Here is a 144,179-nt window from a genome sequence, read left to right on the forward strand (position 1 = left end):
ACGCAAAAATCTAGCAAAAAAACTAGAACTCAATTTTAATGCAGCCTACATATCATTCCAAGATAATCCATCTCAGAGTACAAAATCTCATCTGGAAAAATCTAGATTGGAATACGATCTATTTCTCACTGAGTCAGTTGATAAATCCCTCAAACGCTCCAAACACAATTTCTACATGAATACAAACAAACCAGGTACATATTTGGCTCGGGCATTAAATTCAACTAACAAATCTTTCAAACCAATACGTTTGAAATTATCAAAAAATGTTTACACTTGTAATCCAGTTAAAATAGTCCATAAATTTCACTCACATCTCGCAACTTTATACAAGACAAACAATGAATTTAATCCTACAGAGGCTGAATCCTTCTTCTCAAAAATAACCTTACCTGAGTTGTCTCAGAATCAAAAAAGCAGTTTGGATGAGCCTATAACTATAGATGAAGTTGCTAACGCCATAAAAGACCTAAAACTTAACAAAAGACCAGGCCCAGATGGCTACTCGGCTTTATACTATAAAACATTCTCAGAAATACTCTCTCCCATTCTCACTGAAACTTTTAACAAACTTCTAGAAGGACATTCTTTTTGGCAAGAAACCCTAATGGCAATTGTTTGTATGATCCCAAAACCCCTTTCTGATGATACTTCCTGTGTGAATTATCGGCCTATCTCTCTGTTAAACCTTGATATTAAATTATTAGCAAAAATAATAGCAAAACGCCTCAATAGCATTATAGGAAAATTAATACATAGAGATCAAGTAGGCTTCATGCCAAATAGACAGGCAGGCGATAATATACGCAGGGCAGTGTTATTGGCACATATTGCTAAAAAACGGAAAATCCCTTTATGTTTTCTATCTCTCGATATTAAGAGGGCATTTGACACAGTATCCTGGCAATATATGCAATATTCATTACAAAAATGGGGTTTTGGACCCCACTTTTTAACATGGATCAAAGCATTATATAATAAACCCAAAGCCTATATAAAATATGCTGGATACAAATCTGATGCCTTTAATATCTAAAGAGGTACCCGACAGGGTTGCCCATTATCTCCCTTATTATTTGCCCTTATACTCGAACCCATGGCCCAATACATCAGAAAAAAACAAACTATAACTGGCATTGAAGTAGGAGGTATTACACACAAATTATGTATATTTGCAGACGATCTATTACTTTTTCTATCATCACCACAGGTCTCTGGTCCTAACTTAATACCAGCTCTTGATGGATTTGCAGCCCTATCCGGCCTTATGATTAATCCTAAGAAATGCCTAGTGCTTAATATTTCGCTCACAAACATGGAATTGATCCCGGCTAGGGCTGCACTCCCATTCACATGGGCAGAAAAATCAATCCCATATCTTGGAATTCATTTAACAGCATCTCATTCTGACTTATTCTCAACCAATTATCCTCCTGTATTAAGACAGATCACAAATCTAATAAAACAATGGTCGCAACTTCCTTTATCCTGGATAGGGAAGATTAATGCAATCAAAATGACTATTCTACCCAAATTGCTTTATCTATTCAGAGTCCTCCCTATTCCAATTCCTTCCTATTTTTTGAGAATAGTACAAAAAAGAGCAACTTCGTTTATATGGGGCTCTTCTAAACCACGTATACCTATACACACACATACATCTTCCCAAAAATAAAGGAGGCCTGGGATACCCTAATTTTACTAACTACTACAGAGCAGCACATTTGGCCAGTCTGTCCAAATACCATGCAAATCAGGAAATCTTATTATGGGTATTTATAGAGGCTTCAGAAAATGACCCTCTATTAATATCAAACTTGTTATGGCTTGACCCTAAAGACCGCTTTAAAATTCACAATCCCAAAAAAAAAAAAAAAAAATTCATAATCCCATAACTAAACACTTCTTATCTCTCTAGGACAAACTAAAAACCAAATATCATTTACAATCTCCACACAATCCTCTCCTTTCTTTTATCAGAAATCCGGCCTTTTATCCGGCATGGATCTACCCAAATTCTTTTAAAGCTTGGACAACATCAGGCATTCAGACACTAAATGACTTCATAGCATCTAAATCATTCCTTTCATTCCCATCGCTTAGAGAAAAATATGATCTACCAAACTCTGAGATATTTAGATATCTCCAAATCAAAAATTTCTATACTCCATTCCTAAAGGGGGATACACCATTATCCCAATTATCCATTTTTGAATCAATCTGTACAAAAGATCCATTTGCTAAAGGTACAATTTCATCACTTTATAATCAATTATATGGAGTAGTAAATCTTAATAGACCCTCTTACGTTCAGAGGTGGGAGGAGGACCTGGGACGAACATCTAAGTCATCTTCACCCAACATCTTAACACTGGAGACAAATTATAAAGTCCTAACTCGCTGGTACCTTGTACCCGCTAGAGTGGCAAAATATTCACCTAATACCTCAACTCTTTGTTTTCGAGGATGCCCAGAAATAGGCACACATTTACACATATGGTGGACGTGCCCAGTAATCCAAACCTTCTGGAAGGAAGTCTTCGTGATTGCATCTAAAATATTTAAAAAAATAATACAACCAGATCCATATATAACTTTACTTAATCTAAAACCGGAATGGTTAACACTCTCTCAATTCAAACTTATGATCCAACTAATAACGGCTGCAAAACAAACAGTGGCAAAAGCATGGAAATCTCCTACATTGGTACTAGCAGAAACAATTCACAGAATGAATAATACAATGTCCCATGCTAAGATGGTAGCCATCGATCAAAATCAAATTCCAAAATTTGAAAAACTTTGGCATCCTTGGATAAAACAACAGTTCCTGTCAAATTTCAATGACTCTGTCCTGTTGCCATGGTAACAGATTAAATGACTTACAGAGACACCCATTCTAAGACTTCAAAGAGGACTAAAAAGAATAATAAACTGACGAGCGGGACAACCTTGTGGACCATACCTCTACCTTTCTACCCTTTTTCTTCTTTCTCTTTCCTTTTCTCCACCTTACGAATAAAGCTCATAATCAGAATTTATTTGACCTATATACACTCTGCCTGTAAACAATATGTATAGTAGGTATAAATCATTTAAATACCTACAAAAGTAACTAAGGAAATGATATATATCTTTAATTTAGGTTTACGTGAACCCAATGTTTAATATTTGAAATTTCATGATATTTACCTATATAAACCCTACTGTAAAACAATGAGCTTACTTTATAGATCCTTGTAAACTTACTTTATGTATATTTATAATATTGTATACTCAATAAACTTCTTTTGACAAGGAAAGGCAAGCATTTTATCATTGTATACTTAGCATTGTTAAGAACATGAACAGAAAAACCTAAAGATATAGAAACTATAAACAAAAACATAAACAGAAAAACCCATAACATTAATGACCAGTCACAATTTGTAAAAGTGTTAAGGGGAGGTCCCGAGGGTGGGCCTGTAAAAGTCTCCCTAAAAAGCAAAAAAGATAGGGAGTACTGAAAAGTGGTATATGTTAGGCTTTATCTTACTGACAGCTACCCTTAAGACCTTCCTGTTTAAGCATTAACTCTGATGAGAACAATAAACATAAAAAGAATGAACACATATTCAGACATGCAATGAAATAAACGCAAACGTAACAGTACAGTTCAAACTGTGGATCAAGGCGTTTGGTTTGATCAAAAACAAATATTAACAATCATGTATTAGGTACACTTACTATGGCAGGTGGTACTGTCCCATTTCACTGTAATGGGATGTAGCACGGATAAGGGTAAGTGTAGGGGCAGGGTGGAGGGAGGGGAGGAGGGTAAGGGGAACAAGGGAAGGTGGTGGGAGGATGAGTGATATATCCATGAGGGTGAGTATTTGGCCCAGTACAATGTTCTCTTTAGTATTTCAAGATTTGGGAGGGCATCGAGTAGTAGAGTTAAGGAGTCTTGCTTCCTTGTCCTCTTGCCATTTCTTGTGGATTGTCAGGGATAGGGGTTATTGGCGCTTGGTGTCGCTTCGTTCCTGGTGGTTCTTTCAGTATTCCCTGGAAAGGGGTCTTATTTGCTGCAAGTTCCATGGTTGTGGGGAATTTGAAGGCCCGTCGGTGGGGGGGTGGTGGAGTTAGAGAGGTCAAGTCTCGCAGGATGATTTAGGGCTGTAATAAATTGTTGACCCCATTTTTCGGGTGAGTTGGGGAGCTATAGCTGTTGGGTTGGATACCCTTGTGGGGGTTGGAAGAAGAGTCACGGGGAGAGCTGTATGAGCTTGTGCCTTAAGTCATTGCGTACCATTAGAAGCATGTGGGGTAATAAGTATCTCATAGTGGGTGGGCAGTTGAATCAGAGAAGCACTGTAAAAAGGGGAGACACTTGGGAAAGGGAAGCAGCTGCACACCCCGAAAAATTCAGAAAAAAGGAAATTCTCCCCCAGGAGAAAAGGGTTTTCTAGGCAGCAAACAATGTGTACGGAAGACACTGAATTTAAAAGGATAATTTTATTAGAGCATATGACAATAGAGTAAAAAACATGAGCTGTGTACAAAAATTATAAAAAACGCAGGAGCACATATAAAACTACACACAAAATATGCAATAATCAAGTGCTTGGATAGTCCTGAGGTTGAGAAGTGACAGTGCAAAGTGAAGACTGGTGAATATGAGAGAAAACTCAGTGTGAAAAACAAAAACAAGAGTGTGAGTGAACCAATTGGTGAAATAAACAACACGAGTGAGTGAAGGAATAGTGTGAATGAGAAGAAAAAGTGAAGAGTGGAATGGCCAAGAGAAGAGTGAAGATGAAATAAGTGGAAGGGTAAGAGAGTGACAAAATAAAGACTACAGTGCAGAGAAAACAAGGAATGCCAGAAGGGGGTAGAAGTAACCAAGGTTATTTACCTGGGAGGTGCAAGGCATACTGTATAAGCAACACACCAATGTGGAAGAGCAGTCTGTTGGGGTTGCACAGAGTATGTGTATTGTAAGCAAAAGTGCCAAGTCTAAAATAAAATTATTAAAAGTGTTTAGTTGTTATCAAATATTCAAATAAATATATGGAGCGTAAAAAAATAATGAAGTTACCTATCACAGAGATGCCCCTATGTGGGTGGGCTTCCTGTTGGAGCAGTGGGGATCAAATGTGGGATCCCATAGAAAACTGTTCACCTTAAGTACTGAGGATTAGGCACCAATTATTGCTGACAGAGGCCACAGGTGAGCGTTAGCCACCCCCACCTTACTCACCTTTACAAGAACGGTTCTGACGATGTCAACACTCCGCATGTAGTTCACCCGGCATTCCGGAAGACAAGCTGTCCTGGCATTGCTGTCCTTTCCGCCACAATTGCGTGGCGCCGTGACATCATGCGCATCACCATGCGCACGAGGGCATGGACACGGCACCCGGAAGGATCCGGAACGCCGCTGGCAGGGAGAGGTCACGTCACAGAGGGTCCAGCCCTCTAGTGGACATGTAGATAGGCGCAGGGCCCTACGCCTGTCTCCCCCTGCCAGGAAGAAGCACAGTAGCAGGGCCAACTCTCCTAAAAGGGGGAAGGTTACCAAGGTTTTGGAAAAGATATCGGCCCTTTTTTGGCCTATCAAAAACCCCTTAAAAAATATACTGAAGCACAGATGAGTCCTCCGACTACGTATTGAGATATTTCCAAATATAGATTCAATAAGCAGTGAATGTAAACCCGAATGGGAAGCTAATTTAAAGCTTTGCTCCATGGAGATGATGGCTATTCTCTCCCGGGAGTACAGCAAACAGATTGTACTTTTGGACAAAGTCATTGTGGATTTGGAATTGGCATTAATTCCATATACCAAACACGCTATGTTTGTGCAACTACAGACTGACTTAAAGAATGCCCTGTCCGTTTTCAATCAGGACACCTTACAAACTAAGGAAACCCAATTCCTGCGTGACAAATAAGCGTTTTCGGAGGGGTGCGATTATCGATGGAATGTCCATCCAACACCATCAGGGAAAAACTTCTCTTCTAGAGAACAACAAAATAAACCTAAAACCACAAAACCCAAGCCCACTCCCCATGTTGGGCAGAACCCACTTCCCTCCCAACCTGGTCAAGGTCGGGGTAAACAAAAAAGAGATTGTGTCAACAGAGGTTCAACTGAACAGGATAGTAAAAAACGCATTGTGGACATCTGTCCACAAGACGGACGTTCTTTATCTGGGGATGAGCATCCTGGCCCGTCTGCAGATATGGATCCGTCTGCCGATTAGGACCGGACGCTCACTCCCGGACTTTGCAAATCCAATTATTCATTACACGTTTTGACTGAAAATCCCCATCTGACCCCAATTTTGGGTCAATCTACACTGACTGCGTTAAAATCTTTAAACCCCACATGGGGACTCTGTTCCCCACAAATAAGCAGAGTGGGCAAGGGCATGGACCCATTTGTTGTACGAATACCTTCAACTTCCTAAGTGTGATAAACCTATCCTCTTACAAGTTATCTTCAGCTGAAATACAAATTCTGTCCCGAGGACTTACCTTTTGTCCGGAACAAAATTTTGACGTATTTGAAGCCATTACAGACATACAGCTTTTTGCGCGCAGATTGCTCTTGAAGCACTTGCGATCCTCAAGAGGACATCACTGATCGGTCATTGTATAGCATGCGGGAATATAAGGCCCTACGAGATCTGACACTTTTATACCAAGAAAACAATAAGGTTGATCTTATAGATCAAATCGATTTAGATGCTTTGTTGCGTGATGTTGATTCACCACCGCGCAACCCACCTACCATGTTCAAAAAGGCGTCCACCAAATTTCCTCCTGCAAACACGAATCCTAACGTAAAAATCTTCCTCCAACAAACCACTCGGGATATATGCAAAATACCACTCACAAAATGCAATCCCCATAATTAATCCTCCAACGAGAATGAGGCCCTTAAATTGGTGAGAAAGAATACTACTACTGTCATAAAACCCTCTGACAAGGGTGGCAATGTGGTCATCATGGACAACCAAAATTACACAACTATGTGTCTAAATATTTTAAAGAATCGAGATTGGTACAAACAGATTTCCATCTTGAGCATTAACCAATACAATACAGCTTTCTACCAAATGGTAGATCAAGCTTTTTTCAAAGGTACGATTACCAAAGACATATATGATTTCATACGTATTAAACATCCGAAAGTGGCTACTTTCTATAGCCTACCTAAGATTCATAAGAACCTGGTTGACCCACCCGGTCGCCCCATTGTCTTGGGAAATAGAGCAATATGTGATGCCCATCTTCAGCCTCTTGTCCACTCATTGCCATCCTATGTCAAAGATACGATACACTTCTTGCAAATCCTCGATGATCTTGAAATCTCGGACCATTCCATCCTTGTCACCATTGACGTTAAGGCCTTGTACAGCAGCATTCCCCACAGTTTGGGGTTAGCTGCTGTGCAAAAAATTCTCCAACGAAGTCCACATTATGACCCAGCAACAAATGGATTTATTCTGACTGGCTTGCGATATATTTTGCACCACAACTTCTTCAGTTTTAAAAACTCCCACTACCTCCAGGTACAGGGTGTAGCAATGGGGACATGTTGTGCCCCCTCCTATACAAACCTGTACCTGGGGGAGTGGGAGAAGTCCCTCCTTGGTGACAGAGGACTCGTTGAGTACACTGGCCACATTTCCAAGTGGCTACAGTACATCGACGACATCTTCGTCGTCTGGGAGGGACCGGAGGCGAAACTTATTGATTTTTTCAATTCAATGAATGTGAATGATTATGGCCTAAAATTCACTATAACCTACAGCCATGAAAGTGTCACCTTTTTGGATGTTCTGGTTAAAACTACCCCTGAAAATAGGCTCCTTACTACCTTGTTCTGCAAAAGCACAGTTGGCAACACAATGCTAGATGCTACGAACTTTCATCCGATATCACTCAAAAATTCCAATCCCTATGGGCAGTACTTGCGTCTTCGTCGCAACTGCTCTACAGATGCACTTTTCAAAGAAGAGGCTGGGCTCCTTCAGAGCCGCCTTTTGTCACGTGGCTATAGTAGATCATGCCTGAAGAAGGCATACAATAAAAAAATGGGACAAACTCAATCTATTTTGCTGCATAAACCCCAATCTCGCGATTCCACCCCTTCAAATTTAACTCGCATAATTATGCGCTTTTCACGCCAAAATGTAACTATTAAAAATATTCTGCAGAAGCATTGGAGCATCCTGACTGATGACCCCCATTAAAAACTCTCCTTTCAAAACAACCATCAATAACCTTCAGGAGGGCTACCTCCCTCAAAGACATGCTTGTCCAAAGCGAATTTAAAGACCAACATAAGAGATCCAAACAATGTCATATTCCTGGTTCATTTCCTTGCGGTCATTGCACTTTTTGTCCACTTATAAGGAAGGCCAAAACATTTTGTCTCCCCAATGGAGAAATTTTCAAACCGTCACACTTCGCTAATGTTGGTAGTATATTTTATGGAGTGCGACTGCGGTGCCTATTACATCGGTAAAACAAAGCAAGAGCTTTGGCGACGAATATCTAAACACATGTACAGCATGGAAATTGGGAACAGATATCTCCCAATTGGGAGACATGTTGTTTTCAAACATAGCTACAAGGTACCTAATGTAACCTTTACAGTACTTCATAAAGCACAAATACCAGATAGGGGAGGTGACTGGAATAAGGTCCTGCTCCAAAAAGAGCAAAAATTGATCTTTCAGTTACAGGCCATGTCACCCCCCGGACTCAATGAATCAATCTCTTTTGCCCCTTTTCTTCGAGGTTTCTCCTCAGGCAAAACACACTAAATATATTGTGGTAAATATTATACATTAATAGCTGCTGATATTTTTTATTTGGACTCATATCCCATGTGTTTCCTTTTTTCCCCCATGTAGTTGTATATAAATGTGTTTTTTACTTTGGATAAACTTGTAATTTCCCCATTATATGTATCTCTTGACTGATGTGTGTAATGACACCCCGAGTATGAAAGGGGTTAAAGTCGTTTAGGACATTTCAAACCCAAACACAAAGGCAGCTACCGAACACTCCAATCAGCCAAACAAGGAACCCATACAAATAATCCACCCCAAAAACGAGACACGGCTCTGTCTTCAGGTTTCAAGCAGGAATCAACTCATTTATTATAACACATGGACACAACAGATAAAATAACTCAGAGACTCTTTCCCCCCCACCCTTGGAAAAGAGGGCGGGTTAAACTGTCCAATGACAATGGACACACAGGTCAGGTGTGTTTAACGTCTCATCAGTACACAGTGTTAGCAGGGAGAGCTGTTGGAAGAATCCCCCCTCCCTCCAATGCAATACACATCCTGTGATCCAAGGCAGACAAACACAAACCCTCCAATGCAATACACATCCTGTGATCAAAGACAGACAAACACAAACCCTCCAATGCAATACACATCCTGTGATCCAAGGCAGACAAACATAATAGAACATTGGTTTGCAGGAGGCTGGCATTCAGTCCCCTCCAAAGCCTCTTTTCCGGCTAGGTTTGTCATAATGTGTAATAATAATAAATCTTTATTTTGTACTATGAATAGATTATGGTGAAGACAATCTATAGACTCTTTGAATATATTCCAAATAGCTCCCAGCTCTTGTAAACTTCCATCCCATACAAATAGATTATGGGTTATCGCAGGTGTTTACATTTTCTGCCCTCGGATAGAAAGTGATATATCAAAGCATGCCCTGGTTCCCACACTGTGTCTCAGGTATACCCTTTATAATTGTCAATTTACCATTGTTTTGTGACTCTCATATCTCCTCCCATCTAGGTCCCGATCCGAGTTCCTCTACTAGCCACTTCCCCCTTTTAGGAGAGTTGGCCCTGCTACTGTGCTTCTTCCTGGCAGGGGGAGACAGGCATAGGGCCCTGCGTCTATCTACGTGTCCACTAGAGGGCTGGACCTTCTGGGATGTGACCTCTCCCTGCCAGCGGCGTTTCGGATCCTTCCGGGCGCCGTGTCCGTGCCCATCACGGCGCCACGCAATTGCGGCAGAAAGGATGGCGACGCCGAGACAGCTCGTCTTCCAGAATGCCGGGTGAACTACACGCGGATTGTTGACTTCATTATTTCCTCACACTCCATATATTTCTTTGAATATTTGATAACAACTAAACACTTTTAATAATTTTATTTTAGACTTGGCGCTTTTGCTTACAATACACATACTCTGTGCAACCCCAAAAGACTGCTCTTCCACATTGGTGTGTTGCTTATATGCCTTGCACCTCCCAGGTAAATAACCTTGGTTACTTCTACCCCCTTCTGGAATTCCTTGTTTTCTCTGCACTGTAGTCTTCATTTTGTCACTCTCTTACCCTTCCACTTATTTCATCTTCACTCTTCTCTTGGCCATTCCACTCTTCACTTTTTCTTCTCATTCACACTATTCCTTCACTCACTCGTGTTGTTTATTTCACCAATTGGTTCACTCACACTCTTGTTTTTGTTTTTCACACTGATTTTTCTCTCATATTCACCAGCCTTCACTTTGCACTGTCACTTCTCAACCTTTCCATATTTCTCTTCCTGACTATGTCTTTCTTTTCTTTTGTCCTTTCCTCTATTTTTCTCTTTTCCCCGTGTTCTTTCCCCCACCGTTTTCCCTTCCCCGTTTCCTCCCCAGCACATGTATATTATTATTTTTTTTCCCCTTTCCTTTCTTCCCACCCATCCCCCACTGGTCGATACATGTTCTATTCCCCTCCACACCCTTTTATTCTCCCTTTCTTCTTTCTCTCTTTCCCCTTTTCCTTTTTCTCATCCATTTTATTCTTGCCTTCTTTCATCCTGGGTACACTTATACATATGTTAATAATTTTTGACTATTTACATATAACTCTAATTGTTGTTACAACTAGGCAAAACAGCCCAAATTTTGTAAAAACATGATCATTATTATTTGATTTATATAAGTATACATAATTAGAATTCATAATTACATTTCCTTATATGCACAAATTAGTGCCATTGCTTGATGTCCAGATCACAGGTGCCGCTGGCCCACACGCCCCTTGCCAATTACAGGGCATTCCACAAGTATAATCCACTGTAAGTTGCGCAGTCTCTGCTTTGCCTCCTCCCTTGGGGTGCTGGCAGGCCAGGACTGGATGGTGGAGGTCTTTTGAAAGCCTTATTTTCAGGAGATATGGCTATACACATATAATTGGTAACTATGCGTCAAATTGTTTTTGCATTTTCATATTTTCTATATATATTTTTGCATAATCGCATTGATACAATTTTTATGCATGTAAATCCTTTCTACAGCACATACATATCCTCTGAAGAAGACCCAATGGGATCGAAACGCATCAGAACTATCCAAGTGCTTGATTATTGCATATTTTGTGAGTAGTTTTATATGTGCTCCTGCGTTTTTTATAATTTTTGTACACAGCTCATGTTTTTTACTCTATTGTCATATGCTCTAATAAAATTATCCTTTTAAATTCAGTGTCTTCCGTACACATTGTTTGCTGCCTAGAAAGCTCCTTTCTCCTGGGGGAGAATTTCCTTTTTTCAATCATAGAAGCACTAACCTTAATCCATAGAGAACATTCTGAATTTTTAGGCAGAAATCCTTGCACGCTGATGTACGGGGAATGCAGTTGGGCTATTGTTTCTCGGAGATCCTTGAGTTGTCGGGGGAGGGTATTGTGGAGCCAGAGAGCGGTGGCAACATGGATGCCTTTGTCCAGCTTCATCGACACCTTCCATAGAGGTTGCATTTCTTGCTGATGGAAAGCGAAAGTCGCTATACTAGTCGGGAAGGTCGATCTTTGGGATCTCCAGAACATTACAAAAATGGTCCAGGTCTTCAGGGACTCTTAAAGCTGTGGTGCGGCCATGGTTCGATGCCAAAAGGCAAAAGGAAAACTTCCATCTGTATGCAATGGATCTGGCTTGTAGAAGATCCAGGAGGGGTCTCAGCTCTTTCCTTCTTTCCTTCTTTGTAGGGTGATGTTAGAGAGATCTTGGTATATTTTCACTTCTGCTCCGTGTGACATTATACGCCCTCTGTTACGGGCCTTACGTAGGATCTCTTCCTTCAATGGGAAATTCACCAGGCAGCAAACTACGTCTCGAGGTGGGTCAGTGTTCCTCCCGTGAGGTCTGAGGGCCCTGTGTAAACGTTCAATCTCAATTGGGGCATCCTAGGGTCTTTCCAATATGTCATTGAAGAGGGCTAAAGTAGCCTGGGTAAGTCTATTGGGTTCAATATTTTCAGGTAATCCCCTCACTTTCAGATCTTGGCGTCTGCCACAATTGTCTAAATCCTCTAAGTGTCGGTGTAGTTCTCTGAGGTGTATAGCATGTGACTCAGGGACCTGTTGTACCTGGCATAGGGAAGCATCATGGCGGGCAGCTGTGTGTTCTACCTCCTCCACTCTGAGGTTAATTGCCTGTATGTCTCTCCTCAGGTCTGAGATCACCGCTGACAGGGTATTCTTAATGTCAGCGGCAATCTCCTGCATATCTTGTAAGTTAATGGAGTGTCTCTCACCAGTAGTCAGAGGAGCGGAGCCGTTCTGTGCCAAGCTCGGGCTTCTGCTTGGTGAGTGGGATCTCCTAGAGGCAGCCATCATAGCATCTCCCTGCTGATGGGAGTGGAATAGCTCCGGAATTGTGCAGCTGAGCTGTGTTCCCAGTCCCCTCTGTGACTGGGATCTTGAAGCAGAAGCACTGCGGTGTGTGCTGCTCATCTTCTATTGAGGGGAGCCTCCGTTATAGCTGAATTCTGACCTCAGGTATACAGAGCTCTGAGATAAAGCAGCCATCTTGGAGCCGTTCCAGACTACGCCCCCAATGGGGCTGTTTTTAAACCTAAGTCATGAAATGCTCTTAGCTTCCGGTTTCTTAGGCCATAGAGATGATTGGAGCCATTCTGGTCTCTGATCAGCTCTATGGTCAGCTGGCTGAACCACCGGCTGCATTCTCGGGTTCCCTGTTGGGACAGGAGAGCCTGAGAAAACCATGGAAGACAGTAGGAGGGGGGACGTTCCCTCCCACTGCTTATAAAAGCAGTCTAGGGGCTAATTAGCTGCTAGGATTGCTTTATATGAAAGTCAACCGCTGGCTGAAAAGAATGATACCAACATGATCATTCTGGTATAAACACTCAAAGTCCAGCAACATACCAGTACGTTGCTGGTCCTTGTTGGGAATACATTGTAATGTTCTTTTTTCAGCCTGTGGGCTGAACAAAAAAAAGAGATTGATCGGTGGGTATGCCCACCATTAGATTACCACCCTTCATCCACCCACTCCTAATGATGGGCATACATGCACCACATTTTTTTTAACTGTGATGGTGAAATCACCTCCGACAGCGCTGGAGTCACGGCTTTACGTATGGTGGGAGCAAACGCTATTACTTGACTGCACACAGGAACTTCTCACTGTCACAGCACCTCACAGAGATCTCGCTGATCTACCTAACTCAGATTACCCTAACGTCTTTGTAGACGGGAGTTGAACGCGCCCAGCGGATAATTAATACAAGACAGGCTATTCGGTGGTAATGCTACCAAATCTCATTCTAGAACATGGTTACCTTACTGGCGCAACCTCCGCACAACAAGCCGAGTTATATGCACTCACAAGGGCCTGCTTAATCCACAAAGGTAAAAGGTGAACATTTACACAGACAGCACGTACGCATTCGGGGTCGCGCACGATTTTTGTATGATCTGGTTTAGACGCGGATTTAGGACCGCAGATAACAAAAAATAAATAACAGTGGGTATGTGTACGATCTAATTAATGCAATACAACAGCCCCATAGATTAAACATTATCAAAATAAAGGGACATGCCACAGATGGATCCCTAGAGTCCCAGGGAAACGCTCTAGCAGACAAAGTAACAAAAGCTGCAGCAGAAAGACAGCCACAGCCACATGACACAAAGCTTCTATTATTCCAAAATGACTTTACCACCCCCTCGTTCCAACACACATCAGCACTCTTGCAAAAACAGGCTTCGGCTGATGACCTGGACTACTGGACCGATATGGGTTTGACCAGAGACCCTACAGGTCTCTGGTCAAACAAGGAGGGAATCATAGGCATTCCTAGAGCAGCAGCGCCCCTATTATTGTCTTACCTTCACGGTCCAGGACACATAGGAACAAGACCACTCTTAAAAAAGTACCAAGACTGTTTCAGTACACGCAAGGCACACGACCTAGTACAACAGCTTGTCTCCTCTTGTCTGACTTGTGCTCAGAACAATGTTCAGGGCCCTCAACATGGGAAACATGGACATTTACCACCACCATTAGGCCCGCTACAAGACTTACAGATAGACTTCACACACATGCCCAGGCAGAGAGGTAATCTCAAATATTTGTGCGTGATGGTGGACAAATTTTCAACTTGGCCAGAGGCCATACCCATGACAGCGGAAACCGCAGGCATTGCAGCCCGGTGTCTGATCAATCATTGGATCAGTCGATACGGACTTCCTGCTACCATATACTCTGACCAAGGCCCAGCATTTACTTCAAAGCCGGTGAAAAAATTGACAAGGGTATTAGGGATACAGTGAAAGCTACACATCCCATATCACCCACAGAGTTCAGGGGTAGTGGAAAAAATGAATAGAACAATCAAGGACAAACTTAAAAAGGCCACTAACGGTACCATGAAGGACTGGCTAAAATACCTGCCAGGGGTCCTCTTCCAGATAAGAACCACCCCCCATAGCAGGACAGGTTTATCCCCATATGAAATACTAATGGGAAAGCCGACCCAGAAGAAAGCAATTGAGGGAGAGGAGGTTAATCTTTATTCCTTACAGAAAGAGCATGTGAAACATCTGGTAAGTAGCCTTACTGAAAACTACGACAAGGTAGCTGTCACTTTTCCTTCTCTCTCCACAGAACCTACACACCCCTTCATACCTGGTGACAAAGTCCTGATAAAGCAGCTTGCAGCAAGGAAGGTACCAGGGCCCATCTACCAAGGACCATTTGAAGTACTCAAAGCAACCCAAACCGCCATCCTTACAGACCACGGACCACAATGGATCCACGCATCAAGGATAAAAAAAGCACCAAGCCTAGAAGCAAGCCAAGACCCGCAAAAGAATGAGAGCCTGAAGAAGCCACGGCTATGTTCCACACAGAACAAACCTGGTACTCCAAGAATTAGGGGATTAGTGATCAGGGAGAATGAAATCCTCCCTGATCAAAGGAGGGATTGTAAGGAAAATGGCTGCACTTTGGTTCACTATATACTTTAGATAAGGGGCTTGAACTTTTGAACTTTTTATACAAGTTATATGAAATGCTTTTGCAAGATTTTTATAATGTCAAAATGACAATTTACTAGCAAGGAAAATAGGGAAGTTAGGAAAGCTAGATAGCTCACCCAACATTTGGATTAAAGCCAATGGTGCATGACTGTCTCAAAAGAATATTCCCATATTTCAAAATTATTCATATTATTCATTTTCTCGGAATTCAAGCTAGGTACTTTTTTAAAAGCATCACTGAGCATGTCATATAAAATGTAACTTGTGATGACTTGTGATATGTAACTTTTGATACCTGTACTCTTGTGATTGGATAAACTAAGGGACCACCCCTTGGTTTGCCCCTACTGATAAATAATTTGTTACCCTATATAAACATGTGAAATGATACAATACATTTGTATTTCTGGATATCCAACTGCGTGTGGTGTCTTGATTTAACCAATCGATTGAAAAGATCTTTTTTGATGTCCAAGTTTTGATGTCCAAGCCGAAGCATGGGGGCAATCCGCCCCAAATGTTAGGAACAAATCACTCCTCCACCCCTGCCCCTGTGCTTCAGCACATATACTCTTTTTTTTTTAACTGTTGTGGTGAAATCACCTCTGACGGGGCTGGAGTCACGGCTTTATGTATCGTGGGAGCAAACACTGTTGCTGTCAAGATAAATAAACCCGTGCTACAGCTGAATGGCATACCTGCTAAGCAAATGATGGTTAACAATAAAACAAACATTACAGTATAATATACCATACCTGCAAAGCGAATACAATAAAACATGGTAAAAATAAAACAGAGAGAGAACAATAGTTATAGATATAGAATAGTGAGCGAACAGTAGAGCGGACAGGAGAGAGCGAACATAAGAGAAAGAACAAGAGAGAGAGAGAAGAAAAATACAACCACAACTATTTTTGGCTTTTTTATTTTTGTTTGTGTTTTTGTGTGTTTTTTTTTATTTTTTTCACTTTTTTCACTTTTATAAAAACTGTAAAAAAACTTCAAACTGAACATTGCAGATTAGGGTCTCTCAAAATGGCCATCACATCTTTCGGGACCCCAAGACCCTGTGTTAGTGTGTCTATGACTGTGTAGTGCTGTACCCTACGCTAATACTAGTGTGTGGTAGCGTTTAAAACATTCACCAATGCAGAGACCAGGTTGGTCAAGACAGGAGGGACAATAAAAGCGGGTGTCATGCCTAAATCTGCATTTGCTGCAGACACAACATCTTCTTTTGGGTGTTATTTGGGTAGGGGTACCAGGGAGGACAAAAGTAAAATGCCTTTCATGCAGTCGGCTCACTGCATTTGCATTGGGAAGTTGGGTAAGAGCACCGTCTGGAAACAGAAGGGCTGTGATGATCTCTTCCTGGAATTTAAGGAAGGAGTCTGTCCTGAAGCTTTGTATAGCACAAACGCATTCAGCAGAGCCAATTGAAATAAATATACAGACACTTTTTTGTACCAGCGTCTGGCCTTACGAGCAATTAGGTATGGCGCCAACAACTGGTCATTGAGATCCACCCCTCCCATGTTAGGTTGTATTCGTGGACACAGAGGGGTTTCTCCACAACACCAGTCGCCATAGGAACTTGGACTGCCATGTCTGCATGAAGCGAGGATAGAACGAAAACATTCCGTGAATCCCTCCACTTCACTGCTAACAAATTATTACACCTCAAGCAAGCTCACTCCCCCTGTGTATGTCAGGATTCTACAAGCTATTGGGGGAAGCCCCGGTGATTAGATTGCACGGTGCCACATGCACCAATGCCATAATCAAAAAGGTGACCAAAAAGTGGCACGCTCGTGTAATAATTGTGCATGTACAAGTGGTACCCCTTTCCGAATAAGGGTGACACCAAGTCCCACACTATCTTACCAGCGCTCCCTATGTAGTCTGGGCAGTTCTCCCACTCTACGTGACTGTCTCTTCCCTCGTAAACCATAAAACTATATGTATAGCCTGTTGCCCTGTCACAGAGCTTATACATCTTGACACCGTATCTGGCACTCTTGCTGGGAAGATACTGTTTGATAGACAAGCGGCCAGAAAACTTAATCAGGAACTCATCAACAAAGACAACTTGATCGAGAGAAAACAAAGCTGCAAAACGTTGGTTGAAGGGGTTTACGAGGGGCCGAATTTTGTAGAGCCGATCAAATCCAGGGTCACCCCGAGGATGACAGAGTTCATTGTCGCTGAAGTGCATGAACCGCAAGATCTGCTCATATCGTGTGCTGATCATGTAGGCAGAGAACACGGGCATATGGTGAATTGGGTCAGTGGACCAATATGACCGCAACTAACTCTTTTTAGTTATGCCCATGAGGAGGAATAGGCCCAGAAAGGTCTTAAATTCAGAAACTGTGATTGGTTTCCAATCTCTGGCAAGGGTCAGCTGGGGATTAGCCATGATGAATTGACCAGCATACAAATTGCTTTGGTCCACAATAGATGTGAAAAACAGCAAAAATCAAGTGACATAAAATCAACTGTTTCCACCTGAATTCCGGGTTGGCCAGTGAATGGGGGAAGTACAGGTCCTGCAGAAGTGGTGGGCCCCCAATTAGGATTGGTGAATGCAGCAGGAAGGGCACTATGGACTCAACGGGCCTGTGTTTGTCTTCTTCTTGGTTGCAACGGGACACTACTTGTGCTTGCCACCTCGCCAGCTTTAACTGCACTTATGGAACTCCACGTCACCAAGTGTTACTGCAGTGCTGGATGTATGACCAGGAGGTACTAGGCCACTGGTGTTTGCCAGTTCACCAGAAGGATGAGTGGCGCTAGTACTGGCTGTTTGGTCCATACAAGGGACCTGCGGTTCGTGCACCTCAACGACAGCAGAAGTATAACGGGGTCTGGTACGCCTGACCTTGGCAGGGACCACAACTCTGTCATCAGAGCTATCTGTCAAGGCACCACTGCTGTCTACAGGTTCGTATTCTGAGCCTGAATCTGACAGATGAGTGACTTCCTCTTCACTATCTGTCATGCTCAGAAACGTGTAGGCCTCTTCACTAGTGTACCTTCGATTTGACATTTTGGTCTCTAAATTTACTGGTACACTAGTAAGACTCACAAGAAAAAAAACACCTGACTGTCAGTGACTGCTTCAAATGCTGCAAAAAAAACTGTTAGCATTCACAGGGATCAGGCCTGACTCTATGAACGCTGCTGTTATGTGTTTGTGTTTTTGTAAGTGACAGTGATCGATTGATACTGCACTTGGTAGCTGGGCTGGGCGGAGGGGCTAAACGCAGGTGCTAGCAGGTATTTTGGCTGATCCCACTAACACTGCGTTTCTGGGAACTTTAAACTGCTGGGGACACTAGTATAGATCTGATCAGATCAGGTATTGATCCGTTCAGACACTATACTACGAAAGGGAGGTGTATGCTGTGTGCGTGGGTGTTAGCGCTACTGGCACTAATCTGACACTGCCTAGGGTGACGCAGACCATATCTGATGCTAAAACCTAACTTTGATCACCCGCCGGGTGATCAGGGGGTTAAACCTTTATTGGGTAAAATACGGCAGGTGCCCTGACGCTATTAAAAATAAACTAGCTAAACTGTGTCACCCGTGACACTTATACAGTGATCACTGGTGACATGGGGTAATCAAGGGGTTAAACCTTTATTGGGGAGGGGGGTTAGGGGGGTCCCTAGACCTATCTGGGCCTAAGACTAAGTACCCTAACACTGATTTTTGTCACTAATGACACCAGTACAGTGATAAAAAAAAAATCTGAATGCTGTACTGGGTGACACGGTGACAGGGGGTGAAGGGGTTAATTGGGGGGGTGATTGGGGGTGAATTGTGTGCCTACATGACCTGGTGTCAGTGTAGTGTTGTGCACTTACTATGAGATGTTATCGCTCCTTGGTCTGGAACGGAAAAGACCGACACAAAGAGAGATGACATCACTTCCCCTGTCAGTGTTTACAGTTACACAACAGGGGAAATATCTCATTCACCAGGACCGATCACCAGGTCCAGGCCAGATTTCATTGGCTTGGGCCTGGAGATTGATCGGTTCCTGATAGAATCTGATCATCGCTGCCGGCAGGAGGCCAGGGGTTTGCGGGCACGCACCCCCCAGCTGGCCACGCGCGCGATGTATAGCTACGAAGTTTCGCGCTGCCGGACCAACCTGCTGCAGTATGCGGCGGCTGGTCCGGAACCCGTTAATGGACACAATGCACACCATATAAGGGTTTTTACAAGGCTACAGTTGAAGTCTTTTTAAAGATCTGCTATTTCAGAGAAGGCAGATTGTATGTCTAAAAATGGTCTATTAATTGTCTATTGCTCTTAGAAATGATAAATGTTTGACTTTGCTATTATAATGTTATTCCTGAATCAATAGGTTCATAGAGGAACGTAAACATTGCTCTGGTCCATAGGTGGGGTACAGGTGTGAGAGAGGAAGTGGTTCAAAAAAAAAAAGAAAGAGGTTTGGTCTTGGAAATGGAGCGAGTACAAAGAAGGGCAACAAAGCTAATAAAGGGTCTGGAGGACATCAGTTATGAGGAAAGGTTGTGAGCACTGAACTTATTCTCTCTGGAGAAGAGACGCTTCAGAGGGGATATGATTTCAATATACAAATACCGTACTGGTGACCCCACAATAGGAATAAAACTTTTTGCGGAAGGGAAATTAACAGTACATGTGGCCACTCATTAAAATTAGAAGAAAAGAGGTTTAACCTTAAACTACGTAGATGGTTCTTTACTGTTATGCCCCATACACACGGTCGGACTTTGTTCGGACATTCCGACAACAAAATCCTAGGATTTTTTCCGACGGATGTTGGCTCAAACTTGTCTTGCATACACACGGTCACATAAAGTTGTCGGAAAATCCGATCGTTCTGAACACGGTGACGTAAAACGCGTACGTTGGGACTATAAACGGGGCAGTGGCCAATAGCTTTCATCTCTTTATTTATTCTGAGCATGCGTGGCACTTTGTGTGTCGGATTTGTGTACACACGATCAGAATTTCCGACAAAGGATTTTGTTGTCGGAAAATTTTATATCCTGCTCTCAATCTTTGTGTGTCGGAAAATCCGATGGAAAATGTGTGATGGAGCCTACACACAGTCGGAATTTCCAACAACAAGGTCCTATCACACATTTTCCATTGGAAAATCCGACCGTGTGTACGGGGCATCAGAGTGGCAAGGTTTGGAATTCCCTTCCACAGGAGGTGGTCTCAGCGGGGGGCATCGATAGTTTCAAAAAAATATTAGATAATCACCTGAATGACCACAACATACAGGGATATACAATGTAATACTGACACATAATCACACACATAGGTTGGACTTGATGGACTTGTGTCTTTTTTCAACCTCACCTACTATGTAACTATGTAACATAACATTTCTTGACTAATAATAATAATAATAATAATAATTATTATTATTATTGATATTTTATTGAACAGTACATTTAATCTTTAATTATAATATACATTTGTCTTAATATTTTACATCCTAATACAATTTAAATTAAATTTGTAATCTTGCATCTATATTTTATATGTAATATATCCTGAATATCCAGCAAAGGAAACTACTAAACTTTATAACTTTTATTCCTCGGCATTGCTGATACTGGAAAGCAGTTCTTTAGTAAAGTATTATTAGACATCTTCTTCAGGGAACAGCCGGAGTTTGTTCTATTGGATGAAAGTTTAGAGTCACATTTAGAATGCTGTGACAATATCTCACACATGGCAGCAGATTGTAGAGAATAGTAAAGCCGGTGACATCATTCTTCATTATTAGAGTGATTGTAAACCTTCTGTGTGCCGTTCTCCCGGGACTACTGACACCTGAGCTGAGCGCCCCCTAGAGACACCACAAGACCGGCACATGATTACAGTGGTGGGACCGCTCCATTCACAATAGAACAAAAGTCACCAAAGAACAACAAACCTGAGATTTTATTGGATGAAAGTTTCTTCCGGATTCCCCCAGGAAACAGACGCTGAATTTACTGATCACCATCTGCTTTCCAATACAGACTGTCATCATACAAGTCTTACTATGTCTCTTCACTTTAACTATTCATTCACCCACCTAGTTTAGCTGAATAGTAATAAATCACAAATTAAAAAAATGTAAATAATAATAAGATAAAGTAATTAAATTATAATTAAATGAAATAAATGAAAATATAATTATATTAATATAAATGTAATTGAAAATAAAATTTTAGTAAAAACATTATTATTATTATTATTATTATTATTTTTTTTTTTTAATAACTAGCACTATACAAATAATTGATGAATTGTACAGTGCTGTTTAGTGTGTACATTGCAGCTCTAGTTTGTTATTATTTTGAAATTACAATTATTGATGATTTTGGACATGATGCCCCTATAAGATGCAGTACATAATGCAGGTCAACATTTTTCTTTTAAGAATAATTCATCAATAAATAAATATAACAATGTGAGTGGCTTTCTGTGTAGTAAATTGTGCATGGACTAAGCTAAATGACATGTCAGGAAAAATTCTGTACACTATGCTGTCATAGAAAAAAAATAAGAATCACAAACAAAGAAATGTATGAGTGTTTATCTTACATTGGCTACTGTGTAGTACAAACATACATGCATGAGTGGTTCAAAATGCTCCATGTATGGTTTACTAGGATTTTTTTTTTTTTTACTAATTACTTTTTTTACAGTCTCCTCTAGTAATAGACAGTGATCCTTTTGAGAAATTTGTCTGGCAAAAGTTATTTAACTTTCAGCATGATGAAAAATATAACTGTATACTAGTCTATGTTTGCAAATATAAAATGTAAATAATAATAATAGTAATATAAAATAAATACTAAATTAAATGATTTAAAGTATAATTAAGTTAAATTAATTAAAGTATAATTAAACTAATATACATTTTAAAAATACAATTTTAGGAACAACAACATTATTGGTATTTTTTAATAAAATATTAATATTAATATTATTAAACGTATTAAATAATAATATAGTGCTGTTTAGTGGGTACATTGCAGGTCTAGTTTTCTATTAATGTTGAAATGCCAATTATTGATGCTTTTGGACATTTATCCCCTATAAGATGCAGTACATAATGCAGATCAACATTTTAGTTAAGATTAATTCATCAATAAATAAATAAATATAACAATGTGAGTGGCTTTCTGTATTGTGCATCCACTAAGCTAAATGACATGTCAGAAAAAATGTTGTACACTATGATGTCATAAAAATAAATTCTGCACTAAGCTAAATGACATTTCAGAAACAAATTCTGTACGCTATGATGTCATAGAAAAAACACAAAAACAAAGCAATACAAAAAAACAAATACATGAGTGTTTATCATACATTGGCTAGTATACATGCAGGAGCCATGCAATACACTCCATGTATGGATTACTGGGGATTTTCTTTAATCAAATTACACATTTTATAGTCTCCTCTAGTAATAGACAGACTTCTTTTGAGAAATTTGTCTGGAAAACATATTTAATTTTCAGCATGATGAAAAGATATAAAAAACTGTATATATACAAACAACAAATAATCTACACATATATTTTCTTGATCATCAGGGGTACAAACATTTATTTTTTAGGGTATTTTGGGTGGTGGGTCATGGTAATGACATCAAAATACTACAATAATTTTTTTACTTTTAAAGAAAAATCAGGAGATATCCATTAACATTTCCCACCAAATGAATGAATCTTTTCTGATAAAAATGCAGTATAATTCCCCTGGATACACAAAGTAGTTGAGATGATATGTACAGATTTACTAACACATGTCACAGATATGAGATTTGTTGTAACCCGGGTCATGAAGGGGTCAAAGGGCAACATTATAATGACACAAATCTCTGGAAATAACATTTTTGTGGGATGTCTTATCTCTGCGTGTGACGCTGTGCACCAGGACGACGCACTCCTGAAAAAGTGAAAATAATTCCTATAATAAGACCTCTAACTTCCTGACTTAGCTGTGTACTGCTCAAAAGCAGATCCCCTCAAAACCCAAACCTGTAGGGTCCTGTGGGGTCCTCTCAAAACTCAAACCAGTCCATTGAAAGGACAGTACACATTGGTTACTAAACTTGTATATTGTTCCTTTACAAAAAAAACATGGCGTGGGGTCACTGTTAAAATTAATTTTAATGCACTTAATCTCGATATAATATCAGATTTTTTGTAAACATTATAAAGGACCGGGTTTCATCGAGTAAACAGATACCAAACATATGTATTGATGTAGCTCCAGAAGAAGCTCATTTATTGGTGTGAAGTCCAGCAAGCTCCGTATATCTATAAAATCAGTTCTGACCTCATCTGAGTCGTCTTATGTGACCATTTCTGACCCCCTCTAGGAATTGACCTGTCTAGGTCACCATTTATACTATTACCTTTGGGTTATTTGCTGTACTCAGAATCTCCCTCGGCCCCCCATTGTATCCTTGAAGTCCAGGTTTCTGGATGGATGGTGGACCAGGGAGAGGCTTTAATCACTTTTACATGTATGTTATCTCATGTGTGTAGGGATATTTTGTTGTTCACCATTTTAGCTATAGAAATGTGTATCCATTTTAGAATAATATGTAGATGTGACATTTATGAGAAGTTAAGTTTTAATTTCTTGTAAATGGCCTGACTTCTTTTAAATGAGGTGTAAGTCCTTTCCTGTTAGCCTTTCCCTGTTGTTAGTTTCTATATGAGTTATTAATATTCTATTTACACATCCTGTATGTCTGTAACTTTACCATATATTAATGAAGAGGTTGGACTTTTGTTGTGATGTCATGTTGGTTATATAAGTGAAATACGGAAGTAAAAGATTCGATCATTCTGAGATCTGCATGTACTGACTGTGTGTCATCATTTCCATTGGAATGATCTCCAGATCTGATTGGGTTTGAAGGAACACTCTAGTCAGGATATCATACGAGGGTTCACTTACTTTTAGAACATACATACACCCCATCATCTTTGGTGTCAGAATGTGGGGCGGTCATCATTCATGGGACGGTCATCATCCAAGTTTCTGAGTCCGGTGAGTCTCATTTAATTATTATTATTTCTCTCACCGTGACTTTTAGTTTAAATGACCGTTTCCCTGTATGGGAATAACAGAAGGTGTCGTGATAAAAACATTTATGTAAATGTATGAACCTCGGTAGAAGTCCGTTCGGGTGACAGAAGTGTAAGGAACTCTGAGATAGTTCCAAAGGGACTCTGAGATCGTTCCAAGGGGTTCTGAGAAGCCCAAAGTAATATAATACAAGTACTGTAAGAAGTTTGATAAAGATATCTGATAGAGTGTGCCAGAAAAACCCCAAACCTCTTTGTTTGTCTTTCTGTCTCTTAGAAGTAAATAAGGAGATGAAATAAGGAGATGAAATAAGGAGATGAAATAAGGAGATAAAATAAGGAGATGAAATAAGGAGATGAAATAAGGTCATCTGTTTGTCTGTGTGAAATTTGTCGGGTGTCTTAAGGTAAGATGACCCCTCTCCATTGCATTGTATTATAATGAAATGTAGAGTGATGATACAATATTTGGTGCTGACTTTTAATGATTTACATATGAATGCTTTGACTTTAATGTAGAAGATATAACTTGTATCGTATTGTAGTCGGCAGGATGATTCCGGCATTGATGTAGTGAGTAGAAATATTTTCTCTTCCTTGCTGTAATCAGACTTCAGTGTCATCTTAGGAAAAAAAAAATGTCTGAAAAGTGTCCTGATTGTATTTCTGGTTTACACAAATTTGTGTTTGAAGAAGGATTGACAGTGCCGGGAGTAATGTCACTTATTGGAGGATCAGAGGAGACTCATCAAGTCTGTCCCGGGTCTGTGAAGTGTTGTGACATTAAGGGACGTTTTTACCATATAAAATATGAGTAGAGCGTTAACACTTTTTTTAAGGTAATACATAAATTGGTGAGGATAACTTTTGAATAAAACATGCTATTTGAATAATTCTTTTTGCTCCTGACATCTCTTGCGAAGGGGAAGTCGGGTGCAAAATTTGGACATTTGGCTTTTTGCCAACAGGGTTCAAGTACTAATATCTCACTGGCCGTAATAGATAGTGGGGAATTGTTTGCGGCATCAGTACTACCGCAATTGAAGGCACTGTTTGTACCTGTCGGCACACACCAAAAAAAGAAAAAAGAGACTCAGTATCTAATTAGAATGTTTAGGAGAAAAAATAAATATGTATGTTGTGGAGATGGGCTGGACCGAGGCTCCCTATAGTATCCTAGCCCATACATTGTTCATGATGGGTTTAGCAGAGTGATGGGGTGGTAAATTAAGGGTTAAATCAACCTTCTCTATGCCTGTACCATGTGCCCTAGCTCCTGCCCTGGTTCCCTGTGCCCCGCCACCTCCATCTTACACACCACAACGCAGAAGTTGAAGGCTGCAGAGGCTGCACACGCTGTAGAGGGTCAGAATACAAAACACACAGTTCTAAAACAGGCAGCCAGAGAAAAGAGAGGAAGTGACTTTGCAGGAAGTTATATAAAGTTTTACTTTCATGACACAAGACGCCGGATTTAACACTTGAGATGAAATGCACAGTCTTTTAATACAGACTTATCTCAGTAACCTTGTCCCTAAATATGCACTCACTGTGAGACAGCAGATGTCAGACTGGGCTACAAAGAGTATGACTGACTTTCAAGGAAAAAAAAAACAAAAAAAAAAAAAAACGTTGACTGAAAAAGACGCAGAGGGAGGTTTTGACATCCCAAAACAAACGCCAGTATCAACACATTATCAAAATGATTTCTTAGGAAATCAAAGGGGAAACTTTTATAAAAAAGAGGGAGGGGGTAAGGACAAAGAGGGAGTTACACATAGAAAAAGAGGATTTCTTAAAGAAAGGAATATTAAGGGAAATTGTCTCGCCTTACAATATTCCCATTAACCCAACAAAGAAGGCAAATGGTGAATATAGGTTTGTACAAGACTTAAGGGACATCAATAGCCTAGTGGTACCGATTGCCCCAGTAGTGCCTGATGTGCCATTTTTCATTCCTGTAGATGAGGAGACACGGCCACTGTACTCCAAGTCACCCTCAGGCCCTGGACTGCCACTCATGGTTCTGTACTGTTGCAGTATGTTGATGATTTTTTGGACTGCCAAGCTGATAGCCTATCCTTATTGAAATGGTTACATGTATGTGGTTACAAAATGTCTAAGAAAAAGTTACAATGTTGTCAAAAGAAAAAAAACAAAACAAAAAAACCCACAGTTGAGTATTTGTGCTCCCAAAAGGAGAAAGAAGAGTCAGTCACAAAAGAGGTGTGGCTCTGAATGGGTCTGCCCTGCCCACTTAACAGGAAGGACATGCTCACCTTCCTAGGTATGATTGGTTACTGCCGCCAATGGATACCTGACTGCTCTTTCAATGACAATATATTGAGACAAGCAATGTCTTTGAAGCAATGTCTCTGAAATGTCTGATACTGTAAAATGGTCTGATGAAATGTTAAATGTTTTGCCATGTTGCCATGTTTTGCCATGTTGAAATGTATAATGGTTACCAGCCCTAGCCTCGGACTCCTTGAATATGGCAAAATGTTTCTCTTGTTTGCCAGGGAAAATTGCAGAACCATGGCGGGAGTACTGGCCCAGGAACATAGTGGGAGACTGTGCCCTGTAGTTTTTTTTCTCAAAGATGGTCCCAGTGGGCTCTAGCGTCCTGTGCCATGGTGGTTGAGATGGCCACTTATTTCACTTTGGGACATGACACCACACTTCACATCACCCACAATGTGTCAATCTTGTTGAAAAATGTACATACACAGCACATGTCTGCTCAGAGGTTGAGAGGATATGAGGTGATTTTGCTGTCCAATCCAAAATTGCACAACAAATATGCTTCTCTCACTGCAGGCCCAGCACCCATTTTAAACACCCTTTTAGGATTAAAAAGGAGAACGGGATGAGGTTGTGCCATAACATGACTGCATAAACCTCATTCACCAAGACACATCACCCAGGTCTGATTTATCATTCCACAGCACTACCAGACACACAGAATGTTTTTGTGGATGGTTCTTGCTCTAGACTATAGTACACTGCAGAGGCCAACAGACAGAGATAGCCGGGGAAATGAACAGGTCTGGCTGACCTTGCTGCTAAATAAGCTGCTATCTCACAGACAGCAGACATCCAAATTGCTATGCTGATACCTGACCTATCCCCATTTGAGGGGTCACTTGCAGATCTCCAGGATTATGCATCAAATTATGAGTTAAGGGACTGGAATGGAAAGGGTGTGTAGAGAGATCCAAGGTCTAGACTCCTCTGCAAAGATGGGAAACCATGTATACCAACAGCAAGTGCATTCATAGTGCCACGGAATAGGCCACGCAGGTATACAAGTCACGGCTGATCTCACACACATGCCCAAACTAGGCAAAAGACAGGAATATCTTTTGATAATTGTGGACATGTTCTCAAATGGTCCAGCTTTTATAGCCAGGGTCTGCCAGGACTTGGTAAAAACTATCAAGATAGAATGGAAGTTTCACATTCCCTACCACCTTCCAAGTTCAGGAATAGTAGAAAGGATGAACAGAACAATAAAAGACAAGATAAGAAAGGCCACAGGAGGAACCTTTGCCAACTGGAGAAAGGTCCTCCCAGCAGTCCTGGCAGAAATAAGTTTTTTTGAAGTTTTGATGGGTAGACCTTTCCCCACCCCATAGGCCAGAGCACCTTTAATGGTAGAAAGAGAGACATTGAAAAGGGTTGCGGGACTTTAAATGAGATTTATGAGAGCATAATCTCCATCCCTATTATTTAAATCGAAAGACAGGGTTTGGGACTTTGAATGAGAAATGCATTAAAGGACCCAGGGATAAGACAATGTAGTACGGATGTGTTTATTAGTATAAAACACCCAGCAGAGCGTGCATTTGAACATACATACATAATAGTAGGCATACATCATAATAGACATATATAACAAAGCATGATGCAGGAGACCATAAAACACAGTAGAGCGGTTACTCAATCGCATTGCTATACAATCCTTTCATTAGTGAAGACATTAAAACCAAGGTGAGTCCTAGAATAAAATCATGTTGCATCTGTGTGTGCCCAACACGTTTCATGGCATACCAGCCAATCTTCAGGGGCATATGCATGATTGAGTAAAATCTGCAAAAGGACATAAATATATTGTGTAATTATAGTCATATCACCCAATAACTAGGGAAAAATAAACAATAAATAAAATAAATAAAAATAGAGATGAAAATTAATCCAGCTCAAGTCAACTTACTCAATTGTAGAGAGCTTGAATGTGTGCGCGAGTCAGAGCACATGAACCAACAAACGGTCTGCAGACCGGGAGCTGAAGTGGGGCCAATGGAGAGCAGCAACCATCGACGTATTTGTAAGTGTGCAGATGTCCACCTAACAGGTGAAAAATGCAGGGGCTCCAATCTAGATGAATAATAGGAGTCATGAGTGACAAAGTGGGTTGAATGGGGGTGGACCAACAACCCCCAACCCCAATAGCACATGAACAAAAAAATGTATATGTACCTGTATAGCCCCAAAGAGACACAAAAACCCAGCAGTAAGGGTGTGTCAACGAGGTGAGAGTGGACTAAGAAGGATGGCCGAGGTAGATATGCCTAGTGCTTGTCCAGCAAGCCCAACTAGCGTCACGCTGGCGTATCATGAGGGAGGCATGTCTCCTGCATCATGCTTTGTTATATATGTCTATTATGATGTATGCCTACTATTATGTATGTATGTTCAAATTCACGCTCTGCTGGGTGTTTTATACTAATAAACACATCCGTACTACATTGTCTTATCCCTGGGTCCTTTCATGCATTTCTCATTCAAAATCCCAAACCCTGTCTTTCGATTTAATGGTAGAAAGGGAGATTTAGACTTAATACAGGAAGAATATTTAAGAAAACTGGTTGAAATATTGGATACAGTAAAAGAAATGTTGCTCGCACCTCTCCTTTTTCTTCATAGGAAGCTACTCACCTCTTCGAAGAGGGTGACACCGTGGAGGTCCAACAGCTTAACAGAAATAAGAAGCAAGAGTATTTCTTTGGACCTCCTACCACAGCGATTGCAGTGACCAGAATGGCTATCCTGGTGGAAAATTGTATCCATGCCAGCTGAGTGAAAAAGGTTGCCCAAAGCCCCAAGAGCAGGAAGGAGATCCTTAATACAGGAGGCCGTCAAGCAGAAGTCCAAGCAGATGAAGGAGGAGTTCCTGAAAAAAGCAGGTCCGGCCAGAGAAGATGACCTCGCTTATTTCACCACAGACTTCTGGCAAAGCATTTTGCCTCCTGTTCTTGATCACCCTGATAGTGTTTCCACCCACTTGGATCATCACTATCTGTATTTACCACCCTGAAGACTTGGCTGCCATTAAAAGTATTTATGGAAACACACATACACAGGAGAACATTACAGTGATACAAGTTAGAAACAAGAGAGACATTGAGGATAATTTTGCTGAATGCTTTTGCTAAAATTTAAATATGCTTATGCTAAGAAATCAGGATTTCAGAAATGTTGGATTTGTGGCAAATAGCACCTTAGCACTGTTAGGATACCCCTAATGGCTATACCTTTAAATATTACTCCCCTTTTGAGAGGAAAGATACCCCTTGACCTTTTGAATGTCAGCAGAAGAACTAATGGCACCATTTCCTTTCACATCATCAATAGAAGTCATAATCCTACCTGGTGTTTTAATTTAGGGAATTCTACTACAAATGCTCATACCTGTAGCCAATCGGTTTTGAACATTTCTAATTGCTATGCCCCTAGTGGGAAGTCTTGTTCTTTATATCAAACACACCATGATAAGGTCAGAGCACGGGCTGATTTTAAAAAAGATTCTTGCCTCTAAAGATGATAGTAGTAAATCTGTACAGCATTTGTTTCAGGTTCTGGCAATAGTTACAGCAGTAGATCAAAAGACTGCTGTGAATATGCCCTTCTCGTTTGGTAACCACACTTATGTTTGTTGTGGAAAGACTTGTTATCCCTGGATTCCACAAGAGGCCCAAGGCTGGTGTTATCTGGCCTCACTGGTGCCCATAATCGGGGTGGTAGGTGATAGTGATGGGAGTCATTTACTTGAAGCTAGCATACACCCAAGGTATCCATTAAAACATCGTAATAGGAGAGAGTAATTCCTTGAAAAGGATATGGCCTAGGCATGGTTCCCTTCCTGGACAGGATGGGGAATAGATTTGATGAAAAGGTTAAATAATTACTCAGGAATTATTAATGAGATGATGGAAAAGAACTCTGATGACATTTCTAAACGTAATGTTGAAACTAGGACTATTAGAAAACAACTAGAATTGCATGATTTAGCCATTGAAATCATGAGTTCAGCCCTTACAGGATTATGTGAAATGACTGAGGATTATGAATGTTGTACTTGGGTACACAATACCAGTATAGAGGTACCAGACTATTATGATGTGATAGCTCAGCATAGAAAAGAGGTGGCCAAGCTGCAACAAGAGGCTCGCAACATAGCCCAGACCTGGAGTCCCTTTGGAAATGTTGGTTTTGGATTTGGAAGGATATTCTCTTGGATAAGGGATATTGCCATAATTTTGATCATGATTGTGTTCTTTTTCCTTCTTCCTTTATCTTGTGTATAATCTTATTATGTGCCTTATTAATAGAGCCACTCACATTTCAGATCCCTCATCTCCCAATAAAACGTATCTCAGTATGTATCATCAGAAGCAGGCTGAGAATACCACCATGATAAGGAAGTGAGATCATACATTTATGATCAAAGGGGATTGTAGGGATATTTTAGCATGCTGTCCACAATTTTAGCTATAGAAATGTGTATCCATTTTAGAATAATATGTATATGTGACATTTATGAGAAGTAAGTTTCAATTTATTGTAAATGGCCTGACTTATGTTTAATGAAATGTAAGTCCTTTCCTGTTAGCCTTTTCCTGTTGTTAGTTTCTATATGAGTTAATAATATTCTATTTAAACATCCTGTATGTCTGTAACCTTACCATATATTAATAAAAGGGGTTGGACTTTTGTTGTGATGTCATTTTGGTTATATAAGTGAAAACACGGAAGTAAAAGCCCAGATCATTCTGAACTTAATGCCTTGTATGTGTGTCATTAATTTCTTGTCGGAATGGTCTCCAGATCTGAATGGGTTTGAAGGAACATTCTGGGCAGGATATCATAAGAGGGTTCACTTGCTTTTAGAACATACTTACACCCCAACAGGTGGGACTGAGCAGCTATTGAACACCAGCCAATTATTGGGCTGCTTAAGAAAGGGGCGGACCCACATACACGTAGCGGCCCACCCATTCCCCATCCTATTGGCTGATGTTCGATAGCTGCTCAGCCCCGCCCCCCCCCCGACATCAACGCTGAATTCCGACAGCTCCTCTCTCTCCCTGCACACAGTTACATTACAAGACAGTGTCACACTCTGAGCAGATCAGCCTATGATGTAACGGCTGGTGGGAGGAACTACTATGCTCTGCGGGGGACACGGTTTACAACAAACACAAGTTTTTGATACCAGCGGTGTCCAGAGCAAAAATTAGACTCACTGTCCACCAAACAGGTAAGTATTAAAGTGTTTATTGAGAATGAACATTTTATATATATACTAGGTAAATACCAAAATAAACAATAATAGAGATAATGCTATGACTACTGGTAACCCAGTGTTCCTCCACACATATTAGTGGATAGCTGCTTTTATATTCAGGTCAGGTCTGAACAGAATTATGTAACATTTTGGGAAAAATATACAGCCAAGAAGTCCAGAACTTGAAGCCATTAGAGCAAAAACCTCCACAGCCACCATGTATTTTCCTCTGGTGCTCAGATAGGCCGGGATCATGGCAATCCAGACACTGCAGAACACCAGCATGCTGAAGGTGATGTACTTGGCCTCATTAAAACTGCTCGGTAATGTCCTGGCTAAAAAAGCGATAATGAAACTCACAGCTGCCAGAAGCCCCATATATCCCAGGACAGAGTAGAAGCCGATAACTGAACCCTCATTACACTGAATGATGACCTTTCCCTGATAAGAGTGAGTGTCCCCATCCTGGAAGGGGGGAGAAATAGACAACCAAGTGACACAGATTATGACTTGAACCAGTGAGAAGATACAAATGATAAAATTGGGCAGTTTGGCTCCCATCCATTTCCTCCAGGGACTCCCAGGTTTGGTGACTTTAAAAGCAATACACACCATGATACTTTTGGCAAGTAGAGAAGAGATGGCAACTGAGAAGATGACACCAAAAGAGGTTACACGCAGCATGCAGGTCACATCTACTGGATGGCCAAGGAACAAGAATACACAGAGGAAGCTAAGCATGATGGAGACCAGGAGAAGATAGCTCAGGTTAGGGTTATTAGCTTTAACAATGGGGGTGTCCTGGTACTGTATAAATATCCCCAATATTAAACCAGTCAGAAGACAACAGAGGATGGAGACAGCTGAAAATACTGCAACAATGGGATCATCAGTGTAGGAGAGAAATTCCACCACTCTTGGAACACACCGATCCTTCTTCTCATTTGGCCATTCATCATCAGGACATTTCATGCAGTTTTCACTGTCTGCAGGAAGAACAATACAAACACAATGAGCACAAGAAATGTGTTATAGGCAGAAAAAAGTGATAATGGGAAGAATATTGATAATGAACCCCTTTTATTTGATGTTAAATACATAATTAGGTCGGAACAATCCACTAACGTTTCCTATGTTGTTGGGACTAAAGTTTCTCCGGCGTTTTTTCTATTTTCTTGGTTCGGTTCACCTGGAGCAAACAGGGCATTGGGTCTTTCGAATGTTACCTTCTATGACTTTTTTTCTCTTTTTCTTTTTTTTTCATTTTGTTTTTCAATTTTTTTTTCTGTTCTGGGGAATTTTTTTTCCTCCCTCTGTGGTTTGTCTTACAGACTCGAGCACAAGGGTTTGTTAATTTCCTAAAAAGATATATGCTGTTCAATTGCTGTGATGTGATGCTCTGTGGCTCTCTGTGCTCAGGTCCCTTCCCCCGTTCCTCCTCAATTTATAGATTGTCTCATGTCACTATGCCATGCACTACCCCTCCTAATGGGTGATCTTAAACTAATTTCATGAAATGTCCATGGATTAAACTCCAAACTCAAATGTTTATTGGTCCTCCAGTACCTTAAATCCCTGAACCCCTATATTATCCTCTTACAAGAGACTCACCTTATGGGTAGCAAAATTCTGTCCCTGAACAGAAACTGGATACAGAGAGCCATACACTCCACTCACTCCTCCTATGCCAGGGGAGTGGCCATTTTAATCCACAGAATCGCAGTTACTGGCAATAGTGAACGTATATGTTCCACCCCCCTTCAAAAATGAGGTATTGTACCAGTTTCTGGAGAAGATTCCCACATTTGGCCCACTGAAACTGCTTGTGGCTGGGGATTTTAACAACATCCTAGATTATGGGCTAGACACCTCTAACCCGCACTGGGAGCAGAATCTGGAGCTTGGGCACTGGACGGACACGGCGGCCTTGGAAGAGGTATGACGGTGGAAACATCCTGGCGAGAGAGGTTATTCTTATCTTTCCCATGTCAGTACCTCTTCCTCTTGTATTGAACTAGACTTTGCTAACCCAGCTCTGTTGCCACAAATTGCGGAGGCCGGTTACCTGTCTGGGGGGCTCTCTGATCATACCCCCTACAGGTAATGCTGAGTCACACCACGTGCGGCAGTCGTGGACTCTGGATGCTGCACTCGGGTTGGGTAAATGAGGCCTCCGTTGAGGCATTGGTCTTCCCGCATTTGAATGAATACTGGGACATAAATGGGGGCTCAGCAGATGGGCCCATGGTCTGGGATGTGTTTAAGGCATCTACTCGTAGGGTGTATATATCGGCCATCAAAGCCCCTAGAGCTGAGAAAAACTCAGAATCGGAGGCGCTTCATGCTCATGAACTGCAATGTGCACAGACCCAGGCTGACGCTCCCTCCCCTCCACCCTAACAGAGCTACAGATGGCCAGAAGGGCCTTATTGGGCCATTTTCCAAAAATTACGCACTGTACATTTAAGTGCAGAGCAGAGGAGCTATTTGAGAAGGGTGACAAGAATGGAAAATTGTTGGCCTACTTGGCGGCGAATGCTAGAATGCATACAGCCGTCCCCTGCATCTATTCATCTGGGGGTACCCTTGTGAGAGATGGAGAAAGTATTATGCAGGCTTTTGTGTCTTACTATTCAGAATTATTTGCAGCTATCCCAAGGTATGACAGTCAGGTGCTGACAGATCTGTTGGGCTCCCTCCAGATACCAGAGTTGCCTGGGGAAGTGGCGGCAGACCTTGAGGCACCCTTCACTGCTAAAGAATTGGCATCGGCCATTGTCTCCTTCCCCAATGGTAAATCGCCAGGCCCTGACAGGATCCCTGCAGAGTGGTACAAAGCCTACTTGGACATGTTGTCTCCCAGACTTTTGCAACTTTATGGGGAATGTTTTGAAGCAGGGAGCTTGCTCCCCTCGTTTTATGAAGCCCATGTGGTGTTACTCCCCAAACCAGATAAAGACCCTCTCTACTGCTCCTCTTACAGGCCCATAGCATTGTTAAACATGGATCTTAAAATACTTACTAAAATGGTGGCTAATAGGCTGATGAAAATCCTAGATCACTTAATATCACCTGACCAGACAGGGTTCAAGCCCAAAAAAGCTACCAATATTAATATCCATAGGGTGTACACCAATACGCAAATAGATGGGGGAGACATCCTCTGAAGGGGCTACTGCAACGCATGGGGTTTGGTCCTATATTCCTCAAATGGATATCAATGCTATACAACCATCCGGTAGCGGCACTCCACCTTAAGGGCGGGGTGTCTGGCACTTTTCCAGTATCTTGAGGTACCAGACAGGGGTGCTCCTTATCACCAGGCTTATTTGCGCTCTTCATGGAGCCCCTGGCAATTGCACTGTGCTCCTCATCTCAAATCCAGAAAATCAGGGTGGGCATTCCGAAACCACAACCCTTTATGCGGACGACCTAATTCTATTCATTAGGGACACTGGACCCTCTCTACATGCTGCACTGTCACTACTGGGTCGATTCGCAGAGGTTTCTGGTCTCAAGGTCAGTTGGACTAAGTCCAAAAAACTTCCACTGCGTGACCATACAGCGCCTAGCTAGGCAGACCCCGGTAATCCCCTGCAATGGGTAACGCAAATTAAGTACCCAGGACTTCAAATTACAAACTCAGTGACGGAGTTCATTAGTCTCAATGTGTCCCCATTACTGGTCACTATAGCTAAGAAATTTAATTCCTGGAAAAATCTTCCCTTGTCTCTCATTGGGAGAATAACCTAATTAAAATGAAGATTATACCCTTACTACTATATACCCCTAGGAACTCTGCAGTGTGGATCCCGCGGTCGATCTTCAAGTCCATAGACAGTATGATCTCCTCCTTTTTGTGGCAGGGAGGAACCCCCTGCCTTAAATTAGCCAGTCCAAAATACTTCCACTGCATGACCATACAGCGCCTAGCCAGGCAGACCCCAGTAATTTCCTGCAATTGGTAACGCAAATTAAGTACCTAGGACTTCAAATTACAAACTCAGTGACGGAGTTCAATAGTCTCAATGTGTCCCCATTACTGGTCACTATAGCTAAGAAATGTATTTCCTGGAAAAATCTTCCCTTGTCTCTCATTGGGAGAATAAACCTAATTAAAATGAAGATTCTACCCTTACTACTATATACCCTTAGGAACTCTCCAGTGTGGATCCCACGGTCAATCTTCAAGTCCATAGACAGTATGATCTCCTCCTTTTTGTGGCAGGGAGGAACCCCCACCTTAAATTAGCCATCCTTCAGCAGCCGTGGGGGGAGGGGGGCCTTGCAGTACCAAACTTCCACAAATATTTTCTAGCTGGCCAATTGACGGTGGCGCACCGTTGGTTGACAACTCCTCCAGACGATGCTGTGGTGTCGCTGGAGGCTGCTTGTGTGGGCTCATACAAGGCGCTGTCTCACCTGGTCTATAGGGGACTAAGGGCCTCTTACCATTTGACACCCTTCATGAGCTCAGTGATCAGGGCATGGTCCATGATTCAGGGACTAAAGCCCTCTAGTCATGGCAAGTTTTCCCCAAATCTCCCCCTGTGGAGAAACCCCAATTTACCATACTTCTTTGATTACTCGGACCCGATAGTATGAGCTAAGTTCAGAATTAAGATTCTACACCACATTGTAGTGAAAGGAAAACGCTGACATTCGATGCACTGAAATCACGTTATGACCTACCAAATACACACTTTTTTAGATACATTCAATAAGACATGCTTTTCAAGCCCAGTTTGGCGGAGAGCCTCTTGACCTTGAGCCCAGTGACCTAGAATTACTGACACGCAGCGACTCATTATTCAAACTGGTCTCCAGCTTATATAAAGATGTCTTCCAGGAAACTACCAAATTGTTGTAACCTTGCAGACGGGCCTGGGAAGCTGTAACCCTGGGGTTGGACAGAGACGACTGGGATGATGTCTTGGGAACTGCATTTCAGAACCTAGTCTCTACCAGAGACAGACAAATACACTATAAATTCCTGCACAGGATTTACCTGACTCCAGCCAGACTTGTTAAAATGTTTGGGAACCAACAATCCTTATGCTGGAGGTGCTCTGCACCCTTAGCAAACTTTATGAATATATTTTGGGACTGTCTACAGGTCAAACCATACTGGCAAGCTGTTGCACGTTGTATCAGGTCAGTCACTTCTATCTCGATCCCCATGACTGTTGAGGTGTGTCTGCTGCATCTGGTGGAGCCCTTGGCTACCACTAGGGCTATTAGGACTCTTCTTACCCTCTTTCTGTTCTATGCTAAAAAGCTGATTATCCTTTCATGGAAAAGCTCCTCAGCTCCAACCTTGGAATCCTGGAAAGCATTGGTTAACAAGGCTGTACCATTATTATAAAGCTGCCTATTTGAGCAGAGGGGCGCTGACCAATTTTGACAAGGTTGGGGGGGGGGGGCTGGATGGCTTCTGTGGATACGGTATTGGACTAACACCAGGTAAACTATCTTTGGTATGATAAACTATAAAGGGAGGTGAATATAATTGAAGTACCGGAGGTCTATCAGTTATCTCATAATGGGGGAGCTGATCACTCTGGGAGGGGGAATTGTTTTCTTCCTAACAATTCTAATGACTGTGATGGGGGGGGGGGGTGGTGCTGGACCATACTCCTAACTTTATCCGGTATCATGGCCCAGGGCATCAGAAAGTTCAGGCACTAAGCCATCAGGTGCCTACCTTCAGTTGGAGGCCCAGCATTGACTGTTTATGTCTAGGCAAAAGTTCTGCTGCGTAGGGGGGAGGAGGGGGGATTTAATTTCAGTATTGTCTTTATGTTTTTTTGTTTTCTTATGTTTTCTTTGTTTGTAATTGTCCACTGGTAACTGTGTTATAGCTGGTGGTTGCTAGCCACATCTGTGGCCTACTGTTGTATGTATGTTGAAAAATTTTATAAAAAAAGAATTTTCAAAAAAAAAAATACATCATTAGGAACATATTGTGATAAATCTGTTCAATAAGTGCAAGGAAAAAAAATACCTGTTGATGATGTCAGAAATTCAAAGCTGTCCTGTGCACACTTCCTGTGTTATCTCAACTCCGTCTAATTAGCCCACCTAGTTCTTGTCTTGAGACTACAAAGCGATTAGTCTCTATGATGTAGAAATAAGGATAGGGGAATGGTTTGAACTGCCATGGATGTCAGGTCATCTGTATTACATGAACAATGCTAGTAAGGTAGGGGGATGCTTAAAAAAGGACAGATATAGACTGGACGTCAAATGGATGTGATTAATACATAAAATGATTAAAGGGAATTTTACAATGTTTGTTTTCATTTTGTTTTATTCTAATCTTTATTTAATGGAGATGAAGTACAACCAGATGAGACATATAAGAAAATAACTCTTAATCCATGCATTGAATCCATACAAAGTACAGACCATTGGAGAATACAACACTCTCTCTGGATTGGTCTAATCATGGGGAGGAGTAAATGGTGGACAGGGTTCATTCATCTTCTAGTCCTCCATTATCTGTTGGAGGTGTCAGGGATGAGGGGGTAAGATATATTGGGGTGTTATATTCAGAATGGGATGTATGTAATTACAGAGATTTGTAGGAAAGGGGTGGGGTGAGATAGGGATAGAAGAGGTCAGAGACGATGAAGTATTGGGGGAGGAGGAGGAAGAGGAGAATTCTGCATTTAGGAGAAGAGGGTGATGGGAACAAAAGTGGGCAAGACAAGTAGAGAAGGTAGTCTAGATGTGGTGGTAAGGAGGGGTAGGGTGGGAAGGGTCAGGGAGGTGGCAGAGAGTAAATTTTTTTGATGTAATAGCTGGGGTCAGCAATGCTGTGCATTGTCAAATATCAGGCATATTCATTCAGTCGTGTAAGGCTATGACAGGCCAACTTTATTTATATTGTGCAAAAAAACGACTTTTTGGTAGTGGTAGTGGTAATAGTAGTAGCAATAGCAAAATACAAGTGGGCAGGGCTGACACCATTTTTTGTTATTTCAGTCCACAAACTCCTGTTTGCTGTCAGCCCACAACAGGATTTAGGAGCTAAGTGCATTTCTGGCAGGATCAACAGGTATCTTTTTGTATTTGCAGGGTCTTTGCCAGGGGCATATCCAGAGTCTTGTCTCGGGAGGGGCACTGCCAGAAATACGTTTTTTTGTGGGCAATTTATCAGGGAAATGGCTGATTTTGGTGCTTCAATCATCATGGCACCATGGTTGGTACTGTGTCAGGATGATTGAAGCGCATTATTTCTATTATTACATTGTAATATAAAATGAAATGGTTCAACTCACCATAATGCAGAATCAGTGGGAGCCCCGAGTGTGTCACTTACCACCGTCACCTGCCACACATTGCGAATTGTCACTTGCCTGCCACCAGATGCAGATTGCCACCTGCCACGTCACCTGCCAGATGTTGCGGATTGTCACTTGCCACGTCACCTGCCACACCTTGCGGATTGTCACTTGCCACGTCACCTGCCACACCTTGTGGATTGTTACTTGCCACGTCACCTGCCACACCTTGCGGACTGTCACTTGCCACGTCACCTGCCATATGTTGCGGATTGTCACTTGCCACATCAACTGCCACACCTTGCATATTGTCACTTGCCAGATCACCTGCCACACCTTGCAGATTGTCACCTGCCTGCTAAGGTGGTGTTTTGCTTGTTTCTTTCTGTGTCCCAGACCAGACTCCCAGAGTCAGATAGCAGAGAGATAATGTCATCTCTTTGTTGGCCACGCTGCCTGCACAGTGAGGGCGGAAGTAACTGCAGGGATGCAGGGCGGTGAGAGATGATCTCATCTCTCTGCTCCCCCGCCACCCAGCTAGCTGATTGGCCAGCTGCGCGCTCACGCCGAGCCGCCCACACACTGACCCCGCAGCCCGGCCGCAACAAATTTCTCGGTGGTGGCAATTGCCCCATTGCCCCCCCCTGGATCTGCCCCTGGTCTTTGAAAGGATAAAGCATGGGAAAATCTGCACACATTATAGGGATGTACTATACTGTATATGTGTTTTTATCTGGCATACACTTTAAAAACAGAAGTAACTTCTGTCCAGTCCAACAATAACTTACTAACAAATACAAACTCTACCGGAAATGTTGGAGATCTCTCCTTCAGGACATGAGATGCACTCATAGCAGCATTTATGAATTGAAGAGCCAAACTTTTTTCTGCTGCCAGGTAAACAGGGATCTGAGCACCGAGATACCGTAACCTGAAATCAGATAATATTATTATTATGTGAAGGTCTGCCATATCTCTTTTTTTTTCAGTGCAAGGCTTCTCTTTAACCACTTCAATACCAGGCACTTTCATTCCCTTCCTGCCCAGGCCAATTTCCAGCTTTCAGCGCTGTCACATTTTGAATGACAATACTGTGCTCAAATTACATTTTTATATATATATAAAAGCTTTATTTTGGTGTTATTTAATCACCACTGGGTTTTTTATTTTTTGATAAACAAATTTAAAAAAACAACATTTTAAAAAAAAAATAAGTTTTTCTTAGTTTCTATTATACATAATTTTGTTTTAACTTTCTTAGATCTGTTTTGAATTGCACTAGGTGTCTATGTTGTATCACCTACAAAACACAATTGTAAGTTGTACTGTGATATCTTTTTTTCTAGGATGTTATATCCTTTTCTTTTCATTGTTTGTTATATCTACAACTTCAATAAAAAATATAATTATTAAAAAAAAGTGGTACTGATGGCACTGATAGACAGCACTGATAAGGAGGCACTGACAGGCATTACTGATGGGCACTGATTGGCATATGTGATGGGCACTGATTAGCACTTTTAATCGGCAATGAGGGGCATTTTTGATGGGGACTGATTGACATCTGATGGGCACTTATTTCTATCTGCGATGGGCACCTCTGATGGTAGCTGCACTGATAATCAATGAGTTGATTAGCAGCGCAGACCCCCCTATCAGGAGAGCCGCTGGTCAGTTCTCCTCTACCCATGCCTTGTCAGCGTGAACTAAGGAAAGCCGATTACCAGCACTTTCTGGTTACTGCTCTAAACAGCTGTGATTGGTCACATAGGCTCTTTACCAAGATCGATGATGCAGTGTGTCAGAGTGACACACCGCTGATTGATGCGCTGCACCCCCCGGAAAAAGTCCAATTGTGACGAAACCGGTCGGGCAAGGATGCACTGAGTAGTCACCGCAAGTCTTTTATTATTGTGCTGCAGCTTTTTATCTTTTTTTAACCACCAACTATTACCATTTGTTTATACCAAGTGTGGGACGGATGGCAGGAGAGAGGGACATCATCTGCACTACAGGTTCCCGGGACACACTGCAGCTGATACTTCCCATTGCATTTCTCACCTTCCATAATAGAGTGTCCACCTGTTGCAGTAATGGCAGATACTAACCTTAATGTTGGTGACGTCACATGGTGGAGGATTGATTTGGATTGTCTACATACAAGCACTTGATTTAAAACTTCACATTGTTTTGTTCTTTATATTTTCCTTTTTGTCCCTTGGACTGTTTTAGTACAGTTTGGACATTTGATGCTATTTAGGGATTTTCAGCTCAACTTTTAATATTCCTCCACTTCCTCACTCATACTCCTTGTGGTAGAGAATGAAAGGCCACACAGAGTTAATCTCCCAGATCCGCCCACTTGCCCTCCTCTTTTTACAATCCACAATTCCCCCAGGTATGAACATTTAGGCATTTCAGGGGTGGTTGGACAAAGGGGTTTAAAGGATTGTCAGGGCCGGATTTCCCACAAGGCCACTGAGGCCAGGCCTCAGGGTGGCACTAGTGCAGGGGCGGCACCACTCCTGTGGCGACATCTCAGCTTTTGCGGCCGCCCCCCTGCACTAACATCATTCAGAGCTATGTATGAGCAGGGCGGGGATGAGGATAAACAAGCTGTTCTGACTAGAAAGGAGAGCAGGGGGCGGAGTCTGTAGGCAGCTGCGGGAGGAGCGTCTTCTCCCCCAGGCAGCAAGACTTGTATGGAGTGGAGATCAAGGATAGCTATTCCCCTCTAACTCCGGCGCTCAACAGCCTCTGGCATCCTGTCACAGTGACACAGTGAGAGCGTGGAAAGCCAGCTAGCTTGTGCAGGAGTCGGGCTGTGTTCGGTCTCCACTGTCTTCCTAACCCCTCCCTCACTGCAGTGCTTGTCCAATCCAGTACTCCGCCTCCCATTTGTGCCCACCCACACTCCAGCCACATGCATGCAATGCACTGTACTGTGCTGTGAGAGGAGTTCTGTTTTCAAACAATAGCTGCCACAGCCCTGGGGGAGACCAGCCTGAATGGGAGAGCATAATTGGCGAGTGAGACCCCCAGAATAACCCCCCTCTCTGTTCCCACTCCTTTGTGCTATGCACCTTCTTCTCCCCCCTCTCTTCCTTATGATCATCACCTTCTCTCTCTCTCTCCCCTAGGATAGAGCCTAGCCTGCCTGTATACCGTCCTAGCCTGCCTGTATACCGTCCTAGCCTGTCTGTATATCGTCCTAGCCTGCCTGTATATCGTCCTAGCCTGCCTGTATACCGTCCTAGCCTGCCTGTATACCGTCCTAGCCTGCCTGTATACCGTCCTAGCCTGCCTGTATATCGTCCTAGCCTGCCTGTATACCGTCCTAGCCTACCTGTATACTGTCCTAGCCTGCCTGTGTATTGTCCTGGCCTGCCTGTGTATTGTCCTGGCCTGCCTGTATACCGTCCTAGCCTGCCTGTGTATTGTCCTGGCATGCCTGTATACCGTCATAGCCTGCCTGTATACCGTCCTAGCCTGCCTGTATATCGTCCTAGCCTGCCTGTATACCGTCCTAGCCTGCCTGTGTATCATCCTAGCCTGCCTGTATACCGTCCTAGCCTGCCTGTATATCGTCCTAGCCTGCCTGTATATCATCCTGGCCTGCCTGTATACCGTCCTAGCCTGCCTGTATATTATCCTGGCCTGCCTGTATACCGTCCTAGCCTGCCTGTATACCGTCCTAGCCTGCCTGTATATTGTCCTGGCTTGCCTGTATACCTGTATATAGAGGGGGATGTTTATAGAGATGATAGATGGGTGTATATAGAGATGATAGAATGATGTATATAGAGACGATAGAGGGGTGTATATAGAGACAATAGAGGGGAGTATATAGAGACGATAGAGGGGTGTATATAGAGATGATGGGGGGAGTATATAGAGATGATAGAGGGGGCAGTATATAGTGGAGATATGTTTTTAAATGATATATTGTAGCAGTCATCGATAAAGGACGAGAATGATGGTGTGTGTGTGTGTGTGTGTGTGTGTGTGTGTGTGTGTGTGTGTGTGTGTGTGGGGGGGGGGGGGGGGCAGCATTGAAGGACCCGGCCTTGGGGCAGCAAAGGGTGTAAATCCGGACCTGAGGATTGGTCACTTTTTCAACTTCTGGCCCACTTACCCTGACTTATTGCGTTAGCAAACTCAAAATGCCCACTTTAGAGAGATTTAAATTTCTTCAGATTTCTTACATTCCTTGTGGGTAACTAAATACTCCCCACCTAACATCTATGAACACTGGTGTGGTCAGGCCATGAAGCAGACAGGAGGAATCTTGGATCTTGGTGATCTACGAGTCACTGTCTAGGGCCAGCTCTAAACCTAGCTAAATGATGGATTGGGAGAGGTACCTTTCCCAAGAGTGGGACCTGGAGGAATGGCATGGCACGGTTTTAAGGGCCTATTGAGATATCCTAAATGTCACATTGATTAAGGCAGACCTCAAAGTCATAACACGGTGGTATTTGGTTCCCTCAGGGTTGGCAAAATGTTATCCTTCAGCCTCCCCCCTCTGCTTCAATGACTGCTCATACACAGGCTTGATGCTTCATATCTGGTGGGAATGCCCCAAAATAAGAAGCTTTTGGAACAAAATATTTTCTATGGTGCGCAAGGTTACAGGTGTCCAAGTCACCAAATCTCTGCATATTGCTTTATGAAACTTCCTGATAGAGAAGGCATCTAAGAACGCAAAGCGACTGATTCATTTAATTTTTCTAGGCGCTAAACTGACGATAGCTAAGGCTTGAAAGCGACCCTTTGTCTCCTTTGACATGACAAAAAAGAAAATCTTGTGGATCATGGCCCATGAGAAAATGGTCAGTATACTACAGGACGCGGTACAGAGGTTTGAGGCCACTCAGGAACCGTGGGCCGACTATATACACGTCCACTTGAATCCTAAACAGGACTCTTGAACCCACCCTGGAGACCCGACAGGACATCTAAAACTTTTCTTTTCTATCCCTCTCATCCTATTCTCCTTTCTTCTCTCTTTCTTTCCACACTCTCTCTACAATGTTGTTGCCTTAGGGCTTTAGTTTTGGGTATAAGATGCCCCATGAAGAATGGGTGCACAACGCATATTAAGAGTTTTACTTTTTGTTTGCTGGGTAGCATTTTTGGGGCTTTTCCTTTTAGCTTTTCAATTAGCCTTTTCTGTCACTTTTTAAATAGCTTTTTTTTTTTTCTTTTTTTTTTTTTTTTTTTTTTTTTTCCTTCTTTGGTTCCTTCAGGCTATTAAGTAGGGGGAGGGGTGATTGCTCACAGGTGCCTGCAGTCTATATAACTGTGTGTAGGACTCATCCTGAGCCTGCTCATTGGGAGATTGCTGGAACTTAAACCAAGTGGAACTTTTCTAAGTGGTGAGTTAAAACCAGAGTTTAAAACAGGAGATTATAACAGGGGTCATAGTACCTGTGTAGTGTGAGTACATGAGTGTTGTCTGAGTAGTGTGTGTGGATCGTTAGTACTTGTGTATTGTGTATTGTATACTTGAGTATTGCGAGTGTACATAGGTCTGCGACTGTTCTGCGATTGCACGTAGGTCTGTGAGTACCTGTGTATTGTCTTGTGTACCTGTGTACCTGTGTATTGTCTTGTTGTGTACCTGTGTATTGTCTTGAGTATTAGTGCCAGGAAGCTAGCTGTTAGGTAATTTGGACAGGGTAAAATCCCCAAATCCTCACTAAATTTAATAGGTACGATGCCCGGCGGGTGTGGAGAGGCGACTCTTTGTACATCTTGCCGCATGTATGCGTTCCTTGATCATCAGATCGAGGGCGAATACTGCTGTGCAAAATGTAAGCACATTGTTTCCCTGGAAGCCCAGGTTCTGAATCTGGGGAAGCAACTGTCAGCACTGAGAAGTCCCTCCATACTAAAGGAGAGCCAGGAACGTACACGGCAGGTGCCGGCAGGGGCCAGCACAGAGGCGGGTGGAGACAAAGAGGTGCTGGCACTAGCAAAGAGTAGATGGGTGACAGTCAGGAGGGGTAGAGGGGGAAATGCCAGGGAGGCCGATCCAGGACTGGAGCATCCCAATAAGTACGCTACTTTGAGTGACATTGGTGAAACCAGTCAGGGACCAGCACTGCTGGAGATGAGGGACTCTCCTAGCTGCCGGGGGAAGAACTCCTCCAGTGAGAGTGGGGGGGCAGCAAAGGGAAAGGAAAGACAGATTCTGGTGGTAGGGGACTCAATTCTTAGAAGGACAGAGAGGGCAATCTGTAACCAAGACCTGAAGTGCCGAACAGTATGTTGTCTACCGGGCGCTCGGGTTCGGCACATCACGGATCTTGTGGACAGATTACTGGGAGGGGCTGGGGAAGACCCGGCTGTCATGGTGCACGTTGGCACCAATGACAAAGTCAGAGGCAGATGGAGTGTCCTAAAGAACGATTTTAGGGACTTAGGAGCTAAATTGAGGAAAAGGACCTCCAAGGTAGTATTCTCAGGAATATTACCGGTACATCGAGCCACACCAGAAAGGAAGAGGGAGATTAGGGAAGTAAACAAGTGGCTGAAGAGCTGGTGTAGTAAGGAGGGGTTTGGGTTCCTGGAGGACTGGGCCGACTTCTCAGTTGGTAACCGGTACTATAGAAGGGACGGACTGCACCTAAATGAGGAGGGTGCAGATCTGCTGGGAAGGAAGATGGCCAAAAAGTTAGAGGGGTTTTTAAACTAGGCGATGGGGGGGAGGGTCCAGAGGCAGAGATAGCCAGCGCGGAAGATATTCCAGAGGGTAGTATTGGGGGCATTAGTGGTAGGTTAACCAAAGCACAAAAACACAAGGTGAGTATAGTAGCAAGTTCTAGTTGCAATCTCGAAACACCCAATACGAGGACAATATGCGACCGGTCTAAACTATGTGGCATGTTCACCAATGCCAGGAGCATGGCGGACAAGATGGGTGAACTAGAGATACTGTTGTACGAGGAGGATTTGGATTTTGTGGGAATTTCAGAGACCTGGTTCAACAGCTCTCATGATTGGCTGGCAAACATTCAAGGGTATACCCTATACCGCAAGGATAGAGAGGGTAAAAAAGGGGGAGGGGTATGCCTATATATCAAGAATAATGTACAAGTGAATGTGAGAGATGACATCACTGAGGGAGCTAGAGAGGAGGTGGAATCCTTATGGGTAGAGCTCCAAAGGGATAAAGCTAAGGGGAAAATAATACTGGGAGTATGCTATAGGCCCCCAAACCTGAGGGAGGAAGTGGAGACGGATCTTCTATCACAAATTGGATTAGCAGCAAGAATGGGAAGTGTTATCATAATGGGGGATTTTAATTATCCAGACATAGACTGGGCGGAGGGAACCGCACATTCATTTAAGGCTCGCCAGTTCCTTAATGTCTTGCAGGACAATTTTATGGGTCAGATGGTAGACGCACCAACTAGAAATAAAACATTACTGGATCTACTGATTACCAACAATACAGACCTGATCATGGATGTGGAAATGCGGGGCAATTTAGGTAACAGTGATCACAGGTCAATTAGTTTCAGTATAAATCACACAAATAGGAAACATAAAGGGAATACAAAGACACTGAATTTCAAAAGAGCCAACTTCCCTAAACTACAAACCTTGCTAAAAGGCATAAACTGGGATAAAATATTAGAAACAAAGAATACGGAGGAGAGATGGGTTTGCTTTAAGAGCATATTAAATAAGGGCATTAGCCAATGTATCCCATTGGGTAATAAATTTAAAAGAGCGAACAAAAGTCCTGGATGGCTTAACTCCAATGTAAAAATGCATATAAAAGCAAAGGAGAAGGCCTTCAAAAAATACAAGGTTGAGGGATCATCCTCAGCATTCAGACTTTATAAAGAATGCAACAGGATATGTAAAGGTGCAATTAGGACAGCTAAGATAGAACATGAAAGACACATAGCGGAGGAGAGCAAAAAAAATCCCAAGAAATTCTTTAAGTATGTAAACAGTAAAAAAGGGAGGACAGACCATATTGGCCCCATAAAGAATGAGGAAGGACATCTGGTTACAAAGGATGGGGAGATGGCGAAGGTATTGAATTTATTCTTCTCCTCAGTCTTCACGAGTGAATCGGGGGGCTTCAGTAACCAAAACTGCAGTGTTTATCCTCATGACACAACACAGGAAGCACCTCCATGGTTAACAGAGGACGGAATTAAAATTAGACTTGAGAAACTTAACATTAATAAATCACCGGGACCAGATGGCTTGCATCCGAGGGTACTTAGGGAACTCAGTCAAGTGATTGCCAGACCGTTGTTCCTAATTTTTACAGATAGTCTACTGACTGGAATGGTACCAGCTGATTGGAGAAAAGCCAATGTAGCACCTATATTTAAAAAGGGCCCAAAATACATCCCTGGGAATTACAGACCAGTTAGCCTAACATCGATAGTATGTAAACTCTTGGAGGGGATGATAAGGGACTATATACAGGATTTTAGTAATACGAACGATATCATTAGCAGTAATCAGCATGGATTCATGAAGAATCGTTCTTGCCAAACCAATCTATTAACCTTCTATGAGGAGGTGAGTTGCCATCTAGATAAAGGAAGGCCTGTAGACGTGGTGTATCTGGATTTTGCAAAAGCATTTGACACAGTTCCCCATAAACGTTTACTGTACAAAATAAGGTCTGTTGGCATGGACCATAAGGTGAGTACATGGATTGAAAACTGGCTACAAGGGCGAGTTCAGAGGGTGGTGATAAATGGGGAGTACTCAGAATGGTCAGGGGTGGGTAGTGGGGTGCCCCAGGGTTCTGTGCTGGGACCAATCCTATTTAATTTGTTCATAAACGATCTGGAGGATGGGATAAACAGTTCAATCTCTGTATTTGCAGACGATACTAAGCTAAGCAGGGCAATAACTTCTCCGCAGGACGTGGAAACCTTGCAAAAAGACCTGAACAAATTAATGGGGTGGGCGACTACATGGCAAATGAGGTTCAATGTAGAAAAATGTAAAATAATGCATTTGGGTGGCAAAAATATGAATGCAATCTATACACTGGGGGGAGAACCTCTGGGGGAATCTAGGATGGAAAAGGACCTGGGGGTCCTAGTGGATGATAGGCTCAGCAATGGCAGGCAATGCCAAGCTGCTGCTAACAAAGCAAACAGAATATTGGCATGCATTAAAAGGGGGATCAACTCCAGAGATAAAACGATAATTCTCCCGCTCTACAAGACTCTGGTCCGGCCGCACCTAGAGTATGCGGTCCAGTTCTGGGCACCAGTCCTCAGGAAGGATGTACTGGAAATGGAGCGAGTACAAAGAAGGGCAACAAAGCTAATAAAGGGTCTGGAGGATCTTAGTTATGAGGAAAGGTTGCGAGCACTGAACTTATTCTCTCTGGAGAAGAGACGCTTGAGAGGGGATATGATTTCAATTTACAAATACCGGACTGGTGACCCCTCAATAGGGATAAAACTTTTTTGCAGAAGAGAGTTTACCAAGACTCGTGGCCACTCATTAAAATGAGAAGAAAAGAGGTTTAATCTTAAACTACGTAGAGGGTTCTTTACTGTAAGAGCGGCAAGGATGTGGAATTCCCTTCCACAGGCGGTGGTCTCAGCGGGGAGCATTGATAGCTTCAAGAAACTATTAGATAAGCACCTGAATGACCACAACATACAGGGATATACAATGCAATACTGACACATAATCACACACATAGGTTGGACTTGATGGACTTGTGTCTTTTTTCAACCTCACCTACTATGTAACTATGTAACTATGTAAGAGATCCACTGTTCGAGGATATACCTAGTCCCTTCTAGTATGATTGGGCGCAGCACCAAACAGGAGTGCTCTCAGTACTCTTAACATTTTCTACACTCTCACACCCACTATTACTATGTCCTAGTTGTAACCATCTAATCAATGTATCTTAATAAATGTTATTTAATTACAGGTCATGCTGGGTCTGGAACCTTAACTCTATGGGCTAGAGATTAGGGAAGTCACAAATAAAGGCAGGAGCCACGCCGACAGCATAACCAAGTTGTCTCAAACATAACCTGTGAGCTATAGCACGTCATCCTCTCTATTCCACCGGTTTCTTTATTCGGCTCCATGGGACTGCTCCCTGGGCTCTAGATCTCCTCCAATGAACAAGGTCAAAAACTACTTCTAAACTCTTATTCCAACCCCCTGACCCAGCATTACACCCTGTTAAAGGTTTATCTTCATACTACCACTTTTTTTTTATAAATTAATACCCCATGTACCCATTCACACTTATACATACTGTTCACTTTTTGCTCTTATACTGCGAGCAATCACCCATGTATGATGTAACTGCATTCAGTTTTTATATGACTTCTACCTTAATCAATAAAAATTGATTGAAAGAGAAAAAAAATATTACATGACAAAATGTGGACAATTTCAAAGGGCATGGATACTTTTTCAAGGCACTGTAAATAGGGGCTCATCAGTTCTCCAGAGAGGTCAGTTGGGGAAAAAACTGCCAAGATGTAGCCATTTCTCTGTTGGTCTGTTCCCCAATTTTGGGGCCTGGTCAAGGTTCTCTATGGGGTTTGGGAACCTGAGGACTCACATAGACTTTAATCTACCAATCATGGACTCACTGCCTTTTGTGGTTTATTGCCAAATCGTGGACTTTAAGGGATTACTTGATACCTCTGTGGATTTACTGCTTAAGTTGCCTTGAAAGGATTACTTTTATGAACTTTGCAGCTAAATCAGGTATGTCTACCTCAAGGGCATTTAGAAAACTCTGTACAGGAATGTGTGAAGATGTAATTTGTTCCTGTGTTGCCCTTAACTGCTTCAGTAAAGATCCTTTGTTTTTCCTTTAAAGAATAAATTCACTTTTTTATTTAAATTCCAACTTCCCTTTCTAATGATCTTACACACCATTTACTTCAATGTCCAGCTGGCTGTATGAAAAAAACTTCTCCAATATGTCCCGTTACGCTCCCAGTCCAGAGACCGGGTTCTCACCAGGAGCTCCGGGTCCCATAAAAACTATTAAGACCCAGGACTCCCAGTTCCAGGTCACTGGATTGCTGTTATAGCCTCTGATTGGCTATCACAGTGATCAGTCACTGTGCAGCCTGCCCCTGTGTTTTCTTTCTCTCTGAATGGAGGGAGAGATACATTGTACCTTTCTTTCCATGCAGAGAGAAAGAAGTAAATTACAAAGGTATGAAAAAAATTAAGGAAAAAAAGTCTGGATCAATGTATGATCTAGATCAGTGCCAGGGTTAGTGTTTGGGTCAAGTAAAGGTCACAGGTTGGGGTCAAAGGTCATGGTCTGTATATTTTGAGCATGATTAAAAAAAGTTTAAGTTAGTGTCATTGTATTTTAGGTAGGATAAAAAAAGTGCACAATTTTTTCTGAACTGTACTACAGGTACCTACATAACATACATATATGTGGTATCACTGTGATCATCTGAAACATAATAATTTATTTTGGGTTGTTCCTTGGTGGTAGGTTAAGGTAGCAGCAAAAAATATATAGCTAAATAAAAAAAAATGTTTTCCTATTTTGGGCCATTTCCTTTGATAATAAAAAATATATAATCCACCTGGATGCACAAAGTAGCTGTGATGATATGTACAGTTTTACTAACACATGTTCAGTCTGCAAAATTGTGCTCAGAAATGAACGTGTGTTTTACCCTTAGTCACTAAGGGGTTAAAATCTCTCTCACATAAAAAGAAATACAATGAACTGCACAATGAAGTGCCAGAGGCAGAGACACTCCACATGGGCTCCCCGCTCCAGGTGGAATCATGCTGACCGTCTCTTTCAGACTGATCAATTTTTGGGGATTAAAAAGGCAGAAGTAAAATGCATGAATAATGTATCCCTTTAAATTTTTTGGAACTCTTCTCACTGCAGGTGTGCTGCATTTTAAAAAGTCTTACATGCTGCACTGATGCAGTTTTTTAAAAGCACTTTCCATTGTAAGTCAATAGAAAGGCAGTGTGAAAGGGTCCTAATCAGAACCACTGCTACTGGAACGTCTCTTCCCTCAACACTATGAAGACGGATGAAGTCGATGACGTAACACAGAGGGCAGAGCACTGGTCCTTAGTAATGGGAGTACGGCTAATCCATGTCATTTGTCACAACGTTTTATAGATCTTAGGGTACTACAGCTTGATATTAATTTAAGAGACCGGTGTGCACGAGATTTATGGGTTATATTAGCTATATAACCTGGCAATGTGTTGCACTGCTGTGAATAAATACTACAACTAAATGTGAACATTGACAATGAAGAGAATAACAAATATGGTAATAGTGCAGTAATTAGGTCTTTGTGATAAACATACAATTACACATAAATGGAAAATCCTTCCCAGAATATTGCTTGGTATTGCTATATGGCAATATATTATAATCCCAGTGCTCCACCAATAAAATCGGGTGGTGTAAAATAACTAATGCTGCAAACAACTCCTTAAATGCCAATAATATAGTCCACACAGAGAAAATAGGCAGTAAGTTCTTCCAAGCAGTTATGTCCTTCACCACAGAAAATTTTTTGTGAAATACTGTTAGTAATTGAATCCTTAATCTCAGTGCTGCAAAACCAAATTAAACTCCAGTGCACCACCATGCAGTGAATGTAAGATGGACCCGTACCTGTTACATGGACCCATGCAATAGGCCTAAACACGATTTATCCCAAACTTCAGGGGTGATTGAGTATGTAAGCCATCCAGGGACGGTGCAATGGACTTTCCCTTTCATATACACCTCATCTATATCCTCCCTCTCTGCTCCACTCTGGTACAGGCTGTGATATTTCTACGTGTTTCTGTAGACAGAGCTCCATTGTTGCCATTTCCAGCAATGTGTCCTCTCTACTTCCCTCCAATTCACCTTTCACCCAGATTATTTCAAAATCCAAATAAAATATCCCTATAAATCCTAATGAGGAACCACCTCAGTGAATGATATAAACAGAAAACAATCAAATGATTTCTTACTTTGCCGCTTTTCCAGAAGAAAGGATCACTCATATCGGCAAATGTTTCAGGCACAAAGTCTGGGCTTTTAATAATGGATATCGGGATATTATAATAATGTGAACTGTTAAATATAATCCATCTGTATAACACAAGATTGGAGAGAGCTTCTCTTCTCTTATTAAAGTAGATCTCGCCAGCTTTTTTGTCCATGTAATAAAGATTTCTCACATATTTTAGGAGCTTTTCACAGAAGACAGAAATACACACATTACTATATACAGATATAAGAGTTCTGGAATTAAAGTCTGCTTAGAAAAATACAAAGTGCTTAGATTCAGGTTACTAGGAAACCTTCCTATAAAGGGGAATAGGAATGAATGAATCTGGATTATCTCTTATTCTTCACTTTTTGATTCCCCTGCAATGTCTCAATGTACATCTCTCTGATATGGAAAGAATAATAATAATAATTCAGAAAATCATCAATCATTCATTTTATTTTCCGATTGGACAGATCTGTATGTATATGTTCAGGAGAGTAAAAAAACTGAACTTTTCCTGTATTACACTCAGGATATTACTCTAATGCCGCATACACACGCTCGGAATTTCCAACAACAAATGTTCGATGGGAGCTTGTTGTCGGAAATTCTGACCATGTGTAGGGTCCGTCGATGCTGTCGGAATTGGGAGTTGGTTCTCAAATTTTCTGACAACAAAACTTGTTGTCGGAAATTCCGAGCGTGTGTACACAACCCTGATGCACAAAATTCCACGCATGCTCTGAATCAAGCAGAAGAGCCGCACTGGCTATTGAACTTCATTTTTCTCGGCTCGTCGAATGTCTTTTATGTCACCGTGTTCTTGACGTTCAGAATTTACGACAACATTTGTTCGAACGTGTGTATGCAAAACAAGTTTGAGCCAACATCCGTCAGAAAAAAATCCAGGATTTTGTTGTTGGAATGTCCGAGAGTGTGTACTCGGCCTAAGAGAGATAAGCAGAGGACAGAGAAAACTCCATATGGAGAGATTGAAGAATTTTCATACCCATCCTTATTTATTGTTCATTACTCGCTACCACAATTAGAGTTGGGCAAACGGTTCAGTCCGAGCATGAATTCAGGCTGAACATTGGTTGCTCGGCCTGTTCGTCCAACACTCAAATTTGCAGGGTGTTTGGCGGATGATCGACCCGCTGAACACCCTGCAATGCACTGTGCACTGCTGATTGGGCGAAGCTTTGCCCAATAAATGTGCAGTATAAGTTGGTTGTTAGGGACCAGGGCCAGGAAACTGGCTGCGCCATCCTTTACAAATGAGTCATCAGCTGTCAATGGGTTTCCCTGATGACAGCTTTACAAGAAAAAAAATGCTGGTTAAAAAAAAGATAAAACAGCGTGCCCCCCCCCCCCCCCCAGTCTATACCAGGCCCTCTGAGTCTGATATGGATTTTAAGGGTAATTCCCATGCCAAAATTAAAAAAATGGATTGCCCCCAAAATCCATACCAGACCCTTATCTGGCCATTCAGCTTAGAAGGCCAGGAAAGGGGGAGAAAGAGCAAGCTCCCCCCTCCTGAACCACACCAGGCTACATGCCCTCAACATGGGGGGTGTGTGCTTTGGGGTGGGGGGCTCTGCCACCCCACCCCAAAACACCTTGTCCCCATGTTGATGGGGACAAGGGCCTCATCCCCACAAACCTGGCCAGTGGTTGTGGGGGTCTGCAGGCAGGGGGCTTATCAGAATCTGGAAGCCATTTTAGCTATAAAACCCTCAGACAAAGGAGGACACATTGTGGTTAAGATGGGCCAAACACCCCCCTGTTTGGTTTACATCAGAAAAGTTTTGACCCGAACGGCGAACCCCATTGAAGTCTATGGGAGCCAAACAGGAAAAATCTAAAGTCCCCATTTTGAAGTTCCATGATGTAACGCGTAGGGCAGTCCAGGCCGGAACTAATGCAAGAGACTGGCAAGTCACTGTATCTATATCTAACAGTAAGAGTTGCTATTTTCAATAAACCATTACTACCTTTATCTACTACACTATGGAGGAATACTTTCTTTATCCTAAACATATGGAGTGACAGTGGGAGACTTAACCTTAAAAGGGACCACCATCTAGTATTAGCTGGAGACTCCTTAAACACCTTTTAAAGAGCCATATCAGATGCAATATCATCGTGGAGACTAGGGATGGGCTTTATGTTCAGGTCGAACATGAGTTCGACTCGAACATTGGCTGTTCGCCCGTTTGCCGAACAGCCAACAATTTGGGGTGTTTGCGGCAAATTCGAAAGCAGCGGAATACCCTTTAAAAGTCTATGGGAGAAATCAAAAGTGCTAATTTTAAAGGCTTATATGAATGTTATTGTCATAAAAAGTGTTTGGGGACCTGGGTCCTGCCCCAGGGGACATGTATCAATGCAAAAAAAAGTTTAAAAAAATGGCAGTTTTTTCGGGAGCAGTGATTTTATTAATGCTTAAAGTGAAACAATAAAAGTGTAATATTCCTTTAAATTTCGTACCTGGGGGGTGTCTATAGTATGCCTGTAAAGGGGTGCATGTTTCCCATGTTTAGAACAGTCCGAGAGCAAAATGACATTTCTAAAGGGAAAAAAAGTCATTTAAAAAGTGCTAGGGATAGTGCCGGCTATAATGAATTGTCGGTCCGGCAATACACATAAAAGTTCATTGATAAAAATGGCATGGAATTTCCCCACAGGGGAACCCTGAACCAAAATAAAAAAAAATGCCTGGGGGCCCCCTAAATTCCATACCAGGCCCTTTACGTCTGGTATGGATATTAAGGGGAACCCCGTGCCAAAATTTAAAAAACAAAATGGTGTGGGGGTCCCCCCCAAAATCCATATCAGACCCTTCAGGTCTGGTATGGATTTTAAGGGGAACTCAGCGCCAAGATTTTTTTTTAAAATGGTGTGGGGTCCCCCCAAAAATCCATACCAGACCCTTATCTAAGCACTCAACCTGGCAGGCCACAGGAAAAGAGGGGGGACAAGAGAGCGCCCCCCTCCTGAACCGTACCAGGCCACATGCCCTCAACATTGGGAGGGTGCTTTGGGGTAGCAGCCCCCCCAAAGCACCTTGTCCCCATGTTGATGGGGAGAAGGGCCATATCCCCACAACCCTTGCCCGATGGTTGTGGGGGTCTTCGGGCAGGGGGCTTATCGGAATCTGGAAGCCCCCTTTAACAAGGGGACCCCCTAGATCCTGTCCCCCTGTGTGAAATGGTAATGGGATACAAATGAACCCCTACCATTTCACAAAAAATGTGTGAAAATGGTAAAAAAAAAAAAGACACTACACGCCTTGGGACAAGTCCTTTATAAAAAAATAAAAAAAATAAAACTGTCCCTTGGAGTCTTCTTCTTCTTCTCGCGCTCCAAAGGACCTAAAAAAAAAAAATCTGCAAGCCGCCTACGATCTGCCTCCATGGGAGGCACCCGCCGTAATGACGGGCCTCTCAGATGACAGATCTTTTATAAGTACTCAGTTACGTACCCCTCTGACGCTAATGGAAAGCCATAGAGATATCCCCTTATGTCAGAGGGGGTCACCCGGCGAAGACATTGTGTGGCTCCGTCCTCACTTATAAAAGATCTGTCACCTGAGAGGCCCGTCATTATGCTGGGTGCCTCCCATGGAGGCAGATCATAGGTGGCTTGCGGCTTTTCTTTTTTTTTTTCTTTTTCGGTCCGCCGGAGCGCGAGAAGAAGAAGAAGACTCCGTGGGACAGTTGTATTTTTTTTAATAAATACTTTTCCCAAGGCATGTAGTGTCTTTTTTTATCATTTTCACACATTTTTTGTGAAATGGTAGGAGTATATTTGTACCCCGTTACCATTTCACACAGGGGGGGGGGGATCTGGGGGTCCCCTTGTTAAAGGTGGCTTCCAGATTCTGATAAGCACCCCGCCCACAGACCCACACAACCACCAGGCAAGGGTTGTAGGGATGAGGCCGTTCCCCCCATCAACATGGGGACAAGGTGCTTTGGGGGGGCCTCTACCCCAAAGCACCCTCCCAATGTTGAGGGCATGTTGCCTGGTACGGTTCAGGAGGGGGGGACCCTCTCTCATCCCCCCCTCTTTTCCTGTGGCCTGCCAGGTTGCGTGCTTGGATAAGGATCTGGTATGGATTTTTGAGGGGACCCCATACCATTTTTTCTTTAACTTTGGCACTGGGTTCCCCTTAAAATCCATACCAGACCTGAAGGGTCTAATATGGATCTGAAGGGCCTGGAATGGAATTTAGGGGGCCCCCATGCATTTAAAAAAAAAAAAAATTGGTTCGGGGTTCCCCTGTGGGGAAATTCCATGCCATTTTTATCAATGAACTTTTATGTGCATTGCCGGACCGACAATTCATTATAGCCGGCACAAGCTCTAGCACTTTTAAATGACTTTTTTTCCCTTTAGAAATGTCATTTTGCTGTCAGACTGTTCTAAACACGGGAAACATGCGCCCCTTTACAAGCATACTATAGACGCCCCCCAGGTACAAAATTTAAAGGAATATTACACTTTTATTGTTCCACTTTAAGCATTATTAAAATCACTGCTCCTGAAAAAACAGCCGTTTTTAAAACTTTTTTTTGCATTGATACATCTCCCCTGGGGCAGGACCCAGGTCCCCAAACACTTTTTATGACAATAACTTGCATATTAACCTTTAAAATTAGCACTTTTGATTTCTACCATAGACTTTTAAAGGGTGTTCCACGGCTTTCGAATTTGCCGCGAACACCCCAAATTGTTCATAACAAAAAAGTATAAGTGGCGCTTACTAAAAATAACCATAACAAATTAATGTAATGATACAAACATCTTTGGAGATTCCAAAAGGATAAATCCAGAGGGATATTGTGTCCTACAGCTAATCTCTCATTAAGTTGTATAGCCAGAGATTAGCAAAACCAATGCTGTAGCAATAAATGAATAAACAACACAAACCGGAAATAAATGAATGGCTTGGTAAGCCCCTCCTGAAAAAATTACTAAATTACTGCAAGATGAACAAAATCCTAAATCATGATGAGATAAACAATCAAATAGAGAATAATAGATTCCAAAAATAAATCACAAATTAATTAAAAATATGGATTCCTGAATAATTAATGCAACAAAATAAATATAAAATAAATGAATATCTCCAATGTGAATACAAACATCTAAACAAATCACAAGAAAATGTGCGCAAATCGCAAAGGTACAAAATATTGGTGCATGCAAGGAATGTGCAAAATACGCAATCTGTGCAAAAGAAGCCGAAAAAAAAGATTAGCAAAAATTAATGCCATAAAATGAGTAGCTAAACTACAAAAAATGCAAAAAAAGTGCAAAACTTGTGTAAAAACTTACAATGAAGTGTAAAAATAGTTCAAGATAGTCCAAACAAATGAAATCATCAAATGGTGAAATAAACACAAAAAAAGTAAAATTAAGGTGAAAAAAAGTTCCCACACACAGTGCAATCTGATTGTGACAATCTCCTTCAATGTGAATAGCAGTTCATCAAAGAAATTCCAGTAACACCGTTCAACCAATCTCCAGTGTGTGTGGAAAATAGTTCCCCCAGCCTCTCACCTCCATAACAGAGCAAAGTAAGCCCTGCTGACAGTTTCACACTAGCCAATCTCCAGTAACTCCACCAGATCCGTTCCCAGAGCGCCCCAGAATCTCAGCCAGATGTCATTAGACCATTAAAGAGAAAGGAAGGGAGGACTCCATAGTGCAGTATTTAAAACAGACTAATTTATTAATGGTAATACACTTACAGTTGAATGTGAAAAACGAGCTTTTCAATTGTAATGGTTCCTGATCCCGGCCGTGATCGGAAACAGAACGTCACCCGACTCTCTTCACTGACGCGTTGCGTCACTGTTCACGTGACTTTTTTTAAAGGGTATAGAGTCGGGTGCACGGCGGTGACTACTATAGCAGGACGGTTGCCACAGTAACCCTCCTGTTCATGTTATAAATTCTATTAATGCAATAACATTTCACTTGCTCATTTACAAAGATATGCCATAAAAAAAATATTAAATAAAATAAATGAAGTTTTAAAAAAAAAAAAACTTAATCTCCAACCGAGATAATAGATGCACAGCACCATCTAGTGGACAATTTAATAAAAATTCTTCTAAGCTAAAAACAACTACATAAAATCCATTGCATAAAAAACTGCTCATGACGCAGACCTGCCATCTAGTGGGTATCTCGAAAGAAGCAGCCCAATAAATAACAGAAATTAAGAGAGGCAGCTCTATTAGAAAAGCAGCGAATAAACACTCTGAATAATTTAGAGATCATAGGATAAAAATATATAAAGTGACAAATCATCATGATTGGCTAAAGTGGAAATAAATAAATAACTTTGACAACCAGAGAATGAGTGAAGTGGAACTAATGCATCAAAGGGAGATAATTAAAATTACAAAGCAATTAAAATCAATAATTGGAGATAAAACAATTCAAGTCGAATTCCACATTGTGTCCCAATGGCGCTAATGTACGGAGCTCATGTATCCAGCGAGATTCTGACTGACTCAGTTTTATCACTTCATTATCACCCCTCCAGTGGGGTTTGTATTTTTCTATCCCCCATACCATAAACGAGGAGGGGTCTCTATTGTGGACCTGGTCATAGTGTCTAGATAGACTGTTTTGGGAAGCCATTCTTTATATTTTGAGTATGTTCCCTTAGTCTCTTCCAGAGTTCCCTTTTGGGTTGTCCAACGTACTGGATCCGACAAGGACATTCCAGAAGATAAACCACCCCTTCTGTTCTGCATGATATAAAGTCTTTTATCTGGTATTCTCTATCAGTAACAGATGATTTAAAACTAGATTATTTCTTTTTAATTTCATTTGTATGCCTACAGGTGTAGCATGTTTTACAAGGGTAAAACCTCTTACCATCAAAGAAGGAAAACTTTTTTTTGAGATGATTGATGAGGGAGGACGAATCCCTAGAGGCCAATATGAAAGAGGGAGAACACCTAAACATCAGTATGAAAGACGAGATAGAACTCTGGGGCGTTTTTTACAGATGAGACGCCGAGATTCTCCCAGGCGTCATCAGTTGGAGAATGGACCTCGGAGATCAGTCAGGCGGAGCCCAGATCATACAATGAGGAAAGAAACAAGGAGGGAAGAAAGAAATCAAGATCATCAGAAAGACAAAGATCAGGAAGAGAGATCAAGAAGATCTCCGAGAAGGTCAGAAAACCCATCTGGAAGAAACACAAAACAAGGTGTGGATGTAGAGCAGGAACAAAAAAACAGAAGAAGAAGAGAGTAATAGGAGAAGGAATAATAAACATTAGTGGAGTCGAAAGTATTGGATAAAGGCCTTAAATTTGCACCAAAAAAGAATCTGAATAAATTTAATGCCTATGTAGATATCAACAAATTTGCTAGGAGCCTACACATCACGAAATACATATTAAATAAACCAGGAGAAAATATATTAAGAAATATTGTTGTGGAAAATGAGATCAAGTTTAGTGATTTAAAGAATAAATAAATCTTTGTTTAATCCCCAAATTGGAACAGAAGGACACATTGACGTGTTTCGAAGAATGGTCCTAAAGTATCTCCAAGATCTGAAGGTCAAAAAGATAAATGACCCTGGTGATATAAAGAACGGCATTAAAAAACTTGGAGAGGAAAGATGTTGTGGTAAGACAAGCCGACAAAGGAGGAGCCATAGTGATTCAATCGAAGAAAGATTATCAAGAAGAATTGAATCGACAACTAAGGGATAGAGACACTTATCAGAAATTGTCCGGCAATCCAATAGTAGGATATAAAGATGACCTAGCTGATCTAATATAAAAAAGGAAGTCGAAAGGCTTACTAAATAAAAAAGAAGCGAAATACCTGCAGCCTCTTGGGTGTCGTATTCCAGTAATATATACTCTGCCTAAGATCCATAAAAACAAGGAAAAACCACCGGGAAGGCCGATAGTCAATGGAATAAATTTGGTTGGAGCAAGAATAGGAGAGTATATAGACTGGCCATTAGTGAGGAAAACAAAGTCGTATCTAAGAGATACTAAACATTTAATACAATTACTTGATACAATCACACTTGATGATAGATCAGTGTACCTTGCAACAGCGGATGTGGCACCACTATATACTATAATTAATCATGAGGAAGCAATACAAGCGACCAAATGGGCCTTGAAGGAATTTAGCGGACTGAAGGCCGTACAGAGGAAGTTTCTTGTGGACTGTTTAAGATATAGCGTGGACCACAATTACTTCTGGTATAAAAGTAAGTATTACAAACAGACCTGTGGAATAGCGATGGGCGCTAAATATGAGCCCAGTGTAGCTAATCTCTACATGGCTAAATGGGAGGAGGATGCTTTTTATAACAGGAAGCCGCAGCAACTACTCCTATTTAAGAGATTCATCAATGACATTATTGTTATCTGGGCTGACGATAGAGAAAGCTTGATGGACTTTGGTTTTAATTTGAACTCAAACAATAAGAACATTAGATTAACATGGGAGATAAGTGATGAGAAGATACAATTTTTAGATCTGGAAATTTCAAAAGAAGATGGAAAATTGATAACACAAACACACTTTAAACAGGTTGATAGGAATAGTTACCTTCCATTGGATAGCTGTCACCATACCCCTTGGTTGGAGAACATACCTAAAAGGTCAATTCATTAGGCTAAGAAGAAATTGTACTAAAAAGGAAGTGTTTATGAAACAAGCAGAATTTATCGGTGAGAGATTCATTCAAAAGGGATACCAACACAGCTTTATTAAAGAAAAAATAAAGGATGTAGGGGCTCTGGATAGAAAAAAACGTATTGAAGGTTCAACTAGAAATAAAGAATATACGAGTGTTGTACCCCTTGTTATGGATTACAGTATCCAGCATAAACAAATAGAGAAAATTTACAAAAAATACTGGAACATTGTGAAAGCTGATCGACATCTAGGAACAATACTACCAGAAAAGCCGAAATTTACTTATCGGAGAGCTCCGACCCTGAGGGACCTTATTGCAAAGAACGTGTTGGACCCCCCTGCTCAAAAAAAGTTTTCCTTCTTTGATGGTAAGGGGTTTTACCCTTGTAAAACATGCTACACCTGTAGGCATACAAATTAAATTAAAAAAAAAATCTAGTTTTAAATCATCTGTTACTGATAGAGAATACCAGATAAAAGACTTTATATCATGCAGAACAGAACGGGTGGTTTATCTTTTGGAATGTCCTTGTCGGATCCAGTACGTTGGACGAACCAAAAGGGAACTCTGGAAGAGACTAAGGGAACATACTCAAAATATAAAGAATGACTTCCCAAAACATAGTCTATCTAGACACTATGACCAGGTCCACAATAGAGGCCCCTCCTCATTTATGGTATGGGGGATAGAAAAACACAAACCCCACTGGAGGGGTGATAATAAAGTGATAAAACTGAGTCAGTCAGAATCTCGCTGGATACATGAGCTCTGTACATTAGCGCCATTGGGACACAATGTTGAATTCGACTTGAATTGTTTTATCTCCAATTATTGATTTTAATTGCTTTGTAATTTTAAATTATCTCCCTTTGATGCATTAGTTCCACTTCACTCATTCTCTGGTTGTCAAAGTTATTTATTTACTTCCACTTTAGTCAATCATGATGATTTGTCACTTATATATTTTTATCCTATGATCTCTAAACTATTTAGAGTGTTTTTTCGCTGCTTTTCTAATAGAGCTGCCTCTCTTACTTTCTGTTATTTATTAGGCTGCTTCTTTCAAGATACCCACTAGATGGCAGGTCTGCGTCATGAGCAGTTTTTTATGCAATGGATTTTATGTAGTTGTTTTTAGCTTTGAAAAATTATTATTAAATTGTCCACTAGATGGTGCTGTGCATCTATTATCTCGGTTTGACATTATGTATTTGGTTTTAAAACTTCATTTATTTTATTTATTTAGTATTTTTTATGGCATGTCTTTGTAAATGAGCAAGTGAAATGTTGTTATTGCATTAATAGGATTTATAACATGAACAGGAGGGTTACTATGGCAACCGCCCTGCTATATTAGTCACCGCCGTGCACTCGACTCTATACCTTTTGAAAAAGTCACGTGAACAGTGACACAACGCGTCAGTGAAGAGAGTCGGTTGACATTCTGTTTCCGATCTCGGCCAGGATCGGGAACCATTACAATTGAAAAGCTTGTTTTTCACATTCAACTGTAAGTGTATTACCATTAATAAATTAGTCTGTTTTAAATACTGCACTATGGAGTCCTCCCTTCCCTTCTCTTTATCGGTCTAATGACATCTGGCTGAGATTCTGGGGCGCCCTGGGAATGGATCTGGTGGAGTTACTGGAGATCCATAGGAGTGGTGCCACTGAGGGGGCTGTGGAGCGGATTGGCTAGTGTGAAACTGTCAGCAGGGCTTACTTTGCTCTGTTATGAGGTGAGAAGCTGGGGGAACTATTTTCCACACACACTGGAGATTGGTTGAATGGTGTCACTGGAATTTCTTTGATGAACTGCTATTCACATTGAAGGAGATTGTCACAATCAGATTGCACTGTGTATGGGACCTTTTTTCACCTTAATTTTCCTTTTTTTGTGTTTATTTCATCATTTGATGATTTCATTATTTAAGCATTAAGCACTTTGTTTGGACTATCTTGAACTATTTTTACACTTCATTGTAAGTTTTTACACAAGTTTTGCACTTTTTTTGCACATTTTTTGCTGTTTTGCACAGTCAGCTACTCATTTTATGGCATTCGTTTTTGCTAATATTTTTTCAGCTTCTTGTGCACAGATTGCGTATTTTGCACATTCCTTGCATGCACCAATATTTTGCACCTTTGCGATTTGTGCACATTTTCTTGTAATTTGTTTAGATGGTTATATTCACATTGGAGATATTAATTTATTTTATATTTATTGTGTTGCATTAATTATTCAGGAATCCATATTTTTAATTAATTTGTGATTTATTTTTGGAATCTATTATTCTCTATTTGATTGTTTATCTCATCATGATTTAGGATTTCGTTCATCTTGCAGTAATTTAGTCATTTTTTCAGGAGGGGCTTACCAAGCCATTCATTTGTTTCAGATTTGTGTTGTTTATTCATTTATTGCTATAGCATTGTTTTTTCTAATCTCTGGCTATACACTTTAATGAGAGATTAATTGTAGGACACAATATCCCTCTGGATTTATCCTTTTGGAATCTCCACAAATGTTTGCATCATTACATTAAGTTGTTATGGTTATTTTTAGTAAGCGCCACTTATACTTTTTTATTTGCTTTTTATCCGGTCTGAAAACACTCTTATGTTGGCAGCTACTGCGTTATGTCTTAGAGTATTTGTTTGGTCCCCTGTGGTTTGCGCATTCGTTTCCCACTTTTTTAACCCCAAATTGTTCGCTATTCGGTGAACAGGCGAACACCTGATGTTCGAGTCGAACTTACGTTTGACTCGAACATCGGGACCATCCCTAGACACCAGGCAGAACCTCCTACCTAGCAGAAACTACTGCAGCGAGTCCAGAGCCCATTTTGATGGCGAGATACTCCCGCTCCACCACAGCATAGGTTTTCTCTGCTGTTGTCAGCTTCCTATTGTGAAAAACAAAGGGGTGCTCTTCCCCATTGACCACTTGAGACAAGACCGCTCCTAATTCTTGGCTTGAAGTATTTGTCTGCTTCACAAACTCTTTAGAAAAATCTGGAGCTATGAGTTCCACAATGGACAATGCCGTCTTAAGCTTCTTTGGCATCTGCATTCCACTTTATCATCACTGACTTTCTGCCTTTGATTAATTCCGTCAATAGTGGCAAAGTTGGGGACAAACCTCCGGTAGTAGCCAACTATGCCCAAAAATGCCCTGACCTGATTATTGGTTAGGGGACGAGGCCAGTTCTGCATGGCTTCCACCTTACTCATTTGAGGCTTCACCAGCTCTCTACCCACAGTGTACTCTAGGTACTTGGCTTCCTCCATCCCAATTGCTTCTCGGGATTAATTGTGAATCCTGCTTTTTTCAAGGAGTCTATGACTGCCTGAACCTGGGGAAGATGGGACTCTCAATCAGTACTGAAAATGACTATGTCTTCCGGGTAGACAAATGCATATTGACAATGTGAATGCAATCTTTTATCCATGACCCGTTGAAATGTGGTGGGAGAGAGTGCAGAGTGAAGGCCAAATGGCATCCTTTTATACTGGAAGTGGCCTTCTAGGGTGGAGAAGGCTGTTTTTTTTCTTTAGCTACCTTTGTTAGGGGAATCTGAAAGTACCCTATTGTGAGATCCAGTGTGGCGATATACCTGCAAGGACCCAACCCTTCAATGAACTTGTCTACTTGGGGCATGGGATAGACATCAAACTTGAAGACTTCATTAAGTTTCCTAAAGTCATTGCAGAAGAGAAAAGTGCCGTTGGGTTTTGGTACCAACACGACTGGACTCGACCACTCACTTTGACTTTTCAATGACCTCAAGCTCAAGCATTCTTTTCATCTCTTCAGACACTGCCACTCTATGTGCTTCTGGGGTACAATAAGGCTTTAACCAGATTTTTACATTGGGCTCTGTTACAATGTCATGCTCAATGATGTTGGTGAGATCAGGCAATCCTGAAAACATGTCCCTATTTCTTTGCAGAAACTCTTTATTGTTGGGTTTGTGGCTTAGCCAGGGTGGCAGCAACCTGCACCAGGTCAACTCCTGCAGGGTCCCTTGACTGGACACCTACCACCGCAGATACCTGTTCTCTGTGTATCCAGAGTTTTAACAAGTTTACGTTATAGATCTGGTATGGATTTCTTTTCTCTGGCTGGTGTACCTTGCAGTTCATCTCACCCACCTGCCACTTGGCCAAGAACTTGCTCTCAAACTTGGGTATCAGAACAGCCACCAGGTCTCCTACTTGAAACTGTATGACTTTAGCTGACCATTTGTACACCCTCCTATGGGCATCCTTAGCCTTCTGGACATGTTCCCTCGCTAACGGCATCACTCTAGCCACCCTCTCTCTCATTTTGGAGATATGTTCTACCATGGTTTTATGCGGTGAGGACTCGCTTTCCCATGTTTCCTTTACTAAAAGGGTATATCCGAAAAGAACTGCTTAAACAAAGGTGTGCCACATCCCAAATAAATATGGAAATGGAGGGACCCCTAGGGGTGGGACTTTTTAGGCACTACCACAACAGTATATATATATATATATATATATATATATATATATATATATATATATATATATATATATATATATATATAAAATGTATAAAGTTTATTGTACACATGAAAAACACATAATAAACACATATGAAAAGGATTCATAGTATGGTACAAACGTTTAGCAAAATGACATGGTACACAATCCTTAACCCAATGACGTTTCAGAGATTAACTGTAGTCTTCTTCATCAGGGGTTTTCACAGGAAGTACAGTGTGTTTAGCAAAATGACATGGTACACAATCCTGAACCCCATGAAAAACACATAGTGAACACATATGAAAAGGATGCATAGTATGGTACAAACGTTTAGCAAAATGACATGGTACACAATCCTGAACCCAACGAGGTTTCAGAGATGAACTGTAGTCTCCTTCATCAGGGAATTTCACAGGAAGTACAGTGTCTATGAGATTTAAATACATAGTAATCAGCCAACAGGTCCTAACATATAATGCTACATAATTATTGAATAAAACAGACATGGCAATACTTACATCATAATTGCTAAAAAAGTACATTTACGCATCCAAACAAATCTTAAAAAGTGAGGAATACAAAGGCACGGAGCTTCCCGCAGATCCCGTCAACCAAATGATGGTCAATAGGAAAAAGAAAGAAGGCCATAAAATGGAGGGGAATAAATGTCCCCTTCCTCACACCCGACAGCCCCACTGGGTTCTGAGTGATCAGACCAACAGCGGGCTGGCATATGCACTGGGGCCCAAAAAGAATGAAGAGTCTGGAAGAAAAGCAGGGGGAAAAATAAGAAAAAAAGGGAAACAAAGGTATAAGTAGTGATGTATCTAAAAAAAAGTGGATGTGAAAATTAGGAGGGGGAAACAATGTTGCCCCTCCAAACAGTAAGGGCATCCAAAAATAGTAAAGACCTATCTAGGTTAGAAGATGGTAACACTCACAGACTGGTGGAAAATGGGGGAAGATGGCTGGGAGGTCTGGGGAATCAAAAGCTGAGGGAACCGCTGTCTGATGGGAATGCTGTTAAAAAATAAAAAGCCCCCAACAGGGTATATATACTAGACAGGAGACATATGACTGTGCAAATTGGTGTATCAAAAAAGGATGACCATTGGTGTAAGAAAGAAAAAAGTATGGTATACCCAGATAGCTGTAGTTCCAATCACAGACTCCTCCAAAGAGCGTCCTACCCTTGGCCCTACCTGACCTGCAGTGACTGAATGGTATAAATAGAAACCCAAACACACAGCTGATCCGCTGGATGCCGATCAGCTGAGTGTTGTCTGCCCTCGACCAAACCTACATGGGCAGGCCCCCTGAGTCATCACTGCGCCGCAACTCCACACAGCGCAGGCGCAGAGGACGCCACGAGCATGTGCCGCACAGGCAGCGAGCAGCCCAAACAGTTCCCGCGTGCCAACGTCATGCGGAAGCGCCGTAGAGGGGCACGACCCAATGACGTTCCACCGGCGCGGCAAGATTATCTCATGACGGGAGTTGCCATGGATACCAAGAGGAGGGGGTGTCCGCAATGGTGTGGCAGAACCCACATCTCTGGAGGCCTCAAAGGAGGCTATCTTGCCGCGCCGGGTGCACATGAAACTGGTGGTATAGCATAACAAGGCCTAATAAAAGAAAAACAATGGTACTTCAGAGTCAAAGAATAGATATGGGGAAAAAAAATAAAAATAAGAAAATGAAAAAGTCCCACATATCAAGCAGTCAATTAGGCATAATAAGTAATACATAGTACAAAGTGGAGGGAATTAGCAGGAGACTCCACGCCATGGTCCTCACAATATTTGAGCACAAAAACAACAAAGAAAAAGGGGAATAAAAACCGAAAGGGACAGGCCAGATGGTAAAGGCTGGTAATACACAAGCATCGCAAAACTAATGCCCTGTACACACGATTGCACATTCCGACAACAAAATCCATCGGATTTTTTCCGATAGATGTTGGCCCAAACTTGTCTTGCATACACACGGTCGCACAAAGTTATCGGAATTTGCGAACGTCAGGAACGCGGTGACGTACAACACGTATGACAGGACTATAAAAGGGCAGTTCAATACCAAGCGTGCCACCCTTTGGGCTCCTTTTTGCTAATCTCGTGTTAGTAAAAGTTTGGTGAGAGACGATTTGCGCTTTTCAGACTCGTGGTTTTCAGATCGTTTTCCTGGTGTTCAGTTTGTGCTTGTGGGTTTGTATCTGCTTTTCAGTGCATGCAGTGAGTTTGTATTTGATTATCAGTGCGTTCTTGTATGCTTGTTGATGATTTTCAGGTCGCTCTTCACAGGCCTTGCTGTTTTTCAGTGCATTCTGTTACTTCGTTCTGACCAGCCAACTGTTTTGAAGCCATGTTGCGTGTACGTACTCGTCATATAGTTCGTGCTGTGCAGGGGCTTGGTGTTGGGCTTCTAGCTTTGACACAAGCCCAATCCATGAACAGGGTGGGGGGGGAGTTCATGGACGAAGAATTGGTTGCTCCAGCGTGACCAATTCTCTCACATGCCTTTTCTCTGTGAGATCCGTGAGAGTAATCCAGACGATTTCAGGAACTTTCTCAGGATGACAGACCCTGTTTTTCACCATTTGTTGGCTTTGCTAAACCCCTTATATCAGCAGGCAGGATACCTGCATGCAGCAAGCCATCACTCCGGAGCAGAGGCTAGTTGCCACGTTGCGGTACTTGGTGACAGGGAGAAGCCTGCAGGACCTCAAGTTCTCGACAGGCATCTCCCCCCAGGCTCTGGGGATCATTATCCCAGAAACCTGTTCTGCCATCATTCAGGTCCTGCAGAAGGACTATATTAAGGTAAGTTTTCTCCTTTAACATCACATTCTATATATTTAATGTTTGCTAATGTATTGTATTTCTTTCATTATTCCCTTATTACCATGATTGTAATATGCTGTGAATGTCCACTTTGTCCTCATGCATGCTGGAATTTTTTAAAGTTTGTTTTTTGTCCTTCATGCATATTTGCCTTCACTAACCTCCCCAGCATGCTCTCCTGGGCCCATATCCACCTAGTCTAGTCACTTAACAATGTATTTTGTCAGCTACATTGTAGTGCTTTACCATAAACACCCCGTAAAATGTGTACAAATGTTATTTGTGTCCTTAAATGCATGCAGAGTGCCAGAGGCTTTTTTTTGGGTTCCAAAAATCATTCGGAACCCTCCCTCCCCCCAACCTCTAAGTCAGCCGATACCAATCCTCTATCTGCTGACTTTGCCAAACCCATACACACTATACCTACCTCTTTTGTGGTCATATTTATGGATGAATTCCCCAAAGCATGTAGTGCAAGGGCCTGCCTGAATACTTTCAAATGGTACTGTTTAAAGTTTTTTCTCCTATTATTATCTTGATAGGTAATTGCAGAATGTTAAAATTTTGCTCCAATTTGTACAGTGTGTATTTATATATTTCTATTATGACACTTCTTACCTGTCCAGTGGGCTGCCAATAGTGTAAGTAAGGAGGGACTGGCCAAAGTAACACACATTATGTATGCATTCATCTCTCAATGAAGTGGAGATGGTTACCTGTCCAAAACATCTCCCCCCAAATTTTTTTTTACAATGGGCCATCAGAGGGAGGGGGGAATCTGATAGGTGGACCTTATACTTTTGTCTTTAAATACTCCCTAAAATAAATGTTATACTGATGTTGGCCAAGAATGTTTGTGTCTAATCTGCTTTCAATGTTTATGTGCAAAATTACTATTTTTTTTTCTTGTTTGACTCCACAGTTTTCTTCCATGCACAGGAATGTCAGACTGTGGCCTCCCAATTTGCCCAGCGGTGGGACTTTCCCAACTGTGGAGGTGCAATTGATGGGAAATACGTCCACATCGTGCCACCCCCCAACTCGGGGTCATACTATTACAACTACAAGGGGTTCAATCGTACTGTGATGTTGACGGTGGTGTCGGCCACTTACGAGTTCCTGTATGTGGACATGGGGAAGAATGGCCGGATGTCGGATGGTGGAGTCATCACAAAGACCGAGTTTTACAGGCATCTCCAGAATGGCAGCTTGGGCTTGCCACCTCCAGAAAACAATGTGGAAGGACTCCCATTCATCTTCGTTGCGGATGAAGCGTTTGCAATGGGGGACCATCTTATGCGGCCATTCCCTATTAGGACCCTTACCCCAGACCAGAGGGTTTTTAACTACCAGCTGGCCAGAGCCAGAAGAGTGGTGAAAAACATGTTTGGAATAATGGCCAGCCGGTTCTGCCTATTTCTTACACCTATACACATGGCAGAATACAAACTGAATCACATCATCCTGTCTTGCTGTGTTCTCCACAACGTTTTAAGGAGAAATTCTGTGAACTATGCTGTCTCAGTTGGGCCTAAGGCTGGAATTCATAATGAACCAACCCTGACGGCGCTTGAAACTGGCCATCCTGGCTTGCCCCCCCCAGAGTGCCCGCAAGGTCCGTTTAAGATACCGTGAATACTTTGCGGGGAGGGGGTCCATTGATATGCCAGACAAAGTCTGAGACATTTTTAAAATTTTTTAAATTTAAATTTGATTTACTGCTTGACTTTCTTTAAGCTGTCTCCTCGGTTTTCTTTTAATGGTATTATTTTTTTGGCCTTTTTCTTCAACAGTGCAAATGAAATTTCCTTGAGACATGAGGTGAGGTCTCTTCTTCAGCTAACTATTATTATTATGATGTTGTGGGTCTGCTACACACACACCTTGTTTTTGTTTTTAAATGTATGTAATGCATTACTGACAAAAATATTCATAATTTTCAGCACCATGCCTGAAATTTGGGGAGTCCTGAAAATGGCGTGAATGTGTAAAATTATAACGCACTGTGGGTGTTATTTACTAAAGGCAAATCCACTTTGCACTACAAGTGCATTTGAGACTGCACTGAAACTGCACTTGTAGTGCAAAGTGGATTTGCCTTTAGTAAATAACCCCCAGTGCAACTGAAAAAAACAACTTTACTCCCAAAACTGCTTTTGAGCATTGAAAGAAGAAGCCACACATTGTTGATTATCAAACTTTTTACTCAAAGCACAATCACATGTGCATTTATAAAAGGGTTTTTGAACAAACCAACATGTTTGTTGTATAATAACATTTTTTTAGGTCACATTAATGATAAATGGCCTTTTGTAGGTAAAACAGGCATTTTTAAAACCATAAAATAATACACAACTCTGGAACTTACAAAGTTCAACTTTTATAAAGTGAAAGCAATATCAGACATGTCGAAACTGGGTTGATATTGCCTTCATCAGATGGGGTGATGTCACCCCTGTAAAAGTCAAATATTGAAGATGCACACAAATTGGGATTCAAAATGATGATTTCCCTCCTGATCCCATGCCTAATGTCAACATGTGCTAGCTCCCATCATGGGGGATCAATGGACGTGTTTTGGGGGTGCAACCCCTTCCTCTCAGCTACTTTAGTAGCGAGGAAGGGGTTGCACCCACAAAACGCGTACATTGATCTTCCGTGATGGCAGATAGCACATGTTGACACACTGCGTGCATCTTCGAAATTTGGCTTTTTTAAATACATAAAAAATTAGTCATAAAAACAAAAAAAAAAGAAAAAAGTTAGGGATTTCTGAGTGTTTTAGATTCTCCCTAAAACATCAATGATGTTCTTCATTTTTTTTGAACATCATTGATGTTTTCCTTTAGCTGTTCTAAATCGCGATTGCACCCCATTATCTCCCCGATGAGGATCTGGGCACTTTCACTGGTGAAATGACATTCTTCTTCCACAACATCCCCATCACCTAAAAATAAACACAAAACACACCATGTTTTAGAAATATGCAGGCATCCATCTATTACCTGAAGCTGTGGTCGCACACACTCGCAGTGACAATTTTGCCAATTTCAAAGACGTCTCCCTCCTCCTCCTCTGGTTGGGTTTGGGGGATTTCCCCTTCTTCCGGAGGTGTGGAGTCCCTGGTCTCTGATATCCTGAGTCTTTTCTCCCCTATGTGATAAAAAAAGGTATACTTAGTGATGGGGTGTAAGTATGTTCTAAAAGCAAGTGAACCCTCGTATGATATCCTGCCTAGAGTGTTCCTTCAAAACCATTCAGATCTGGAGATCATTCCGATGGAAATGATGACACGCATACAAGACATGCAGCTCTTGATCTGTTCTTTTTATTTCCCTGTTTCCACTTATATAATGAGGATGACATCACAACAAAAGTCCAACCCTTTCATTATTATATGGTAAAGATACAGGATGTTTCATCTAGCAAAATAGAATATTAATAACTCATATAGAAACTAACAACAGGAAAAGGCTTTGTACATCATTTCGGGGAAATCAAACCATTTATAAGAAATTGAAACTTAACTTCTCATAAACGTCACATATACATATTATTCTAAAATGGATACAGTCTTTTAAAATGGTGGACAGCAAGCTAAAATATCCTTACAATCCCCTCTTAGATCATATTTGTATGATCTCACTTCCTTGTCACGATGGTGCAATCAGTCAGTTTCTGGTAATACATACTACAAGTGTGAGCATTTCTAGTGGAATTTCCTAAGTTAAAACACCAAGTAGGATTATGGCTTCTACTAATGATGTGAAAGGTAATGGTATTATTTGTTCTTCTACTGATATTTATGAGATCAAGGAGAGCCTTTCCTTTAAAAAGGGGGGTGATATTCAAAAGCATGGCCATTAATGGTATCCTAACAGTGCTAGGGTGCAATTTACTACAAATCCAACATTTCTGAAATCCTGATTTCTGAGCATAAGCATATTAAAATTTTAGCAAAAGCATTTTATCAGCAAAATTATCCTCAATGTCTCTCTTGTTTCTAACTTGTATCACTGTAATGTTCTCCCGTGTATGTGTGTTCCCACAAATACTTTTAATGGAAACCAAGTCTTTAGGGTGGTAAATACAGTTAGTGATGATCCAAGTGGGCAGGAACACTATCAGGGTGATCAGGAACAGGAAGCAAAATGCTTTGCCAGAAGTCTGTGGTGAAATAAGCGAGGTCATCTTCTCTGGCCGGACCTGCTTTTCCAAGAACTCCTCCTTCATCTGCTTGGATTTCTGCTTGAGGGCCTCCTGTGTTTAGGATCTCCTTCCTGCTCTTGGGGCTTTGGGCAACCTTTTTCACTCAGCTGACATGGATCCAGGACTGGCAGTTTTCCACCAGGATAGCTGTTCTGGTCACTGCAACTGCTGTGGTAGGAGGTTCAAAGAGATACTCTTGCTTCTTATTTCTATTCAGCTGTTGGACCACCACAGTGTCTCCCTCCTTGAAGAGGTGAGTAGCTTCCTGTGAAGAAAAAGGAGAGGTGCGAGCAACATTTCTTTGACTGTATCCAATGTTTCAACCAGTTTTCTTACATATTCTTCCTGTAGTAAGTCTAAATCTCCCTTTTCTACCATTAAAGGTGCTCTAGCCTATGGGGTTGGGAAAGATCTACCCATCAAACCTTCAAAAAACTTATTTCTGCCAGGACTGCTGGGATGACCTTTCTCCAGTTGGCAAAGGTTCATCCTATGGCCTTTCTTAGCTTGTCTTTTATTGTTCTATTCATTCTTTCTACTATTCCTAAACTTGGAGGGTGGTAGGGAATGTGAAACTTCCATTCTATCTTAAGAGTTTTTACCAAGTCCTGGCAGAACATGTCCACAATTATCAAAAGATATTCCTGTCTCTCTGCACACCCTTTCCATTCCAGTCCCTTAACTCATAATTTGATGCATAATCCTGGAGATCTGCACGTGACTATTCAAATGGGGATAGGTCAGGTATCAGCGTAGCAATTTGGATGTCTGCTGTCTGTGAGATAGCAGCTTGTTTAGAAGCAAGGTCAGCCAGACCTGCTCATTTCCCCTGGCTATCTCTGTCTCTTGGCCTGTGTGTGCTCTGCAGTGTACTATAGTCTAGAGCAAGAACCATCCACAAAAACATTCTGTGTGTTTGGTAGTGCTGTGGAAGGTAAATCAGTCCTGGGTGATGTGTCTGGATGAATGAGGTTTATGCAGTCATGTTGTGGCACAACCTCATCCTGTTTTCCTTTTTAATCCTAAAAGGACATTTAAAATGGGTGCTGGGCCTGCAGTGGGAGAAGCATATTTGATGTGCAATTTTGGATTGGACCAACCTCTGAGCAGACATGTGCTGTGTATGTGGATTTTTCAATAAGATTGACACATTGTGGGTGATGTGAAGTGTGGTGTCGTGTCCCAGAGTGAAAGAAGTGGCCATCTCATCCACCATCGCACAGGACGCTAGAGCCCACCGGGACCATCTTTGAGAAATAAACTACAGGGCACAGTCTCCCACTATATTCCTGGGCCAGTACTCCTGCCATGGTTCTGAAATTTTCCCTGGCAAACAAGTGAAACATTTTGCCATATTCAAGGAGGATGAGGCTTGGGCTTTTAACCATTGCACATTTCAACATGACAAAAGCATTTAACATTTCATCAGACCATTTTACAGTATCAAACATTTCAGAGAGAGTTGTTTGTCTCAATATATTGTCATTGAAAGAGCAGTCAGGTATCCATTGGTGGCAGTAACCAATCATACCTAGGAAGGTGAGCATGTCCTTCCTGTTAAGTGGGCGGGGCAGACCCATTCAGAGCCACAACTCTTTTGTGACTGACTCTTCTTTCTTTTTTTGTGAGCACAAATATTCAACTTTTTTTTTTGACAACATTGTAACTTTTTCTTAGACATTTTGTGACCACATACATGTAACCATTTCAATAAAGATAGGCTATCAGCTCGGTAGTCCTCCTGTGAAGAACTACAAATCAAAAAATCATCAACATACTGCAACAGTACAGAACCATGAGGGGCAGTCCAGGGCCCGAGGGCGACTTGGAGTACAGTGGCCGTGTCTCCTCGTCTACAGGGATGAAAAAAAAAACATTCTTTAAATCAATCACAGTAAAGTACTCTACATCGTATGGTATGGCGGTAAGTATTGATGGCACATCAGGCACTACTGGGGCAATCGGTACCACTAGGCTATTGATGTCCCTTAGGTCTTGTACAAACCTATAGTCACCATTTGCCTTCTTTACCAGGTTAAATGCGAGTATTGTAAGGCGAGACAATTTCCCTTAAGATTCCTTTCTTTAAGAAATCCTCTTTTTCTCTACGTGTAACTCCCTCTTTGTCCTTGCCCCTCCCTCTTTTTATAAAAGTTTCTCCTTTGATTTCCTGAGAAATCATTTTGATAATGTGTTGGTACTGGTGTTTGTTTTGGAATGTCAAAACATCCCGCTGCGTCTTTTTCAGTCAACGTTTTTTTTTGAAAGTCAGTCATACTCTTTGTAGCCCAGTCTGACATCTGCTGTCTCATAGTAAGTGCATATTTAGGGACAAGGATACTGAGATAAGTCCGTATTAAAAGACTGCATTTCATCTCAAGTGTTAAATCCGGCGTCTTGTGTCATGAAAGGAAAACTTTGTATAACTAACTGCGTAGTTACTTCCTTTTTTTCCTCTGTGTCTGCTGCTTGTTTTAAAACTGCGTGTTTTGTACTCTGACCCTCTACAGCGTGTGCAGCCTCTGCAGCTTTAGGATTTAACCCTTAATTTACCACCCCATGACTCTGCTAAACCCATCATGAACAATGTATGGGCTAGGATACTATAGGGAGCCTCGGTCCAGCCCATCTCCACAACATACATATTTATTTTTTCTCCTAAACATTCTAATTAGATACTGAGTCTCTTTTTTCTTTTTTTGGTGTGTGCCAACAGGTTCAAACAGTGCCTTCAATTGCGGTAGTACTGATGCCACAAACAATTCCCCACTATCTATTACGGTCAGTGAGATATTAGTACTTGAACCCTGTTGGCAAAAAGCCAAATGTCCAAATTTTGCACCTGACTTCCGCTTTGCAAGAGATGTCAGGAGCAAAAAGAATTATTCAAATAGCATGTTTTAATCAAAAGTTATCCTCACCAATTTATGTATTATCTTAAAAAAGTGTTATTAACGCTCTACTCATATTTTATATGGTAAAAACGTCCCTTAATGTCACAACACTTCACAGACCCGGGACAGACTTGATGAGTCTCCTCTGCTCCTCCAATAAGTGACATTACTCCCGGCACTGTCAATCCTTCTTGAAACACACATTTGTGTAAACCAGAAATACAATCAGGACACTTTTCAGACATTTTTTTTTTCCTAAGATGACACTGAAGTCTGATTACAGCAAGGAAGAGAAAATATTTCTACTCACTACATCAATGCCGGAATCATCCTGCCGACTACAATACGATACAAGTTATATCTTCTACATTAAAGTCAAAGCATTCATATGTAAATTATTAAAAGTCAGCACCAAATATTGTATCATCACTCTACATTTCATTATAATACAATGCAATGGAAAGGGGTCATCTTACCTTAAGACACCCAACAAATTCCACACAGACAAACAGATTACCTTATTTGATCTACTTATTTTATCTCCTTATTTACTTCTAAGCGACAGAAAGGAAAGCAAAGAGGTTTGGGGGTTTTCTGGCACAATCTATCAGATATCTTTATCAAACTTATATTATTATTATATTATATTACTTTGGACTTCTCAGAACCCCTTGGAACTATCTCAGAGTCCTTTCTTTGGAACTATCTCAGAGTTCCTTACACTTCCGTCACCCGAACGGACTTCTACCGAGGTTCATACATTTACATAAATATTTTTATCACGACACCTTCTGTTAATCCCATACAGGTAAACGGTCTTTTAAATTAAAAGTCACGGTGAGAGAAATAATAATCAATAAATCAGACTCACCGGACTTAGAAACTTGGATGATGACCGTCCCATGAATGATGACCGCCCCACATTCTGACACCAAAGCTGATGGGGTGTAAGTATGTTCTAAAAGTAAGTGAACCCTCGTATGATATCCTGACTAGAGTGTTTCTTCAAACCCAATCAGATCTGGAGATCATTCCGATGGAAATTATGACACGCATACAAGACATTTAGCTCTCAGAATGATCTGGTCTTTTTATTTCTGTGTTTCCACTTATATAACCAAAATGACATCACAACAAAAGTCCAACCCCTTCATTAATTTATGGTAAAAATACAAACATACAAGATGTTTCATCTTTCTAAATAGAATATTAATAACTCATATAGAAACTACCTAAAGGAAAAGGCTTCGTACATCATTTTGGGGAAATCAAACCATTTAAAATTGAAACTTAACTTCTCATAAACGTCACATATACATATTATTCTAAAATGGATACAGTCTTTTAAAATTGTGGACAGGAAGCTAAAATATCCTTACACTTAGCACACAGATATTTGATGGCAGAAATAGGAATATGAAACATTGTTTGGAAGTGGGGTACAATTGTCTGTTTTGACAGAGTTCAAAGCTGAAAATATTATTGTTTTCCCTTTCTAAAGCTGGAATACTTACCTGTTTTGTGGAAGTTTCACAGATGGAGACACCCCTATAGTATTCACTGGAGCACCTGTGTGGGCCCCCTAATAAAAAGTGTGTTCTTTTGTCCCACACTAGTGCTCCTGCGTCCAGATGTGTAAACAGCTGCTGAGTGTCCTCTCCTTACACAGAATCTAGTTTGCATTTCATTCTAGTTACAAACCCATCTAGACAACAAACTTTTTTTAGTAGAAGTAGGCCAGAAAAAATGTATTGAACTGCATGTGCCCAAAACATTGTATTTTAGTGACCGAACGAACAATGTTTCCTACGAACGATTAATGTGCCCATGTTCATGAAAGTTGCCATTTTAAACTGTACAACAGTAAAGAAAAGCACATGGAGCAGCACAAATGTAATAAAAATAAAGAATAGGAACACAGGACAACTACTTACTTTTTTGCAGCACTCTCCTGATCCTTCTATACTGATCGTGCTCCCTCAATTTCAGGTCTGACCAGCGTTTCCTCAGTTGATCCTTGGATCGTCGTACCCCAAAATTCCTGTGCAGACTCTTCACAACTTTAGCCATGATCTTGGCCTTTCTCACATTTGGGTTTGGGTACAGTCCATACTTCCCATCATAGTCAACCTTCTTCAAAATGTCCACCATCTCCACCATCTCTACAAAGGCCATATTTGATGCCTTAAATCTCCTGCGGGATCGTGACATTTCTGGCTCTGGGCTTTCCTCCACCTCCTCATTGCTGCTATTATCATGCACCTGCTCTGTCTCTGCCATGTGCTCTCCCCACTGCACCTAAAGAGAAGGGGCGGGGAATAGACTAGAAAGAACGTCAGGGGCGGGCAGAGTTTCACGCATGCGCAGTGTATATAAAGCGTAACACGCGTGTGTCGTACGTACAATCTGTGAGCGGAGGAAGGAGTAGCGGAAGCGCCGATCGTGATGACGAAGGTACAGTTTTAACTTGGGCCTACACTGCTTAAAGATTGAGGCCTATATTGGGACAAGATTAGGAGAGTTTAGCCTGATATTAGGGTTTGTCTTGTGTTGTGTCTTGCAGATAAAATGGATGGGTTCAAAGACCACAGCTTTCTCCCAATATTCCTAGATAAATACAGGGAGCTGCCCTGTCTGTGGCAGGTCAAACACCCACATTATAATCATAAACAAAAGAGGCAGGCAGCGCTGGAGAAATTGCTGGAGTTGGTGAAGACGCAGGTCCCCACGGCAACCATCCCCTATTTAAAAGCCAAAATTGGTGGCCTGAGGAGCACTTACCTTAGGGAGCGCAAGAAGGTCCAGGATTCTCAGAGATCAGGAGCTGCAGCAGATGACGTTTATGTCCCCAGACTGTGGTACTATGAGAGACTGCGATTTCTGTCAGACCACACTGAAGTCAGGGAATCCCTCTCTACTCTTTCTTCCACCCTATCTTCTACCCCAGCTGAGGCTTCCAATGTCCAACCTGGGACTTCCAGCCAGGAAGAAGTGGAGGAGCCCAGCTTAAGCCAGGTATAGCATTGTTCTACATATTTCTGGTCAAAAAATAAATAATGTTTACTAGATGTTATTATTGATCACTAATTGCTGATTTAATAAAGGCATTTACATATCAATAGACAGTAGTGGCCAAAAATGATTGGGACAAGAATGAAAAATGCTGGTGTCAGAATGATAATCTTTTCTATTTATTAACATTCAATTTGCAACAGTCATGAGCTCAAAATTGTGTGTGATTGATGAACCAAAAACTAAAACGATGTCCCTTTTTCATACACAGGAAGACCTCAGCCAGGAGGAGGCTGTGGAATGTGGCAGCCAGGAGGTGGCCAGGCCCAGTAGAAGCCTCACAGAATCCCAGGTCCCTCTCCTCCACCTTCCAACCAAAAGACCTAGGAAGGGGAGGAACGTGGAGGAGTAAGCGCTCAGGCTGATTGGGGAGGCTTCTGCAGCCCTCAGAACCACCCCCACTCGTGAAGAGGCCTTTGTCTCGATGGCTGCCACCAAACTGCAGGACATGCAGGAGGGCCAATGCCTCATATTTGAGGAAATCATTTATAAAACATTAAATAAGGGGTTGAGGGGCCAAATCACATTGTCCACCGGTCTGTGAGTGTTACCATCTTCTAACCTAGGTAGGTCTTTACTATTTTTGGATGCACACACCCAATACCCACCTGTGTGAGTTGCATCCTCCTCCTTCTCCTCCTCCTCCTGCCACACCTCCAACACCACAGCCACAGACTGGAAGGAAGAGTGGAAGGAAGACAAGAAAGTGATGTCCTGGGTTCAGTCTGGTCTGACAAAAGATGCAGGCTCTTGAATGACTACAGCCTGGGGACATACAGGTCATCTGCTGCTGTTCATGATCTCTTGGACTTCTGGACCAGATTGTACTCCCTTATAAAAGTACTCCTCAGGCCACCAATTTTGCCTTAAAATAGTTGATGTGTGCCCTGGGGGCCAAAGGCTTCGCCAATTTCAGCAGTGCCTCCCTCTTTATTTGGTTATGACCCCTAATAAAGGTTTTTTTTTTTTTTAACTAATAATTTCTTATATGTGTTTTCCTTCAAAAAGGACAGTTTGTTTGTGAGGAGGCAGGTACATTTCCAAAATACAATGTGAAATTAACAAGGGACACAACACCAAACAACCTCCTTGAGGTTAAAAAATACCAGATAATAATGGTGTTGTGGTAAGTTGACACACAAAACACACCCAAAAAAATTATGGAGATCACAAAAAAAATAAAAAATAAAAAAAAACAGGAGATCTGGATTAAAAAAACAAACAAATAAAAAATATAAAAACATAAAACCCAAAAAATTATTTGGTAGATCTAACGAATAAAAATATTATATTCATGAAATCACGAGAAATAATGAAGAAAAAAGTTTGTGAGAACTCTGTGTGAATATGAGCAGCAAAACAACTTCATTCTTCTAGCATTATAAAGAAGAAGAGTGCGCTGCATTAAACAATTTAAAACATTGCAGCGTGACGAAAGTGCTCTATCCATTATGAAAGCTAATTTTGCCAGACCGAGCACTTGCGTCTCGGAATTTATTCTGAACACGCGTGGCATTTCGCGCATCGGAATTGTCTACACACGGTCGGAATTTACGCAAACGGATTTTGTTGTCGGAAGATTTTATAGCCTGCTCTCAAACTTGTGTGTCAGAAATTCCGATGGAAAGTCCGATGGAGCCCACACACGGTCGGAATTTCTGACAACAAGCTCCGATCGCACATTTTCCGTCGGAAAGTCCGACCGTGTGTACAGGGCATAAGATGTTTAAACAGATAAAATGAAGATGGCAATTGCGCGGTGATGTCCATCTTCATTTTATCTGTTTATACATCTTAGTCTTGCGATGCTTGTGTATTACCAGCCTTTACCATCTGGCCTATCCCTTTCGGTTTTTATTCCCCTTTTTCTTTGATGTTTTTGTGCTCAAATATTGTGAGGACCATGGCGTGGAGTCTCCTGCTAATCCCCTCCACTTTGTACTATGTACTACTTATTATGCCTAATCGGCCGCTTGATATGTGGGACTTTTTCATTTTCTTATTTTTATTTTTTTTTCCCCATATCTATTCTTTGACTCTGAAGTACCATTGTTTTTCTTTTATTAGGCCTTGTTATGCTATACAGCCCGTTTCATGTGCACCTGGGGCGGCAAGATAGCCTCCTTTGAGGCCTCCAGAGATGTGGGTTCCACCACACCATTGCGGACACCCCCTCCTCTTGGTATCCATGGCGACTCCCGTCATGAGATAATCTTGCCGCACAAGTGGGACTTCATTGCTTCCTGCCCCTTCGCGGCGCTTCCACATGACGCTGGCGTGCGTGCGCCATTTGGCCTGATCGATGCCCATGTGGCGCATGCGCTCAGCGTCCTCTGCGCCTGCGCTGTGTGGAGTTGCGGCGCAGTGATGACTCAGGGGGCCCGCCCATGTAGGTTTGGTCGAGGACAGACAGTACTCAGCTGATCGGCATCCTGCCGATCAGCTGTGTGTTTGGATTCCTATTTATACCATTCAGTCACTGCAGGTCAGATAGGGCCAGGGGCAGGACGCTTTTTGGAGGAGTCTGTGATTGGAACTACAGCTATCTGGGTATACCATACTTTTTTCTTTCTTACACCAATGGTCATCCTTTTTGATACACCAATTTGCACAGTCATATGTCTCCTGTCTTGTATATATACCCTGTTGGGGGCTTTTTATTTTTTAACAGCATTCCCATCAAACAGCGGTTCCCTCAGCTTTTGATTCCCCAGACCTCCCAGCCATCTTCCCCCATTTTCCACCAGTCTGTGAGTGTTACCATCTTCTAACCTAGGTAGGTCTTTACTATTTTTGGATGCCCTTACTGTTTGGAGGGGCAACATTGCTTCCCCCTCCTAATTTTAACATCCACTTTTTTTAGATACATCGCTACTTATACTTTTGTTTCCCTTTTATTCTTATTTTTCCCCCTGCTTTTCTTCCAGACTCTTCATTCTTTTTGAGCCCCAGTGCATATGCCAGCCCACTGTTGGTCTGATCACTCGGAACCCAGTGGGGCTGTCGGGTGTGAGGAAGGGGACATTTATCCCCCTCCATTTCATGGCCTCCTTTCTTTTTCCTATTGACCATCATTTGGTGGACGGGATCTGCGGGAAGCTCCATGCCTTTGTATTCCTCACTTTTTAAGATTTTTTTGGATGCGTAAATGTACTTTTTTTTAGCAATTATGATGTAAGTATTGCCATGTCTGTTTTATTCAATAATTATGTAGCATTATATGTTAGGACCTGTTGGCTGATTACTATGTATTCGCCTTGAGGCGATTCAGTTCGCATTTGCAGCGCTATAAAAGTCATTCATTCATGTATTTAAATCTCATAGACACTGTACTTCCTGTGAAAACCCCTGATGAAGGAGACTACAGTTCATCTCTTAAATTTCGTTGGGTTCAGGATTGTGTACCATGTCATTTTGCTAAACGTTTGTACCATACTATGCATCCTATTCATATGTGTTTATTATGTGTTTTTCATGTGTACAATAAACTTTATACATTTTTTATATATATACTGTTGTGGTAGTGCCTAAAAAGTCAGACTCCCTAGGGGTCCCTCCATTTCCATGTTTCCTTTGCTAGGGGTCTCCGCTCGTATACCAGTTCAAATGGTGAGAAACTGTGGATGCCTGTGGAACCTCCCAGATGGCAAATAACTGGGCAGGGAGCAACATGTCCCAACATTTCCCGTCCTTCTGGACCACTCTTTTTAAGATAGACTTTAGGGTCCTATAAACCTCTCAACGAGGCCATCTGTCTGCAGCTGATAGACGCGTGTCCACAACTGCTTGATCTAAAACAGTTTGCATAAGTCCACCATCACCTTTGACATAAAAGGGGTGCCTGGTTCATCAGTATCTCTTTGGGGAACACAGTTCATGAAAACATTTGAAACAGCTCCTGGGCAATGGACTTAGAGGAAGTTTTTTCTTAAAGGGACTGCTTCTGGATACCTAGTTGCATAATCCAGGACTACTAATATATATTGGTGTCCCCTTGCCGATTTTAATAATGGCCCCAACGGATCCATAGCAATTCATTCAAATGGCACCTCAGTTATGGGCAAAGGAATCAGGGGTTCTGTAGTGTGACACCAGGGCAGTTAACTGAAGAGTAGGGCAGGATGCACAGGTATGTCCCCAGGACCGGCACCAACAACACTATATGCCCCCTATTCTTGTGACAAGGACTGACCTCCGAGGGCTTTGAGCCGTTGAGGCCAGGATGCAGTTTCTAGGGTCTGTCGGGGCTTCCCTCCTAGGTGCTGCAGCTAGCTTGGCTGCCCTTGGTGTGGGTTCCCGACGCTTGCCAGGACTAAGCAGGTCCTCCACCATGGTGTATCTTTTGACCAACTCCACCAGCTGGCCCACAGTTGCAGGGTCTCCATGACTTACCCAGTGCTGCAGGTCATCTGTCAGGGACGGCAGGTAACGAGGCCATTTGTCTGCAGGTGACAGATGCGTGTTTCCCCACCCCAACTTCTTGTGTCATGGAGGTATGGCCATAAACAATGGAAACCTGGACCAGGGGGTACTCTCTGGTGTCCCCATGAATACATTTTACCCGTAGAGTCTTACCTACCAGGCCCAGTCTTCCAATCACCCTGGCATGTACCAGTGTCACCATGCTGCCGGAGTCCAGTAGAGCCTTGGCAGGAAGGTGGTTCACCCACCCTTCACACTCAAACCGACCTGCAGCCAGTTCAAGATGGGTGGGGGTCACGGTGGCTTGCATAAGTGTCTTAATTACCACCTCCATGTCTTTTCCTGCTGCTTGCAGTGCCTAAACTGATTTCACCCAAGGCATGCAATAGGCACTGTCTCTTTAAATGTCAGTTGCAGGTTTAAATGGCTTTTGTTTGTAAAGTTTGGGGGTTTTAGCTCCATGGGACCAAGTGCAAAGCCATTTAACTTTAAACAAAGAGATGTTTATTTTTCCTGAAGCAAACACAAAAGAAACACTTCCAGCAGCAAAACAAGAAAATGCAATGCAAAAATCAGCTTGTCTTCAACGCAAAACAGTATAAACAAAATATAAGGAAAACACACTTCATATATGGGACTTTTCCCCAGGGTTAGCACAGTCCCAGTCTGGCTATATGGCAGCTTCCAGCAAACATACAGCACTCCAAACAGGTGTCTCTCTCCAACTCCTTATCACACAAACACACTAAGGCTCCATTCACACTAGCGCGTTTTTTGATGCATTTTGCAGAAATGCATGGGAATTTTTTAACATGGGTTCCTATGGAACATGTTCACATCAATGCTTTTTTGTATCTCTGCGTTTTTGGAAAGGGTCGGGGACTTTTTTTCATGCAAAAAGCAGCGTTTTGCATGTAATGGATTTCAATGGACAAGCATCAAAAACGCAAGTGCACCGTTTTTGCAGCGTTTTTGCAGCGTTTTTGGTGCGTTTTTGCTGTTTTTTTTTTTATTTTTTTTTTTTGTAATTTTTTTTTAAGACTGTAAAAAAAATGAAAAAAAAAAAAAAAACGCAAAACGCAAATCGCAGCAAAAACGCGGCAAAAACGCGGCAAAAACGCTGCTCAAAAAAAAACCCTCCAAAAACGCTCAAAAGCAACATGCATAGGTGTGAATCGAGCCTTAATCCTGCTTCCTCCAGGCAATAAAGAAACAGGTGTGTACCGCTCCAGGCATTGATTCCATGATTACACCTTCACTGCTTGTAGGAGAAAGGGTGCTGGCTCTACAGACATGATTCTGAATAAAGTAATGAACCACAAGGAGAAAATATTAAATTCTCCAGGTTATTGCCAACATCCCAAATTGTATTTATGAAAGGAACCCTCAAAAGGTGAGAGGGAACACTTGTACCCCCCCGGTACTTGGGACTTTAAAGGCGAACAGTCGAAGATTATAAAAACATATTGTTTATTTAGAAATTCTTTTTAAAAAAAGGGGAAAATAATCAATAAAAACATGGTAACAATCTGTACATAACAGTCGTATATATATCACAGTTTGCATATAATCAATATTCTATGAATTCCAAACTGAATCCAGATTTCTCCATAAGCCTAACATGTTTCAGGACGATGTCTCTTCTTCAGAGGCGTTTTTATAGGAGAGAGAAATAGGTATATTCTGAAAGACAGGCAAAAACAAATTTAACATAGAAATTTCATTCAGCATGACCACTGCAGCATACACAGAATGTCCAAATACATACCAGTATTCATGTAAAGAAATGTATATATGAATGTATGCAAAAAATATTTTCTTTGAAGATTTTAAAAGGATCTCCGCTACCAACTGTCCATCAAAAAGGTGATGGTCCGCGCCTGTGCCCAGAAGAGCCCACACAAAGGTCCCGTAGAAGGACGGCCACCACAGCATACCCGTAAGGGATCCTAGGAGGATAGTAAAGTAACATAGATTTAAGATAGGTTGAATGACATGGGACTACATATAAAAAAAGGGGGGGGAAAGCTACCCACACATGAGCAAGAACTCCCCTAGTCCCAATAGTTTTATGTTCCTCCTTCTATGGGACCTTTGTGTGGGCTCTGCTGGGCACAGGCGGGGACCATCACCTTTTTGATGGACAGTTGGTAGCGGAGATCCTTTTAAAATCTTCAAGGAAAATATTTTTTGCATACATTCATATATACATTTCTTTACATGAATACTGGTATGTATTTGGACATTCTGGGTATGCGGCAATTGTCATGCTGAATGAAATTTCTATGTTAAAGTGGAGCTCCAGGGGCGTGGCCAGGCAGCGGATGTAGCCAGATGCTTTTTCAGCTCCCTCCACCGAATATCCGAGCTTTTATCCTGAAAAACTGACATATTCCACTCACCCAACGACTTACCGGACACCGGAAAGTCCCCTGACCCTGCAGGAACAGTCATCCACCTAAAAGATCGCAGATGGCCACGACAAAAAGACAAAATCAGAACAGGCCCGGCGGACCTCATGGGACAAAATGGCGGCCAGATACAACGCACGGCAAAGGAGCTACATAGAGAGACGGCGGAAAAGTTATTCTCCATGCCGCTCTGCACTGATCCAACAGCATCTCTTGGTGCCCGGGAGGATTCGTTTGGAGGGACCTCAGATGCTGATGACACAGTGCCGCTGGAGGATGTACCGCTGGAGGATTCTGAACTGGCATGGGACACAGTGAGTATGCCACCAAATACACTGACTAGGCCTCATGGCTACACTAGCCCCCCTGCTGAGGGAGAACCCACATTAAGAGATATCTTCACGGGGTGACATCCTGTAATATTTCCATTGTAGCCCTTTCCACTGAGATAAAAGGGGTGAAAGCAGAAATATCTTTCCTACGTCAGGACACTCAGAAACTCAGGGAAAGAACCTTAGCCCTGGAGGGAAGAGTAAGCTCTGTGGAAGATGACATGGAGCCCATGCGGAGGGACCTAACATATAATAATCATCTGGTCTCACAACATACCTCCTGCTTAGAGGACCTTGAGAACAGGATGAGGAGGAATAATGTCAGAGCCATAGGATTACTGAAAAGAACGGAAGGGAAGAATCCTGTAGAGTTTATTGAAAGCTGGCTAACTAAAGCTTTTGGCAGAGAAGCATTCTCCCCCATGTTTACTGTGAAGCGTGCCAGGAGCTCCTCCGCGTCCATTCCTGTTTAAACTCCTCAACTATAAAGACAGAGATGCAATCCTATATAATGCCAGAACAAAGCCAGATGCTTTGAAGATAGACAACACCAGAATTTCCCTATTTCCAGATTTTTCCGCCGATCTGCAAAAACAAAGGGCGAAATTTAATGAAGTTAAGCGTCGCCTCCGAGAATTGGATCTTAAATATGCCATGTTATACCAAGCCCGCCTACGGGTGGAGGTGATGGGTTCAGTGCAATTTTTTGATTCACCAGTGGCAGCAGCACAATGGCTGGACTGCGAGGAACAATCACTCCGTGCGACTCGCAACAGGCGATTGCCACCATCTTGACGGGGTTATAGCCATAAGGATGAGCGGAAAAGTCACCTTCTTCAACCCTTCTCACAAGCCACTTACTAAGGCGGAGACGGCTAACAGAGTTTGTTTTTTCGTGGAACGCTAGAGCAATCCCATATCTAGGTATTTTCTTACCGACCTCCTTAAAAGACTTATACACCCTAAACCATGCTGCAATTTTACAGAAAATACAATTAGACTTAAAAATTTGTCCACAGGACTTTTTTCTTGGTTCGGTAGAGCCGCGATAGTCAAAATGAATATCCTGCCCAGAATCTTATATATTTTGCAAACTATCCCCATTAAACTCCCGAAAACATTCTTCTTAACTTATCAAAAAGCCTGTACATCATTCATATGGGCCAAACTACGCCCGAGACTGAGCTTCCTGAGACTGACCACCCCTAAACTCTTAGGGGGCATAGGTCTTCCTCATCTATGCAAATACCAACAAGCGTGCCATCTTACAAGAATTATAGATTGGAACATACACTCTGTACATAAAGACTGGATCCACATAGAGCAATCATTCTCAGACCTCCCACTGTCTCATCTCCCCTGGATCACTAAATCTAATATCCCCCCTGAATCCAAACATCACCCACTAATCAATCCAACATTGGCTTCCTTCCACACAACCTGTAACCTCCACAAAATCTCTCCACCTAATGGCCCAATGACCCCAATACTGATGAACCCAGATTTTTTACCAGGAATGCATTCCACCTTCTTAGCAGACCATTGGCCCCACCCTACTGTAAGAGCAGAGCACTTTTTCGAAGGAAATCATTTCTTATCCCAACCAGCGGTTGCGTCAAAAATGAACATAGGATCCTTCCCATTCTGGACATATGTCCAACTGAGACACTTTTTTAGCAAACCTAAACCCAAACCAGACTGGTCCAGACAGACCACCACATTTGAAAACCTATGCTCCAGTGGAGAACCCCAAAAACACCTGATATCCCAGACATATGCACTCCTATTCACAGCCCGCACACCAACGAAACACTGGACCACCAGACAATGGGAACAAGATCTCTCGATAAACCTTACCGATGTAGAATGGGAGAAAATATATACCTAGACCCACAAAGGATCAATCAATGTGCAAGTACAGGAAAACACCTTTAAAATACTGTCAAGATGGTACAGAACACCACTGACGCTGCATCATATTGACTCGTCAATTACCCAAACCTGTTGGAGATGTAAAACAGAGATTGGATCGTTCTTACATTTCTGGTGGTCATGTACAAAAATCCAACCCTTCTGGAAAGAAGTACACAAATTGATCAGCCAAATAACTACATACACGCTAGACTTCAACCCTGCTTTATTCCTACTCCATCACTCCACATCACTAATGTCGACTTACTTCCGATCTCTGGCCATGCACATGGTGAACGCTGCCAAGCTATGTTTCCTTCTCAAATGGCGCTCAACGGACCAGCCATCCATAGCAGAATGGTTTACACGCATACAAAAAACAATGGTCATGGAGGACCTCATATATCAGGCCAAAGAAACACAACCTAAGTTCACCAAAACACGGACATGCTGGATACACTTTACTACCCCTGATGAATACAAAAAATACTTCAAATGAAAGCAGTATGGATGCTGTGACGATGCCTATGATAACGTATATTTACCTTACCCTGGATATACACTGTTCCTTTCCTTTCCCTCTCCACTTCTGATGAATCCTAAAGCCCCCAAACCCAAGATGACACTCACAAAAGTTATACCTTCTGCTGACAGAACTCACAACAGCCCACACACTAATACTCTTCCAATTTATCCCCTACAAATCCCTTCTACCAACACCTATCTACATTTATAACCACCCGAACCAAGCTTAAAACAAGCTCTACCAGATGAAACTCATGACTAGATAATTCTCACCCCCACCCACCCTATATCAACCATTATCCTTGATAAAATGTAAAGCTGGATTATTATGACTCAGTAACAAAATCTCTAATGTATTAATTCTTTACTGCTTAACAGAATATTTACCCTAACTATATAATCTACTATTACGGTTTATATATAACTTTACTTTTTCCCTCACAATATTAGCGGTTGCGTCCGCAAGTGCATACTTTAATGTATTTAAATTGCCCTTATGCTGTGTTCTCCCTTTTTTTTCTCTCCTTGTTACTTTTGTTTAAAAACCAATAAAAATGTTTAACCACTTGAGCCCCGGACCATTATGCTGCCTAAGGACCAGAGGTCTTTTTCCAATTTGGCACTGCGTCGCTTTAACTGCTAATTGCGCGGTTATGCAATGCTGTACCCAAACAAAATTTGCGTCCTTTTCTTCCCACAAATAGAGCTTTCTTTTGATGGTATTTGATCACTTCTGCAGTTTTTATTTTTTGCGCTATAAACGGAAAAAGACCGAAAATTTTGAAAAAAAATGATATTTTCTACTTTTTGTTATAAAAAAAATCCAATAAACTCAATTTTAGTCATACATTTAGGCCAAAATGTATTCGGCCACATGTCTTTGGTAAAAAAAATGTCAATAAGCGTATATTTATTGGTTTGCGCAAAAGTTATAGCGTCTACAAACTAGGGTACATTTTCTGGAATTTACACAGCTTTTATTTTATGACTGCCTATGTCATTTCTTGAGGTGCTAAAATGGCAGGGCAGTACAAAACCCCCCCAAATGACCCCATTTTGGAAAGTAGACACCCCAAGGAAATTGCTGATAGGCATGTTGAACCCATTGAATATTTATTTTTTTTGTCCCAAGTGATTGAATAATGACAAAAAAAAAAAAAAAAAAAAATATTTACAAAAAGTTGTCACTAAATGATATATTGCTCACACAGGCCATGGGCCTATGTGGAATTGCACCCCAAAATATATTCAGCTACTTCTCCTGAGTACGGGGATACCACATGTGTGGGACTTTTTAGGAGCCTAGCCGCGTATGGGACCCCGAAAACCAATCACCGCCTTCAGGATTTCTAAGGGTGTAACTTTTTGATTTCACTCTTCACTGCCTATCACAGTTTCGGAGGCCATGGAATGCCCAGGTGGCACAACCCCCCCCCAAATGACCCCATTTTGGAAAGTAGACACCCCAAGCTATTTGCTGAGAGGCATATTGAGTCCATGGAATATTTTATATTTTGACACAAGTTGTGGGAAAGTGACACTTTTTTTTTTTTTTTTTTTTTTTTTGCACAAAGTTGTCACTAAATGATATATTGCTCACACAGGCCATGGGCCTATGTGGAATTGCACCCCAAAATACATTTAGCTGCTTCTCCTGAGTATGGGGATACCACATGTGTGGGACTTTTTGGGAGCCTAGCCGCGTACGGGGCCCCGAAAACCAATCACCGCCTTCAGCGTTTTTAAGGGCGTGAATTTTTGATTTTACTCTTCACTGCCTAACACCGTTTCGGAGGCCATGGAATGCCCAGGTGGCACAAAACCCCCCCAAATTACCCCATTTTGGAAAGTAGACACCCCAAGCTATTTGCTGAGAGGCATGGTGAGTATTTTGCAGCTCTCATTTGTTTTTGAAAATGAAGAAAGACAAGAAAAAACTTTTTTTTTTTTTCTTTTTTCAAATTTCAAAACTTTGTGACAAAAAGTGAGGTCTGCAAAATACTCACTATACCTCTCAGCAAATAGCTTGGGGTGTCTACTTTCCAAAATGGGGTCATTTGGGGGGGTTTTGTGCCACCTGGGCATTTCATGGCCTCCGAAACTGTGATAGGCAGTGAAGAGTGAAATCAAAAATTCACGCCCCTTAGAAAGCCTGAAGGCGGTGCTTGGTTTTCGGGGTCCCGTACACGGCTAGGCTCCCAAAAAGTCTCACACATATGGTATCCCCGTACTCAGGAGAAGCAGCAGAATGTATTTTGGGGTGTAATTTCACATATTCCCATGGCATGTTTGAGCAATATATCATTTAGTGACAACTTTGTGCAAAAAAAAAAAAAAAAAAAAAAAAAAATTTGTCTCTTTCCCGCAACTTGTGTCGCAATATAAAATATTCCATGGACTCGACATGCCTCTCAGCAAATAGCTTGGGGTGTCTACTTTCCAAAATGGGGTCATTTGGGGGGGTTTTGAACTGTCCTGGCATTTTATGCACAACATTTAGAAGCTTATGTCACACATCACCCACTCTTCTAACCACTTGAAGACAAAGCCCTTTCTGACACTTATTTTTTACATGAAAAAGTTTTTTTTTTTTTGCAAGAAAATTACTTTGAACCCCCAAACATTATATATTTTTTTAAAGCAAATGCCCTACAGATTAAAATGGTGGGTGTTTCATTTTTTTTTTTTCACACAGTATTTGCGCAGCGATTTTTCAAACGCATTTTTTGGGGAAAAAACACACTTTTTTAAATTTTAATGCACTAAAACACACTATATTGCCCAAATGTTTGATGAAATAAAAAAGATGATCTTAGACCGAGTACATGGATACCAAACATGACATGCTTTACAATTGCGCACAAACGTGCAGTGGCAACAAAATAAATACATTTTTAAAAGCCTTTAAAAGCCTTTACAGGTTACCACTTTAGATCTACAGAGGAGGTCTACTGCAAAAATTACTGCCCTCGATCTGACCTTCGCGGCGATACCTCACATGCATGGTGCAATTGCTGTTTACGTTTGACGACAGACCGCCGCTTGCGTTCGCCTTAGCGCAAGAGCAGGGGGCGACAGGGGTGCTTTTTTTTTTTTTTTTTTTTTTCTTTATTATTTTTTTGCTTTTTTATCTTATTTTTAAACTGTTCCTTTCATTTTTTTTTTTTTTAAATCATTTTTATTGTTATCTCGGGGAATGTAAATATCCCCTATGATAGCAATAGGTAGTGACAGGTACTCTTTTTTGAAAAAATTGGGGTCTATTAGACCCTAGATCTCTCCTCTGCCCTCAAAGCATCTGATGACACCAAGATCGGTGTGATAAAATGCTTCCCCAATTTCCCAATGGCGCTATTTACATCCGGCGAAATCTAAGTCATAAAATGCTCGTAGCTTCCGGTTTCTTAGGCCATAGAGATGTTTGGAGCCACTCTTGTCTCTGATCAGCTCTATGGTCAGCTGGCTGAATCACCGGCTGCATTCTCAGGTTCCCTGTTGAGACAGGAGAGCCAGAGAAAAACACGGAAGACGGTGGGGGGGGGGGCATTCCCTCCCACGGCTTGTAAAGGCAGTCTAGAGGCTAATTAGCCGCTAGGATTGCTTTTACATGAAAGCCGACCGCTGGCTGAAAAGAATGATACCAAGATGATACCTAAACCTGCAGGCATCATTCTGGTATAACCACTCAAAGTTGTGAATGGCGTACCTGAAGACAAAAAAATGGTTAACAATAAAGCACAGTAAACAATAAAGTATAAATAATTACATACCTGAAAAACAAACATGATAAAACATAATAACAATAACAATAACAATAACAATAAAACACTGCAGAATAGAATACAGTAAAAAAAGAGCAGAACAATAGAGAGAGAGAATAGAGAGAGAGAACAATAAAACGACAACTATTTTTTTTTATTTTATATATATTTTTTTTTTTTTTTACACTTTTTTTGTAACTAACTTTTATAACTGTAACCGGTTCCAGGTTCGGGTCTCTCAAAATGCGATGGCATCTTGGGAGACCCTGTGAAAGTGTGCCTAGTCTGTGCAATGCTGTACCCTACGCTAATACTCAACTAGTGTATGGTAGAGTTCAAAACATTCACCAATGCAAAGACCAGGATTGTCAGGACAGGAGGGACAATAATAGCGGGTGTCACGCCTATATCCGCGTTTGCTGCAGACACAACATCTTTTTGGGGGGGGTTCGTTGGGTAGGGGTACTCGGGAGCACATAAAAATGCCTCTCATGCAGCCGACTGCATTTCGTTGGGGGATGTGAATGGGGGAAGTACGGGCGCTGCAGAAGCGGTGGGTTCCCAATTAGGATTGGCGAATGCAGCAGGAAGGGCACTATGGGCACGACGGGCCTGTGTTTGTCTTTTTGGTGGCAGCGGGACACTACTTGTGCTTGCCACCTCAATAGCTTGAACTGCACTTATGGGACTCGCCACGTCACCAAGTGTTACTGCAGTGCTGGTTTGACTACGACCGGGGTGTACTAGGCCGCTGGTGCTTGCCAGTTCAATAAAAAGCTTCCAAAAAAACTGTTAGCGATCGCAGGGATCAGGCCTGACTCTGCGAACGCTGCAGTTATGCGTTTAGTGTTTTGTAAGTGTCAGTGATCGATCAATACTGCACTTGGGTGGGCTGGACTGGGCCGGGCGGAGGGGCAAAACGCAGGTGCTAGCAGGTATCTGGGTTGATCCCGCTAACACTGCGTTTTTGGGAACCCTAAACTGCTGGGGACGCTAGTATAGATCTGATCTGATCGGATCAGATATTGATCCGTTCAGATACTATACCACTAAAGGAGGCGTATGCTGCGTGCGTGGGTGTTAGTGGTACTGGCGCTAACCTGACGCTGCCTGGGGCCGGTGCTTGCTAGTTCACCAAAATGCTACCAAAAAAACTGTTAGCGATCGCAGGGATCAGGCCTGACTCTGCGAACGCTGCAGTTATGCGTTTAGTGCCTTGTAAGTGTCAGTGATCGATCGATACTGCACTTGGGTGGGCTGGGCCGGGCGGAGGGGCACAACGCAGGTGCTAGCAGGTATCTGGGCTGATCCCGCTAACACTGCGTTTTTGGGAACCCTAAACTGCTGGGGACGCTAGTATAGATCTGATCAGATCAGATATTGATCCGATCAGATACTATACCACTAAGGGAGGTGTACGGTGCGTGCGTGGGTGTTAGCGGTACTGGCGCTAACCTGACGCTGCCTGGTGCTTGCTTGCCAGTTCACCAAAATGCTACCAAAAAAACTGTTAGCGATCGCAGGGATCAGGCCTGACTCTGCGAACGCTGCAGTTATGCGTTTAGTGTTTTGTAAGTGACAGTGATCGATCGATACTGCACTTGGGTGGGCTGGGCGGAGGGGCAAAACGCAGGTGCTAGCGGGTATCTGGGCTGATCCCGCTAACACTGTGTTTTTGGGAACCCTAAACTGCTGGGGACGCTAGTATAGATCTGATCAGATCAGATATTGATCCGATCAGATACTATACCACTAAGGGAGGCGCATGCTGCGTGCGTGGGTGTTAGCGGTACTGGCGCTAATCTGACGCTGCCTGGGGCGACGCATATCACCGCCGGGCGATCAGGGGGCTAAACCTTTATTAGGTAATAAACGGCGGGTGCCCTGACACTATAAAAAATAAACGAACTAACCTGCGTCACCCGTAACGGTTATACGGTGATCAGTGGTGAAAGGGTTAACTAGGGGGCAATCAAGGGGTTAAAACATTTATTAGGTAGTATATGGGGGTCCCTGTCACTATAAAACGCTGACGGCGAACCTAAATATTTACCTCACTAACTAGCGTCACCAGCGACACTAATACAGCGATCAGAAAAATGATCGCTTAGCAACACTGGTGACGGGGGGTGATCAAGGGGTTAAAACTTTATTAGGGGGGGTTAGGGGGGTACCCTAGACCTAAAGGGGGGTAATACTCACTGTCCCAACACTGTAACTGTCACAAACTGACACTATGCAGTAATCAGAAAAAAAAAAAAAAAAAAAAAAAAAAAAAAAAAAAACCTGCTGGTGTCAGTTTGTGACAGGGGGGGGGGTGATCGGGGGGCGATCGGGGGGGGGATCGGGGTGTTTTGTATGCCTGGCATGTTCTACTGTGTGTGTAGTGTGTTGTGCACTCACATTGATGTCTTCTCCCCTCGGCGCTGGAACGGAAAATACCGAGCCGAGGGGAGATGACATCATTTCCTTTGCTGCTGTTTAGCATACAGCAGCAAAGGAGTGTTCCCATTGGCCGGCGGCGATCGCGAGGGGGGGGCCACGAACGGATGGCCTCCCCCTCATCTCGGATCGCCGGGGAACAGAACGGGACCGCTTCGGGCACCGGGGGGGGGTCCGATCGGACCCCCCACCCGCGAGAGGCAAATCACGTACATGTACGTGATTTTGCCTGCCCGTGCCGCCTTGCCGACGTAAATCGGCGTTAGGCGGTCCTTAAGTGGTTAACAAAAAAAAAAAAAACCAGAGTTTGTTTTTTTTTTTTCCTTTCTTCATAGAAGATCGTTTGAGCCTAAAGCTTCTGTTTTCACTGCTGAGAAGCTATAAGACACAGTAGTGCGCTTCCACTGTTGCCCCCTTAGCATAGGTGTGCGCAGCCTCTTGCATTAGGGTGTGCACCCCAAAGCTCAAATACATATGCATATGTACAGATGGTGTCAGTAGGGCAGTGGACAGTGTCAGTAGTTTTATTTTTATTCTTTTTAAAGTATTTTATTTTGTAACATTTTTTTTGGGATGAAATATCAGTGGTCTAAACAGGGGGGAATATGCACCACACAAGGCGATTAGGGTGTGCCCAGGCACACCCTGTGCGCACGCCTATGCCCCTTAGGATGGTCTATTACAGACACCTAAATTCCCGTTGGCAAAGGAGTAAAGCCCGGTTGGCTAACACTATGAGCAACGTTTTTTCTTTTTATCTCCTTTTTTTTCTTTTCTTTTTTTCCAGATTTTTTCACCATGGTTTCCTTATTGCTTTTTGTTTATAATGATGATCATAACTTCCCAATTCACTATTGCATATATGAATAGATTACTCATATGTAAAATGACCCCATTTAATGCTGTTGGCTCCTCTACAAGGTCACACTCTGATTGTGCCAGAAGGCAAGGGATACTATTATATATTCATAGTATGCTAATACAGTATGATTCTGCTTTTATTGATAAGTTAATACTATGGCTAAGCTTACTAGATTGATGTCTTGGAATGTTCGTGGCTTGAACAACCCGGTCAAGTGCTTGGCCGTGCTACGCACGATCAAGCGATTGAATGCTGATGTGATATGTTTACAGGAGACTCACTTTTCCTTGACTTCTACACCACAATATGCACAAAGGCCGTTTTGTCATCAATATCATGCTACATATTCAGTGTATTCGAGGGGAGCGAGTGTCTTGGTTAAGAGGGGTGTGCAATTTTCCCCTCTGGAGGTTAAAATTGATCCGGATGGTCGTTATGTATTTCTACTCTGCTCTTTATATGGTACTAAATGTGTGTTGGCAGGGTTATACATTCCTCCTCCGTTCTCACCCAGTCTCCTCACGAATTTAGCAAACTTCATTTCCCGTTACCCGGGTATACCAATTCTGAAAACAAAATAAGTGTAGCGCTATGAAATATAAAAAAGTCCAATGTAAAAAACATTAAACCGGCAGTTCAAAATATAGTTGCCAAAGAAGGGACATCTTTGGGAAAGAGATGAGGAATCTTCAGGAACTGAACACTTCAAATATATAAACCATCTGGAGTAGAGACATGCACAACACCACCAAAAGTGAAGAGGCTTACCAGAATCGGTGGACCCAATGGGGCATACGCCGAGTAGGGTCAGACAGGCTAAGGTGGTGATGGGCTACAGGTGGCCCGGACGGGCAATGTTGATGGAATGGCTCACACGTTGCTGTGTTCCTCAAAACGATACCAGAACCGAGGAGTATGGAACAAACGGCACGTTGAATATATCCCTCAGAACGGTGTTAATAAACCAAAGGATGGCAGTAGCGGATGGAAGAAGAGAAGGAATGGCCACATAGTGTAAATCCATATAAAATTGGAATTTATTTAAAAATAGTATACACTCACATGTAGAAGCATAAAAGACAGTGCTGTAGAAAAGTGGTGACAGTTGGGGTCCTACCCGACGCGTTTCATCTGCATAGACGTCATCTGGGGGTTCCCCCCACTGTAGCCACCAAAGTATATATAGGGGGTACATCAGGAATCATAAGAAACAGCTCCACGGATGTTAAAAAACGTCACTTCTGGTGTCGAGGCAAGATGGCCGACCGGTGTGCATTCCACGCCTCACATTGATGAGCACCATAAGTGAGAAAAGCAAAATATAACATAAATAGCCCAAAAGGGCAACCTAGTTGATCATTGTAATTGCATAAATGTCCAGAAGGTGCAATGTGTAAACAGAGTGAATAATATAAAATTTTATTAGGACTGTGCACGACGCAACAATGTGCGCGTGCATCCGAGTGAGAAGGAATGTACAGCGCATGTGCGTGAGGCGCGTACGTAGTGAGACAGTGAAGGGGCGGAACAGCGGCTACGGAGGTGATAACGACATCCTCCAGCCGAACAGAGTGACGGGTCCAGTACGTGCATAATGCGATCCTCCCACGGAGGCAGGCAAATGCCAGGGGGTCAGACATATGACGGCTGGGTGACTGTAGTGAAGGGGCAGAACCACAGCTAATACGTGCATAAGGGGAGGATACGATCCTCCCACAAAGGCAGGCAAATGACGGGAGATCAAACCTATGGCAGCCCGGCCCAATAAAACATACAGCCCGGAAAAATAACCAGTGACACGGATGTGCATGTAGTGACCCCAATTGGGGAAAAAAACAAGTATATATGCAAAAAAAGAGTATTGGGGACAAGTACATAGATAAAGTGCAATAACAGCGTCAAACTTGTGGCAATAAATGTAAGACCCGAAAAACGAATAAAACATATATGTCCCTTCTTCGGTTTAATGTTTTTTACATTGGACTTTTTTATATTTCATAGCGCTACACTTATTTTGTTTGTTGTTATTGTTTACATCTTGTTGGTTGTGTTAGCTGCTTGTTTCTCCTCTGGCAGCGCAGAATTATTTTGTATATATTATACCAATTCTGGCTATGGGAGATTTTAATAACTATGTGACCCGGGGAAAGACAAACTAAGTGGACGGCAGAGTGATCTGCAGAGGAGTGACAGGCTTTCCCTATTCGCCCGTCTACTGACGGAGCTGGGCCTCACGGACATTTGGAGAATGCATAACCCTGATGCTAGGGTATTCTCATGCCAATCAGCCTCAGTAGGAGGCCTTTCACGGATAGACCTGGGTCTGGGTAACGATTGTATTCTCCCCATGATTGATTCATCTCAATATCATGCTAGACAAATCTCAGACCACTCCCCACTCACAATTGATGTGCGAATGGGGGCCACAAGAGGGAATAATCTTTGGAAACTTAACCCGTTTTGACTCACACTTTTACCAGATCCTGACCCACTCCCAATAGCTTTAATATCCTTCTTTAAGCAGAATGTGGGATCCACGAGTATTGACACTGTATGGGAGGCAGCCAAAGCATTCCTACGCGGGCAAGTCATTAAAGGAATTTCGTACATTAAAACCAACACAAAGAAATGGGAGAATCAATTAATAACAGACGCACAGAATTCAGAAACTCTTTTTATAGCAAACCCAACTGATGATACGAGAAGAACATGGTTGGCATCTCAGTCCATGCTCAAACAATTATCCCTTCAATTATCAGAAAATAAAAGTTTTTTTTTGCAGCAGAAACACTTTTAAGAGGGGGAAAACACAGGTCATATGTTGGCTTTATTAGCTAAGTCGCAACAAGCATCATCCCATATTGTGGCTGTAGCAAACACACAGGGCACACTGTGTTACTCCACACAGGCTATTATAGACACATTCAAGGACTTCTTTCAAGGGGTCTATACAACTAAAGTTCACCCATCACAAGAAGATATTTGCTCTTTTCTAGACAAATACCCTCTTCCCTGCATATCTGCAACAGATGCAGAGCTGTTGAACGCCCCACTGACAGAGGAGGAGCTTCTAGAGGCACTAGCCCACGCCCAAAATGGAAAAGCGCCTGGTGCGGATGGGCTACTGGCAGAAGTTTATATATTTTTCATAATGCTCCTATTTGGTTTCGAAACAAATGGTTCACTCAAATAGATACCCAATTTAGAGACTTAATATGGGGTACTAAAACACTGCGGATTAGCCTACATACACTACAGCTCCCTAAAGAACAAGGGGGTCTGGCTGTACCACATGCCAGATTCTACTCTGTAGCATCCCAACTACAACAACTGGGTAACTGGAGTGATATAGATGTGGAAGACCCCATCAGATCTTTATTGATACCAGTTGGATCCCCATTGTCAGCAATATCCCATCTAGTGGCAGGTCTTGTGCACATGTCACACACACTCCCTACAATAAACCTACTGAACACCCTGTGGAAATATACCAGGTCTATTCTGAAAATTACAGGTCCATGTGAGTTCACACCTATATGGAGGAACAAATACTATAAAGAGCTTCTTAAACTCAAAGATTTTCGCTCTTGGGAAGCTAAGGATATACATTTTATTTTTCAACTGTTCAATGTTAATGTGTTTAAATCCTTCGTAGATATACAAAGGGAGTTTCTGATACCCAGAACACAGTTTTTTCAATACCTGCAACTAAGACATGCCATTCAAAGTGAGAGAAGGGTGTCCCCTCTTGGGGCGGTGACACATCCCCTGATGTCAGATGTGCTGAAGGCAGAAGGGAGGAAAGGAATGATCTCGAGAATATATTCCAGGCTACTTCACTCTATTCACGATGCATCTAAACTCCCAAGTAGACGGGGTTGGGAAAAAGACCTGGGGCCCATTGATGGGGAGAAATGGGAACTATGTTTAACCTCAGCCCCTCAGGTGTCGGTCTCTACTTCACATAGACTCTTACACCTGTTTTTGCTTCACAGGGTATACAGAACACCGGTCAGATTACACAAATGGGGACTCAGAAACACACCACTCTGCCCAAAATGTAATCGGGACAATGGCGATTTGTTACACATGATGTGGAAATGCCCAAAACTCTTTCGGTATTGGAAATATGTTCTTAACACTATTTCTCAAGTATTTCAAATTCTGGTTCTGCATGACCCAGTTGATTGTCTGCTTGAGGCCTTGGAGATACCCACACTCTCACCGAACGGTCACATTGCTGTCATCAGACTTTTATATATGGCACGTAAAGCCATAACGAGGCTCTGGATAACTCCAAGAATACCAACGGCTAAAGGATGGGTCGAACTGGTAAATAACATGCTGATTTGTGAGAAAATCACGTATCAGCATAGAAATGTTCCAAAAAAATTCAATTTAATGTGGCAACCATAGCTGGATACCCCAGGGCTAGCCCCAACACAGTTGGTAAGAGATAGACTACTGCAAATGTGAGATGGAGACAGGAAGTTGATATTTAGCTCTATACATAACTTTTACCCTATTCGGATATGCTGAAACCATGGTGAATAAGTGTTGTTTAAATTGGTTAAGAATTACTACACTAACAATAGTAAGTTAAGAGAGTAATGTTTCATATTTTGTACGTTTTGCCTAGCGTATACTAGGTCTCTTTTATATTCATAACTGGAATGTGATGTTGCCAGACAAGCACCTTTGTTTATAAGAGAAGAAAGGGAAAGGACACCAAACATTTAAAGTACAGAGTCATTGTTTAATGTATTACATGATTTATACTGCGTTGACAATCAGTACTGGAAACTTTAATTAAGGGGAAAATAATATGCTAAGGCTTTAGCATACAGTATTAGATCTCTTATATCAACTATATCGAAAGTCATATTTGTATGTAACAATGTATGGACCCTGTAAATGTATATATTGGTTTTTACAAAAAAATAACCTTTATTTTAATTCAAAAAAAGTGGAGCTCCACCCAAAAGTGGAACTTCCGCTCATCGGATTCCTCCCCCCCTCCGGTGCCACAGTTGGCACCTTTCAGGGGGGAGGGGGGTGCAGATACCTGTATAATACAGGTATCTGCACCCACTTCCGGGAATAGACTCCCGCGGGAGTCACGTCCCCTCCCGCACTCCCCCGCTGTCTCCTGGGAAAAACACAGGTCCCAGGAGATAGTGGGGACCATTGAGAACGCGCAGCGCGACTCACGCATGCACAGTAGGGAACCGGGAAGTGAAGCTGCAATGCTTCACTTCCCGATTCCCTCACTGAGAATGGCGGCGGCAGCGACCGAGGGACGGTTCGGTCTCGGGTGCCGACATCGCTGGACCCCGGGACAGGTGAGTGCCCTTATTTTAAAAGTCAGCAGCTGCAGTATTTGTAGCTGCTGACTTTAAAAAAAAAAAATTTGCGGGACTCCCGCTTTAAAGTTGTTTTTGCCTGTCTTTCAGAATATACCTATTTCTCTCTCCTATAAAAACGCCTCTGAAGAAGAGACATTGTCCTGAAACACGTTAGGCTTATGGAGAAATCTGGATTCAGTTTGGAATTCATAGAATATTGATTATATGCAAACTGTGATATATATATACACGACTGTTATGTACAGATTGTTACCATGTTTTTATTGATTATTTCCTCCTTTTTTAAAAGATTTTTTTCTAAATAAACAATATGTTTTTATAATCTTCGACTGTTCGCCTTTAAAGTCCCAAGTACCGGGGGGGGGGGGACAAGTGTTCCCTCTCACCTTTTGAGGGTTCCTTTCATAACTGCAGACATGATTCAGTCCTGGTTCACACTGGTGCGATTTGACATGTCAAATTGCATGTCAAATTGGTGGCAATTGCCGGCAATGGCACCGTCCTAATCTGCGGCGCTGCACCGATTTCAAAGAGTAGTTTCTGTACTACTTTTTGCGATTTCGGCCTGCAAATTACATTGACATCTGTGCAGAAACTGCACAGATGTGTCTCTGTAATCGCGGCCGAAATCGGGACTGACAAGCGGGAGTGAAATTGTGCGAGTTGTCTTCACTCCCGCAGTCCAGTGTGAACCTGGGCTTAGGCTGGGTTCATAACTATGTGAATTGGATGCGGCTTACACCGCATCCAATTTGCATAACATTTTAAAATCTATTAGTTTTAATGCATCTGGTTCACATACAGTATGTTCATTGCATTCACACTCCGCATTGCCCAAGAAACGTGTGCGTTTTCTAGGCAGTGCGGTGCGAATTGAAGGCACATATTCTTCTATGAGAACGCATCTGATTCGCAGATGCATTCCGTTGTGAACAGGCATTCTCTCCCCCTCCTCACTACACCTTCCCCCCTCTCCCTGCTCAGCTGATCCTCACCTACACCGGAGAGGAACCGCCGTACAGCTGTTTTTTCTCTTCACCGAGAAAACCGAGCTGGAATTTGCACTGAACTGGTGTGAATCCAGCCTTAGAGACTAGAAAAGCTGGACGGCCGCACTCTGATGCATACACCTTTATTGAAAAAAATTTTAAAAATCCATGCAGTCACAGAGGTACAGCAACAATGACAGCTGATGTGTTTCACACCATTATTGGTGCTTAATCATAGCTATGTGAAACGTGTCAGCTGTCATTGTTCCTGTACCTCTGTGACTGCATGCTTTTTAATCTTTTCCAATAAAGGTGTATGCATCGGAGTGCGGCCATCTAACTTTTCTTGTCTCTAAATAATACTGCTTACTGTTTCAAGTGATGCTTCCTGGAGGCTCTTAACCCTTTGGGGACTAGAATCCCTCTGAAATTCCAAGTCCCAAATACCTTCTCTAGTAATACAGAGAGGACTGCGAGTCAGTCCTCTCCTTTACATGGCTACCCCGGAAATTTCTCACCCATCATACATGGCTACCTCAGAATTTCTCACCCATCACAGGTGAGACCCCTGAGTACCCACACTTCTCTTAAAGGGACCATACCCCAAACACTGGTGCCACATAGCACCCATCCAGGACCCAACCTTGACATCCTGTACAATATATTATATATATATATATATATATATATATATATATATAAAGCGCACTACCCCCGTAGGAGCTGCTGGGTAGTTCGTTCTTTCCTGAAGTATGTTCCCGTTACCCCCTTTCCCTCACAGATTGACACGGCAGACAATCCATTAAACATTTAAACTTTAAAACTTAATTTCGTTTCTGGTATTCGTTGCGGTATTGCATTGAAGAGCCACTCTGAATAACTCCCAAAGATTTAAGCAATGAGAACACAACACTCAATCCAGAATATGTAAAGCCTTTTGTGAAGAACTTCCATCTTACACTGGTTCCAGATATGTAATGCATCTTTCCTTCCTCCTGTTAGTTTCTATTTCCTGACTGCACAGCACTTCCAAGTTAAACTCAAAGGACGATACTCTGAATAAAGTCCAAAGAGAGGACTTTTTGGATTCCTCCAAGGTGTTAGTTCTTTAAGGCCCACTTCTATACCTTTTCCTCCTGGACCCGCACTCTAACCCCTTTAAAGTCTCTCAGAAGCACTGATGCCCTGGGTTACACTCACATGTGTTACCGAGCGATCGTCCATGATGCCACAGAGGATCCTCTCCCAGTCCTTGTATTTGTCAGTAGTAGCAACCTTCTTATAAAGTCTCCTGAAGTCTCCTCTCCACATGCATATTCCCCCTCCCCCCAAGGGGAGAGCACCCAAGCTGCACCAGCTTTTACATCCTTCCTCTCTGGATCTTCAAAAAAAACAACTGAAAACATGTGACTTGTCTTTTATAGAAGTCCCGCCTCTCCCCAAGCAAAACAATGATTGGTCCAGAGGGGTCATCCAGAAACTACCTGCCACTCTATTCCTTTATTCCTCCCACTTTCCAGATCAAGTCACAGAAAATGAAGGAAATTCCACAGGCAGAGTGTAGGTGGCCACACCTTCCTCTACTCTAACCAACCTCCCAAACATACCCACCAGCTTACACCACAGGGTAAAACACTGGTAATTTGGCCTAACTTTAAACCTAACTATCTCATTTTAGCACCCACCTAAGTAGGTGGGTGCTACATATATATATTTAAATCTGGAGTATTTGAATGTGTTCCTTAACATGGCATATACAAAGCAATTAGTACCATACCATTAATAAACGACCAAAAATCCCATCATTCCCCCTCTTTATTTAGGCAAACAAAAAACAACAACATTTATTTAACCACTTCAGCCCCGGAAGATTTTACCCCCTTCCTGACCAGAGCACAACGTTGCACCCAAACAAAATTGATGTCATTTTTATCCCAAGAGAGCTTTTTTTTGGTGGTATTTGATCACAGTTTTTATTTTTTGCGCTATAAACAAAAAAAGAGCTACAATTTTGAAAAAAAAGCAATATTTTTTTGCTACAAAAAGTATATAAAAAAAATATTTTTTTCCTCAGTTTAGGCCGATACATATTCTTCTACATATTTTTGGTAAAAAAAATAGCAATAAGCGTTTATTGATTGGTTTGCGCAAAAGTTATAGCGTCTACAAAATAGGGGATAGTTTTATGGATTTTTTATTATTAATTTTTTTTATTAGTAATCAGCGATTTTTATCATGACTGCTACATTATGGTGGACACATCGGACACTTTTGACACTATTTTGGGACCATTGTCATATATACAGCGATCAGTGCTATAAAAATGCACTGATTACTGTGTAAATGACACTGGCAGGAAAGAGATTAAACACTAGGGGGAGATGAAGGGATTAGGTGTGTCCTAGGGAGTAATTCTAACTGTGGGGGGGATGGGCTACAAGTGAGATGACAGTGATCACTTCTCCCGATGACAGAGAGCAGTAGATCTCTGTCTTATCACTAGGCAGAACAGGGAAATGCCTTGTTTACATAGGCACCTCCCCGTTTTGCAGCTCTGTGACACGATCATGGGACACCGGTGGACATCAAGTCCGCGGGTCCCACGGGCACAGTCACGGAGCAGCGGGTGTGCGCCCCCAACGTTGCTTTGCGCAGCTGTGCCATTCTGCCGACGTATATCGGCATTAGCCGGTCGGCAAGTGGTTAGTTATATTTAAAAGCTGTACAGAGAAACCAAACATTTGGGTGATTGTTGTTCTCCTGATTGGCCAGACAGTGAGAAGGAGGGCAGAGATACCTGTCCATTCACATAATTATTATATAATATAGGATGGGATCATAGTAATATAACATTTGATATCCAACTTACTCTGTGCTGGAATCCATGTTGTTCAGATGTATTTTTCTTCTTGTACATTTCATGTAGGGCATGGGCCAGAAAATATACAGCCCTGTATACATAGGTTTTCAGAGATGTGATAGTAGAAAATACCAGTGAAAGATCTTTTGTATCTGTACAATTATTTAGAGAAAACTTACAGTACTTCTGAAAAATATAATTTTTGAATGGATTTGGGGAAAGGCAGTGAAACCGATCAATCCAATAATCTTCCATTATTGGGTCATATAAGCAGTTGAAGAAGTTGAAACCTCGGGGATAAATATTGATGTCTATGTTTACGTTCCCTGGCCATTGAAATATGAAGCTGTAGTTGATGGCTTTAAAGCTCGTATAATATAGATGATTTATTTTACTCCATGAAGGTGGGTAAATAAATGTGAAGTTTTCTATAACAGAAGTTATATAATCACACAAACAAATAAAGTTTACCATGGTAGTTCCACACGTTATGATAACCCTAGCTGCTGATTTACTAATAATCCCCAATATCCGAATATCCCTTATATTATGTACAGTGAGTGGAATGATATAATCTGTACAGATCCCATGTTCTCTCATCATCTTACTCAGTTCTTTGGCCTCCTCATCACCGCTGCCATCCCATGATGTTATTATTCCAACCCAGTTCCACCCAAAATGCTGCAAAAGTTTTATAATAGCGACAAAATAGACCCGTTCTTCTGGCATCATACGGAATAAAGTTGGATACATTTTTCCATCACTCAGGCGAGGGTCAGTGACTTGATGATTGATCTGGATAATATGTTGGGAAATATTTTAATGGAACATTATGAATAAAACAATAAAAATATGAGAAATGGAACAAATAAAAGGCACACAAAGGTCTCTTGATCATATTTATCTTTTTCTATTCTAATAAAAAAAGTAATAATGTCAGAATTGTAATCATAGACATCTAAGTATATGACAGCACACAATGCCTACTTACCTTCTCCACCCTCACATCCATCCATAGGCGTGCCCACGGGGTGTGCCGGGTGTGCCCAGGCACACCCTAATCCCTGTGCTGAGCTCTCATTGGTCCAGGCAAAGGTGCCCGTAAAAATAGCCGTGACCTGGTCGGCTATGAACTGCGCATGCACAGTTCCGGCGAGCTGCCCAACTCCCAAGCTGATCCTAATCCGATCCTGTATTCGGCCAGCGCCGGCGGGCGGGACCTTCTGGGGGGCGGATTTGACAGAGGCTGTGCAGCGTGCTACTGGCGGCGATGCGAGTGATGTCACGGCGCATCCCGCTCGGCGCGCCAGCCTTTAAAAATAGTCACCATGAGGCAGGAGCTGAGGAGGCGGAATGGAGGAGCCATGCCTGTCAGACAACTCAGTGATAGCACAGCCCAGCACAGCAGCTGCCCAGGCAACATCCGCAGCACAGCAGCTGCCCAGGCAACATCCGCAGCACAAGCAGACCAGCTCAGGGCAAGCCTGCATTCTCAGACTTCCTTGGTAAGGTAATAAAGGCAGGAGGTTATTGTGGCAGGAGCTGGTGGTGGCAGGAGGTGATGGTGTTTGGGGCAGGAGCTAGTGGTGGCAGGTGGTGGAGGTGTTTGGGGAAGGAGGTGGTGGTGACAGGAGGTGATGGTGGTGGAGGTGGTGGCAGAAGGAGCTGGTGGTGGCAGATGGAGGTGGTTGATGGGGCAGGAGGTGATGGTGGCAAGAGCTGACAGGAGCTGATTGTGGCAGGAGGTGGTGGGTGCAGGAGGTGGTATTTGAGGCAGGAGCTGGTGATGGCAGGAGCTGGTGGTGGCAGAAGGTGGTGGGTGCAGGAGGTGGTGGTGGTGTTTGGGGCAGGGGGTGGTGGTGGCAGGAGGGGGTGGGGCAGGAGGTAGTGGTGGCAAGAGCTGACAGGAGCTGATTGTGGCAGGAGGTGTTTGGGGCAGGAGGTGATTGTGGCAGAAGGTGGTGGTGGTGGGTGCAGGAGGTGGTGGTGGTGTTTGGGGCAGGAGTTGGTGGTGGCAGGTGCAGGAGGTGATGGTGTTTGGGGCAGAAGCTGGTGGTGGTGGTGTTTGGGCCAGGAGGTGTTTGGGGAAGGAGGTGGTGGTGACAGGGGGTGATGGTGGTGGAGGTGGTCGCAGAAGGAGCTGGTGGTGGCAGAAGGAGGTGGTGGTGGGGCAGTAGGTGATGGTGGCAAAAGCTGACAGGAGTTGATTGTGGCAGGAGGTGGTATTTGGGGCAGGAGCTGGTGATGGCAAGAGCTGGTGGGTGCAGGAGGTGGTGGTGGTGTTTGGGGCAGGAGGTGATGGTGGCTGGTGGTGGTGGGTGCAGGAGGTGGTGGTGGTGTTTGGGGCAGGAGGTATTTGGGGCAGGAGGTGATGGTGTTTGGGGCAGAAGCTGGTGGTGGCAGGTGGTGGTGTTTGGGCCAGGAGGTGTTTGGGGAAGGAGGTGGTGGTGACAGGGGGTGATGGTGGTGGAGGTGGTCGCAGATGGAGCTGGTGGTGGCAGAAGGAGGTGGTGGTGGGGCAGGAGGTGATGGTGGCAAAAGCTGACAGGAGCTGTTTGGGGCAGGAGGTGATTGTGGCAGAAGGTGGTGGTGGTGGGTGCAGGAGGTGGTGGTGGTGTTTGGGGCAGGAGGTGATGGTGGCTGGTGGTGGTGGGTGCAGGAGGTGGTGGTGGTGTTTGGGGCAGGAGGTATTTGGGGCAGGAGGTGATGGTGTTTGGGGCAGAAGCTGGTGGTGGCAGGTGGTGGTGTTTGGGCCAGGAGGTGTTTGGGGAAGGAGGTGGTGGTGACAGGGGGTGATGGTGGTGGAGGTGGTCGCAGAAGGAGCTGGTGGTGGCAGAAGGAGGTGGTGGTGGGGCAGTAGGTGATGGTGGCAAAAGCTGACAGGAGTTGATTGTGGCAGGAGGTGGTATTTGGGGCAGGAGCTGGTGATGGCAAGAGCTGGTGGGTGCAGGAGGTGGTGGTGGTGTTTGGGGCAGGAGGTGATGGTGGCTGGTGGTGGTGGGTGCAGGAGGTGGTGGTGGTGTTTGGGGCAGGAGGTATTTGGGGCAGGAGGTGATGGTGTTTGGGGCAGAAGCTGGTGGTGGCAGGTGGTGGTGTTTGGGCCAGGAGGTGTTTGGGGAAGGAGGTGGTGGTGACAGGGGGTGATGGTGGTGGAGGTGGTCGCAGATGGAGCTGGTGGTGGCAGAAGGAGGTGGTGGTGGGGCAGGAGGTGATGGTGGCAAAAGCTGACAGGAGCTGTTTGGGGCAGGAGGTGATTGTGGCAGAAGGTGGTGGTGGTGGGTGCAGGAGGTGGTGGTGGTGTTTGGGGCAGGAGCTGGTGGTGGCAGGAGGTGATGGTGGCTGCAGGAGGTGGTGGTGGTGTTTGGGGCAGGAGGTGGTGGGGCAGGAGGTGATGGTGTTTGGGGCAGAAGCTGGTGGTGGCAGGTGGTGGTGTTTTGGGCCAGGAGGTGTTTGGGGAAGGAGGTGGTGGTGACAGGGGGTGATGGTGGTGGAGGTGGTCGCAGAAGGAGCTGGTGGTGGCAGAAGAAGGTGGTTGATGGGGCAGGAGGTGATGGTGGCAAAAGCTGACAGGAGCTGATTGTGGCAGGAGGTGGTATTTGGGGCAGGAGCTGGTGATGGCAGGAGCTGGTGGTAGCTGGAGGTGATTATGGCAGAAGGTGGTGGTGGTGGTGTTTGTGGCAGAAGGTGGTGGGGCAGGAGGTAGTGGTGGCAAGAGCTGACAGGAGTTGATTGGGGCAGGAGCTGGTGGTGGCAGGAGGTGATTGTGGCAGAAGGTGGTGGTGGTGTTTGGGGCAGGAGCTGGTGGTGGCAGGAGGTGATGGTGGCTGGTGATGGTGGTGTTTGGGGCAGGGGGTGGTGGTGGCAAGAGCTGACAGGAGCTTATTGTGGCAGGAGGTGTTTGTGGCAGGAGGTGGCAATGGTGTTTGGGGCAGGAGGTGGTGGTGGGGCAGGAGGTAATGGTGGCAAGAGCTGACAGGAGGTGATGGTGGAGGTGGTGGTGGCAGGAGCTGGTGATGGCGGTGGGTGCAGGAGGTGATGGTGGCAAGAGCTGACAGGAGGTGATGGTGGTGGGTGCAGGAGGTGATGGTGGCAAGAGCTGGCAGGAGGTAATGGGGGCAGGGGATGATGGGGGGCAAGAGGTAGTGGTGACAAGAGCTGGCAGGAGGTGATGGTGGTGGGGGCAGGAGGTGATGGGGAACAGAAACTGATGAAAATAACAGAATGTGTAAGGTAAGGTAAATATGTACCTTAAATCGCATTGCTATTTGCATAGTGTACTTGTTTGTAGCCTAAATACTGAAATGTGCACTTAACTGTAATTTTGTAAAATGCTAGTAAATTTTGGGTGTTGTGCCAGTAAATTTCAATCTGGTAGGTTGGCAACACTGCTCAGTGAGGTGACGTGAGCAGTGAGAGACAGCACTGAGCAGGGCAGGCACTGGCAGCCAGACACACGATGGAGCAAAAATAAAAAGGCAACTCGATATGAACCCTCCCTGGTTGACTTATCAGCAAAAAAAGTAAGTGTGCATATATATATATCCACACACGTGTGTTTGAGTTTTGGGGTGCACACCCTAATCCAATAGGCTGCGCACGCCTATGCATCCATCACTTAATTTATCCACAACAACTCCTCACTATATGGCTGCTGTAAAACAATTACCCCCCCCCCAATATATATTGTATTTAATTTGGTTTCATAGAGCCACAAAACAAAACTGGAAGAGATGAAGTTCATAGATCTAGTTTAAAAGACTTTATTAGTAATAAAAAACATTCAAGCTCAGTATGCACTCAGATGTGACCAAATAGTGAGATGATTTGCACGTGGCCTCCATGTCTATGAGTAGAGGCAAACACTGGGGTCAGCAATGTTCCAAGATATTGGCACAGTCCTTCACCTCCTCCATCTCCTGCCGTCAGACCAGGCAAAGTATGCCGCATGTCAATGTCTCCTCTGTCAGGACTCCTCCACACAGTACCTACAACCCCAGCCGGTTAGTGTACCGCACACTTCCTGCTTTTCTGGGAAACAAGTTTGTGGGTTGGATCCCCTTTGTCAATCCTGACTGTATCTAGGACAGATAAGTTTTTGAAGACTAAGTTCACCTTTTTTATGTAAAATATGCAGACAAGGGTCCCCTGTAGGGGGATTTATTAAAACTGGATCAGACAGAATCTGGAGCAGTCGTGTATGGCAATCAAGCAGCTTCTGTCTTCAGTTTGTTCAGTAAAGTTCTGAAAATGAAAAATTGAAGCTGATTGCTTACGATGCACAGCCAGGAGGGTTGATCTGCATATTAAGGGGAACTTGGCCAATCCCCACAGAGAGGTTCCTGGCAGGGTAACTGAGCCAGCCCTAAAATATGGATGAGTCATGCCAGCAGGGGAGTCGGGTGGAAGATGGAGTGCAGAGGAGACTGACGGTGACCTAGGAGGAAACCCCTAAGTCCTGGGGGTCTCTCTCTCCAGGATGGAGTTTGGGCTGGCTTAGGGGGGTTCCTGACACCAGTTTGGTTTGAAAAGAATCTTGCCTAAGGAACAGCAGGGAGCAAGGAGGACAGTGTGAGTACATCATCACACCGAGGGATTCACAAGGGGAGAGACTGCCACATGTAGCAAGCCTTTCTGGAGGACAGCATTGTATTTAATCCTTCCTGTCCCTTGCCCTGGGAGATCTTCGGAGCATCCGGGTGGGATCGTGGAGAAGCAGCCAGGTGGGCTGGTAGCCCTGCAGTCAGTAGAGCTGAGATCAGTGTCTACATTGGAGTGGGAGATACTTCTGTATCCTGCTCATTATACAGTGTTGCTACTTTCTAAAGGACTGAGAGTTCCTAGTCTTTAAGGGGCTTTTTTATTTCATCTTCAGAGACTTGCAGTCTAGGAAGGAGGACACTTCAAGATCATGTATATAGGGATCATGTATATCCCGTGACCACGTCCTGTTGTGACGAAACGGCGTAGGGAGGAGGAGCTACGTCCCGACGACCCCGCGATCCATATACTCGGAAGACACGGGTTACTTTGAAGCCGGCCAGCTTTTTCTTATGTGTTTTACTTCTATACTTCTGTAAGTGCAACCTTTAATTTTTATATTCAATAAAACACTGGTTTTATGCTATGTGGAGCACTTCTGTTTTTTGCATGGTGACATTTCCTTGTTTGCAGAGGCTGGTGGGAGAGAGTCCCTGGATCTGGATGCTGAGTGCCTGCCTTTAAGATCCCTGGCTGGGGTTGCAGCCATCCGCTCCCTGGGTCTCCTGTAATTAAGAGACCATTTTTGTCTGGTAAGAGGCAGCAATTTTTCCAAGAGGTGGAGGTTTGTCTACGCACTCTAATTTTTACCACAGCGAGATTTTGTTACATTATTTCACAGAGCACTGGGAGACAAGTTATTTTCTTTGTATATCAATCTAGCACGGATGGACTTCCATTATTATTGTTTTTGTTGAGTCACGGACTTATTTTGGGTTCATTGTATTTTTATATTTTTTTATTCATTTATATTATATTTTTTTCTTCATTCATCACGGTTCAGTTTTTTAGTCACAGATTTGTCACATTATTATCCCTACGGTTATTTGAGATATTTACTTGTCACCGATTGGGTCATGCAATATTGATCCTTTCATACGGACATAGTCAATGATTTCTGTGTCCTATTTAACCAACAGCATTTATTTTTAAAGCGTGTATTTACATTGCTCAGCACTCTTATGAAATTCATCTACCTAATGATCACTATTCACCTTCATATCTTTATGAAGTTTTTTACCTCTAATTTTTAGCGCGACTTTTTTGATATATATATGATTTATGGTTTACTACTTTTTAGTCGCTGCTTATATATATTAGTGTAATTTTTGTTTTTACCCATATAGGGAGGAAGTTGCCCTTGGGTATTATTTAAGTCAAGCCAGGCATCCAATAATTCCTATTCCTCATACCCGTCATTACCCCCTAATAAAAGAACAAAAACAAGCTCAAAGACTGTTCCTTATGTCTGGATGAAGAGTGGAAAATGCTTGTTGCTTGGCTGTGCAGGAGTGGGGAAACCAGTCATCTGCAGCCCCTTTGGGGGTAGTGTTAAATTTAGGGGCTCCTCTGGGATTTGCCTATACCAACTTTTATGGCCATTGCCCCTAGCAACCGGCAATGATCGAGCCAGAGGACAGTACTTTGCTGCAAAGTTGCCACAGGGGTCAAACAGGAAAGTGTTGTACTGCTAAAACTGTGACTGTTGCTGTATTATTTAAGTACCGTTGCCCATAGCAACCATTGTGGATTGCTGCAAACCAGTGTCATACTGCTGCTACCCAGTATTAGTAGAGAGAGCTGGCAACACCAAAATCCTTAGGAAGACTATATTTATGGCATGACAGTGACTTTAAGAAGCAAGCTAACTCTTTTCGTCACGTGGCCTTGTTCACAGCATATTGCTAAATGAAAAGGACAGAATATATATACAAGTATACAATTTAGCCCCACCCAAAAAGGGGGATGGCATATAATGAGAGTACACAATACAATTACACAATTAAAATCAGATATGACAGGGAAATAATCAGTGGTACATTTTAAATCTGTAATGATTAGTAGGTAGATGTCGCAAAAAATATAAAGAAAAGTTCTGCAGCATTTTTAAAACATCAGGCACAAATGTTTTTTTTTGGGTGTTAGGATCGGTGAAAACGAACATACATGAATAAAAAGAAAATGGGGATACGGGTAAAGATGACAATAAAATCACCAGAATATAGAGACTGCAGTTAGGTCTTATCATGAAACAGATTGGAAAATTCAGATTGAAATAATCTGTATAAATTCATCAAACTAAATTATTGTTTTAAGAACAGATCTAAATCACACATAGAGTTCAAACTGCCAGGGCTTCTAGTACCTAAGGTAAAAATCCCCCATATCTCCCGCTCAAAACCCATTAACTTTTTTCCACATCTGCAAACTCAAATGTAATATGTTTAAAGTGTCTGGACACATGAGATACATTATCATCTGTGTAACTAGCACAATTGTAGAGTTCCCCAATCTGGGTACAAAGGGATCTGTTTGTCAGGTCACCTGAGGCCAGGTGACAGATGCATACCATTGGGGTCAGGAGTGCACCGCTAAGCTAGTGGACCCTGCGGTTGACTGCTGCGGATGGAGCTCTGCGTGGTTCAGTAAAGCAGGTCCACTGGAGCACAGACACAGATCACACTGGGAGCTAGAGCATGAGATTCCCCAGGGTGCAGAGTCTTATGCCCCGTACACACAGTCGGACATTGATCGGACATTCCGACAACAAAATCCATGGATTTTTTCAGACGGATGTTGGCTCAAACTTGTTTTGCATACACACGGTCGCACAAAGTTGTCAGAATTTCCGCTCGCCAAGAACGTGGTGACATACACCATGTACAACGAGACTAGAAAAGGCCATTTCAGAACCAAGCACGGCACCCTTTGGGCTCCTTTTGCTAATCTCGTGTTAGTAAAAGTTTGGTGAGAGACCATTCGCGCTTTTTCAGACTCGTGGTTTTCAGATCGTTTTCTGCTGTTCAGTTTGTGCTTGTGGGTTTGTATCTGTATAAGAACTGGTTACTCCAGCGTGACCAGTTCTGTCACATGCCTTTGCTCCGTGAGATCCGTGAGAATGATCCTGATGATTTCAGGAACTTTCTCCGGATGACGGACCCCGTATTTCACCGTTTGTTGGCTTTGCTGACCCCTTATATTAGCAGGCAGGATACCTGCATGAGGCAAGCCATCACTCCGGAGCAGAGGCTCGTCGCTACCTTGCGGTATTTGATGACGGGGAGAAGCATGCAGGACTTGAAGTTCTCGACAGGCATCTCCCCCCAGGCTCTGGGGATCATTATCCCAGAGACCTGTTCTGCCATCATCCAGGTCCTGCAGAAGGTGTATATTAAGGTAAGATTTTTATCCTTTAATATCAAATTTTAGTGTATTTAATGTTTGATAATATATTGTATTTCTTTCCTCATTCCCTAATTACCATGATTGTAATATGCTGTGAATGTCCCCTTTGTCCTCATGCATGCTGGATTTTTATGTAATTATTATTTTTTGTCCTTCATACATATTTGCCTTCACTTACCTCCCCAGCATTGTCTCCTGGCCCTATATTCACCTCAAGTAGTCACTTAACTATGTAATTTATTAGCTCCATAGTAGTGCTTTACCCCAAACACCCCCTAAAATGTTTTGAAATGTGATTGGTGCTTCAAATTCAGGCCTGCGGCTTTTTTTGTGGGTCCCCAAATCATTTTGAACCCTCCCTCCCCCAACTGCTAAGTCAGCTGATACCAATTCTCTATCTATCCTCAATCATCTATCTGCTGATAACAACAAAACCTGGGCAATGCCCAGGAAAAAACTCCAAGCCTACTTACCACCAGCTCGCAGACAACCAATTAACCTGTCTAACAGTACGCGTTAAAAGCAGGGGTTTAATCCGCACGCATTTACAAACGCATGCGTAAGCCACAGAGCCATGTCACGGCACCCTGTAATCTGTGGTCGTAACACTAAAAATGTGGGTGTCCCCACAGTGGAGGCACATGCGTTCTTTATGGTTAAGTGAGGGCAGGTGGACTGAAGGGAGCCCACCCCTTCTTAAAGGTACAGACACCCAGCAAATAGCACAATGGCTGCAAAGGTGCTGGTGTGTTGCTGGACCAATACACACCCCAACGTGATTACAAAAACATTGCCACCAGCCTCACTTATAGCTGGCTATCGCAGTAAGAGGCATTGGAAGGTCACAAACAGATAAAAACAAAACCTGGGGAATGCCCAGGAAAAAACTCCAAGCCTACTTACCACCAGCTTGCAGACAAACAATTAACCTGTCTAACAGGTTGCCAAACCCATACACACTATACCCATCTCTTCTGTGCTCAGATTTATGGATGAATTTCCAAAAGCATGTAGTGCAAGGGCCTGCCTGTATACTTTCAAATGGTACTGTTTAAAGTTTTTGTATTCTATTATTATCTTGATAGGTAATAGCAGAATGTCCAAATGTGCTAAAATGTGTACAGTGTGTATTTATATCTTTGTATTATGACACTTCTTACCTGTCAAGTGGGCTGTCAAATGTGTAACTAAGGAGGGTCTATCCAAAGTAATACACATTATATAGGCATTCATCTGTCAATGAAGTGGAGAGGGTTAACTGTCCAAGAGTCCCCCCCTATAATGTTAGAAATGGCCCATGAGAGGGGGGAGGGTGAATCTGATAGGTGTACCTTATACTTTGGTCTTTAAAACTTCCCATAAATAAATGATATCTTGATGTTGGCCAAGAATGTTTGTGTCTAATCTGCTTTCCATGTTTATGTGCAAAAAGACTCCTTTTTTTTTGTTTTACTCCACAGTTTCCTTCCACGCCACAGGAATGGCAGACTGTGGCCTACCACTTTTCCCAGCGGTGAGACTTTCCTAACTGCGGAGGGGCAATTGATGGGAAACACGTCCACATCATCCTACCACCCAACTCGGGGTCATACTATTATAATTATAAGGGGTTCAATAGTATTGTGATGTTGGCAGTGATGTCGGCTACTTATGAATTTCTGTATGTGGACGTGGGGAAGAATGGCCGGATGTCCGATGGTGGAGTCATAGCCCAGACAGAGTTCTACAGGTGTCTCCAGAACGGCAGCTTGGACTTGCCACCTCCAGAAGACAATGTGGAAGGACTCCCATTCGTCTTCGTTGCGGATGAAGCATTTGCGCTGGGGGACCATCTTATGCGGCCATTCCCGTTGAGGACCCTCACCCCAGACCAGAGGGTTTCTAATTACCGGCTGGCCAGAGCCATAAGAGTGGTGGAGAACACGTTTGGAATCATGGCCAGCCGGTTCCGCCTATTTCTTACACCCATACATATGGCGGAGTACAAACTGAATCACATTATCCTGGCATGCTGTGTTCTACACAACTTTTTACGCAAACATTCTGCCAACTATGCTGGCTCGGTTGGGCCTGAGGCTGCAATTCCAAATGAACCAACCCTGACGGCGCTTGAAAGTGTCCGTCCTGGCTTGCCCCCCCCTGAGTGCCCGTGATGTCCGGCTAAGATACCTTGAATTCTTTGCGGGTAGGGGGGCTATCAATATGCCAGACAATGTGTAAAACCTTTTTCAAATAAAAGAAAAAGCAAATCTTTGGTGACATTTACTGCCTGTGTTTGTTTTAGCTGACCCTGACAGAAATGTGGTGAGTCCTGAAAATGGCGTGATTGTGTGTGACAAGTGGGCCCTAAATAATGTGCCCATGAACATGAAAGTTGACATTTAGAAAGGGATAACAGTTAAGAAAGGCATATGGAGCAGCACGAATGTTATAATGTTATAAACATGAAAAGAATCGGAACACAGCACAACTACTTACTTTTTTGCAGCACTCTCCAGATCTTTCTGTACTGCTCATGCTCTCTTAATTTCAGGTCCGACCACCGCTTACTGAGCTGATCTTTCGATCGTCGTACCCCGAAATTCCGGTGCAGACTCTGGACCACTTTCGCCATGATCTTGGCCTTTCTGACATTGGGGTTGGGGTAAGGTCCATACTTTCCATCATAGTCAGCCCTCTTCATTATGTTGCCCATCTCCAACATCTCCCCAAAGGACATATTTGATGCCTTATATCGTCTCCTTCTGGATCGGGACGTTTCTGGCTCCGGGCTTTCCTCCTCCTCCTCCTCCTCCTCGTTGGTGTAATTATCTGACACCTGCTGTGTCTCCGCCATGTGCTCTTCCCCACTGCGATGAACGAGAAGGGGCGTGGAATAGACAAGAAAGAACTCAGGGGCGGGCGGAGTTTCACGCATACGCAGTGTCTATAAAGCGTAACACGCGTGAGTAGTACGTACAATCTGTGAGCGGAGGAAGGAGTAACGGAGGCGCCGATCATGATAGCAAAGGTAAGATTTAACATTGAGCCTATACTGCTTCTAGATTGAGGCCTGTATTTACAAAAGTTTAGAAGACTATAGGCTGACATTAGGGTTTGTCTTGTGTTGTGTCTTGCAGTGAAAATGGATATCTTGAAAGATGGGGACTTTATTTCAATCTTCATTGATATGTTCAGGGAGCTGCCCTGTCTGTGGCAGATAAGCCACCCTGAATATAAGAACCAAACAAAGAGGAAGGCAGCGCTGGAGAATTTGTTGGAATTTGTGAAGCAACTGATCCCCACGGCAGACATCACCTATTTGAAGGTTCTAATTGGTGGCCTGAGGAGCACTTATCTAAGGGAGCGCAAGAAGGTCCAGGATTCCCAGACATCCAGAGCTGCAGATCACATCTATTTCCCCAGGCTGTGGTACTATGACAGGCTGCATTTTCTGGCAGGTCAGACTCCTCCACATGTTGCTGCCTGGAAGGCCCAGGTTGGGCGTCAGAAACCTCAGCCGGGGGGAAGGAAGTGTGGAAGGAAGAGTGGAGAGTGATGACCCTGGGTTCAGTCTGGTCTGGCCAAATATGCAGCCTCTTGTAGTACCACAGCCTGGGGACAATACATGTCATCTGCTGCTTTCCGGATCTCTGGGACTTCTGGACCAGACTGCACTCCCTTAGATAAGGACTCCTTAGGCCACCAATTTTGCTGGAAAAGAATTGATGTCTGCGCTGGGGGTCAAAGGCTTTGCCAATTTCAGCTGTTTCTACAGCGTTGCCTCCCTCTTTGTTTGGTTCTGAGCCCTTAATAAAGGATTTTTTGTTTCAATTATACTTGCCTATGTGTGTTTTCCTTCAAAAAGGACAGTTTGTTTGTGAGGAGGCAGGTACATTTCAAAAATACAATGTGAAATTAACAAGAGACACCAACACCAAACAATCTCATTGAGATTAAATAATACAAGATAACAATGGTGTTGTGGTAACTTGACACACAAAACACACACAAAAATATTATGTAGTAAAACACAAAACAAATCCATAAAAACACAGCCTTGCAAAAAATACAAACCCAAAAAACAAAAAAAAACACAGCCTTGCAAAAAATACAAACCCAAAAAAAAAAAAAAAAACACAGCCTTGCAAAAAATACAAACCCAAAAAACAAAAAAAAAACACAGCCGTGCAAAAAATACAAACCCAAAAAACAAAAAAAAACACAGCCTTGCAAAGAATACAAACCCCCCCCCCCAAAAAAAAAACACAGCCTTGCAAAAAATACAAACCCAAAAAAAAGACAAAAACAGCCTTAAAAAAAAAAATTAAAAACAACCAAAAAGAAATTTGGTCAGATGTTACAAATCAAAATATATTGAGAAAATCCCGATAAAGAATAAAGAAAGAAGTTTGTGAGAAGTCTGTGTGAATATGAGCAGCAAAACTACTTCATTCTTCTCACATTATAAAGAAGAAGAGAGTGCGCTGTATTAAACTATTTAAAACATTGCAGCGTGACGAAAGGGCTGTATCCATTCCGAATGCTCATTTTACCAGACCGAGCTGTTCCGTCTCGGAATTTCTTCTGAGCGTGCGTGGCACTTTGTGCGTCAGAACTGGCCACACACAGTCGGAATTGACGCGATCGGATTTTGTTGTCGGAAAATTTTATAGCCTGCTCTCAAACTTTGTGTGTCGGAAAATCCGATGGAAAATGTCCGATGGAGCCCACACACGGTCAGAATGTCCGACAACACGCTCCGATCGCATATTTTCGTTCGGAAAATCCGACCGTGTGTACGGGGCATAAGAGTCAGCAGGTGTTCACCAGGGCCTCTGATGGTGAGGATGGCCTTCGCTGTAACTGGCTCCAGGTCACGGCCCCCCAGGGTCTCCCAGCTCACGCTCATGGTAGGCTACTGCTGGATGAAGAGGAAGCAGCAGTCCAGGACAACAAGAGATAGTCAGGACAATAAGACAAGGGTGGGGGCAATGAACAGAAGGGGATAGACAGGAGAACACGCCAAAGGTTAGGGTATTAAGCAGACAGGGATTGTCAAAGAACAAGCCAAGGTCAGTAAACATAATAAGATGTAGCGCACATGGCAAGAACCACACAGGAAGCCAAACACACAATATTGATCAGCAAGGCTTGGCTTGCAGTGCAAAGGGTTAAATAGCATTTCCTGTTAGAGACTTGGGTGTAGCAATGCGTGAGGGAAGATTACTTAAGCACACAGGTTAACATAGATCGGTCTATAAGCTGAACACAACAGAGAGGTAAGCAGACAGACAGACAGACATGAACATTACTGCAGATTCATGAAAGTAACCCCTCTTACGAGGCCTCCCCCTCCCCTGCTTGGGCCAGGGCTTGAGGAAAACCTCAGAGGAAACCTCCTCAAAAGATGAGGTGCAAAGACATCAGATGCAGTGATCCAAGACCTCTCCACAGGACCAGATCCCTTTCCAATACATGAGGTACTGAAGAATGCATTTACAGAGCTGGGAAACCAAAATTTGACTGACCTCATACTCCTGATTATCCTCAGAGACTGGGACCACCACCAATGGTTCTCTGCAAGATAACACTGCCAGCTCTGAGACTCTTCTTGCGGAAGTTACCGTAACCAAAAATACTAGCTTCCTTGTGACCATGGCCAATGGGGCATCACACATCGGCTCAAAGGTAGGCCCCTGAAGGACTGACAAGACCAGATTCAGATCCCATGGGCACATCGGTGACCTAATCGGTGGATTCATGTGTGTTACATCTTACATAAAGGCCTGTACTAGGGCGTGAGAAGCAAGAGGTTTTTGGAAAAAACCCTGACAACGCCAAGACTTGACCTTTAATAGTACTCAAGGTTAGCTTCATTTCTACCCCCAACTGTAGAAAGTCTAGAATCCTGCTTATGTTATACTTGCAAGGATGCCATCCCTTGTTTTCACACCAAGAAACATAGGCCTTCCAGACCCTATAGTAGATAGCTCTAGAAGCCGGCTTCCTAGCATTAATCAGGGTGGTTACCACCGAGCCTGAAAGCCCCTGATCTTTTAGAATGAGGGCCTCAACAGCCAAACCATCAAATTTAGCATTTGTAAGGCAGGGTGGAATACCGGCCCTTGTGACAGCAGATCCTGGCGGGCTGATAGAACCCAAGGATCTGTCACTGCCATCTTTACAATCTCCGTAAACCAGAACCTCCTGGGCCAGGCCGGGGCCACTAGGATCACTCGTTTCTATTCCCCTTTGATCCTGCGCAGCAGACACGGGAGCAACTGAACTGGAGGAAACTCATAAATCAGAGAAAACTGATCCCAAGGGGTTACCAATGCATCTGTCCTGCAAGCGAGCAGGTCTCTTGTTCGGGACACAAACTTGTTTAGTTTTGTGTTGAACCTGGACGCAAAAAGATCCACGTCCGGGGTTCCCCATCTCCAGCAAATGGCCAGAAAGACATCTGGATGTAGGGACCACTGCCCTGGGAGCAATGGTTGGTGGCTTAAGAAATCTGCCTGCCAATTTTCTACCCCTGGGATGAACACCGCAGATAGGCAAGGAACATGTTCCTCTGCCCAAACCGGAATATAGTCTACCTCTTTCTAGGCCGCCCGACTCTTGGTGCCACCCTGGTGATTGATATAGGCCACTGCCGTGGCATTATCGGACTGAATCCTGACAGGGTATCCCCGCAGTCTGCCCGACCAGGCCCTTAAGGCCAGGCGTACTGCCCGAATTTCTAAAATGTTGATGGGCAAAGTCTTTTAGGACTCTGACTATTACCCCTGAACAGCATTCCTTTCTAGTACTGCTCCCCAGCCTACAAGGCTGACATCGGTCGTCACTATTTTCCAAGTGATTGGCATGAAGGTTTTCCCTGTCTGCAAATTCTCGGTTAGTAGCCACCAGTTGAGACTCTGGCGTACGCTTGGAGTCAAACGCATTGGACAATCCAAATCCTGGCTTCTCCTGCTCCAGGCAGAAAGGATATTGTTTTGCAACAGTCTTGAATGGAACAGAGCATAAGGGACTGCTTCGAACAAAGCTACCATCTTCCCTAATAGGGATGAGCTTCGAGTTTGAGTTGAACTCATGTTCGACTTGAACATTGGCTGTTCGCCAGTTTGCTGATCAGCGAACAATTTGGGGTGTTTGCGGCAAATTCTAAAGCCGCGGAACACCCTTTAAAAGTCTATGGGAGAAATCAAAAGTGCTAATTTTAAGGATTATACGCACGGTATTGTCATAAAAAGTGTTTGGGGACCCGGGTCCTGCCCCAGGGGACATGGATCAATGCAAAGTTTTAAAAACGGCCGTTTTTTCAGGAGCAGTGATTTTAACCACTTGACGACCGCCTCACGCTGATGTACGTCAGCAGAATGGCACGGGCAGGCAAAATCACGTACCTGGTACGTGATTGCCTTCCCACGGGCGGGGGGTCCGACTGGAACCCCCCCGGTGCCAGAGGCAGTCGTCATTTCTTCCCGGGCGATGAGAGGTGAGGGGGAGGCCATCCATTCGTGGCCACCCCCTCCCGATCGCTCCCGGCGAATGAAAATCCTTCCTGTGCCTCTGTAATGTAAACAGAGGCACAGGAAGTGATGCCATCCCTCCTCAAGCTGGTCTTTTCGATCCGGCGCCGAGGAGAGAAGACATCAAGTAAGTCTGCACAACACTACACTAACAGTAGAACACACCAGGCACACTTGTCACCCCCCTTCAACCCCCGATCACCCCCCGATCACCCCCCTGTACCCCCTGTCACACTGACACCAATAGCAGGTTTTTTTTTGCATTGGTGTCAGTTTGTGACAGTTATAAGTGTTAGGGCAGTTAGGTTAGCCCCCTTTAGGTCTAGGATACCCCCCTTTAGATCCAGGGTACCCCCCCTAACCCCCCCTAATAAAGGTTAACCCCGTGATCACCCCCCCATCGCCAGTGTCACTAAGCAATCGTTTTTCTGATTGCTGTATTAGTGACACAGGTGACGCTAGTTAGGGAGGTAAGTATATAGGTTCGCTGTCAGTGTTTTATAGCGACAGGGACCCCCATATACTACCAACTAAAGGTTTTAACCCCCTGATTGCCCCCTAGTTAACCCTTTCACCAGCGATCACCGTATAAGTGTTACGGGTGTCGCTGGTTAGTTAGTTTGTTTTTTGTAGTTTATTATAGTTTTAGGGCACCCGCCATTTATTACCTTATAAAGGTTTAACCCCCTAATTGCCTGGCGGTGATATAAGTTACGTTTTTAGGATCAGATAAGGTCTGCATTGCCCCAGGCAGTGTCAGATTAGCGCCAGTACCGCTAACACCCACACACGCAGCATACACCTCCCTTAGTGCTATAGTATCTGAACGGATCAATATCTGATCTGATCAGATCTATACTAGCGTCCCCAGCAGTTTAGTGTTCCCAAAAATGCAGTGTTAGCAGGATCAGCCCAGATACCTGCTAGCACCTGCGTTTTGCCCCTCGGCCCAGACCAGCCCAGCCCACCCAAGTGCAGTATCGATCGATCACTGACACTTACAAAACACTAAGCACACAACTGCAGCGTTCGCAGAGTCAGGCCTGATCCCTGCGATCACTAACAGTTTTTTGGTAGCGTTTTGAATCAGTCGCTAACAGTCAGGAGCTTTTTTGCCTGTGAGTCTCACTAGTGTACCCCTAAATTTAGAGCCCAAAATGGCAAATCGAAGGTACACTAGTGAAGAGGCCTACACGTTTCTGAGCATGACAGATAGTGAAGAGGAAGTCACTCATCTGTCAGATTCAGGCTCAGAATACGATCCTGTAGAGGACAGCGGCTCCATGACCGATAGCTCTGACGATGGAGTTGTGGTCCCTGCTAAGGTCAGGTGTACCAGACCCCAAACTTCTTCTTCTGTCCTTGAAGTGCAAGAACCGCAGGTCCCTCGTATGGAGCAGAGAAGTACTAGTGCCGCTTTTCCTTCTGGTGAACTGGCAAGCACCAGCAGCCTAGTAAACCCTGGTCGTATATCCAGCACTGCAGTATCACGTGGTGACGTGGCGGGTCCCATAAGTGCAGTTGAAGCTGGCGAGGTGGCAAGCACTAGTAGTGTCCTGCTGCCACCAAGAAGACAAAGACAGGCCCATCGTGCCCATAGTGCCCTTCATGCTGCATTTGCCAATCCGAATTGGGAACCCACCACTTCTGCAGCACTCGTACTTCCCCCATTCACTGGCCAACCCGGAATTCAGGTGGAAACAGTTGATTTTATGCCACTGGATTTTTCTTTGCTGTTTTTCACCGAAGATCTCTATAGATCTATTGTGGACCAAAGCAATTTATACGCTGGTCAACACATCGCCGCTAATCCCCAGTCCTCCCTTGCCAGAGATTGGAGACCAATTATGATCTCCGAATTTAAGATCTTTCTGGGCCTTTTCCTCAACATGGGCTTGAATAAAAAGAGTAAGTTGCAGTCATATTGGTCCACTGACCCAAATTACCATGCGCCCGTGTTCTCTGCCTCCATGGCCAGGGCACGATATGAGCAGATTTTGCGGTTCATGCACTTCAACGACAATGAACTCTGTCGTCCTCATGGAGACCCTGAATACGATCGGCTCTACAAAATTCGGACCCTCGTAAACCACTTCAACCAACGTTTTGCAGACTTGTTTGCTCCCCATCAAGTTGTCTGCGTTGATGAGTCCCTGATTAAATTTTCTGGCCGCTTGTCATTCAAACAGTACCTTCCCAGCAAGCGTGCCAGATACGGGGTCAAGATGTATAAGCTCTGTGACAGGGCCACAGGCCATACATGTAGATTTATGGTTTACGAGGGCAAAGATAATCACGTAGAGCCGACAAACTGCCCTGACTACATAGGAAGCGCTGGCAAGATAGTGTGGGACTTGGTGTCACGCTTATTCGGAAAGGGGTACCACTTGTACGTGGACAATTATTACACGAGCGTGCCACTTTTTAGTCACCTTTTTGATCAACAGATTGGAGCATGTGGCACCGTGCGATCTAATCATCGGGGCTTTCCCCAGCGGCTTGTAGATTCCCGTCTTAGGCTGGGGGAGAGAGCCTGCTTGAAGTGTAATAACTTGCTTGCTATGAAGTGGAGGGACAATAAGAATGTTTTCGTTCTTACCTCCCTTCATGCAGACACGACGGTCCAAATTCCTACGGTGACTGGTGTTGTGGAGAAACCCCTCTGTGTCCACGAATATAACCAAAATATGGGAGGGGTGGACCTCAACGACCAGTTGTTGGCGCCGTACCTAGTTGCCCATAAGACGCCAGACGCTGGTACAAAAAATTGTCTGTTTATTTATTTCAATTGGCTTTGCTGAACGCTCATGTGCTATACAGAGCTTCAGAACAGACTGGATCCTTCCTTAAATTCCAGGAAGAGATCGTCAGAGCCCTTCTGTATCCAGACGGGGCTCCACCTCACCTTCCCCAACCAAATGCAGTAAGACGGCTGCATGAGAGGCATTTTCAATATGTCCTCCCGAGTACCCCTACCCAACGAGCCCCCCAAAAAAGATGTCGTGTCTGCAGCAAGCGCGGATTTAGGCGTGACACCCGGTATTATTGTCCCTCCTGTCCTGACAATCCTGGTCTTTGCATGGGTGAATGTTTTGAACGCTACCATACACTAGTGGAGTATTAGCGTAGGGTACAGCACTGCACAGACTAGGACACACTTTCACAGGGTCTCCCAAGATGCCATCGCATTTTAAGAGACCCAAGACTGGTACCAGTTAAAAAAGTTAAAGTTACAAAAAAAAGTGTAAAAAAAACAAAAAAAAGTAAAAAAAAGAAAAAACTCAAAAAAAATATAAAATAAAAAAACTATAAAAAAATAGTTGTTGTTTTATTGTTCTCTCTCTATTCTCTCTCTATTGCTCTGCTCTTGTTTATTGTATTCTATACTGCAATGTTTTATTGTTATGTTTTTATCATGTTTGCTTTATAGGTATGCAATTTTTTTATACTTTGTTTTTTTTTTTTGTTAACCACTTTTTTGTTTTCAGGTACGCCATTCAGCTGCAGAGCTGATTTATTTATCTTGACAGCAACAGCGTTTGCTCCCACGATACATAAAGCCGTGACTCCAGCGCTGTCGGAGGTGATTTCACCACCACAGTTACATACTTCACCATATATGCCGAAGCGTGGGGGCAGCAGTGGGTGGAGGAGCGATTTGCTCCTGCCTTTTGCTGGAGGATGCCCCCATGCTTCGGCATATATATATTTTAGGCACAGGTTGCGTTAAATGTTTTATTTTTTACTATGTTTTTTTTTGTATTTGCTTTGCAGGTATGGTAAGTCTTACTGTTATACTGTAATGTTACTTTGTTTTATTGTTAACCATCATTTGCTTAGCAGGTACGCCATTCAGTTGCAGCGCGGATTTATTTATCTTGACAGCAATAGCGTTTGCTCCCATGATATAAAAAGCCGTGACTCCAGCGCTGTCGGAGGTGATTTCACCACCACAGTTACATACTTCAGCATATATGCCGAAGCGTGGGGGCAGCAGTGGGTGGAGGAGCGATTTTCTCCTGCCTTTTGCGGGAGGATGCCCCCATGCTTCGGCATATATAAATGGTGCATGTATGCCCATCATTAGAAGTGGGTGGATGAAGGGAGGTATTCTAATGGTGGGCATACCCACCGATCAATATCTTTTTTTCATGCAGCCCACAGGCTGCATGAAAAAAAAGTTTACAATATATGCCCAACAAGGACCAGCAACGTACTGGTATGTTGCTGGACTTTGAGTGGTTATACCAGAATGATGCCTGCAGGTTTAGGTATCATTCTTTTCAGCCAGCGGTCGACTTTCATGTAAAAGCAATCCTAGTGGCTAATTAGCCTCTAGACTGCTTTTACAAGCAGTGGGAGGGAATGCCCCCCCACTGTCTTCCATATTTTTCTCTGGCTCTCCTGTCCCAACAGGGAACCTGAAAATGCAGCCGGTGATTCAGCCAGCTGACCATAGAGCTGAACAGAGACCAGAATGGCTCCAAACATCTCTATGGCCTAAGAAACCGGAAGCTACGAGCATTTTATGACTTAGATTTCGCCGGATGTAAACAGCGCCATTGGGAAATTGGGAAAGCATTTTATCACACCGATCTTGGTGTGGTCAGATGCTTTGAGGGCAGAGAAGAGATCTAGGGTCTAATGGACCCCAATTTTTTAAAAAAAGAGTACCTGTCACTACCTATTGCTATCATAGGGGATATTTACATTCCCTGAGATAACAATAAAAATGATTAAAAAACATAAAAATTAAAGGAACAGTTTAAAAATAAGATACAAAAATCAAAAAAATAATAAAGAAAAAAAAAAAAAAAGCACCCCTGCACCCCTGTCGGTCTGGCGTCAAATGTAAACAGCAATTGCACCATGCATGTGAGGTGTCACCACGAAGGTCAGATTAATGGCAGTAATTTTAGCAGTAGACCTCCTCTGTAAATCTAAAGTGGTAACCTGTAAAGGCTTTTAAAGGCTTTTAAAAATGTATTTAGTTTGTCGCCACTGCATGTTTGTGCGCAATTTTAAAGCATGTCATGTTTGGTATCCATGTACTCGGCCTAAGATCATCTTTTTTATTTCATCAAACATTTGGGCAATATAATGTGTTTTAGTGCATTAAAATTTAAAAAAGTGTGTTTTTTCCAAAAAAAATGCGTTTGAAAAATCGCTGCACAAATACTGTGTGAAAAAAAAATGAAATACCCACCATTTTAATCTGTAGGGCATTTGCTTTAAAAAAAATATATAATGTTTGGGGGTTCAAAGTAATTTTCTTGCAAAAAAAATAATTTTTTCATGTAAACAAAAAGTGTCAGAAAGGGCTTTGTCTTCAAGTGGTTAGAAGAGTGGGTGATGTGTGACATAAGCTTCTAAATGTTGTGCATAAAATGCCAGGACAGTTCAACCTCCCCCCCCAAATGACCCCATTTTGGAAAGTAGACACCCCAAGCTATTTGCTGAGAGGCATGTGCAGTCCATGGAATATATTATATTGTGACAAAAGTTGCGGGAAAAAGACATTTTTTTTAAGCACAAAGTTGTCACTAAATGATATATTGCTCAAACATGCCATGGGGATATGTGAAATTACACCCCAAAATAAATTCTGTTGCTTCTCCTGAGTACGGGGATACCACATGTGTGAGACTTTTTGGGAGCCTAGCCGCGTACGGGACCCCGAAAACCAAGCACCGCCTTCAGGCTTTCTAAGGGCGTAAATTTTTGATTTCACTCTTCACTGCCTATCACAGTTTCGGAGGCCATGGAATGCCCAGATGGCACAACCCCCCCAAATGACCCCATTTTGGAAAATAGACACCCCAAGCTACTTGCTGAGAGGTATAGTGAGTATTTTGCAGACCTCACTTTTTGTCACAAAGTTTTGAAAATTGAAAAAAGAAAAAAAATCATTTTTCTTGTCTTTCTTCATTTTCAAAAACAAATGAGAGCTGCAAAATACTCACCATGCCTCTCAGCAAATAGCTTGGGGTGTCTACTTTCCAAAATGGGGTCATTTTTGGGGGTTTGTGCTATCTTGGCATTTTATGGCCTTCGAAACTGTGATAGGTAGTGAGGAGTGAAATCAAAAATTTACGCCCTTAGAAATCCTGAAGGCGGTGATTGGATTTCGGGGCCCCGTATGAAGCTAGACTCCCAAAAAGTCCCACACATGTGGTATCCCCGTACTCAGGAGAAGCAGCAGAATATATTTTGGGGTGTAATTCCACATATGCCCATGGCATGTTTGAGCAATATATCATTTAGTGACAACTTTGTGCAAAAAAAAAATTGTCACTTTCCCGCAACTTGTGTCAAAATATAAAATATTCCATGGATTCAACATGCCTCTCAGCAAATAGCTTGGGGTGTCTACTTTCCAAAATGGGGTCATTTGGGGGGGGTTGTGCCATCTGGGCATTTTATGGCCTTCAAAACTGTGATAGGTAGTGAGGAGTGAAATCACAACTTTACGCCCTTAGAAATCCTGAAGGCGGTGCTTGGTTTTCGGGGCCCCGTATGCGGCTAGGCTCCCAAAAAGTCTCACACATGTGGTATCCCCATACTCAGGAGAAGCAGCTAAATGTATTTTGGAGTGCAATTCCACATATGCCCATGGCCTGTGTGAGCAATATATCATTTAGTGACAACTTTGTGCAAAAAAAAAAAATTGTCACTTTCCCGCAACTTGTGTCAAAAAATAAAATATTCCATGGACTCAACATGCCTCTCAGCAAATAGCTTGGGGTGTCTACTTTCCAAAATGGGGTCATTTGGGGGGGTTTGTGCCATCTTGGCATTTATGGCCTTCAAAACTGTGATAGGTAGTGAGGAGTGAAATAAAAAATGTATGCCCTTAGAAATCCTGAAGGCGGTGCTTGGTTTTTGGGGCCCCGTACGCGGCTAGGCTCCCAAAAAGTCCCACACATGTGGTATCCCCGTACTCAGGAGAAGCAGCAGAATGTATTTTGGGGTGCAATTCCACATAGGCCCATGGCCTGTGTGAGCAATATATCATTTAGTGACAACTTTTTGTAAATATTTTTTTTTTTGTCATTATTCAATCACTTGAGACAAAAAAATAAATATTCAATGGGTTCAACATGCCTCTCAGCAATTTCCTTGGGGTGTCTACTTTTCAAAATGGGGTCATTTGGGGGGGTTTGTACTGCCCTGCCATTTTAGCACCTCAAGGAATGACATAGGCAGTCATAAACTAAAAGCTGTGTAAATTCCAGAAAATGTACCCTAGTTTGTAGACGCTATAACTTTTGCGCAAACCAATAAATATACGCTTATTGACATTTTTTTTACCAAAGACATGTGGCCGAATACATTTTGGCCTAAATGTATGACTAAAATTGAGTTTATTGGATTTTTTTTATAACAAAAAGTAGAAAATATCATTTTTTTCAAAATTTTCAGTCTTTTTCCGTTTATAGCGCAAAAAATAAAAATGGCAGAGGTGATCAAATACCATCAAAAGAAAGCTCTATTTGTGGGAAGAAAAGGACGCAAATTTTGTTTGGGTACAGCATTGCATGACCGCGCAATTAGCAGTTAAAGCGACGCAGTGCCAAATTGTAAAAAGTCCTCTGGTCCTTATGCAGCATAATGATCCGGGGCTGAAGTGGTTAATAATGCTTAAAGTCAAACAATAAAAGTGTAATATTCCTTTAAATTTCATACCTGGGGGTGTCTATAGTATGCCTGTAAAGGGGCACATGTTTCCCGTGTTTAGAACATTCTGACAGCAAAATGACATTTCAAAGGAAAAAAAGTAATTTAAAACTACTCTCGGCTATTAATGAATTGCCGGTCCGACAATACACATAACAGTTTATTGATAAAAACGGCATGGGAATTCCCCACAGTGGAACCCCAAACCAAAATTAAAAAAAAAAATGATGTGGGGGTCCCCCTAAATTCCATACCAGGCCCTTCAGGTCTGGTATGGATATTAAGGGAAACCCCGGCCAAAATTAAAAAAAAATGGTGTGGGGTCCCCCCTCAAAATCTATACCAGACCCTTCAGGTCTGGTATGGATTTTAAGGGGAACCCAGCGCCAAAATTAAAAAAAATGGCGTGGGGTACCCCCAAAAATCCATACCAGACCCTTATCCGAGCACGCAACCTGGCAGGCCGCAGGAAAAGAGGGGGGGATGAGAGAGCGCCCCCCCTCCTGAACCATATCAGGCCACATGCCCTCAACATTGGGAGGGTGCTTTGGGGTAGCCCCCCAAAACACCTTGTCCCCATGTTGATGGGGACAATTGCCTCATCCCCACAACCCTTGCCCGGTGGTTGTGGGGGTCTGCGGGCGGGGGGCTTATCGGAATCTGGAAGCCCCCTTTAACAAGGGGACCCCCAGATCCCGGCCCTCCCCCCTGTGTGAAATGGTAAGGGTACCCCTACCATTTCACAAAAAAACTGTCGAAAATGTTAAAAATGACAAGAGACAGTTTTTGACAATTCCTTTATTTAAATGATTCTTCTTTCTTCTATCTTCCTTCGGTTTCTTCCTCCATCTTCTTCTTCTTCTGGTTCTTCTGGTTCTTCCGGTTCTTCCTCCGGTGTTCTCGTCCGGCATCTTCCTCAGCGGCGCCTTCTTCTCTTCATCTTCTTTTCTCTGGCCGCTCCACATCCATGATTGGATGGGAGGCTCCCGCTGTGTGACGCTTCTCCTCTTCTGACGGTGCTTAAATAATGGAGGGCGGGGCCACCGGTAACCCCGACCCCCTCTGACGCACGGGGACTTGACGGGGACTTCCCTGTGGCATTCCCCGTGATTTCAGAGGGGGGCGGGCTCAAAGGGGGACCAGAGGGGGACCCCACGTAATTTTTTTTTTTTTTATTTTGGTTCGGGAATCCCCTGTGGGGAATTCCCATGCCGTTTTTATCAATGAACATGTTATGTGTATTGTCGGACCGGCAATTCATTAATAGCCGCAAGTAGTTTTAAATGACTTTTTTTCCTTTGAAATGTCATTTTGCTGTCAGACTGTTCTAAACACAGGAAACATGCGCCTCTTTACAGGCATACTATAGACACCCCCCAGGTACAAAATTTAAAGGAATATTACACTTTGTTTCATTTTAAGCATTATTAAAATCAATGCTCCCGAAAAAACGGACGTTTTTAAAACTTTTTTTTGCATTGATCCATGTCCCCTGGGGCAGGTCCCGGGTTCCCAAAGACTTTTTCTGACAATAACTTGCATAGAAGCCTTTAAAATTAGCACTTTTGATTATTCATGTTCGTGTCCCATATACTTTAATGGTGTTCGCGTGTTCGAACAAATGTTTTGCCTGTTCACATGTTCTGGTGCGAACCGAACAGGGGGGTGTTCGGCTCATCCCTATTCCCTAACAGTCTCATACAGAGACAGATGGGAGGCTCTTCCATTGTCCTGACTGTGTGCACCAGATTTCTTATGGTGCAGACTTTTGTCTGGGGTAAGAACACCTTCTTCTGGGCTGTGTCTACCACCAGACCCAAGTACTCCAGTCTATTCACTGGCCGTAAGGATGATTTTTCTAGGTTGATAATCCAACCCAGACGCTCCAGATACCTAACCGTGCTGGTTACACTCATATCCAGACCCTTTATGGACTGATCGATCAGTAATAGGTCATCTAGGTATGCCTTTACCACTATACCCTGGGCTCTTAGTCTTGCTAACAACACAGCCAGGACCTTTGTAAACACTCGTGGTGTGGTGGCCAACCCAAAGGGCAAGGCCACAAACTGAAAGTGTCGCTGCTCTACCGTGAATCCCAGGAACTTCTGGTGAGCAGGGAAAATTGGAACATGGAGATATGCATCCTTGATGTCTATTGATGCTAAGAACTCCCCTTCCCGAAGGGAGGACACAACTGACCGAATTGATTCCATGCGAAAGGAGCGGATGTTTAGACCCTTAAGATCCAAAATAGGTTTGACATCCCCGTTTGGTTTCAGTACTGTAAAGAGATTTGAGTAAAATCCCATTCTTTTTTCTCTTAAGGGGGTCTGTATGATCACCCCTTGAGACAGCAACCGGTCTAGTGCTTGAAACAATGAAGCCCTTTTACCGGATCCTTGGAAATTCCCTAAACTTTAGCTTGTAACCTAGAGAGATTATGGAGATGACCCATCTGTCTGGGATCTCGTTCTGCCAGGCTCCTTCAAACTGCAGGAATCTTCCCCCCCACTCGCGTGAGTGGGGGTGCCCCTTCTTAAGGAGGCCTTTGGGACTCTGCTTTGCAGATTTTTGTCCGCAGGACTTTTGAGCTTGGCTTTGGGGCCTTCCTCTTGGCACTATATCAAAAACAGAAAGAGGGGACAAGGGAGTCCCCAGAAAGCAAAAAAAGGGAATGGTCAACAATGGCTTATGGTACAAAAATGCAAAAAAAGGCTTTATTAAGGGTGGGGGGGTATTTACATATACAAAAAATTCCAAATATATTTAAGATAAACAATGTATCTAAATAACACAGTCCGTCTCACTACACTAAACCAAAATTAAAAACCATGGTGCAACATTGATGAATAAAACTGCAGAGCGTGCCTGCAGGCCAAAAACGCATGCAATGTCCATTGGATCCAAAGAAAAAAGTATAGCACCATACATTGCTTGGGGTATGCTACTGATGGGATATTGAGTCTTATGTGGTCTAGTATTGACTGTGCATCAGATTGAGCAGTACTGAAAAGATACTACATATATCCACATAGACAAGACCTTACATAGCTGAATTAGGTGGGGTTTTTACCCTCTGTTTGAAAAAAAGGAGGATTTCTTTCTAACAGAGGGTTAAAAAACCCCACCTAATTCAGCTATGTAAGGTCTTGTCTATGTGGATATATGTCGTTTCTTTTCAGTACTGCTCAATCTGATTCACAGTCAATACTAGACCACATAAGACTCGATATCCCATCAGTAGCATACCCCAAGTAATGTATGGTGCTATACTTTTTTTATTTGGATTCAATGGACATTGCATGCGTTTTTGGCCTGCAGGCACGCTCTGCAATTTTATTCATCAATGCTGCAGCATGGTTTTTAATTTTGGTTTAGTGTAGTGAAACGGACTGTGTTATTTAGATACATTGTTTATCTTACATATATTTGGATTTTTTTGTATATGTAAATACCCCCCCCCCCCCCTTAATAAAGCCTTTTTTGCATTTTTGTAATTCAAGCCATTGTTGACCATTCCCTTTTTTGCTTTCTGGGGACTCCCTTGTCCCCTCTTTCTGTTTTTGATATAGTGCCATTGCTCATAGGGCAGGTATCTCGTCACATATTGATGAATCGGCTGGTACTCTATTTGCTGATAGCAACTTTGGTTAGTGTGGATTCTAGGACCTTTTACCCCCCCATTTTTTGCCTTCCTCTTGGGGCTGACGGCGGAGGCCATCATCACTGCCTGGAGGCTGATGCTCCAGGCGACGGAGAGGCAGAACGTTCTCTTTACAGGAAGAAGGGTACTCTTTCCACCCGAGATCTTCTGGATGTACTTATCCAAGTCATCCCCAAATAAACGGTCTCCATGAAAAGAAAACACAGTTTTTTACAAGGCAACTCTGCTGACCAATGCTTAAGCCATAGCACTCTTCACATATGTACCAGCAGAAGAGCGAGACGTGACATCTGATGGATGGTATCCTTAATAGCATCAACTGCAAAACAATGGGCCTTAGGAAACTCCAGAAGGTCCGGGACCTCTTTCCCTCTGACGGCCTGTTTCACCTTATCATTAAAGTGGATGTAAACCCAATGTCATCCTTTCTAAACTACTGCCATAGGAGTTATCTATAAGGATATACATGCCTCCTGCATGTATCTTTACCTGTCAAATGTCTCCCCTCTGTCTGTTATGAGAGCCGAAAAACTGCATATTTTGTGGGTGGGTCTGTTGTCTGGAGCTTGGTGGGTGGAGTCGTTATGTCAGTAGACTTCCCGTCCACCTCTACACACCCTTTGTCAATATGCATTTTCTCCTGTGTATTTCTAACTGAACTTCTGCTATGATCTCTAACATCCAGTGAAAACACAGGAAAGTAACCACATAACTTCAGCCTGCCAAATCATGCTGAGGTGTGGAACAGCCAATCCTTGCAGAGCTGCTGAAGAAAGGAGTGGGGGAGGGAATTAAAAAACAATGCCTGTGTCTTAGGCTGTCACTCACAGCAAGGGGGAGTATTTGACAAAGTTTTTGTCAGTTTGTCAAGATTTCTCTCACTAAACAATAAAAGAGGATTGCTCAGAGATGGATTAATTCTGTGTGGCAAGACTGGGCTCAAATGATAGGAAATCTTATATTCAACAGTATGATAAAAAAAAAAAAATCGGGTTTACATCCACTTTAACCACTTGACCACTGGGCACTTAAACCCCCTTCCTAACCAGACCAATTTTCAGCTTTCAGTGCTCAGTCATACAACACTGTACCCATATGAAATTTTTGTCCTTTTTTTCACACAAATAGAGCTTTCTTTTGGTGGTATTTAATCACCGTTGGGTTTTTTATTTTTTGTGTTATAAAATTTAGCAAATTAGTAATTTTTCTTCGTAAATTTTGGCCAAAATTTATACTGCTACATATCTTTGGTAAAAATAAGTACAACTTGGTGTATATTATTTGGTCTTTGCGAATGTTAGAGAGTCCAAAAGCTATGGTGCCAATATCTGAAAATTGATCACACCTGAAGTACTGACGGCCTATCTAATTTCTTGAGACCCTAACATGCCAGAAAAGTACAATTACCCCCCAAATGACCCCTTTTTATTTGCTAGAAAATTACATAGAACCCCAAAACATTATATATATATTTTTTTTAGCAAAGACCCTAGAGAATACAATGGCGGTTGTTGCAACTTTTTATCTCGCACGATATTTGCGCAGCAATTTTTCGAACGTGTTGTTTTTGGAAAGAAAACAGTTTTCTGCTTAAAAAAAAACAAAATAGTAAAGTTAGCCCAATGTTTTTGCATAATGTGAAAGATAAAGTTACGCTGAGTAAATAGATACATAACATGTCACCCTTCAAAATTGCACACGCTCGTGGAATAGTGCCAAATTTCGCTACTTAAAAATCTCCATAGTTGACGCTTTAAAATTTTTTACTGGTTACATGTTTTGAGTTACAGAGGAGGTCCAGGGCCAAAATTATTGCTCTCGCTCTAACATTCACAGTGATACCTCACATGTGTGGTTTGAACACCGTTTCATATGTGGGCGGGACTTACAAATTGAAGCAATTCTTGTTCATGCTCTCTAGGCATGACTGCAAGAGCTCTATGGGGCCGTCCCAGATGGTGAAAATGTCGTTGATGTATCTAAACCACAAAAGAAAGTGGTTTATATACATCGACGAGTTCTCATCACTGAGAAATGTGGTTTCCCACTCCCCCAGGTACAGGTTCGCGTAGGATGGGGCACAACAAGTCCCCATCGCCACTCCCTGTACCTGGAGGAAGTGGGAGCCATCAAAAGTAAAGATATTATGGTACAGGATATATTCCAGCAACTGTAAGATAAACTCATTGTCGGTCCAGTCTCCATCCAGTCTCTGGTATATAGCCTTCTTGACAGCTCTAAGCCCCCCAGCATGGGGAATGGAGCTGTACAAGGCCTCAACGTCAATTGTTACCAGATATGCATTTTCTGGTTTTGTAAGGTTTTCAATAATTTTAAGAAAATGTATGGTATCTTTCACAAAAGATCGTAAGCTTATGACGTGGGGTTTGAGATGTTCATCAATTAAACGACTTGCGTTTTCACTGATGGACCCTCTGCCAGAGATGATCGGTCTCCCAGTTGGATTGTGGCTGTCTTTATGAATCTTAGGTAATGAATAAAAAGTTGGTACAACCGGAAATTTAACTCTGATATAGTCCCAGGTGGTTTTGTTGATGACTTTATTGTTGTATGCTGTGTCCACCAAGGTATAGTATTCTTGGTGGAACCTATTTACCAGGTCTCTAGTGATTTTCTTGTACCAATTCTTATTCATTAGGATTCTCTGGCACATCGAAACATATTGAGCATTGTCCATCAGGACAATGTTGCCCCCCTTATCAGAGGGTTTAATAACTATTGACTTGTTGTCACTAAGTTCCTTAAGTGCCTGTCTATCAGCCGTATTGGTTTTAATCACTTTGGTGGTACGGATGTGTAACCTATCAATCTCTCTATATACTAGTTTGAGAAACATGGAGATGTTTGGATTAGAGCTAGGGGGTGGAAACTGGACTGATTTTTTTCTTGAGTTTGGACCCTTGTTTGAGCTCCTGAGCCATCCCCTCCTTGTTGTCCAAAGGAAGAGATAGCACTGTGCGCAAGTCAATGCGGTCAATGAGATTGGCCGTGTCGCTCTCCTCCAGGAGCGACATCAGCTGATCAATGGTCTGATTTTCTTGGGGTGTTAGATCTATGGACCCCAGGAGTTTTTGATACATATTTTTGAGCAAGAGTTTGCCTGCGAACATCTCGAGATCTTTAACAACCTCAAACCTGTCCATGTTTTCATTTGGGCAGAATCCAAGTCCTCTCTGAAGTATACCTGCTTCCCTGTCTGTGAGAATATGGGAGGAGAGGTTGACAATGCTAAAAGCCCCGATAGCTCGATCAACATCGTCAGGTCGATACGCCTCCCTATCACAGTCTATATTCTATTCGTAAGTTTGTTTAAAAGTGTCTCTGCTAAAGGGACCATTTCCTGTCTGTCACCTCCCTGATGAGTGGTTTTAGACCTCGTAACCGGGGGTGAATTTGTATTGCCCACCAAAAGGTATTAAAGGGGCAGAGGCAGAACAGCCGCTTGCCCGTCCTGGTGCCCTACCTGTAGCCGAGGGCATATTGTATGGACCATCTGTTGCATTCGTATTATGGGTCCTTGTTCCCTGGGATCTGTTGTCTGTTGGGACGAGGTGCTTTTTTAATCTTAGAGGAGACCTGTGAGGAAACAGAAGAGACACTTGAGGAAGAATTGGATATAACAGAATAGTGGTCCCTCCGATTTCTAAACCTATTAAAGTTTTTTTGCTGTGATTGATTCCATTTATAAGCCCTGTTTTCTTCAAAGGCACAACAGTCCTTACTGAGCTTGCTTTCCTTTTTGATAAGGATATCCTTATTAAAATCCTCCAGATGTTTCTTAAGTTTAGACTCCCTATCCATATATGTTTTATGAGTCTGTAGCGGTTGAAGTTTCGAACAGATGGCCTGTATGTCGCCATCCAAAGCGTTCGATCGCTTTTGGTATTCAGTAATAAGAAGTTCCATCATGTCTTTGGAGCATGTGCGTAGGATTTTTTCCCAAGCGCTTTTGAACTCAGTGTCCAAGCCCTCAAGATTTTTGGACCCCAGCCCGCGCACAAACGCCGCGCCAAATTTTAGGCGCGGCGGTTTCAGCACCAATTGGGATCTCATTCTATGCACCAGACGTTACAACATTACTCTATATGGTCCACAATTTGGCTTTCTTTGCATGCACATGGCCTGGGAGACCGTTGTGAAGCTGATTTTATGCCTTGAATACTTCTATAGCACATGTATTTTGGAAGTGAGTATGATTCTCACATATACCCTCACTGGGTGTGGGGGGAATGTTATCTGTCTTTTGTGTGTGATGTTAATTGTTCTTTTTAATTCTGTAATTTCTTAGATGGTAACTCTCACTCAGTGAACCCTGATGAAGGATTCTCCGAAACACGTCGGTTCAGTGAGACTTATTACATTACCACCTCTGGTTTTCTTTTTATTGTGATGCAGTTGTGTCCAAATTACATGTTTTTGCTTTTGATGTATTCCATTGTACATATTGTTTGTATTTGATTTGTATATTTTGCTTATTTTTTGTCATTTTTCTGATTTTTGTAATAAAATTATATTTTTTTACTTACATTGTATCATTGATGGTAGTGCCTTAAAAGTCCCGCTCTAGGGGAATGCTTTGGTCTCTTTAATCGTTACAGAGGAGGTCTAGGGCCAAAATCCTGGCACGATTGACCCCTATTGGTTTTTTTTTTAATTTTATAATCTCGAGGATTGCTAGGTTGGCTCTCCTGGGATAAAGAAGTTGCATAGTTTTAATGGTTAAATGATGTCCTGCTAGGCTGGCCAGACTTATAGGATTATGGAGAGCATTTGATGCTTTCTTAAAATACAGGACGGGTGTATGGAGCTCTAAAAAAAAAAAAAAAAGGGGAAATTGTGTGCACACAATTTAACGTTGTTTCTTCATGAATATATTGCTCTGTATTTTGTTGTGATCATATGCATATGTGATTATTTACTTCGACATAAGGGAGTTGATTTACTATTTGGTTTGATCTTGATAAGTGATATACATAGAGTTATAGAGTTATATCTGTGCTATTGTGTTTGTTGTGTGTTAAACAAATGTCACAAAGGTGTTCTGAGTGTATTACCATCTTAAACTGAGAAAGGGACCTTTATTAAGAGAAGGTACCCCAAGGGTTCAAATGTTGAGATTCAATATACAAAATAATTTTGTATTTGAAGAAGGTTTAACAGTAAAAGAAGTAATAAGTATTATTACTAAAAGGGGAGACTCCTATCATTTCTGTCCCAGGTTTTTGATATATTGTGACATTAAGGATATTGTGAAATAATTATGGGAAATAAGTTAGGGAAGGAAGTTCCCGAAGGTGAGTGGGACCAACCTTCCCCCTATGATTTTGTAAAAGGCACTTGTGGGGCGAATTGTGTTGATCCTTTTTTGGGAAAATGTACAAACTCGTGCACATCAGTTGTATCTTTCAGGCTTGGAGTCATTGGGACCGTGTTCCCCGGAAGATTGGGAGGAGGTAATGAAAATTTGTGGGACGCATAATCGACACAATTACCCCCCGGGTGACTAGGATTGTAAATGTATGATTAAATGTTGTAAAATGTACTAAGAGAAAGACAGGGAGAAAGAAGTGAGGGAAGCAAAGAGAAGAAAAAAATCAGAAGAACTAGCTATAGCATTACATAAAGTAGAGTCTGCGGGTCAGATAATCTTTAGTTCTGCAAACAAAGAGAAGGAACCCTCTAAGGCCCTTCCTTTGATCATGATAGGTAATACTCAGGTTCAGATCCCCCTCCCCGTCGGCTAATTAAAGATATAAGGGACACCTGCCTTAAACCTAGAAAGGATCCCAGAGCTGCTGCAGCTTTTCTAAAAAGGTATTGTACAGGAGCTAGGATGAGTGCAGAAGATTTCCAAATCATTATTCAAGCAGTAGACCCTGAAACCACGGTTGAATTTGATGTAGCGGCAGCTTTTATCACAGCAGATCCCTATGACAAACCTGAAGGGTGAGATATTTTTTGGGGCCAACTAGGACTAGCTTGGCAGAAAGCATACAAAGTGGACACAAGTGTACACACTATGTTGTCTTGCAAACAAAATCCTGGGGAAGATTTTTACTAATTTTTGGTTTGTCTACATAAAATATATCACTCACTGATTGTAGGTTTATCACTCCAGAATGTACAGAGGTTTGCTCAATGGGTATTAATGGAACTGACGTCCAACATAAAGTGACTCCTCCATTACAAGTTAGTACATTACAGGACGAACCTCTTACAACTATGTGTTTTGCTGTTTTGACTGACTGACCTTTCCCTAAATGGGAAGAGACTTAATCTCTGCTTTAAGAATCAATATAAGATTTGACCAAGAAGGTGGATGCTTCTACCTGGACCGCTAGAAAATCACCCAATTTGGGCTAAGGACAAAACCTCTGTAGGACATCTTAATTGTACACCTTACTCTCCTACTTTCAAACCCAACACAATATCACACTTCCAAAAACAATATCCCCTTACAGAAGAAAAACTGCAGGACATTTCACCATTGATTGAAGAATACAAAAAGGAAGGCATACTAAAGGAAATAGTTAGTCCATGGAACACATTTTTTTTAGTGTACCGGTTGGGGAGGATGCACAAAGGATCTTTGGTTTTGTTTGGCAGCCCAGCAGCCTTCTGTATGGTATTGAAACGATCCCTTGACGACTGGACACCTCCTCAGGGTTCCATACTGCTTCAATATGTAGATGACCTACTGCTGTGTAGTGAGAGCCAGGGACGCTGTGAGTCCAACTCTGAGTATCGCCTCGCCTCAGAAGGTCACTAGGTGTCTTGCAAAAAGATCCAGTGATGCAGGTCGCAGGTTGAGTATTTGGGGTGTATAATTAAACAAGGGGAACGTTTGGTGTCACCGGCTCGGGTCAAAGTACTTACATGCCTCAGTCCCCCGAAGGAGAAGGCCGCGATTCTCTCCTTACTCGGCTCGATTGTCTACTGCAGACAATGGATACCTGATTGCTCACACTGGGATTCGATCCTTAGAGCAGCTATGTTGTTGGGCTCTCCAAAAATGATTAATTGGACTGAGGAAATGCTACAAGCATTTGCCACCCTCACTGCATCCCTCTCAAGGTCTACCTGACCATAATAAACTATTCTTTTTATATTGTGTAGTCTCAGGTCCAGCGTTTGCAGGCATTCTAGCACAACGACATGGTGGGGTTTTGAGACCAGTTGCATATCTGTCAAAAAAAAATTACTCGTGCAGGTTCAGGGGATGCCCTCTTGCCTTCAAGCTCTCGCATCTTGTGCAATGGCTGTAATGGAGGCATCCAAATTAACATCGGGAGGTTAGACAACATTATACACAACACATTCGATAGTTCACCTTATGCAGAACATGAGTACTCAGCATATGACAGCACAACATACAAGTGGTTATGAAGTTATACTCTTTAACATACAGAACCTTGAAATCAAATCATGCTCAGAGACAACACCACAAGTCAGGTTTCTGCACTCTCTCTTGTATCTTTCAGAAACTGATCCTATTCCTCAACATGACTGTAATCTACTTCACCACGTTCTGATTTAAAAGACACCCCCAACCCTGATTACCTACATGTGTTTGTAGACGGTAGCTGTACACATCCTGACGATCACACATACAAGACTGGTTACTCAGTTGTCATGCTCCCAGACATTATCTTAAGAAGTAAACCACTGCAAGTAACTTCAGTGCAACAAGCAGAACTAATTGCTCTTACTAAAGCATGTCATCTCTTTGAAGGACAGGATGTGAATGTTTATACAGATAGCATGTGGACGCTTTATTGAAAGCGCTCCTTCTTCTTCGCCACATTAATGTAATTAAGGTTCGTGGGCACTCATATGATAAAACAGAAATAGCAAAAGGTATTCAATGGAAACTACACATCCCTCATCATCCCCAAAGTGCAGGAGTAGTAGAAAGAATGAACAGAAATATTAAAGATAAACTAAAGAAAGAGACAGGAGGAACTTTGAGGAAACTGGTTAGCTTTTCTTCCCGCAATACTTTTCCAAATCCGTACCACACCCCATTCCAGAAACGGCTTATCCCCTTATGAGGTATTAATGGGAAAACCAACACAGAGGAAATAGATAGAAATAGGAGAGGAACCTAATCTATATTCTTTACAGGAAGAGTACGTGAAAAACCTGGTAAGTAGCTTTACAGAAAATTATGACAAGGTAGCTGTCACCTTTCCTCCTCTCTCCACAGAACCAACACATCCTTTTATACCCAGAGACAGGGTGTTGGTCAAGCAACTAGCAGCAAGAAGACACACAGGCCCGATCTTCCAAGGATCTTTTGAAGTATTGAAAGTTGCAAGAACAGCAGTCCTGACTGACCAGAGCCCACAATGGATCCACAAATCAGTACATTTCTTCTTGTATAACATATCTTAAAGCAGCACTCTAACATCCTTACAACAGGTCCTCTAGGTCAATAAGACCCCACATCTCACCTCTAGGCTGGGAAGCCTGAAATAAAAAAAAGATGGCGGCGGGAGGGGGGAGTCCCCTCTCGCCTCCCGTAAGAACGATCAAGCAGTAGAACAGCTGCTATGATCATTCTTATGGTGTAGGGAATCGCCAGCTGAAAAAGCTGATATCTGAATGATGCCTGTATCCCCGCACAAAGTCAAGGACGTCATAAGACGGCCGGCGGGCGGGAAGTGGTTAAAACGCATTGTTTTTTTTAACACAAAATTGTCCATTTATACAATATTTCTTTTTTTGCTTTATTATTATTTATTAATTTTCTCTTCTTTATAAAAGCATGTATTTACACACCAAATTACAGACAATGATGGATCCAATTACACAAAGATGCTTTACAATCAGCAGATATTAAGGCATTAAACAGTAGATACTACCCCATGCTTTTAGAACCCTCTTTCCCCCCCCACCCCCCTGGAGCAACCCCCTCCCACCTATCCCTAGTAATGATCTTTAGCGAAAGGGTGCATGATCGAATCACTGTGTTATCCTCATGCCAGCTGCTTGGCCTATCTTCCCTGGTACAGTTTCACTTCCCCACTATGCTACCGGATAATCTGATGCCTTAAGCCCTTTTCGGATTAAATTTAAGTCAGGGGGCTATGCCCAGCCAGTGTAACCAGGGTCTCCAGATCTTTATGAATTTACCATAGCTACTCCTCCTGGTGTAGACTGTCTTTTCTGTCCACACCAGTTTGTCCATTGTCCTAAGCCTTTCTTCCAAAGTTGGAGGCGAGGTAGAAAGCCAGGATTGTGCTATTAGTTTCCTAGCTTGGTAAAGGCACCTCGCTATGGCAATTTTCATATTATTACACCCCGTGTTTTCACCTATCAGACCGAGGATACAAACCCTGACCTCCTGTTTCAATTTAATGTTAAACCTAGTTTCTATAGTCTTAACTATCCCTGACCAGTATCTTGCCAATTTTGGGTATCTCCACACCATGTGTATTAGATCTCCTGTCTCCAGGTATCTAGGGCATTTGTCGTCCCTTCTACGGCCGAACCTAAATAGTCTCTTAGGGGTGTAATAGACTCTGTGTATCAGAAAGAGATGCAAGGCCTGCTGCGACAGAGAGACAGACACCAGCGGACCAGCCTCTAAAATTCTTTTCCACTGGCTATCAGTGATCTCCCCCACGTCCTCCTCCCATCTCTCCCTGGCACGCAGAGTCGTTTGTAGAGCCAACAGCCTTTCAGAGATTTGTCCGTAAGACAATGCTATCAAACCCTTGGTGGTATTTGTTCTAGTGATTTTATTAAGGAGTGGTGCATTGCACCATTCCAATGGGCGATTTCTGAATTGAGTATCAAGGGCGTGCCTGATCTGCAGATAAGTGTAGAATGCGTTTTATTTGGGATACCGTATTCTCGCCTCAACTCAACAAAAGATTTTAAAGCGTTGGCTTCATATAGCTGTGCCAGCCTGCATATTCCATGACGCACCCATATCAAGTTTTTTTCCAATGTTAGCAGCTCATTCAAGCCTTTATTATGCCATATGGGCGAGAATTCGGTCAGTCCCCCATAACCCATGATCCTCTTAGCAGACTGCCAAACTTTAGTAACTAATTTATATGTTGGGGGCCCGTCCTGAAATGACCCGGCCTCTAGCTCTTCCGCCAGAGAATTATGTGGGTTATCCTGCAACATAAGTTTCCCGTTAGTATTCAACATACCTTTGGGATTCACAGCCTCCTAAGTGTTGTAATTGAGCCGCCAAGTAATAACTATATGGATGAGGTATTGCCATTCCCCCTTCCCTGACAGGTCTCTGTAGCGTTTGTAATCTGATCCTTGCCAGCCCTCTCTTCCATATTAATTCTCTAAATAAGGTGTTTATTTTTAAAAACCAGTTCTTCCCGATCCAGACTGGGGAGTTATTGAGCACATACAATAGTTGTGGCATCCATACCATCTTGATCAAGTTAACTCTGCCTGCCAGGGATAGCGGGAGTTGGCCCCAAAAAGCACTTTTCCTTTGAAATTTTTCCAGCAGGGGGACTAAATTGTCTCCGATATATTGAGCAGGATCATTTGAGATGACTATACCCAGGTAGCGCATCTTCTCTGTTACCCTCAAACTCGATATACCCCCCTATGAATGCTGCATGTTGAGTCTATCGGGAGCAATGTTGACTTTTCCCAGTTGACTATTAAGCCCGATGATCACCCAAACTTCTCCACTAGCTGTATTGCTTTTTCAAGGGATGGCCCCATATCCCCCAAAAAGAGTAGCACATCATCGGCGTATAGTGCCACTCTTTCCAGCCTATTCCTCCCTCCAAATCCCTGTATTCTGGGCAAACTTCTTATTGCCTCTGCCAGTGGCTCCATTGCTAAAGCGAATAACAGTGGTGAGAGTGGGCACCCCTGCCTCGTCCCTCTCTCAAGAAATAACCACTCCGTACATTCGTTGTTGGTCTTTAGTCTAGCTCTAGGGTGGAAGTATAGGGTTTTCACCCACTTAATGAATTTTGGGCCAAACTCAAACCTCTCCAGCACCCACCAGAGATACCCCCATTCCAGGCTGTCAAATGCCTTGGCTAGGGATGAGCTTTGTCTTCGAGTCGAACCCATGTTCGACTCGAACATCGTCTGTTCGCCCGTTCGCCGAATTGCGAACGATATGGGCCGTTCGTGCCAAATTCGTATGGCGCATCACGGCCCATAATTCACTGCGGCATCGCAGTGCATTGCTGGCTGATGATTGAGCAAGCATGCACTATGACCCGCATGCTTGGCCAATCACAGCGCCGTCTGAACAGAGAGCCTTAATTGGCCAAAGCCAAGGAGGCTTTGGCCAATTATGGCTCAGGGGATTTAGTACACGCCCCACACTATATAAGGCCGCCTGCACAGTGGCCCTGTGTAGTGTGTGTTCCGGCGTTCATAGATAGAGAGAGAGAGACAGACATTGTCATTTGATTTGAGTTAGATAGATTAGGCAGAACAGTCAGTCAGTTAGCTGCACTTACAGTGTATTGTGTATATATATGCATCCCAGGTGTTGCATATATATATATATATATATATATATATATATATATATATACACTGTATTCAGTTTAGCTAGATCCGTTCCTGTTATCTTCTTACTGACAGGCAGGATTGTCTTGTTACAGTATATAAAGCTACCTGAAGAAAATTGCTGGTGTTCTTTTGATCCTATTAGTACCACAGTCAGGCAGCTAGACTTTTTACAGTTTGTGCAGTGTGTCCTGCTCACAGTATTAAGCTAAAACTACAAGTTAGTGCTGTGCGTCCTGCTTACAGTGTTCAGCTAAAACTACAAGTTAGTGCGGTGCGTCCTGCTCACAGTGTTCAGCTAAAACTACAAGTTAGTGCTGTGTGTCCTGCTCACAGTGTTCAGCTAAAACTACAAGTTAGTGCGGTCCATCCACCTCACAGTGTTCAGCTAAACCTACAAGTTAGTGCGGTGCGTCCACCTCAG

At 42.8% G+C, this 144,179-nt stretch overlaps 1 protein-coding gene across 1 annotated transcript; it reads right to left on the reverse strand.

The window, feature by feature from the left end:
* Nucleotides 1–32,089: 32,089 nt before the first annotated feature.
* On the reverse strand, nucleotides 32,090–105,166 carry LOC141124157 (vomeronasal type-2 receptor 116-like). Its single transcript, XM_073612238.1, has 4 exons — nucleotides 104,423–105,166; nucleotides 52,282–52,503; nucleotides 40,090–40,213; nucleotides 32,090–32,982 (listed from the first exon to the last, which is right to left on the reverse strand). The coding sequence occupies exons 1-4, from the start codon at nucleotides 105,164–105,166 to the stop codon at nucleotides 32,090–32,092; spliced, it is 1,983 nt and encodes a 660-aa protein (XP_073468339.1).
* Between the last annotated feature and the right edge of the window lie 39,013 nt (nucleotides 105,167–144,179).

Source organism: Aquarana catesbeiana, linkage group LG01, assembly GCF_042186555.1.
Source record: "Aquarana catesbeiana isolate 2022-GZ linkage group LG01, ASM4218655v1, whole genome shotgun sequence".
Lineage (NCBI taxonomy): Eukaryota > Metazoa > Chordata > Amphibia > Anura > Ranidae > Aquarana > Aquarana catesbeiana.

Bases quoted from the DNA above. Each gene is read 5' to 3' on its own strand.
- LOC141124157 (XM_073612238.1), bottom strand. From the start codon at position 105,166: ATGTATCCAACTTTATTCCGTATGATGCCAGAAGAACGGGTCTATTTT. The intron at 40,214-52,281 runs GTAAGAAATCAT...ATCTGATTTCAG, and splicing joins TCTTCTGGAAAAGCGGCAAA to GTTACGGTATCTCGGTGCTC. The intron at 32,983-40,089 runs GTAGAGTTTGTA...TTCTTCCTGCAG, and splicing joins AGAGATCTCCAACATTTCCG to ACAGTGAAAACTGCATGAAA.